The 144,179-nt window shown below is 39.5% G+C and overlaps 1 protein-coding gene across 1 annotated transcript; it reads left to right on the top strand.

The window, feature by feature from the left end:
* Nucleotides 1-31,728: 31,728 nt before the first annotated feature.
* Nucleotides 31,729-100,063, top strand: TRIM42 (tripartite motif containing 42; the record flags this gene model as incomplete). Its single annotated transcript, XM_081328918.1, has 6 exons — nucleotides 31,729-32,093; nucleotides 33,976-34,655; nucleotides 36,730-37,553; nucleotides 40,148-40,378; nucleotides 44,275-44,400; nucleotides 99,988-100,063. The coding sequence occupies 5 exons, from the start codon at nucleotides 31,729-31,731 to the stop codon at nucleotides 44,353-44,355; spliced, it is 2,181 nt and encodes a 726-aa protein (XP_081185044.1). The 3' UTR covers nucleotides 44,356-44,400; nucleotides 99,988-100,063.
* Nucleotides 100,064-144,179: the final 44,116 nt, after the last annotated feature.

The following is a 144,179-nucleotide window of genomic DNA, read 5'->3' as shown; positions in this document are numbered from 1 at the left end:
ACACTGACCACAGACCTCTGTTGGGACTTTTCACAACAGACAAACAAACCCCCCACATACTATCTCCAAGAATGCTGAGTTGGTCTATTTTCCTATCTGCATACAATTTTAAATTAATTCACAAACTGGGCAAGGAAATGGGCCATGCTGAGGGCCTCAGCAGACTACCACTGCCACTAATGGATCCAGATCCAGCTCCAGCTGCTAGAATATTGTCCATACAGGACATACCTGAATTTCCCCTCCATGCAGGGGACATTGCTGCTGAAACTGCCACAGATAAAATACTGAGTTGAGTGTTGTCATGGGTACACATGGGCTGGTTGGATAAAAGTCCAGGCTCAGAATTTCACAGCTATTTTGTCAGGAGGCATGAGTTATCTGCCCATAAAGGGTGCATTTTATGGGGAAACAGAGTCATAATTCCCACTTCCCTAAGAGAGAGGGTTTTACAATCATTACATGAAGGCCATCCAGGCATTGTCAGAATGAAAGCTTTAGCTAGAAGCTACCTCTGGTGGCCTGGCCTTGATAAGGACATTGAGGCTCAAGTCCATGGTTGTTATACATGCCAGCAATCTAGGCCTGAAATGCCACAGGCTCCAGTTCACAGGTGGGAGGAAATGCACACTCCCTGATCTAGGATTCACATAGACTATGCTGGGCCCTTTCAGGGACAGCTCTTCCTGATAGTAGTGGATAGCCACTCCAAATGGCTGGAAGTAATTCCAGTTCCTAACATGACTACTGCTAGGACCATTCAGGTGCTGAGAAAACTCTTTACCACACATGGGTTGCAGATGTCTTAGTTTCAGACAATGGGGCCCAATTCACTGCTGCTGAATTTCAGGCCTTCCTTAGAGCTAATCTTATCAGATATGCAACGTCTGCGCCTTTTCATCCATCTTCTAATGGTCAAGCTGAATGCATGGTGAGGACAATGAAGGAATCACTTAAGCGCATTGTCACAGGTGACTGGCATCACAGATTGGCAGATTTTTTACTCTGCCAGTATTCTACGCCCTGCACTGCTACAGGCAAAAGACCTGCAGAACTACATTGGGGGAGACGTTTGATCACTAAACTGGACAGGTTGCATCCAGATAGAGTGCAGCAGAAGCCGAGGAGTTTGGACAACATCTGCTGGATAAAATCGCTCGGATTCGGACTCCAACTGGGCAGAGTCTGGACTCCAACTGGGCAGAGTCTGACGAGCAGGACACGGGCGGTCTTGTCGATGTTATTTGGGAGGAGTTTGATTCTGTAACCCCTGAGGAAGTGGACAGGATTATGGGGAGGCTGAGCTCCACCACATGTTTATTGGACCTGTGCCCTTCTTGGCTGGTTTATGCAGCCCAGGAGAGGACACGAGGCTGGTTCCAGGCAGTTATATCTGCTTCCTTGAGTGAGGGTAATTTCCCCGCCGTCTTGAAGGAGGCGGTGGTGAGACCTCTCCTCAAGAAGCCTGCCCTGGACCCAGCTGTTTTGAACAACTTTCATCCGGTCTCCAACCTTCGCTTTCTTGCGAAGGTTGTTGAGAGTGTGGTGGCGCATCAGCTTCCCCTGGTCCTGGATGAAGCAGATTATCTAGACCCGTTCCAATCGGGTTTCAGGCCCGGGTACAGCACGGAGACGGCATTGGTCGCTCTGGTGAATGATCTCTGGAGGGCTCGGGACAGAGGATATTCCTCTGTCCTTGTCCTATTAGACCTCTCGGCGGCTTTCGATACCATCGACCATGGTATCCTGCTGCGGCGTCTCAGGGGATTGGGAGTGGGAGGCACAGTTCTTCAGTGGTTCTCCTCCTATCTCCTGGGACGCTCGCAGTCGGTGTTGGCAGGAGGGCAGAGGTCGACCCCTAGGACCCTCGCTTGTGGAGTTCCTCAGAGGTCGGTCCTCTCGCCTCTCCTGTTCAACATCTACATGAAACCGCTGGGTGAGATCATTCGTGGTTTTGGAGTTGGGTATCATCAATATGCCGATGATACCCAACTTTTTATTTCGACCCCAAACCACCCCAGTGATGCCCTCGATGTGATGTCCCGTTGCCTGGAGGCAGTGCGGGCCTGGATGGGGAGGAACAGACTTCAACTCAACCCCGACAAGACTGAGTGGCTGTGCATTCCGGCATCCCAGGACATTCAAAATAGTCCATCTCTTCTTATGGGGGGTGAGTCTTTACCCCCCGTGGATAGGGCTCGCAACTTGGGAGTCCTCCTAGATTCACGACTCACTCTGGAAGATCATATAGTGGCCGTGAGTAGGGGGGCTTTCGCCCAGGTTCGCCTGGTGCGCCAGTTGCGGCCCTATCTGGACCGGGATGCCCTGTGTACGGTCACTCATGCGCTCGTGACCTCTCGCCTGGACTACTGCAATGCTCTCTACATGGGGCTCCCCTTGAAGACCACTCGGAGGCTCCAACTGGTACAGAATGCAGCCGCGAGAGTTGTCTTGGGAGTTTCCTGGTACTCCCATGTTACACCTTTGCTCCGCGAGCTGCATTGGTTACCAGTTGTCTTCCGGGTGAGGTTCAAGGTTTTGGTTATGATCTTCAAGTCCTTACATGGCATGGGTCCGGGATACCTCGAGGACCACCTGCTGCCGGTGTCAACTCCCCTCCGCCCTGTGCGTGCCCACAGAGAGGGCCTCCTCAGGGTGCCTCCGGTCAGGGAATGCCGACTGGTGGCCCCCAGGGGGAGGGCCTTCTCTGTGGGTGCTCTGGCACTATGGAACCAACTGCCGGTTGAGCTCCGGATGGCACCGGACCTCCGCTCCTTCTGCCGCGGGCTGAAGACCCACTTCTTTGAACTAGCTGGTCTGGCCTGATGGGGAGGGTCTTTTTAACGGGTTTTTTATTATTTTATTGTCATTGTATTTTAATTGGGCATTGGTTTAATCTCTTTTTAATTTTTGTACTGTTATTTATTTATATATGCCCTGTTAACCGCCCTGAGTCCCTCGGGAGAAGGGCGGTATAGAAATTGAATAAAACTTAAACCTACACCTCTTGACCAAAACCCCTGAGAGGCCTGCACATGGGCGATTGTGTTTGGGCCAGGAACTATGGTCATGGGAATCTGTGGGTTCCTGGTCAAATTACCAAGGCATCCAGACACCTATCTTATGAAGTGGGGTTGAAGGGAGGGTGAGTTGTCAGATGACACATTGATCAACTCAGGAAATGGTTTCTAGAATGGCCACTGAGGACTGTGTCATAAGTCCCTCCCAAGGTCCTCAAACTTGCGGCCAAGCCAGTCCTCACATGGACTATCAGGACTTTTCCTTCTTAGCTGAGGTGGAACCGGAGGGAGAACTGGGGAGCCCTGGAATGCAACATGGATCCCCTGAAGGAGCAAGCCAACCGAACTTCAGCAACCGCTGTGCCTACTCTGCCGAACAGTCTGACTCTTGGGTGGGCCAATTTGGAGAGGCCAGCCAGAGTGCATCGAATCCCCTTGACTCAGAAGCACAAAGGGACACAAGTCTACCCAGCCCACTGGGTAAGCTGGTAGACCACAAAGTGATGGGAACTCTGAGACGTTCCTCTAGGACACACAGGCCTCCTTCTTATCTTGCAGATTACATTGTAAAATAAAGAGCTATATATTGTTGTAATTCCTGTTTGCCACTATACTACAGAAACTAGTGGTATGATGTAACTGTCCAAAAGTGCCATCTTTGAAGCCTATTCATTCAGATGTTGTTTGATAACATTGTAACCTACACTGTTTTTTATTTTTTATTATTATTATCACTTTTACTTTAGTGTGTTTGGATAATGAGTCTTGATAACTGTTGCGACTAATTGGTGTTATTATAGTCTGTTCTAAGAGGGGAGGGGTGTTATGTACTGGGCTCTTGAGGAATACCACGTGGGTTGCTGGAGCAGCTAATGGCTCTCCAGCAACCCAGACTACAGGTCTCCTGTGCTGCAATTGGCTATCTCCAGGCAGCAATGGTTGATTCAAACCTATTGGCTGCTGCCTAGGGGCTAGACTATATATTGCGGCTAGTTGCAGCCATTTCCCCAGTACAGTTTCTGCACGAAATAAACTATGAGTTACCCTGTAGTCAGTTACGCATCTTCATTCTTGCGCCAAAGAACCCGCTATTTAACAAGCCCCATTCAGATTCCTGTTTGAGGGCCATGGGATGTGCACAGGTTCATGAATGTTAATTCTACCAACTCCACTAGTTTATGACTGACTTTCCTGACTGGATTGATTCTATAATTTCAGGCAAGGGAATTTCCTACCACATTAAGTTTCTAGAAAGCATGGAATGGGACATTTCTGAATGCAAAGCGGATTTTCTATCTTTTCCTGTGCACATTCATTTTTGGAGGGAAGGGGCAATATGCTTAAATAAATTCCACCAAATGCTATAGCCTCATCTCTAATTGCAGATATGCCATTTGCTTGGCAAACTGGCTGTCATTCCTCTATTTTTCTAAAAGAAGACTAGAGGTCCTGCTTTTCAATAATAGTCCCAATATTGACTTCCGGTGGCTGCGCGGCGCCGGAGACAGCCTTCCCGGGCTGCCCGCGGCTCAGCTGAGTAATTTTCACCCGAAACAGCGCCGATCAGCTGTTCGGGTGAATTTGAAGCCCCCTCCTCGGGAGAAGAGGAGGGGTGAGGCCCCAGGTAGGGGTTGAGTTCTCTGGGGCTGCCTGAGCTTGTTGCTTGGGCGGCTGAAGGATCGAACTCCCCCGTAGCCTGGGTCGCTCCCAGCTGGCCAGCGTCTCTGCTCCGGATTTTTTGGAGCAGAGCCAGGCGTTTGCGACCACCCCTGCCTGAAGGAAGGACTATGGAATAAAAGGAGCAGGCAGAGCGGTACAAGAGGAAAGGATGAAGAGGATTATTATATTTTACTCTCGAGCTTGATGGACTTTTTTAAACTTAAAGTGAAAGTGCGTCACAAGTGGAAGTAAAAGATGGCGGCTAAACCTCCCTCAAAAACTCTTCGGAGTGCTGGAACTTCTCCGACGCAACAATCATCATTGCAGGCGTTGCATCCTCCTGATGTATTGACACCGAAGGATCTACAAGATGCTCTTGAAAAACATGCTCAGGTAATTCTGGAATCAATGGGTGATAAATTTGCACAGATGGAGGAGAAATTGGAGAAATTGGAGGAGAGAATGGAAGAGAGGATGGAACAGAAGTTCAGTGTGATGAAGGCAGACATTTTGTCTTCAGTGTATAAAGTGGCTGAATGTGTGGAAGACCTGGATGAAAAAGTGGAAGATTTGACTCAAAAGAATGCCATATTAGAAGCAAAAGTATTGGAGAATGAAGATTTAAGAGACAAAATGGACAGAGAATTGAGTCTTGCTCAATATTACCAGATGCAGTTTGCTGTTAGAATCAGAGGCTTAAAAGAGAATATTAAGGAAGATCTAAAGCAGCTGATTTCTGAGGCTCTGGAAGTGGTATTGAATCAGCCAGCATCTGAAATAAAGGGAGGCATGGATAAAGTGTTTCGTGTGAATTCATGGATTGCTAGACAGAGAAAGCTGCCTAGAGATGTGGTGGTTTATTTTGTAAAGAGGGAAATTAGAGATGAAGTTATACAAGCTGCCTATGATTCTAAAGTTGTGATTGCTGATCAAGAAGTTTTGGTTCTAAAAGAAATTCCTCCAAAGATTTTAAGGAGAAGGAAGGATTTTACATGTCTTGTGCAAGAGCTCAAACAACGAGATATAAGGTTCAGATGGGAGATCCCAGTTGGGTTGATGGTGATGCATGAAGGTAAAAGGTACCGTTTGGTTACTGTGATGCAGGCGCGTGATTTTTATAATAACGTTTTAAAAGTAACCCCATTATTACTTTTGGAAGCTGCAAAGAGATCTGGAGAAGGAGAACATCAAGAGGTTGAAGATGGACAGACGGAGGAGAATGGTGCTGGAGGAGATCAAGCTACAACTTCTTTGGATGATCTTAGAGAGCAGAGGGTGACGCGTGCTGCTTTAAAACGATTAAAAAAATAAAAATAAAAGAATAAGATCAGCAGATGCCTATGGAACTTTCACAACGTACTTATAGCCAAGCAGTGGGAGGAGCACGGCCTAAAAAAGATAGTCCTATCAGAGCAGTGCTTTAAGAGCTTTGGGATGATATGCATGACAACTAAATTTTTAACTTGGAACGTTAATGGACTAAATTCACCACAGAAGAGGAAGAAAGTTTTTCAATATTTAAAACAATTCAAGATAGATGTTATATGTTTGCAAGAAACGTATATTAGGGTTGTGGATCAAAAGTATTTACTGAACTCAAGGTTGGGTACGCGATTTGTTGCTTCTGCAATGAATAAGAAAAATGGAGTGGTTGTTTATGTTAAAAGTGCTTTAACAGCAGACTTAATTGAAGCAGATAAGCATGGAAGATACGTTATGATAGAGCTGCTGCTAGAAGGCAAAAAGACGCTCTTAGTTGGATTATATGCTCCTAATCAACAACAAGCTGACTTTTTTAGTTTACTTTATACAAAGCTTACCCAGTTGGATTATAAATCTGTTATTTTTATGGGGGATTGGAATGGTGTTTTGGATGTACAGATGGACAAGGCTGGAGCTTTTAAGCGCGTCCCAAGTCATGCTAGATTGCCTAAATCTTTTTTTTTTTTTTGAAATGAAGATTTTATATTAATAGTGTTTGTAGTTATTCTATATGAGCTAGAGAGTGATAGATTTTAGAGTTTACGGTTGTTAGCATGTGGTTGTTTATGATTCTTTTTTTTCTGTTTTTTATACCTTGTACTTAGCTCTGGGAAGTCGGGGGGGAGGGGGGGAGGGGTAAGGAGGGAGGGATAGGGGAGGGGTAGGGGGGTTTGTTAAAGATAAAATGTATGATAAAACTTTTTAATAAAAAAATAATAATAATAGTCCCAATATTGTGGAACAGCCTCTCCTTAGAACTTATTTTGGCTTTCCAGAAATCTTTAACAATTTACTGTATATATTCATGCATGCAAGTGATGAGAAAATGAGTGCTTAGTTTGTTTCATTTTCTGATGTTTTGTTTTAGTTGTATCATGATGTTTTTTTCTAAATGCTTGTTTTGTTCTAAATTAATATAGTCCACCAAATTATCTGGCAGCTGTGGCAGAAATATCTAAGAGAATAAATAAATGGAGGCAAGAGTAAAAGGGTAAAAATATGAGGGGGGATACAAAGTTTTTAGTTTTATCTGTACCTAATACTTTCAAGGTATTATTATTTTATCAAACACTTTAACAAATGGGGGATTTTTTTGGCTGAATCAACTCACACAGTTGAATCTGAGTGAGTTAAATGATCTTACTTAACCAGTTCAACTTGACATGATCTGCAACTTTTTCATATAAGATTTGTCAAGCATGTTGCTATTATTATAAACCGTGTCACATTTAATTCTTTTAAACAAGTGTGAGCAATCCCTTCTCTACTCAATTTAGGAATACCAAGCAAAATATGAGGAACATTGTTTATTTTACTGTACTGGGAGGGAAAATTATATGAGTTTTCAAATTGTAATTTTCTATGTTTTAAGATTAAAGGTAAAGGTAAAGGTTCCCCCGCACATGTGTGCTAGTCGTTTTCAACCGCCAAACTGCCAATCTTCTGATCGACAAGCTCAGTGTCCTAACCCACTGAGCAACCGTGTCCCTTCTGTTTTAAGATAGTTAAGGGCTAATATGTTCTTTTTATTTCTTCTATTTCCCTTTTAATTTCTATCACTTTGCAAATTAATTTTTATAATATTACCATGAAAACCACATTATGGAATGCAATGTCTTCCCTAGTTTCCAAGCTGTATAGGAGATGGAAGTGAGGTGAGAATTGTACTTTCAGACTTGCGACATTCAATGTAGCTTTACAATAAAATAGAATTTGCTCTTCTGGTTGTGATTCTTATCTGGTTTACCATATGAGGCTGACATCAATCTTGCAAGTCTGAAACTACAATTCATCCTCTCCTTCTCCTAGATAGCCAAAAAACTAGGGAGAGTCTCTTCTAAGTATCTTGCCCCACCCACAATCACGGCTATGATTATCTTATCTGACTTTTCTCTATGTAGCATCTATACTTAGTCTCCCAAGATCTACATAGCCTACATAGCATTATATAGTCCTAGTCAATTTCATAATCCTTTAGAACAATGATCTCAATCTGATGGGATCCCTTTCTAATGTAAGCAGTTTTGCAATCTTCACATGAGAGTAGTATCTGATGGCAGAAAGAGGGTGATAGAAAATTACTATGAATTCAGTAATCACAAATGATGGTTTTTCAATGATTTTGCATTGCATTAATCATAACAGCATCTATATATAGTTGGAAAAAGACAGTTACATATACTATATACAGTATATACAGTTTAGTCTACAGAAGGCTACCATTATTCTCCTCTTCTGCAGAGGAAGCCCTCATAGAGATCTCACTGCATTCTTCCAATTTTTCTGTGGAGATGCATCAAGTCATGACAGACCAGAAGACTGTTGCATGTGAAGAAACATCAACCTGGAACTAAGGAGACATTTTCTGATAGTTAGAACAATTGATCAGTGGAATGAATTGCCTCCAGAAGTTGTGGGTGCTCCAAGATTGGACATTTTTAAGAAGAGATTGGACAACCATTTGTCTGAAATATTATAGGGTTTCCTGCTTCAGCAGGGGGTTGGATTAGAAAACCTCCAGGATTCCTTCCAACTTTTTTATTCTGTTATTTTAGGTCAGAGGCCCCAATGAAACCTGCTAGACTCTTTGTGCAGCCTGCTCAGACTCTAAGTCTTCTAATCAGAGCTTGGGTCTATCTATCTATACAATATCTAAACATATTTGTCTTTTAATTAGCCAATACAGATTTTTTTATTTTCTTTTTTAATGTAGCTATAACATGCCTGCAGTAATCACATTAAGATGCAAATAGTATGAGAAAAATTTACATTCTTATTCAAATCTTGCACACTTTCTACACAGAGGACTTTGCACAATTCATATGGATTTGTTTGTTTGGCTTTTGTAATGTATTGGGCTTGCTTGTAATACCACATGGTAACGGCTGGTAGGTTGTTTAAGCTGGGAACTAGCTAACAGCTCCCAGCACCTCAGACAACCCGTCTCCAGCACTGCTATTGGTTGCCCCTAGGCGGCAATGGGTTGCTTCAAACCTATTGGCTGCCGCCTAGGGGCCAAAGTATAAATTGCTGCATCTGCAGCCCAGCTCTCTAGTTCAGATCCTGCAAGCAATAAATCATGTTCTTTGCTGAACTCACTCACCTCATCCCCATTCCTGTGCAATGAACCCAGTACACAACACTGGCAACGAAGGTGGGATCCTGTCTCTCCATCGGAGCTGAAAGTCACTAGAGGAGAGGCAGCGCACGCCTGGCAGGAAAAGCAATTTCCCCCCTACGGTCAGCTAGCAAGCCATGCTAGCGACCACGCACTCAGAGGACCAGTCCCTGAGCAGCGGAGAAGCAGGATTGGAAGAAGCAGAAGCCAGCTGTGAAGACCAGCAGAATGCCCAAGGTCGGAAGGCTGCAAGAGTTTGACATCAAGAAACCAGAAGGATGGCCCTCATGCCTGTCCCAGGTGGAGAACTACCTTCGGGTGAACCAGGTCGCAGAGGACGGACTAAAGGCCGCCACGCTGCTCTGTGTGTGCGGCCCAGCGTTCGATCTGGCCAAAAACCTGTTTGAGCCCATGCTGTTGGAATCCATCTCCTACGCCAAACTGAAGAAGAAGCTCGGAGAACACTTCCAACCGAAGATGTTGGTGATTGCATGGTGCTATGCCTTCGAACAATGAATACAGCAGCCGGGAGAAACCACATCCAAATACATTGCGGCCTTGAGGCAAGCCACATGCATATGCTGATTTTCAGACGTTGAAGAGCGACTTCGAGACCGGCTAGTCTGCAGCTTCCACAATCGAGAGCTGCAGCAAACCTTTTTGCCAGAGAGATCCTGTCGTTCGCAGATGCCCAGAATGAGGTCATGGTGGACGAAGCTGCTGGTGGAGCCATTCGAACAATCCGGCCCACCAAAACAACGCAATGCAAAGAAGCCATCCACCACAAGGATGCCGAACTCACTGAGGAGTCAGAAGAAGATGCTGAAGTCGACAAGCTGCACAGACAGCCCGACGCACAGCACCGCAACAGCAAGCAGCAAGAGACTAATTACAAGGCAGATCCCTTGCCTAGATTACCAGGTTGTGGTGGCCACCACCAACGCTCGGACTGCAGGTTCCGGACAGACACGTGCCAGGCTTGCGGGAAAACTGGCCACATCACAGCAGTTTGCAGAGGTCGCCAGAGGGACCGGCCACCACATCGCCAGTCGGATGATCCAACCAGGAGAGGTACCGGGGCCCCGGGGCCATTCAGCGTGGGTTTTTGCTCAAGCCGCAGAAGTGTATGTTGCACCGGGGCCCAATGCCCCCTTAAACCAAAGTATAGACTCCAGGTGGAACTGCAAGGGGTCCCCTGTAAGATGAAGCTGGACACAGGCTCTGCCATTTCCATTATTTCTCTGGACTCATTTTATTCCGTGTGCAGTTGCAGTATGAGATGGGCCAAGCTGAGGCCCTCTGACATACTTTTAACAGATTTCCAGAATGCAAAAGTTGTAGTCAAGGGTGAAGCCACCTTGTCCATTAAATTTAAAGGGTTTTCAGGGCACCTGCATGTTGTTGTAGTAGGGGGCCAGAGAACAAGCCTAATTGGACTTGATTGGTTTGATGCACTAGGCATCCAAGTAACCGGTATCAACTGGACACAAGTCGCGAGTCTAGCGTCAGTTTGCAAGGACTTTGCAGACGTATTTGATTCAGCCCTAGGAACTTTCTTTTTTTTTATTGAAAAGTTTTAAAATACATTTTATCTTTAACAATCCCCCCCTCCCCCTCCCCTACCTATCCCTCCCTACCCCTCCCCCCCTTTCCCCCCTCCCCCCCCGACTTCCCAGAGCTAAGTACAGGGTATAAAAAACAAAGAACAATCATAAGCATCCATATGCTACCAACAATAAATTCTTAAATCTATCACTCTCTAGCTCATATAAGATAACTACAAGCAATACTAATATTTCATATAGAAAAAAAAGAAAATAGAAAGGAAGACTTATTCAAATGCTAAATGAAACTTTTTAATCCCATATTTGTTCTGGATATATTCAATCCACTTTTTCCACTCCATAATATAACGTTCTTGCGAATGATCTTTCAAATAAGCCGAGATCTTTGCCATTTCTGCCAGGTCAGAAACCTTTAAAGTCCATTCTTCTATAGTTGGCAGTTCCTCCTTCTTCCAATATTGACCTATTAAAAGTCTTGCTGCTGTAATTAAATTCAACATCAACTTAGTGTCCACAACAGTAGCATCTGTAATTATACCCAACAAAAAGAATTGCGGACAAAACTTTATCCTTTGCTTAAAGATCTTCTGCATATTCCACCAAATTTTTATCCAAAAAGCCTTGACCTTTTTACAGGTCCACCATATGTGAAAATATGTTGCATCTTCGCCACCACACCTCCAGCATTTTGGCTGATAATTCGGATACATACTTGCAAGCTTTTTAGGATCTAAATGCCATCTATAAAACATTTTATAAAAGTTCTCTCTTAGATTTTGAGCTTGTGTAAATTTTACGTTCCTCACCCAGATCTTTTCCCACGTGTCCATTGTAATAACTTCTTGGATATTCTGGGCCCATTTTGTCATACAATCTTTAACAAGTTCTGTTTCTGAGTCGATTTCTATCAATGCAAGATATATCCGTTTAATATGTGCTGGACCCTGATTTCTAATTTGCTTTATCAAGTTTTCATCAGTCATTGCAAAACCAGTTTTCTGATCTTCTTTCCACCTGGCCCGTAACTGAGTATATTGAAACCAGGTTTGAACAATCTTCTCATCTCGCAAGAGGTTATACGATTTTAAACACCATACACTTCTTTCCAAGCTTAAGATCTCCTTATACGTAGTCACGTCATGTTTAAAGCCAACATTTATGTTTTCTATTGCGTGTTTTGGAATTGCCCACAATGGCATCTTACAGTCTAACTTATGTCTATACTTCTTCCAAACTCTCAACAATGCCTGTCTTAAAATATGCACTTTAAACACATTATCTACCTTCTTATCATACAACAAATATGCATGCCAGCCAAATAACAAGTCGTGGCCCTCAAGATTTAATAATCTCTCTTGTGTCAAATTAATCCAATCACTTATTCCTGCTAACGCAGCAGCTTCATAATATAATTTAAGATTGGGCATTTTGAGACCACCTCTTTCACGAGTATCCTGCATAATCTTAAGTTTAACTCGTGGCCTTTTCCCTGCCCAAACAAATTTATTGATACCCCGTTGCCATTCTTCCAAATTAGAATCTTTCTTAAGAACCGGTATCATTTGAAATAAGAATAAAAATTTAGGCAGGACATTCATTTTCACTGCTGTGATTCTTCCCAGCAAAGACAATTGCAATTTTTCCCAACTCTCCATTTCTTTTTGAATTTTTCCCCATAATTTTTCATAGTTATTTTTATATAACTTTGTATTAGAGGGTGACAAAAACACCCCCAAATATTTGACCCTTTTAGCAATCTCAAATCCAGTTAATCCTTCTAAAAGAGCCTTTTGCGATACTGTCATATTTTTGGCCAGAATTTTAGTTTTTTGTGCATTAACTTTAAATCCAGAAACCCTCCCATATTGCATTATTATCTCCATCAGGTCCACAACAGAGTTCTCCGGCTGGGTCACCGTAACAACCAGATCATCTGAGAACGCTCTCAATCTATAATCCTGATCTCTAATTTGTATACCCTTAATTCTTTCCGAATTCCGTATTTTTACCAGTAATATCTCCAATGTTAACACAAATAGTAAAGGCGATAACGGACACCCTTGCCTTGTGCCCTTCTCAATATTACATGCTTCAGTCAAACTATTGTTAACTATTATTCGGGCAGTTTGTTTTTGATATAATGCCCTAATTGGCTGCAAAAATTTATCCCCAAAATTCATTTTATCTAAAACTTTCATCAAAAATTGCCAATTCAATTGATCAAAAGCTTTTTCAGCATCTAAAAAAATTAGCGCCGCAGGGATCTGGTTGTTCCTTTCCAAAAACTCTAACACATCAACTATATGCCTCACATTATTTTCATTTGCCTACCACTAATAAACCCAGTTTGATCCCCATGAATCACCTGTTGCAAAACCCTCATCAATCTGTTAGCCAACACCTTAGCAAATATCTTGTAATCTGTATTTAAAAGTGATATCGGTCTATAGTTTTTTACTTGAGTAACATCTTGATCTTCCTTTGGAATCAAAGAGATAAAAGCAGTTCTCCAAGACGGAGGCACCTTTCCCCCTCTCTGAATTGTCTGGAACAGTTCCTTTAACGGCTTTATCAACTCCATTTGTAAATTTTTGTAGTAAACCGCAGTCAGACCATCCGTACCTGGCGCTTTATCCATCTTCAATTCCTTAATTGCTATAAGAATTTCTTCTTCTGTTATCAATTGGTTAATCTCTTTTTGTGCTTGCGTAAGAACCGGGATGCTAGCATTCTCCAAATATACATCAATGTCTTTGATTCAGCCCTAGGAACTTACACGGGCCCGCCAATAGCATTTAAATTAGACCAAAACATGGTTCCTGTCAGGATAAAGCCTCGCAGGGTCCCCTTTGCCCTCAAGCACAAAATTGACACAGAACTAGACAAGCTTGTGGAACAGGGCGTGTTGCAACCAGTAGATGGTGGGGAGTGGGAAACTCCTATTGTAACACCACTTAAAGCCAACGGGGAAGTCAGAATATGCACAGACTACAAATGTGCAATTAACCGGGCCCTTAAACAGCACGCATACCCAGTCCCAGTGGTGAGCCACATCCTGGAATCTTTGCAGGGTGGCACAACTTTTGCAAAATTAGATTTGGTGCAGGCCTATCAGCAACTACCTGTTGATGAGGCCATGGCCGCAGCACAAACAATTGTGACCCACAGGGGGGCTTTTAGAGTAAAGCGCTTGCAATTTGGGGTCAGTGTAGCCCCAGGCATTTTTCAGGGAATCATGGAACGCACACTGAGAGGCATCCCAGGGGTTTGCCCCTATTATGATGACATGCTTATTGCCGGAGAATCCACAGAAGTGCTAGCAAGGAGGCTCAGAGCCATCCTGCAGAGGCTGCGTGAAGCAGGCCTCAAACTAAAAAAGAGCAAATGCAGAATTGGGGTTCCCTCAACAGAATTTTTGGGTTTTTGCATTGATGCCAATGGCATCCACCCAGCTGAGTCCAAAGTAAAGGCCATTCAGATGGCACCTAGCCCTAAAACAAAAGGAGAGCTGCAAGCATTCTTAGGCCTCCTCAACTTCTACCACACAAAGCCAAAGTGGCAGAGCTACTTCACAGGCTCTTAGATAAAAAAAGCTTCTTGGAAGTGGACCAGCACTCACAAAAAATGCTTTCAGGACCTGAAGGCACTTCTGTCGGTCAGTTCCACTATCACTCATTTCAGGGAGTCTAAACTAGTCTGCTAGCATGTGACACATCCCCATATGGGGTGGGGGCAGTCTTGAGTCACTTAGAGAAAGATGGAACCCAGGTTCCCATTGCTTTTTATTTGAGGACGCTGTCCTCTGCTGAGTGTAACTACGCTCAAATTGACAAAGAGGCGTTGGCCATTGTAGCTGGAGTTAAAAAATTCCATGACTACTTATATGGCAAAGACTTCATGGTCTTCACAGACCACAAACCATTACTGGGGTTATTCACCACAGACAAACAGACACCTCACATATTATCCCCTAGAATGCTGAGATAGTCTATTTTTTTTATCAGCTTACACGTTTAAGCTGATTCACACACCCGGCAAAGAAATGGGCCATGCAGACAGCCTGAGTAGGCTTCCACTGCCACAGATTGAACCAGATCAGATCCCAGCACCCCGCATATTATCCATTCAGGATTTGCCAGAGTTTCCCCTCCATGCTGGGGACATAGCTGCAGAAACAACAGCTGATAAGACACTAAGTAGAGTGCTTTCTTGGGTACACACGTGGCTAGATAAGAGCCCAAGCCCTGAATTTCAGAGTTATTTTACTAGAAGACACGAGCTATCAGCTCACAAGGGTTGTATCCTATGGGGGAACAGGGTCATAGTCCCCACCTCACTAAGAGACAAGGTCTTGCAATCACTGCATGAAGGTCATCTGGGTATTGTCCGTATGAAAGCTTTAGCTAGAAGCTACTTATGGTGGTCAGGGTTAGACAAGGCCATTGAAGCCCAGGTGCATGGATGTTACACATGCCAGCAATCAAGGCCTGAAATGCCGCATGCTCCAATTCACAGGTGGGAGGATACTCGCACTCACTGGTCTAGAATTCACATAGACTTCACTGGGCCCTTTCAGGGACAGCTCTTCCTTATAGTGGTCGATAGCCACTCTAAACGGCTTGAAGTAATTCCAGTTGCAAACATGACTACTGCTAGGACCATCCAGGTGCTTAGGAAACTCTTTGCCACACATGGGCTGCCAGACATCATAGTATCTGACGATGGAGCCCAATTTACAACAGCAGAATTTCAGGCATTCCTGAGAGCAAACCTCATCAGGCATGCAACGTCGGCCCCATTTCACCCTTCTTCTAATGGTCAAGCCGAATGGATGGTCTGGACCACAAAAGAGTCACTGAAGCGTATAGTGACTGGGGACGGGCATCACAGATTGGCAGATTTTTTACTTTGCCAGCATTCCACACCCTGCACGGCTACAGGGAAAAGCCCAGCAGAGCTGTGCTGGGGAAGGCAGCTGATCACGAAACTGGGCAGGTTACATCCAGATAGGGTGGCAGCAGAAGCTTCACATCCAAAACCCCTGAGGGGGCTGCAAGTGGGCGATGCAGTGTGGGCCAAGAACTATAGGCATGGGAATCTGTGGGTACCAGGAAAAATTACTAAAACTTCAGGCCTCATCTCTTACGAAGTGGGGCTGGAGGGCAGGCAAGTTGTCAGGCGCCACATTGATCAACTCAGGAAGTGTTTTCCAGAATGACTACTAAGCGAGGACTATGTCATTAGACCTTACCAAAGCCCACAAACCGGCCGCCAAGCCGGCCCATGTATAGATGCTGAAAGCTCGCACAGCCCAAGCAACAAGGAGTTGGTCATAGAGGAGGGGAGTCCGGAAGTGCAACATGAGTCTCCTGACAAAGAAACCCAACCAAACTTTTACAGCCACTGTGCTAACTCTGCTGAACAAACGGACTCTGGGGTGGGCCAACCTGGAAAGGCCAGCCAGAGAAACCCAAGCCAGCCTGAATCAATTGAACTGAGAGACACTGGCCTACCCAGCCCGGTGGGCAAGCTGGTAGGCCAGGAAACACCTGGGTCCCCCAGGTGTTCCACAAGGGTACGCAAACCTCCTGCTTATGTGCTGAAACAATAAAGCTATAATGTTGTATGTACTTGTGTTAAGTGCTGACCTACAAGATTGCATTGAACAATAGAGCTATAATGTTGTTAAGCATTGTATTATGCTGCTAAGTGGAAGCTATTCACACCGGGGTTAAGTCTTTGTAAATTGTATTACTATGATAATAATAATAATAATAATTTTATTTGTATACCGCCCTTCTCCCGAAGGACTCAGGGCAATACATGTTAAACAGGGCAATACATGTTAAAACAGGGCAATACATGTTAAAACAGGGCAATACATGTTAAAAGACAAAAATACAAAAATTAAAAGAGATTAAACAAGGTGCCCAAGAACTATAACAATAGGTTAAAATACATTGAACAGTAATAAAACCCGACCCCATCCCATCAGGCCAGGCCAGCTTGTTCGAACAAATAAGTCTTTAGATCGCACCGGAAGGAGCGAAGGTCGGGCACCATCCGGAGCTCAACCGGAAGATGGTTCCATAAATACGGTGCGCCCACAGAGAACGCCCTCCCCCTGGGGGCCACCAGTCGGCATTCTTTGATCACTTTGATCACTTTCTGTTTTGCTATAGTGTTGTTCATTCTAAGGGGGGAGGGGTGTAATTTATTGGGCTTGCTTGTAACACCACGTGGTAACAGCTGGTAGGCTATTTAAGCTGGGAGCTAGCTAACGGCTCCCAGCACCTCAAACAACCCATCTGCAGCACTGTTATTGGTTGACCCTGGGGGCAATGGGTTGCTACAAACCTATTGGCTGCTGCCTTGGGGCCAGGGTATAAATTGCTACATCTGCCGCCCAGCTCTCTAGTTCAGATCCTGCAAGCAATAAACCATATTCTTTGCTGAACTCACTCGCCTCGTCTCCATTCCTGCGCAATGAACCCAGTACACAACAGTTTTACAACTAGACATAATGACACACAATTGAGATTTATGGAAGGAATGTTTACCCCCCAGAAAAGTGTTAGTGTGCAATAATTCTCATTTAAAACAGAGAATGAAAATTGGAAAAATGATGCTCAAAAGATTATAGCAATAGCAATAGAATTTAGACTTATATACCGCTTCACAGTGCTTTACAGCCCTCTCTAATCAGTTTACAGAGTCAGCATATTGGTCCCAACAAGCTAGGTCCTCATTTTACCGACCTCAGAAGGATGGAAGGCTGAGTCAAACTTGAGCCGGTGAGACTCAAACTGCTGAAGTGCTAGCAGTTGGCAGTCAGCAGAATTAGCCTGCAATACTGCATTCTAACCACTGCACCACCAAGACTTATACAAAAGCTTTAAAAAAGGCAGCATGAGAAGTGAATTAAATAACATAATACCATATTTTCCGGCGTATAAGACGACTGGGCGTATAAGACGACCCCCTACATTTCCTGTTAAATTATAGGGTTTGGGCTATACTCGCTGTATAAGACTACCCCTCTTCCAACACACACCAAATAAAAATTAAAAAATATCAGATTTGATTTTAATATGGTAATTTTAATTCAAATGCTTATGACATGCAGGTGCTTAGTAGGAAAACTGTCACTTATAAACATAAGGCTGTTTGTCATCAAACATGTAAACATAAAAAAGTGCAAGTGGATTAAACTATAATAATAATAATAATAATAATAATAATAATAATAATAATAATAATAATAATAATAATAATAATAATAATAATAATAATTATTATTATTATTATTATTATTATTATTATTAAGAAGAAGAAGAAGAAGAAGAAGAAGAAGAAGAAGAAGAAGAAGAAGAAGAAGAAGAAGAAGAAGAAGAAGAAGAAGAAGAAGAAGAAGAAGAAGAAGAAGAAGAAGAAGTTGGAGGGGACCTTGGAGGTCATCTATTCCAACCCCCTGCTAAGGCAGGAAACCCTATACCATTTCACACAAATGGCTGTCCAGTCTCTTCTTAAAAACTTCCAGTGTTGGAGCATTCACCACTTCTGGAGGCAGGTTGTTCCACTGGTTAATTGTTCTAACTGTCAGGAAGTTTCTCCTTAGTTCTAGGTTGCTTCTCTCCTTGACTAGTTTCCATCCATTGCTTCTTGTCCTGCTTTCAGGTGCTTTGGAGAATAGCTTGGCTCCCTCTGCTTTGTGGCAGCCCATGAGATATTGGATCACTGCTATCATGTCACCCCTCACCCTTCTCTTCGTTAAGCTACACATACCCAATTCCAGCAACCGTTCCCTATTTTCCTAATTCACTTTTTCACTTTTCCTAATTCACTCTAAAGCTTTCCCTGCGCAGAGCCTTAAGTAACACCAGCTGCATGCAATTAGTGCAGGTTCGCATCCCACCAGGCTCAAGGTTGACTCAGCTTTCCATCCTTCCAAGGTAGGTAAAATGAGGACCCAGATTGTTGGGGGCAATAAGCTGACTTTGTAATAATGCTGCTTGCGGGGGGTGAAAGCCCTAATAAACAGGCATATACACAGAATGAAGGCTATTGCTAAGCACATTGATTTGTGCTTTAAATTGTAAGCCGCCCTGAGTCTTCGGAGAAGGGCAGGATATAAATGGGATTTAAAAAAAAAGACCAAATGGGAGATCCGCTCCAGGTTTTCCAGCCAGTCCGCCCAGTTCCTGAGTCAAATGTGTCCTTAGAGCTAAGCCGCTGCTCTGGCTGCTGCCTTCCCCACCTGCCTTTCAAGTTGGGATATACTACAGCTGCTCTTCAACTTTAGAAGGAAAGACGCCCAGACCCCAGCCTGTAAAAAATCACAGACTGCAGCTTCTTCTCCAATTGGTCCCGCTTTCCCTGCGCAGACTAAATGGGAGATCCGCTCCAGGTTTTCCAGCCAGCCCTGTCCCTAAATTTTCAGCACCCGGCGTATAAGATGACCCCTGACTTTTGAGAAGATTTTCATGGGTTAAAAAGTAGTCTTATACGCCGGAAACTACGGTAGCTTTTCAAAGAACATCAGGATATAAATAATGAGCGTCATTTTTTAAAAAGCAGTATTTAATTTTACAATTATAGATTACAGCAAGATTATAATTTAATGCAGCTGTTATCACTGATATGATCCTACATATGTTTCCTTTTTAAAAGTATATTTTATTTCAAATGATTAGGTAGGTATACAATAGAGAGTGTGAATACAGTGAAAATATGCTATGCAATCAACTTAGATCATACAGAAGATACTATTTTTTTACCAGGAACTAAAAGATATTTATATTTGTTTTCAGAGTGACATTTTGTAGCTCTGTGGTATTATTTACCATAATGTTCTTCCTTCCACAGTAAGTAGAATATCAAGAAGAATTTTGGAAACATGAGATGGGTAGGGCCAGTTATGAAGATGTGATATGAGAAATAAAATAAATCTCTACCCTGATGAAGTGACAGCTGTTCAAGCCTCCAAGGTAAAACTAAATATTTTACAAGATGTTTGCCTTGCATGTAACTCATGGTGACTAGAAAAATAAAGTGCATTCATGTATGGTGGAAAAAAGAAGTGTTAATTAAGAAAAATGATTGCATATCTATATTAAAAGGATATTAAGACAGGTTTTGACGTTATTTGTCTAGGTAATGTTGCTCTAGGAATACAATGGAAAGAAATTGCAAAAATTGCCACAAGTATATGGATTAGTATATTATTCAATATTTACAGATCAAGGCAAGATTTGCTCAAAATTGCTGTTGATTCTCTGTGTACTGATATGGAAAACTGAGTTGCTGAACTCATAATAATACTCTATTACATAACTGCTGTGACTACAGAATTTTCAGCTAAGATAAAACTTTTTATAAGCAGTTTTTGAGAAAATGTGTGATATTCTTTCTTAGGGAAGAAGTCCACTCTGCAGAATTTAATCTGAATGTACTCTATCACTAATTGATTGATAGATTATGATCTATCACTAATGATCCATAGATTTTATACTGTCCCCCAGGTTAATACTATGCTTTGAACTTTCCATGTTGTGCAGCACATAAAATGGAAAGAGAAAAGATGAAAGGAATGGAGGTTGAGAAAGGATGAAAAGAAAAGCAGAAGGGGCTTTGCTACTGACCATAGTGTTAGATAATTTTCACAAACATTTTATAAAATATTTTTATAGCTAACTAGCTGACAGTGTATTAATTCTCTTTCTTTGTGTTTCAGATATTTGTATCCCCAGACTTCCAATGCTTTTGTCAAAATGACAAAAGCAGGGCCATTGCACTGCAAGTTCCATACCTTTTGGGGGTTTTTTATAAATATTTTATTAATTTTCTAGTTTTATAGTCAAATACTTAATAGATAATGTGTTGTCTGGGTCTATTAGTAGTTAAGTGGTATATATTAGCTTCTTCAGTCCAGGTCCAATATTACACCATCAAATATTTCCTCTCTTCTTCCGGTAGTACCCGTTTTCCCACATTAGGCAAATACAATTCTTGTTGTTATTAATAAATATACCATTGAATATCAACATCTTTGTTACATTTTTCTCATAATAGCAATAATGTCAGTTTTAATTGCATTTGCACTTAATATCCATATGTTCAATCAGTATCTTGTTTTCACTTTTTTTTTACTTTTAATTTCCCATCAGTGGGAAAATGTCAAAATGTCTCTATTGTTTATAATTTCAAAGTAAGTTATATTTGAGTAACCGAAAGCTTCCCTTGTCGCGATGAGTGACCGGTCAGGGTTCTGGCCTCAACTCTTAGAGCCCCGTAACAGGGGTGAGAATTTGGAGAGACCCTCGCAAGGGTGGACACCTTGAATAAGGAAGGATCTTGCCCTTTACCACCGACCCAGTATGCCGGAAGTTCCAACGGTCATACTTGGGAACTGCGATGATTAGGCAGAGTTAGAGACAGAGTAAGACAAACTGAGGCACCAATACAAGAAGGTGAGGGAGCATGGAGTGCTCGGGGTGGATGGTGTGCCCCCCCTTAACAGCTCCACAAACCCTCCTTTTATTAGGCTGTTTCATTTGGGAGGGGTGAAGTACACATGAGGAATTAACATAAAGGAAAACATAACTCATTGCATACATCTGCTAATGAACATATGTGAGGTCAAAGGAAACAATAAAACATAGTTTATGCTAACAGAGAACTGATAATGAAGAGGGTAAAGGTCATTACAGGAAACAATAAAGCATAGTTTATCATATTACAGAGAATACAAGGGTTGTCATAACTTGAAAGTCATGACTTGAAACATAACTTGAAACATAACTTGAAACATAGACAATTATAAAAGACAAGTCTTTGTTATAAATGAAGCAAGGGGCAAAGGCTTATCTCTAAAGACAGGATAAATGGAGCAGGCAGAGGTTTATCACCAGAGGCAGGAATGGAATGTAGGAATGTGGCCTTACAATTGCAGATTTGGAGAAAAGGCAGAAGTGTTAAACTGAATGTAACTTTGCAAATGGGGGGGGAAGGCAGAAGTATTAAACTTTTAATATGGGAATCAAAAAAGATCTTTTGCAGGCAGAGGAAAGCAGATTTTACACTTGCAGAAATATTATCACTGGAGACAGGAAGGGAGAACCTTGTAATTTTTAATATAGGAATAAAAAAGGTCTTTTGTAGGTCTGGGATATCTACAACTCCTCTTTTTCTGTTTTTTAAAGCCAATTACTGAGAAGGCCCCTCAAAATCCAGAACTTTCTCTTCTAGGATACTTGCGCTGGAAAAAGAGAAATCCTCCGATACCTCCTGAGCCTGCGTCAATGTTCCTTTCAAAGAGTGTTGGTGTGAGGGTGCGTCAGTCTCTGGGTCAGAAGTGAATTCTAAAAGAGGATGTTTGTATTCACTGTCAACAGTGTGTTTCATCAACAGAATGTCATCGCTAATGCTGCTCAGCCTTCGTTGTAGAAAATTTAAAAGTTTACCCATAACACATGGGCCAATTGCACATGCAAGTAATAATAAAATTAAAGGACCAGCTATGGCTGAGAAAAGGGTGGTCAGCCAGGGAGAGAAGTTAAACATTCCTTGATACCAAGTATGATGCTGGGAGCGTTCCCTTTCTCTGTCTTTCAATCGTTTGTTTAATTCTGCCATGGAGTCAAGCACAATCAAAGAAATACTGTTAGTAATACTTCTGATAAAAATAGGCAAGACACAAGGTAAAATAATACATCCTAATACAATCATACTAATAAAAGCTACAATAGCGTGTAAACCAGGTACTTTGGGAAACCAGGAGCCAAGTAATTCCTGAAAGTTGAAACCATTTCAAGTTTGGACAGGAACATGAGCTACAGAGTTCACATAGATGATGATGGTAGACTCGTTGTTAACAACAGGTTGTTCCTTCTGGGTCCATGCGATGGGCAAAAACAGTGTGAAAAGAGTCATTTTTGACTGGAAGTAATGTCAAAGGTGTGAGTCATTGTAAAGAACTGGATGGGATGGCTGATGAAGTGGAGTTGACGTCTGGGGTAAGCTTTCAGATGGAATTGTGTTTTAGTGGCATCAGTCAGTGGTGTAAGAACAAAGCTGAAAAAAGTCACAAACCATGCTGTCATCTTTAATGGGTTCTGCAGTTGTGTTTGTGGAGGCATGATATGAATGAACGTGGTGACCTGGGATCCACAGCACTTTGTCTGGCAGTTGAGCAACTGCGTAGCCTCTTCCCCAAGTGAGAAGGTCTGCAGGGCCTTTCCAAGTTAGGTCTGGAAGTTGGCGATACCACACCTGTGGCTTAGGGAGATCTGAAGAAGAAGAAGAAGAAAAATGCTGCTCTGCAGCTGTGGTTAAGAGATGGCCAGTGAAGTTTGAAAAGTTCAGAGTGTAGAGGCAAAGGTTAAGAATTTCTTGCACTGCTGGGAGGTTGGAGTTTCGTTTTCCCCTGTTCTGATTTTTATAATGATCTAAAGCATGTTTCAAGGTTTGGTTAGGCAGGGCCATTATCTGGTTTGAGTTCTTTTGGACATCCCAGCACTGCAAAGGTCCGAATACAATGATTAATGACATGTTTAGTGGCTTCTCCCCTTTGGGGGGTAGCCATGATGAGCCAAACTGCTTTTGCAAAGCTTTTGAATTTTGATGAAAATATGAATGACTTTCCCAGGGGGTGAGGGGTTGCAAAGAACAGGCTGAAGGTCCGGAGGCAGCCTGATCTGCAACATTGTTTCCCACTTGCAAAAAACCTGGAAAAGGCTGATGACTAAGAATGTGAGCAAAAAAAATAAGATGTTGGCGTTCAAAAAGCAAATTTTGCAAGGTTAAAAAAAGTTGTAACAAATCTGGTTGAATGGAGGGGGATAAATAAGATCCATAAATCACTTGCATTGTGTGATAAACATAAGAGCTATCCACAATCAAAGGTTGAAAGGAAAAAAGTTGACAAGCAAAAATTGAAGCAGCCAGTTCAGCTTTTTGAGCTGACCGCTGGGGTGTTGTTTGCTTGGTTAGTGCGAACAATTTGCATTGCGAACTAATCGGGTGGCGGGTGGCAAGAAACCTTACCATGCCAATCAGCTAAGGAAAATTGTAATTCACTCGAGGTTTGAAAAAATGATTCCCAAATTTGCAAAGACATAAAAATCAATTGAGCTAATTGTGCTTCTCTGGTTAAAACAGAAACTTTGGGCGTATGGGATAAATGAATCTACTCCAAAATTGTCAATTGGTTAAACAATAGCAACATTCGACTCCCATCATGCAACATCTACCTCTCACTTTCTACTACTTCCCATGTTTCTCCCTATAGTACATTCTTGTTCCTTCAGCATTCTAAGGCTTGTGTTCACAAATCCGTGCAAACCAACTTAACCACTTTTCTGTTTCTCCCTTCTCTTTTCCATTCATTCACTGCCCTTCTGCCATTCTGGCCTAACTTCTGTCTTTTTTGCTTCCAGCTTCTATCAACGTTTGCATGAGCCAACTGTTTCTCTTAGCTATTAATCAATCCTCTACATTTCTTTTCTCCAAAAGTATTGAAAATTCCATAATCATATTTGGAGTCAGTGTATATGTTCCTCCTTTCCTGTATTAACAATCTCAGAGCCTGTTGTAAGGCATAAAATCCACAGGCTAGTGCTGATTAAGGGAGGGAAATTCTCCCAGATATCACCTTCTATCAATGTGTCCTGCACACAGACACAAAAACATCAAAAACAAAAAAGCAAAAACAAAAAACAACTCCACAAAAAGATCAGAGTAATTTCTTTTGGGTGATGTTTAACTAAAACTCAAAGAAATTCCAAAAACTTCTCCAACAAAGAATCTCTCCTCTTTCGAGTAAAAAAAATTGCAAGCTGAAACTGCAAGAGTGGGCATCAAGTTTCACATCCACCCCCCCTTTCTCAGACTGGAATTCTAAGCAGAGAAAAAAAAATGGTTAAAAGAACCAGCCACCCCCCCCTTCTTCTGGCTGTCTCTCCATTTCTGACTCTTAAAGTAACACAGCAGGGTTGGGGGGGAGTAAAAGAAACTTTACAAAAATCTCACCACCAAAAAAAATAAATAAATAAAAATAGTTTGCTCTCCTTTACATGCATTTACTCTCACACATCATCCATGGCTTTTACAACAATAAAATCTGCAGTTTTGAGGGTAACACACTCACATTTACATATCAGCAAATTAACTCATTCACTTCCATTCTGACTGCTTGCATAAACAATTTCACATACAAAAATTTCATTTCATACTGTCTTCAGACAAACCATACATTACAAAAATTCCATTTCATACTTTCTCCAGACAAACCATACATTGTTAAATAAGGCCTTTTTGTTTGGTGTTATCAGAGAGGATTTTGACCCTCTTCCAAGTCTTGGAAATAACACAGAACAACACAGACAGACATATATACACACATACTATTAAAACAACATTTATTTAGACATATGGCTTGTCCTACGAGAGGTGAGAAAAATCATGAGTTGATTCCAACCGAACATGGTTTCTATAGGGCCCTTTAACCATCTCCTATTTTTCTCACCATTCCAAGTCCAAGCTTAATGTTCCAAATGTCCATATATATACATATATATATATACATACACATAAAACAAAACAAAACACACATATCAATTTGGGTTTTTAGGCCAAAACAATAATCCAAAGAGCTAGCTAGATCTCAGGCAGGTCCAGGCAGTTGAATTCAACAGGCGCGCCCCTGGACTTTACTGAGAACAGCTCGCCCCAAGAGGCTCTTTCAAGCCCCACATAAGCCAATTTTAACAGGAGTTATCCACAAAGTCTGAATAAGCCTGATTGGGATCTTGATAAACTTTTGCAAAAGACATTTTAGCTTTTTCGTGAGGATATCTTGTGGAAAGCTGCTAAAGCCCCTTCAAATTAAAAGCATCCCTTGGGCTTTGAGCCTGTTGGTCATTAGTAATGAATTGTCCCGTGCCAAATAATTGATCCCTATTTACTCCTTGAGGTAATCCAGCAAGAATTTTTTTCTCTATTTCTTTTTTATTTATATTCAGATTCCCAAACAAGATATTGTGATAGTCAAAACCATGTTAGCTTACCTATACTTATTAAAAATCCTTACACATAGTTGATCAATTCATGATGCAAGGGTGGATTGGTTAACCTCCGGCTGCTGGTGGTGGCAAAAAATTAACAAGATAACAAGATGACAAATCTTCCTCATAAGGAGGGGGAGGCGGAGAAACTGAAAAGGCTTAATGAAAAAGAGAATCATTAAGAGGAAAAGAAATGTCCCGGAGGCATGAGCCATAAGCATAGAGTGAACAAAAGGTGCTCCTTGAGTGAGGAGAGAGATTTGGAGAAGGAGGAGGAGGGAAGGGGGGAGGGGGGGTTTAGAAATGGCAAGAAGCTCAGAGGCTTTTTCCTCTTTGTCAGAGGGAGAGACAGGCACAGCAGGGCAAAAAGAAAAGGCAAAAGGAAGATTCTCCGGAGGCAGAACAGAGGGGGGGACATGCACAGCAATAGGAGGAAGTTTCTCTGATTTTTCATAGGGTGGGGGTGGCACGGATGAAGGCAGAAGATCAGAAGAGTGATCAAGAGGTTTAGAGATAGAAGATGTTAGATCTAAAGGAGATGGCAAGAGTTTTAATGCTGCCATCACTGCTTGCCATGCAGACAAAATATCAGCAGGCGCCCTGGGATGATTGTGAAAATATTTACCTAGCTTTTCCCAGGTTATAACAGACAAAGTGCCTGATTCTGGATAAGCCAGACAATTTTTGTTAATATATCGTAAAAGTTTTGTTAAAAGTCTCTTTCCTACAAGATGGACCATGGTGCCATTGTGTTTTTGAACAAAATTAGCCTTCTGCATTATATTAAAAAGTTCGTCCCTATGACCTGACAAAACTTTGAAAGGTGATGAGCCCGTTTACTCATGATTTGAAGCCTTCTCCGAGGTGCGTGAGAACAGGAATGCAGGTAGCACACCCCTAGACAGGAGTCGTACTATGGAGTTGAAGCTGAGCGATCCCGGACGAGCCCCCAGTTGTCGCGATGAGTGACCGGTCAGGGTTCTGGCCTCAACTCTTAGAGCCCCGTAACAGGGGTGAGAATTTGGAGAGACCCTCGCAAGGGTGGACACCTTGAATAAGGAAGGATCTTGCCCTTTACCACCGACCCAGTATGCCGGAAGTTCCAACGGTCATACTTGGGAACTGCGATGATTAGGCAGAGTTAGAGACAGAGTAAGACAAACTGAGGCACCAATACAAGAAGGTGAGGGAGCATGGAGTGCTCGGGGTGGATGGTGTGCCCCCCCTTAACAGCTCCACAAACCCTCCTTTTATTAGGCTGTTTCATTTGGGAGGGGTGAAGTACACATGAGGAATTAACATAAAGGAAAACATAACTCATTGCATACATCTGCTAATGAACATATGTGAGGTCAAAGGAAACAATAAAACATAGTTTATGCTAACAGAGAACTGATAATGAAGAGGGTAAAGGTCATTACAGGAAACAATAAAGCATAGTTTATCATATTACAGAGAATACAAGGGTTGTCATAACTTGAAAGTCATGACTTGAAACATAACTTGAAACATAACTTGAAACATAGACAATTATAAAAGACAAGTCTTTGTTATAAATGAAGCAAGGGGCAAAGGCTTATCTCTAAAGACAGGATAAATGGAGCAGGCAGAGGTTTATCACCAGAGGCAGGAATGGAATGTAGGAATGTGGCCTTACAATTGCAGATTTGGAGAAAAGGCAGAAGTGTTAAACTGAATGTAACTTTGCAAATGGGGGGGGAAGGCAGAAGTATTAAACTTTTAATATGGGAATCAAAAAAGATCTTTTGCAGGCAGAGGAAAGCAGATTTTACACTTGCAGAAATATTATCACTGGAGACAGGAAGGGAGAACCTTGTAATTTTTAATATAGGAATAAAAAAGGTCTTTTGTAGGTCTGGGATATCTACATTCCCTTATTCAAACTTCTTAGCATTTTCCTGTTTCCCTTCTCATATCAAAATCTAATATTCTAATTACAAATCTTATCTTTCTCGTTATGATAATACTTCTATTCCTAGCAATTATCTATTCTCCACCATATTCAGACATCTAGTTAATAAAATAATATCCAATGTAATGGATCAAACCCTCTATGCTGTTTATTTGAATATTCCTACTGAGTGCTTTTTTTGTAAAAAAAAAAAAAAAAAGATGTCAGAACTCATGCACAGCTCTGGCTCCAGTCGAAAGCACTTTACAGAGTGGGAGGGGGAGAAGAAGCTACTTTAAGGGAGCTTCCAAGGCACAGATCACTCACCTGGAAAAGATCTATCTCCTCTCTGATGCGGTTCCTGCAGCTGCTCTGATCTGAGGCCAGGGGAAGCATCCACAGCCCTTCGCAGCCCGATCCAGACTTCGGAGGCCTGGAAAAGATGTCCAGAGCTCAGATCTATGGCCAAGGAACAATTTTGTAGCCCCCCTGTGGCCCAATTTGGGCTCTGGAGGCCTTTTCCAAGCCTCCAGAGCCTGGATCCATGGCTGTGGAGCAATTTTGCGGCAGCCCTGTGGCCCAATCCAGGCTTTGGAGGCCTTTTCCAAGCCTCTGGAGCTTGGATCCATGGTCATGGAGCAATTTTTGTCCCCCCAGCTGCCCAATCTGGGCTCTGGAGGCCTGGAAAAGACCTCTGGAGCCCAGATCGGGCTGCGTGGGTGCTGCAAAATCACTCTGCAGCCATAGATCTAGGCAGCAGAGGTCTTTTCCAGGCCTCTGGAGCCTGGATTGGGCCGTGGGGGGCTGTGGACATGTCCCCTGGCCTCAGATCGGAGTGGTAGCAGGAACCATGGCAGAGAGAAGACAGACCTTTTCCAGGTAAGTCTTGCATGGCAGGAAGGGAGGGGAAAGCATGAGAGCGTTAAGTGAACACTCGTAACTCACTTGCGCTGACAGCTTAGAAGGAACTGTTTCTTCCATTCAAAAAAAGGTGCTGGAATGCCGTTCCATGCATTCTATGACAAAAAAAACCACTGCCTACTGAAATTAATAAAGGACAAGGCTTAGTGTGCTAAATCATTTTGTACTGATTTACTAAATAGTAAATACTGTTAGGTAAAATGCAACTTACGTTCTGTACACCAGTACATAGGATCACTCATCTCAAGTTTGTCTATTTCTGCAACATGAGGCTGTCTCTCATTTTCTTGCTACTAAACTACAGTTCCATTAAGGAAGACTTCAAGTACAGGTGTTTCTTCCATAATGTTTGCTACTTTGTTTTTATTTATTTATTTTCTTGGCTGAATAGAAAGCACTTCCTTGATTTTTTTCTAGTAGCTTGCCAGCTCAAAAGGAGTTGTATTCCCTGTATCTTGCAAAAGGCATGCTAATAGCCTAAAGCACGGGTGTCAAACTCGCCATGTCACATGACGTGTCATGACATATCACAACTCTTTTTACATTGCTGGCAATGGGGTTGGCACGGCTTCGGTATGATGAAACCGGCCTGCGGGCTGGCAGTTTGACACCCCTGGCTTAAAGCCTCTTATTCCCTTGTACTATGATTGAATGATCTTCTCTTTCACCCCACCTTTTCCATCATTGGAGCTTTTTTCAGAGAGCGGGTCTTTGCATAATAGTGTCCTAAGTTAGAGAACTTCAGCCTGGTCATTTGTGTCTCACGTGACAACTCTGTGTTTATTTAATGACCACTGGTTTATTTTCTTGACTCTCCATTTTATTTTCAGGAGTTTTTCCCAACACCAAAGTTGAAAGGCATCAATATTCTTCCTATAATGTTTCTTGTAAAATCCAACTTTCACTTCCATGGAGTATCATAAGGAATATATTCTAGAATACACATGCTAGGATACCAGTCTGTAAAATTGCAGTTCTCAACAAAAGGAACAGTCCTTAATGGAACTGTAGTTTAGTAGCAAGAAAATGAGAGACAGCCTCATGTATAGGCTAGATTTCCTGTTCAGGAGAGAACCAAAGTCCTAGCAGTATTCTAAATGCAAAATTAAATCTAACACGCATGATATTACTTTTCCAGCAGTTACCACCATAGGCTTTAATAGTGCGGAAAAGCCAATAACCTTTTATACAATGATCAAGAGATTCTCCAGACCAAATAATTGTCTTTCTCAATAATCTGATATAAAATATATCAATAGTGTCCCCCTAATTTAACAAGAATATAAAACAATATATTAATTGGCTTTATCTGTGACCATTTTTATTGCATTGAGTTAAATTCTGGGAAAAATTTGTAGTATTTAACAGGTAGAGACATGATGGGTATTAGGGTTTAAATTGATAACTAAACAGGTTAATTTGTAGAGCTAATTGAATGTTGAGATTTAAAAAGACTCCTTTTTTCTTTTAATGTATTTACAAAAAGGCTTAACTCTATTTAGTCACAAGCATATGGTTTGCAATTATCTTTATTTAGAATGATTTTAGGTTTGTGTTTCTAATTTCCTAATTTTGTGTGTACTTCATAAGTTGCAACAGAAACCCTTGTGGTGTTACAGCAATACATGTAAATTAAGCATCTGGTTATAGTTATAACCCAAAAGGTTTTAGCAGAAATTTACCTTCTTCAATGTGTGAATTCTCAATAATACTTTATTTTAAAAGTCCTCAGTATACAATAGCATATGTTTTAATTTCTATCAAGAACAATGAAATCCATAAAACCCCATTAAAGGTTTTAAAGAACTGCCAAAACTATAATACAAAGTGGCAAGTGTATGACAGTTGTGGAAAGGAATGGGAATGGAAAGAAGTCTGCCTTGATTCTGTTTAGCTTAATATGGTGCAGATGGAAGTTTTGTCAGGCTTTCTCCAGCCAGCATCAGAGTTGAAGTCCACACATCTTAAAGTAATCAAGGTTGAAAAACCCTGCTCTATAAAGTACATTTCTGACGTGTCCTACCTTGACCTGCTGACAGAGAGTACATAATGGTAAATACCAAGCATTGATTTAATATTTCAGGAGTTGTTAAAGAAAAACAGAAATGTTAAGCAACTGAAGTTCAGGTGACTTTTCATCTATATTTGTCATGGGAGGACATTGGAAAGAATGCAAAAGTGGAAAATTGAATAGATTCTTGTAAATGGCTGCAGGTGACTTCCTCTCTATTTGAAAAACATTTCTAATAAATGTTTTTTATTAGAAATTATCTATTTATCTCCCTCATAACCACATCACTGCCTTAATTTCTTTATATTTATTTTCAACTATAGGTAATCCTTGATGTATGACTGTAATGGAGCTTGCCCATTGTCCAATCTCTTTTTAAAAACTTCCAGTGTTGGAGCACCCACAACTTCTGGAAGCAAATTGTTCCACTGATTAATTGTTCTAACTGTCAGGAAAATTCTCCTTAGTTCTAGGTTGCTTCTGTCCTTGATTAATTTCCATCCATTGCTTCTTGTCCTGCCTTCAGGTGCTTTGGAGAATAGCTTGATCCCCTCTTCTTTGTGGCAACCCATGAGATATTGGAATACTGCTATCACGTCAGCCCTAGTCCTTCTTTTCATTAAACTAGATATACCCAATTCCAGCAACAGTTCTTTAAAGGTTTAGCCTCCAGTCCTTTCTTGTTTTCTTGAGCATTTCTTGTTCAATTTGCCCATATTATCAGACCAATATAAAAATAAGTGTTTGGTCATTGTGACATAGTTTGTGATGTAACAAATATGCTATTTTCATCTACAAAAAAAAATCCCCAGTATCCTCATTGGTAAAACTCATTGTGATATCATTATTCCTTCCTAAGTGGTCAGAAAGAAATTTTCACAACTCTGGGACAAAATAAGCCCTAAGGTAGCAGACCAGAAACAAGAGCAAGTTAGTGGGGGAGAAAGGGGGGACATATATATTTTCTTTTTTAAGATTATGACCAGCAGACCCTGTGCATGTTGCATGAATTGTCCTTGCTGCCCAGGGTGTAATTGCTGCAAGAAATGCCTAAAACTATGCGGCCCAAAACAATCCAGCCTGTGCTGGAAGTTTGTCTTTACAGATGAAAGGAACTGTGACTGTTGCTACTGCCCACACGAAGATGACACCGCCTGCCAGTGCTGTCACTGTGCATTCTCAGAAAGCCCCAACTGTCGCTGGTGCTGCTGCTCCTGTGCTAATAATAGAAACTGCAAGTGCTTGTGCTGTACTGAGGAGAATAATGAATGTCAGTGCTATGAAAGTAGGTGCTGCACTTTTCCATATTTGCCATACAGACGTGGAGCTAAATTACGAAAAAGGTAAGAGCTGTCAAACATTGCTTCTTTGGGGAATCTTCCTCAAAACATATTGATCCATCATCCTGAGTAATATCTGTCTTTATGTACATAATTTTTTTAACTGGCGCTCTTAAAGATCAACTGTGGAATTATTATTAGACTGGTTCAGACCATAAAGCAGCAAGTTTCTTCAAAATAGTTTATCAAATTCTGCAACATGAGATGATGAGAATTCTGCATTTTTTCTTAGAATATCCCCTTGTGAATTTTTAGCCAAACATATCTGAAAGTTGCTTGTACATATAAAAGTTACGGCAATTGTACCCTTAGGTCTACCACTTGAAATACTGTAAATGGCAGGTGGAAGATGTAAGGTACAATTTTTAAAAAATCTGCTTGGTGAAGGAGGAAACAAAAAGTTAAACCATAGTTAACTGAATGGAAATACTAACTGTTCTCTTCTTCTGGAAAGGAATAATTATAGAACCGAAACCTATATTTTGCAATATTTTAAAAGCAATTGTAGTATTTTATATTTGGTACACAAATAAAAATAATTAACTATTAAAAAGTATGCAAATGCAAGTAGATTAATAGGTACTACTTTGATGGGAAGGTAGCACCATTCCATTAACCTTTGGTTTATAGCCATGCTGGCCACATGACCATAGAAAATGTCTTCAGACAACACTGGGTCTCCCAGCCAAAAACAAAGATGACCACTGTGCCCTAGAATCGGTCACGACTGGACAGGGAAACCTTTACCTAATCTTTGTCAGGGATATGCAATTCATTTCCAAGAATGACATAGAATCCTTTTTGTTATATGTGACAAAAGCCTTTTTAAAAAGGCTTTTATATTTCCTAGGACACCAAAAAAAAAGTGCAATTGCATGAAAATCTGTCATACTGCTAATCACCAAAATGGCATTCCCTCCTTTAGAATTTCAAAGTCTGATTTGTCTATAAACAATACAGAAACCTAATATTCATTGAATTTGATGGCCTCAGCACACTCATTAGTAGTCCAATAATAAATAATTAGAATAGATACAGAATATCTTTGGAAGCACGGATCATTATTTAAAGGCACAAGAGTGAATAATACATAAAATGTATGCATTGTATGAATGTTGTATCTCCTTCTCTAATACTACTTGTATCACAACATGTGTGTGTGTGTGTGTGTGTGTAAATTTTTTTGGATACACAAATATGAGCTGTAACTACTGCCTGTGGATGGCCTTGGGTTAGGCTGAAACAGGAAATAAGATTTGTCCTGTGTTTGGGACCTAGCAAGGTATTCTAAATACTTAACAAACACTTCACACACACACACACTTATGTGTGTGTGTGTGTGTGTGTATTGGTATCAAGTCATTATATAGTTTTAACTAATTTTTATATGGAGGCAAAAAAGATCCACCACTGTGTTAGCTGCATTTACTCATCTCAATTTGTTCATTCCGCAATGAAGAAGTAGTCCCTCAGAGATAAAATAATGTTATTTTACAGAGGTTTTCCATAAATCCCAAACTTCGTGTAAAGAAACCTATATTTCCTCAGTTGCTAAAGTTTTGCCACTGGCAGCATTTTCAGTAATAAAAATGCAAAAGTGTCCTAGAAAAGTTGCTAGACTTTCCCCTGCTACTATCATCATTACAAGTTAAGTAAAAAGGGATGATTAGGAGGATAGTTTATAGAGGAGAAAGGTATGGAAAGAAACATGGACATTTGGTTTTTAATTAGGTGTAAACCAAAAAGGAAATTTTGAAGCAGATGTCACTTGGTTCATAGAATTTGTCCAAAGTAAAAATTATTTTAAGCTTGATAATTATAAATATTAGTGGCATCCTTGGGTATAACTCAGAGGTTTCTGTATTGGTTTTATTTTCAGACTCAGAAGCCGAGGGGCAAGTGATACATCTGTCATTACATTGGATAAAGAACCTTCTGGACATGCTTTTATTGACCAGCTTGTATGCCCATTGTGCCAACGAATGTTTCTCCGCCCGTTTATGTTGCCATGCAATCACTGCATTTGTGATAAATGTATCATGCAGAGCAGACTGAATGCTGAAATTACAGAGAGTTTCTACATCATCACATGTCCAATCTGCAACAAAGCACATTGCCTACCATTTTCTAAGAAAATGTACCTAAGGATTAATTATCTAAGGGCTAGATTGGCTAGAAAGTATATGCGCCGATACGGTTTCCTAAGATGGAGGTTTGACAAAAGCTATGTCCCAATCTATTGCCAGATTTGTGACGAGCAAAAGGCTGACAAGAGATGTTTGTCATGTCAGCTGAATTACTGTAATGTTTGCCTGAGGAATTATCACCAAGATATTTCCACATTAAATCACGCCTATGCTAAAATTAGTGATGACATCTGGGAAGACAAAAACTGCTTAATCCATGGTGAAACATTGCTTTCCAAATACTGCCTTGAAGATCATGAACTACTATGTGAATTGTGTGCTGAGGCACAACATAATGACCATAACAAAGTTTCTTTATCAGTAGCATGTACGAAAATGTCTGCTATGTTATTTACGACTATTGCCAAGTTTAAAAAAGGTTCCTATTTAAATTATTTTCTTTCTGCTTGATATTTTCTTAGTTGCTATATTATATCTAATCAATGTAACCTTAGAGTTTTCTCTAAGGTTAGAGGTTTCCTGAGATCTTAAGTGGATTTTGATCAATGGAGAATAAACTGTCTAGCTCAGTGGTTCTCAACCTGTGGTCCACAGACCCCCAGGGGGGGCACGATGTTGCCACAGGGGTCTGTGAAGGCTTGAAAAAATGTTATAATTTAAATCTTGAGTCTTGGAAGATCATGGCAATGGTCTGTGGCCATAATAAATATTTAAAGGGGGTCTGTGGTGAAGAAAAGATTGAGAACCACTTGTCTAGCTTATAGCTATCTAATGGTCTTGCAATATAGATAATAACTGACACTCATTGTCTGCTTTTGGAAAAGTTATTATTTCTCAGCTTAATTTATTTTAGAGTTGGATGATTAGCACAATATACAGTATATCTGACCAATGAACACATAGACCTTGAAAGCATAGGAATATGATTTCTGAAAGGCCATTTATGGTTGCCTTTGAATTTCCTATAATAACATGCTAATTTTTTTAGATGTCCCAGGATAATCATTATTCTTCCATTATTAGCTGAAAGGCACATACAGGCATTTGTTACTAAACATGATTATGAAAATAAAAGCAAACATGTTCAAATGCATTGTGATGTCACAATGCAAATCCTGCCTTTCATAGTTGTATCTCAATGGCAGATAGAAGAAATGCGTAGGTTACAGTGTAACTGCAGGGTTCATGTTTTGTCACTTCCTCCTGCTGAACCACCTTACAGGTGATGAACTCATACACACACTCAGGCATGTATATAGACACATACTGTACATATACATTCCTACTGATAGCATAATTCTCTCTCCCTCACACAAACTTTGAGCTTTCTTCCTCTCTTTTCACAATCAAAACATATTTTTCCCTGCTGTCTTCCATCCTCTCAAAGAACTCCAGTTTTTAAAAAAATCTCTAGATCCTTATCTTTTATTGTTCAAACCTTTTAGAGCAATAGGAAGCAATCAAATCTATGCTTTGTGGAAAGGAAGTATTGCATCTAGTGAAGCAGAATAGTTTTACTTTAGGGTACAGCCATAACATGCTCTTGAGTCCATTTTAATTTCTGAACTTTCCATAAAGAAGTAAAGTCTAGCCTATTCCCTATTGCCCTTTCCAGATTATTAGTCATATGGCAGGTTCAGCATTCTGATGATCTGGAGTCAGACATTATACAACCGTGGAATTAAATGTGTAAAATTTCATTTAATTGCAATTTAATGTAAACCAAATAGACATGTTTCTGTGTTCATTTATGAGCCACATATGAACTGGACAAAATGCTGAGAATAATTATTACTTTTTCAAAGTGTAATAAATGCTATTGTGAATAACAAAATTGATGCAATGCTGCTTAATAGAATTAATCCTCTCTTTTCACATTTAAGGTAAGGTGCTGTTTGTTTTTTCCCCCACCCCCATGATGTGGAGTTCAAAGATGACCTTTTTGATTTACTGGGCATTTACTTCAGGAACAAAAATGGCCTATTGAATTTCTCCAAGCCACTTGAAACTAAGGGAAAAAATATCCAGCGTTTTCTGGGGAATTGGGCTCACTACTTAGTAATGACAGATACATAGATTCTTGCTTTTTCCAACAAATACAAATGATCTCACAGGAAATGGAGGTTAGCACCAAATTGCCAAGTAACCTTGTTTTAGAATAAGGAAAAGAATTGTTAAAGAAACTTATTTTCATAAAAATATGTATTCTTTAAAACTTCATATCAGTTCACTTACCTTCTGATCAATCCAAATCTTAATTTGGAGCTTGTTTTTCCTCAAGAGAAAATAGAATAGACTTATAGAAGTTTGACTTAAAATTTTTAACATATTACACTTTCAAATATATTTAACTTGGAGTGAAAACTCTCTCATCTCCAAAATTGGTTGACTTATGTTAAATCTAATATTAACCAATTTTCTGTCTTTTGAACAAGAATGGTATCCTTCAAAATAATATCAATTGTGATCATTATCTTTATTTTCTGTTGCAGTCCGTTATGTAATTGATAATGACCTAATGGAAGTCCTTGTATTAAAGAACAATTTTAAATCTTACAAAGAAACCAAAAGGAAAGAAATCAGGAATGGTTTTATGAGATTACGGATGATAATTCAAGAGCGTGAAAAAGAACTGATGGAAGCAGTAGAAAACCTTGAACTTCAGAAACAAAAGGCACTTTGTGAATTTGCAAACCATGCAACAAGGAAAATTGATCAAATGGACAGCCTCATGCAATATTCTAAGGAAGCTTTAAAAGAACAGAGCCCTATTGCATTCCTGCAATCTGCCTGGAGCTTAATAAAGGAAGTAGAAGATATAATTGCAAGTCTTTATCAGCCCAACCCATATCTTAAGGAAGACCCAATAAAGCATCTTAAAGTCAACTTTGAGGAACTTGCTGAAAACCTAGTGAGCATTTTCCCATCAATCCGCAATAAATTACGATATGAACAAATGAACAAAAGTCCTTATCCTTGCAGTTCTGATGTTATGATTCCAAGGACTGTTTCAAGTGCACACATTTCAAACCCACTAGGACTGAACAGAAGTTTCTCCTTATCATCATTTCATTCACTGGCTGATCAAACCTTTATGAGCAATGAACTGCATATTAGACCAAAATCATCACCTCCAACAGAGCTGAAAGGAAATCAGTTGTATTCTATTTGGAATGCATCATCAGATACTTCAAAAGATATAAGAAACTATCCAAGCTATGGACCCAGTTACAATCCAGATGGACAGGAAGAATCTTCTTTACCTCCTGGTCTTGTTGTTATTTACCAAACTCTTGTCTACCCAACTATTGCTAAGGTATGGATGTTTTTATTTTCCAACCTTGTACTCATTATGAGCATTCACACTTTCTGTAAATTCAAATAATACTGGATAATAGAAATGTGCACTTAATGGAATTATATCTTCATCAGTTCTGCATATAGTTGCATACTTTTTCCTTCCAAATAATTTCTAAGTAATTTCTTTAAAAAGTGTATGGAAAATTTAGTTTCTTCTATTTGGATTTTTTATATACTTTCATATGTATTTGAAGAATAATCTAAAATATCTTTTTTGTGGCTTTGCACCATTGATATGAATGAAATCATATCACTGAGTTTTGGACCCAAACTTATTCTATCACCAATAAAAAGCTTCTTTCACAAATGGCTTTAGGCTAGCATACGATAGAATGCTTTCTTTTCCTTTATCAAGAACCTTGGCTTTTGATCTGATGTACTGTTTTTAAACTCATCTACAACTTAAAACAAGAGTCCTGATCTGACCTGTATTAAGGAAACTGGATGGGTAAACTAGAGTAGATTTGCTATGTCTGCCTGCACGGTTTTCCATCCAGATTGTCAGAGGGGTAGAAAATGCTGTAAAATTGAAATTTTACTCTTGTTTCTCTACCACCAGCAATTTCATGTAAATCTGTTGATTGTTCCTTGCTGATGTTAAGAAGATTTTGTCTGAGATTAAAATTGGTGCTATTTGAAATAGTATTAGTTTTAAAAATTCTTTGGTAGTATGTTTATTTTAATAGTATTGATTCTAAGGAGATTTTTTTCACATTCAAGAACTATATTATTTAAATGTATTATTTAAAATATACATTTATTGCTACCTGTTAATACAAACCCAGATCTTTTTTGATCTAGCAACCACTCTTTCTACACAAAATTTTCTTCTTGAATTATGTATTTTTATTATATCTTTATTACTTTAATTTTGTATCCATAAAATTCACCAAACTTCTAATTGTTTTTATTGGCTGTCTTAGTGAAATCAGTTGTTGCATTGTTCCGCTGGCTGAATACTTGTTTTGTCTGATTTTATTCCTCTTTAGTTTCTACTTATGTCTATAGCTGTCAAAAAAAATACAAGTAGACTTATAGAAATTGTATTGATAGTTTTTGGGGAAAAACCTGAGTTAGCTTAATTTTTATGCTAATTGTTTCTATATTACACTAATTTTACTTTTTTCTATTCTTCTTATTAGCCTTTTGTCCTTTGTAGGTTCAGTGAGTATCTATTTCAAAATAATATATCATTCAGGGATAATATTACAGCCATCCTGTTATGACAGTGGTCAAATCTACATAGCATGAAAAATGGCAAAAATTTAAACCACTAGTATAAATTATAAAATAGTGACATCAATACCATTAAAATTGCAAGAATAGGATTATAAAGACAATACAATATACTTTATTGATTTATTAGTTGACAAATCATATCGGAGCATGAGCATCAGCCAAAGTAAAATACAATAAAATGAATTAAGGTAAGATACAGTGAAATGAGATAAAACAGACTATAATGAGATTAAATAGAATAAAGTTTCTACTATGACACTAGAAAAGGTGAGATAAAGAAAAAAATAAAAGAGTAGGATAAAATATTATAAGATAAATATAATGCAAGGGTACATAATAACATTTATATTAAACTTCAAAGAAGGTGTATATAGGTGAATTCATGATATGTGTTTTCTGTTGGGCAGTCCTGGCTACAAACTTAACAGTTCAAGAGACTGTGGAAAGTTATATAAAAGAGGGGCAATCAGCAGAAGATGAATATTCCTGTGGAGCTAGTAGTAAAGGAGGACATGAGCTATGGTTCATTGGGCCACTATGCTACGAGGATAGTGTTGTGCTGTATTTCTTCTGCAAATCTACAGTGAGAAGTACACAGAACTAGACCAGGGGCCTCCCAACTGGCAAGTTTAAGATTTGTGAACATTTAAAAATACAAATTACTGAAAGTTTTGGTTATTGTAATTATTAAAAACCACATGCTTTCCTTCTTTATTTTATCTGAGCCATGTGGGACAACTAGGTCTAAAACCACTGAATCTAATGAGAGATAAAACTAGAACTCACCTGAAATGTTCTGCTTCATTTATGACAGTACAAAATGTAACCCAGCCTTTCCAAATGAATGACCATCATATGAGCTGAACTTAATTCCCTGTTATTGTGACATTTTGGCTGGTATAGGACTTCATATAGTTTTTAGAAGGTGGAAGATTATTAGGTTTAAAATCCATGTGACTGGTACTAAAATGCCTGTATTGTGAACATTAAATATACATAATTAAGTTGGGGTTGTGGGTTTCTGATTTTTTTGTTCTACAAATTCTTATAACTCAAATAATGAAATGCTAGCAGCCTTACTTATTAACCCTATTAGTTTGCTAGAGAAACATAAAAGTGTGAAGGTTTGTTCTCCGAGCTTGTGGATTGAATTCCGAGATGTTACCTAGCCTGGTAACAAAACGTTCAGAAAACAACCCACAAGTACAGGGAACAAAATTTTACCCTCATCCTACACCCGAGCTACAGATATTCACCACTATTTATACATAAAAGTATTTTCAGTGCACTTTATTTCTTTGCACTCCACAGCTTTATTGGACCTGTCCAACAGAAGAAGTAGATAGCTTTGAAATTGCTTATTATGAAGTACTTGATGAAGAGGAAGCTGAGAGTTTAATCCAGCCACAACTCATAGGAGTACTTACTGGAATTGTACAACAGAATCTAGAAATACATAATCTGTCCCCTAATACAGAATATCTCTTTAAAGTTCGAGCTGTCAATGACAATGGTCCAGGAGAATGGAGTGAAGTCTGTAAGGTACAATCTTGGGTATTTAATTGCTGGCTAAATCAAACTCATATAGACAAATGCATTGTCATGATTTTAGATAAATAGCTTATGTTTATTCACAGATTATTCAAATGAATTGAGTTTAATGGACTTTTATTCAAATGTTGCTTGGATTATTTTTGTTTTGTTTTTATTTGTTTTTGTTTACTATGGCATTAACAATTCTTTGAGTTAACATGGCTTCAAAATGTTAAATAAACATTTTTATAACATTCCATCTCATATATCAAAGAGATAACAATGATAGCATTTTAAATGTTTCATAATGTGATTTTTGTATGGCACATTTATATGACTGACAGTTTTTGATGTTTCTATTTTTCCTCCACTATTTTTTATTTTATTTCTATTCAGATGAAAATCCCATAAAGCAGGGCTTTTCAACCAGTGGTATGGGTACCACCTGTGATATATTGGCACCTGGCAGGCGGTACAAGACCATCCTAGAAAAGTGGTAGCGGGGGAGGGGAATGAGCTGAACCGGTGGTAGCACCACACAAGCCTGAGCGAGAGACGGCTGGAAATGCAGGGCTGTCAGGCCTCAGCAGAAGCGCCAGGATCAGCCCCAGGCTCCAGCTGGAGCTCGGCACTGTTCCTGACGCTTCTGAGCGCAGAAGAAGCGCCGATCAGCTGGAATGTTGCAGCATCTCCAGGGTCTTGTGATTTACATTCAGATGCTTGGCAACTGATTCATATTTATGATGGTCACAGTGTCCCAGGGTCATGTGAAGTGACCAAAACCTGCTGCAACCACCCAGCAGACGGGGGGAATAAAAACCAAACACCCCCACCCCACCCCCGCTGCCAATCCTCAACAGAAATGTTCACAACAATGAAAACCTTGGACTGGAGCAAGAGCGCTGCTGGGCAGGCAGGCAAGGTGTCTTGCTCAGCTGTGGCTTGGGGGGCACTTTTTTCAGTGCCATTGTAACTTTGAACAGTCACTAAGTGAACTGTTGTAAGTTGAGGACTACCTGTATTTCATCACTTTTTTCCTTTTTTTTTTTTTTTGGTCATCAATCTTTTGACACCTTGCTAGGCAACTGGTGGTACTCGGGTGTTGCCATATCCTAAAAGTGGTACAATGGGTGAAAAGGTTGAAAAGCCCTGCCATAAAGAACACTTAAGTTAATACAACAATTGTCCTAATATAGATATTTTTAGACATAGACTATGAGAAACAATTCATGAATTCATAATGAATATAGCAAGCTTTCTCTTAAATCCTTATAGCAAAGCATATTCTTCTATAATGAATCTTGAACAGATACATTGTTTTGGAATATTTATTTATATGCTTCCAAATTTGAAAACATTCTGAGGTGTCTGTTTAGTATTTTTAATTCCCATTCCTTGTTTTGCTTGAACATTTGCCACATTATTTGATCTTTAAAAAAGTTAAAATCTTTAAAATGTATTAATTTTTAATATTTCTTCAGCAACAGTATTAAATAATCCTTCGTTTTTATTTGGTTGTTGTTGCTGTGCCAAAAGAGAAAACAATGATGAAATATTGAATGGGTCCTTTCAAGGTGGTACAATCCCAACTCTACATTTTACTGGCATTACATTGAATTGATTGTCATTTAATTGTTTGTAAACAGATACAGGATAGAGATGGTCCTACATCTGCAGCCAGGAAGAGACATTAACTAACAGTTACTTTCAAGTTGCTTTTTAAATTAAGTTGATTAGGGGACTGGAGGTTAAAACATATAAGGAATGGTTGCTGGAATTGGGCATATCTAGTGTAATGAAGAGAAAGACTAGGGGTGACATGATAGCAGTGTTCCAATATCTCAGGGACTGCCACAAAGAAGAGAGAGTTAATCTATTCACCAAAGAACCTGAAGGTAAGACAAGAAGCAATGGATGGAAACTAATCAAAGACAAGCAACCTAAAACTAAGGAGAAATTTCCTGACAGTTAGAACAATTAACCAGTAGACCTCTCCTCCAGAAGCTGTGAATGCTCCAGCACTGGAAGTTTTTAAGAAGACACTAGACAGCCATTTGTCTGAGATGGTATAGGGATTCCTGCCTGAGCAGTGGGTCCGACTAAAAAGACCTCCAAGGTCCCTTCCAACTTTATTATTATTATTATTATTATTATTATTATTATTATTATTATTATTATTATTATTATTATTATTATTGTTGTTGTTGTTGTTGTTGTTGTTGTTGTTGTTGTTGTTGTTGTTGCTGTTGTTGTCATTCTTGTTCTTGTTCTTGTTGTTAAGAATGGTCTGTGATAGGGCCTTTTCCAACAAGCAAATTTAATAAAAAAACATAACTGTTCATGAGCTGCAGCTCACTTTATCAGAACCACAGAATGGGAAGACAGATTGGTTGTAAAGATGTAGGTTACATGTGAGTTAGAATACACCTAACTTATCAGTTAACAATTGTGATACTGTGTTCCCCCCAAAGTAAGACCTGCCCCAAAACTAAGTCCTAGTTTTGGGCAAGGCACATGCCTAAAAATCAAGCTAGGGCTACGGTGGGGGGGGGTCGAGCTGCCCCATGCACCCCACACCCACTTACCAGGTCTCCCATGAATCAGCATCTGCCTCTCCTTGCCAGGCCACTTGTTCTGTGGCAACCCCCGGCCTGCATTTTGCAGTCAGAGGCTTTCCGGAAAGGCCTCTGACTATGAAAGGGAGGTCGGTGCTCCATTCTCAACTGCAGAATGAAACTGCTCCTTTGGCCACATAATAAGTTGGCCAGCTGGGCTAGGCTATTGGTGCTACTGCAGCGAGGTGAGTGGAAAAGACACTCCCCGAAAATAAGACTTGGTACCTCTTTTGGAAACAAAAAAAAAAGACCGGGTCTTAATTTTCGGGGAAACACAGTATATTACAAACTTATTATGTTTTGAGGCCTTTTGAGGTTACCTGAAATGTTTTGGTTTATTTGACTTCAGCAATCTCTCACTCAGTGGTACTGGTAAACTCTCAATTTTCCAAAATGGTCACTGATGGCTGTAACAGAATACTTACATAAATTGAAATGCTCTTATATTCTTTGTCCTAGATTTGAGTCTTGATTTCAAATATGTGTCTCTAATTTTTTTCTCCCTTTCCCCTGAACTCACCCCAGTTTTAAGCAAGCCTAAACCATATGCCTGCTCTACCCCTAGTCTTCCTGATTCAGTATATGTTGCTACAGAATGAAATTCTTCAGATTTTTGTAAGATTTACTTTCTTGAATATATGCATGAGATTGTAGCTTTATAGAACAAGAGTTAAAAGCAGTTAAATAGGTATCTTTCTTTAAAGGAAAAATGTGACTACCTATGTCCACTCTGGAGAGACATACAAATTAATAAATGCTTTGTTTGATAAGATCAAATGTCCAACAATCTCTTTCAAATAAGAGGACATCAAAAAAAACTTCTTAGCAGCTGATACCTAAAATTAAAACAAAACAAAATCATGTTGGCAAATGAAATCCTACAACTGAACTATTTCAACTTTTTCTTGAAATGAAAGGTCTCGTCTCAAAGATTTCCATTGTCCCAAATAATTACAGGAGGAAGGTCCATTATTTAGGGATGCTGAGGTTCTGCAGATTGGTGTAAGAAGGAGGAAGATATTGCAGGGGGAGGGGGGAAGCAGGACTTCATCTTTTCATAAACCTTAGTTTCAGTAATAGCTCCAGTGCAAAGTATATCATGATTTATTTGAACATATTTCTTAAAAAATGTTAGTATGTTTATTTATTTAAAAGTATCTTACTGATGTTTTTAAAATAGATTATTGAAACATGCCAGTACCTTTATTACTGCTTACTCTCTTGTGACATCTGTTGTGTACCTATATTTCTATAGCTGATTGACAATCGTATTTCTGCTTTCCATTGTAGGTGATGACTCCAGATGTGCGTGCCAAAGTCAAAGCCAGATGGGGACTGCTGAGAAATGTTCAATCTGCTTTCCGCAGATAATCCTGAACTACAGATCTACAAATCATTTTAAGGAGGAAGCTGAAAGTAAGCTATCAGATAGAGTCCCCTTATATATTTTTTCTTCATTCTTTTTAAATTAAATTTGTGAAGTAGGACCTAAAAATATTCCTTCCAGAATAAAGAGGTCCATGAAATTAAAAAAAAAATCAGCTCTTGTATTTTATTTTTTACCAATTTTCCACTTAAGATGTTTAAAAAATTACATTGTTTAAGAAATACATGATGAAAAATCCCTTACATAAATTCTGTGGTGTACCAAACCTTCAAAGGAACATAAAAGATATGTTTTCATATGGGAATGAAGGGCTCACTCTTTATCTTGTCAGTCCAGAGCCTTGGTCTGTGTTTCATTTTAATTGGATATTGAAAATTACTTTCTGGATAAAATACTTGAGCAGTCCACCTATTATAGATTGTGCCTGAAATTTGTAAGAATTTTATATGCTGTTTTCACTTCATTTACTTATCCTTTGTCTTTAGCAGAATGCTGCTACAATACTCATTATCATCTGTACATTTTATACATGATAGGCACTATATAAATGAATATATAATAAAATGTTCAGGAACTAATAAAAAATCAGCAATTAAGTGGAATCCAGTCCCATTTAAGAGACAAATAAACGTTCATTTGTTGTCAATTTTTTCAAGCATCAGAGTTTTCTCCAGTGACTCTTGCTTTTGTGTTATGTATCCAAAGTATTTAAGCATTAGTTTCACAATTACTGCTTCCAATGAGTAGTTTGATTTTATGTTATCTAATCTAGAATTATTCATTATTGTGTGGATCAAGTAATACTTAGCAATTTTTTTTCAGCACCATCTCTCAAAGGCATTTTTTTCCTTGCAGCCTTTTTTACTGCAATGGAGCTTTGTCACCATATTTAGCATCTTGGACCAACTCACATAAATCCTAGTGAGCATGCAAATTAGGCAAAGCTGCCCCAGTACATATTTTGCATCACTATCAATCTAGAAATGTAAATCATGGGTGCTAGACTATTCTCAAATATCTAGCAAAAAATTGCAAGGATAGACTTCCACAAATGCAAAAGTTCTGATAAGTAGATCTAAATAGCTAATGAAACTATTGTGAAAGAATTACAGTGCCCTCTGTATCTGAAATGCCCTATGTATACTGAAATCAAGGCTTGAACCACTGTGTGTCTCTTTACCTCCTATGCACTAAGCCATTTTCTTCTGGGCAAACGTATTGTTTTCCCCTTTCTCTTGTTTTGATAATGGATAGATCTGATACTATGTTATTTACTTGTGACCATGGGAGAACTGACTCTAAAATAGGGCACCAAATTCTGCAGCACAATGAATCACTTAATAAAAACTTTGCTTTAAAAAGAATATCTTTATGCTTAAGAACATGTTAACACAGCAGTTAAAAATGATGTAAATTAATACTAGCAAACTATGGAACTTTTGTTTTCTGTCAAATTCAGCAGCTCTTTCATCTTCATTTTAGCAGTGGCCCTAAGGATGCTTGTCAAACCCTTATCTTATTCTCAACTGTTTGCTAATTCATCTCACTGTTTTTCTTTCCCTTGCTAACTTAAAATTTGATTGACTTAATCACACTAATCCCTCTTTGTTGCCATTTATAAACTCTGGGCTATTAGAAGGACATACCTTTCAGTGACACTTAGCAAATAAAGAGTGTCCGTCAGCAGCCCAGGAAATATAATTATTTATATTTATAAATATCTATAAAGGGAGAAAGTCAAAGGCCATATTCACCATTCCTTTGGAGACTTGGTACTTAGGAGCGTTATGAAGGCAAAAGGTTACTTTGTGTGCCCATTGAGTGTAGCAGCCCTGTCTGCTTTGGGAACCTTTAACAATGCCAACTGCAGTAGATGCTTGAACAGAGTTGTGCTATCCTGAACATAGGAATGTGGGTGGTGGTGAAAGACATAAGCAGCATCAGAGAGTCCACATTCACCAATCCTATCTCTTGATTCTGCAAGACTTGTCATAAACTAAAGATAAATTGAATTAATCTGCTTCCATTCCATGTCAGTCAATATTTATTTTCTCAGGAAACCCTCATGCCCTTTTTTGGAATTAATCTGAGAATTCTTTAAAAAAAATGTATGTAAATGCACAATGAATATTTATAGAACTTTTGAGCCAAAAACTATACTATTAGATTTAAGCAAATGTAAATTTGATACAAATATTAGCACAAGGATTATGGATTCTTATGGGAATCTGCAAAATACAACTTTGCTGGTGAAGATGAGTGGACTCAAGTAATAAAGGGAGCAAAATCATGCCCATGAGCTTCCTCCATTGAGAACTTAGTTTATGCAGTGTATAGATCTGGAAAGGTTTTTAAAGCGCAGAGACTGATCATGTTTTATGCATCTCAGTATTCATTTTTCAAAAAAAAAATCAGATAGAAAAAAAATCAGATTTTAAATTTAGTCAATGCTAATTTTATAAAAAAAAATCTTCCAAATTTATTCATTAAAAAGGATGAAAGAACTTCAGATTTTAAAAATTGGTATGAAAAAGAAAGTGGCAGGAAAGTGTCCTTCCTTAACCCTAATCAGGCACTAATTGATGTGCTAAGACTGGATGATCAAAAGCACTTCTCATCATTCCATGTCAACCCATTGGGATCCCTGCCTATTAGCATAGTTTATGAATCCATCCACTGAGCTCTCAGGAATTCAAGCAGCCTCCTCCTTCTGGTTTTGTGGCATTGGTATTCAGAAGAAAACACATTTTTTCATATTAGTCTGCCTTCACTTCAGCTGTCCCATCTCCATTCCAGCTTGCCTTTCTCCTTAAAAAAAAGTATTAAATCCCTTGCACACCATTCAGCAACTGTCTTCTGCGAGCACAGCTAAATCCCATGGTGATTGGTTGTCTGCAGCCCAATTTATTGCATTCCTTTCCTCAATAAACAGTCAAGGCAAAGCATGGAACAATTTTTCTTATCTATTACCAGCCGCTCCATTTCAGTGGAGGTGGATGTGCACCTTCATAGCTGATGCATGTTTTTTTAATGCATGTCTGAAAATGAATTTTAGCTGTTTATAAATAAATAAAACCCACAGTAAGATATTTGCATAATTACTTTTCAAGGTAATGAGTGAGACAAGAGGCCAAAACATAGGCACTAAATATCTTTGAAGCAGGCTGCACTGCTAAATAAACAAGCAGCTCATGTAAGCACTGAGCTGTAGGGCAGACAGAGTTGCACATAATTTATTTAGGGAACAATGTGCAATCTATTTGAGTCAGATGCCATACCAAAGGGAACATGTGAAAGACATATAGGTAATTGAATATTAGATGAAACATTATTGTAATTCAAAAATGTTTGTCCCTGGAATTTCTTTTGCCAGCCTCATCATTAAGGAGTTTTACATGCAACAAAGATGTTTATAGTATTGGACATGATCCAAAGATGCTAGATTATTGATCTGACTAGAAGGCAAAGATGAAATGATCCCAGCACATTCCTTACATTGAAACAATAACTGACATGAACTTTCTGTGTAAAAAAAATTCCTTTACCCTGGACTCATTGGATTTGGTTAGCTTTCTTTATAATTATTTATCACAACTGAATTCCTCTCACTCCTATTTGTTTGACCATCCTTTCACTGTAATTGTGAGTTCAGCTTCAGTTCAGAAAACACAAATATATTTTACCCACTTCTCAAAAGAAATAGACTAGTTAAAGCTTGGATATAATTATATTTAAGGTATGAAGAGACAATCCAAAAAGTCTGTGTTTCATCCTACATTTGCTCCTGAATCACTTTTACATTCACCTTGTTAAAGTATGGTTGAAATATTAAATGGATTTAGGAGCTGGCTTTTTGAATATAAATGCCCATCCTTTGGTAGAGAGAATGCATCTACCTCCATAAATTCCTATGTGAAGATACGAAACAAAAGGATTTGTTTTTAGTTATTTTCAATCTAATAAAACATAACAAACAAGCAACAAAAATGCAGCAATATTATATATTTTACTAAAACTTGCTGTTCATAAGCTTCTTTCAGGTTAAGAAACTGAAGCCTATGCAGACATACAGTATGTGCAGTTGCATTGTAAATAAATCACTGGGTTGATTCAAATAACTGTGCATTCCTTCTACACAGGAATTCTCCATTCCTTCAATGTTTGAGCTTCTTAAAACATCACCTTCTCTTATATCAAAATTTGTAACCCAGGAAAGGACAGCAGGAGATTTGTCTTCCATCTATGATTTAACAGACAGAAACTGGCATCTGAAAAGGCCTTGCAGAGTGAAATTCACTGTAGCTTGGCTTTTATTTTGATCAGTATAAAATAGCTACTTAGCGGTAGGAAATCTTTTAAACTAGAAATGATGCTGATAAAGCCAGAGTCCAAATTAACTAGGGCTTGCCCTCTTCTTTTCCTCTCCTCTCCCGTTCTTTGTCTTTCTGAGATTCCTTTCCCTGTGGTATATTTTCCCATCCAGATGGCTGTCAGAGAAGAACAAAAAATTTTTTTTTATCATAGATATAAAACAATCTGTGGAAAGCTTAGGTCAAGGGCTTCCTTTAGTCTATTTCTGGATTTAGTACAAAATATACTATAAGATTGATTGTAATAATGCATATTAGTATTAATTTCCCATAATTATATGCTCGGAAAACAATATAAGTATAGAGCTTTTGCAGGAGAATTGTAAGGAAGCAAGTGCACTTGTCAAAGAATACAGAGGAACTTTCCACAAAACTTTGCTTAAAAGACTATGATGTACAATGTGTGCTCTAGGCTATTGTCAGTTTTGGCCATAAATGCTCTTCCCTAAACAGGTTTAAGGTACCATGACTTAGGGGGATGGAAAACATTAACGAGCACACTTTTTTTTGAATAACTGAAGATATGAACATCAGTTCTGTGTCAGGTAAAGTATCTATTGTAAATATAGTATATGTGGTACATGTGGAATTCTTGAAAACATTTCATGTGTACAAATAGTAGGCATTCCAATCCATTCCAGAATGTAATATTATTTTTCATCAGAAGTCATACTATAAGTATACAAATTTATAAACAGAGAGTATAAATATTTTGGTTCTTTGAAATCTAATATTGAAGAGAAACTAGACACATTGAGATGATTATAATTTACAACTGAAAGTCTCCAGATTTTGTAATGCATCTTTAGCTGTTATTATATAAGGACCAGTGAATTTTATTAAAATGATTGATGAGTTACTAAAGATGCAAATTCTATTGAATTTTTCTACAAAGGGTGATTTAAATGCTTATGTAAACATTTACTAAATAAATCAAATAATTTTTTTTCATTTTATTTTACGTAAGACTTTTGTGATTTCTTGATCCTCTGATCTAGAAAGTAAATTTAAAACACAAGCTCAGCAATACTTCAGAATTGTGGTTTTAATGCATGGTGTCTTTATTATATGAGTATTAAACATATTTGTTGTATCCTCCATAAAATATATTGTTAAGCTGTTCCTGTCGTACGATTGGCTTCACTCTAAGCTTTTTTAAGAAAACTATGTCTGAGCTAAGATTTTCTGTCTGATAGAGTTTATGGTTGCCCATTGAACAAGAACTCTGAATTAGAATTGACTTTGAAATTCAAGCTAGTCAGCAGATTATTACATACATAGATATTCTTGAAAACAGTATGGTATGCAGCAGAACAGGGAATTATGAGCATGATACATTTGCTCCATGAGCTGCACTGGTATAGATATAAATGCAGATACAGTTCAGGTTAATGGCTATTACTTATAAAGCCCCCTCATAGCCTAAGGCCTGGTTATCCAAAGGACCACTGCCTTCTGTGGCTTCTCATTTTATATGAACAGGCTGCTATAGGAGTTGGCATGCTCAAGGTCTCATCCATTAAACAGTGCCACCTGATGGGACCTAAGAAGTATCCTATCTTTTTCATAGTCCCTCATCCTCTCCCTCAAAGTACATCTGATCCCCACTCCAGACATGTTTAAAAGACCCCTGCCTCCTTATCCGGAGGAGGTAAGGCACAATCATACTTGCAAGATTGTGCTCTTATAGTCTATATCAGTAAAGGGCAATTCTAAATTCATGTGGAGCTGGATTTCTAATTTGGTCTGCCTTGTAGTACTGACATTTATTATTGCTTTTATTTTATATCACTCCACATTGTTGGAGTTGGCTGCCTATGTATTTCTTAATAAAATAATAAAATAAATTATCCTTGTTGCTATTTCAGTTCCAAGAAGGCAAGTGCCAATTGCTTTTATTCCCATGAATGACTAACTAAACATATATGCCGATAAGCCAAATACATCCACACAAAATTAAATTGAATTTATATATATAAACTTAAATATCAGTGCACACATATATAGACAAAACAAGCAGCTATAAAATATTTTTTTCCTTGCTATTCTGTAATCCTTACCAGCAGTGCTACAATAGTACCCAAAAATAAGACACGGGGTTATTTGTTTGTTTGTTTGTTTGCACCAGGTCTTATTTTCAGGGGGGGTTGTCTTTTCCACTCACCTCACAGTGGCAGCACTGACAGCCCTGCCCAGCTGGCCCACTTCTTCTGCGGCTGAAGGAAATGTCTCTGCAGCTGAGTATGGAGCTCCAGCCTGCATTACATAGTCAAAGGCCTTCCATTGTTAGCTGCAGAATGAAGTTGCTCCTTTAGCCACAGAAGTGGGCCAGCAAGACAAGTGTCAATCCATAGGAGGCTGCAATGGTAAGTTCTACCCCCCCCACCACCACAGCTTGATTTTTAGGTGTGTGCCTGGCCCCCAAATTAGGACTTATTTTTGAGGTAGGGCTTTTATTAGACCTACCCCCAAAAATCAAGCTAGGGCTTATTTTCAGTGTAGGTCTTACTTTTGGGAAAACACAGTACAATGATCATATTGCTTTGCATTATAAATAGAAAGTTTCTAATTGAAATATAGAGTAAATCCTTATTTTCATTATTTACAAACAAAAATGTGAAATTGCATCTGCCAGTTCTTTAACTGGTTGTAGCCTTCATATACAACAAGTTCTTCCCTTAAAATGTAGGATGTCATAATGTATAGCAATAACACTTAGACTTATATATTGCTTCGTAGTGCTTTACAGTACTCTTTGAGCGGTTTACAAATGTCAGCACATTGCCGTCCAACAATCTGGGTCCTCATTTTACTGACCTCAGAAGGATGGAAGGCTAAGTCAACCTTAAACCCGTCAGGATCAAACTCCTAGCTTTGGGCAAAGTTTGCCTGCAATACTACATTCTAACCACTGTGGCACCATGGCTCCTATATCAATGTAGTATAAACATAAATTCAAGCAATGTGGCATTTTGCAATTGATTTAGGGTGATTTTGGCAATAATGGCATCTGGTTGAAGTAGTGCACCAGATGTTTTGGGATTGTAACCACAGTACTTATTACTATTGCTACCTTTGCCTTCTTTTGCCACAGTCATTTTATTTGCAGATATTTGTATGTTTATTGTTCTATCCAGTTCTTTCTCTTTTATTCTGCTGTCTTCAGGTATTGCAAAATATTTCTCCTTTTTAAATAAATGTAGCTTTATTATTTTCCAGTTATTTGAGGCAGAAGGATGACTGGAAAAATAATGGTGCACTGTTAAACATTAAGACATAGGAAATAAAAATAATGAATGAATGGGAGAGAGGAAAAGGAAGGAAGGAAGGAAGGAAGGAAGGAAGGAAGGAAGGAAGGAAGGAAGGAAGGAAGGAAGGAAGGAAGGAAGGAAGGAAGGAAAGAGAAAAAAACCTGAACAATGTCTTAAGCATGGCATATCATTAACATACCCCCCCATGCACACACTTTTTAGAAAACTTGTCAAATCCCAAATGGGGCCATCTTCTTAGAATAACAGCCTAGAACCTTTCCCTGTTAATTATCGAACTTTTACTGTTCTTTAATAGTATGGGCAAGGAGCTATAAATGTGTGCTAAGTGGATGTACTAATTGAAATGTTTCTCATTGAACTATTTGTTTAATTACTTTGTTTACATGCAATAAATGTATTTGCAGCAGCTCGCAGAAAGATTAGTTTATTAAATGTGCTATTTTTTGAAGGAAAATCTCTTACAAATTCAAGTAAAGTATTGAAAATGATCTAAAATAACAAACTTTATATTATAATAAAATACCCAATACAATGCAACCTTGAGATTCAGAGGCCCCATAGTAAAAAGTACCCATAGTAATAAGACTGGCCTCACTGCATTCATTAGTCACAGTATTTCAGATAAGAGATGCTTTGCTATTTGCTTTTTCATTCTGAAAAAAGAGATCTTCTGAATCAGGAAAAAGGTTTATTTCTACCAACATTCTGGACAACTAACTAAAAATTTGTCCTCTTCTAGGTCTGCTTTTAAGCCTACCCCCCAGAACACAAAAAATGTAGGTGACTGACCCCAAAAGCAGTTAGGTCATGGAGTTAGCAATACCAGTAAAACAAGCTTTTTAGCTGCATCTGAAAATCTTCTTAATTCCTTTTTCTTCCCTGAAAATACACTGCTAGTTACCTGGAATTCATAATCTTAATGTTTTATTTTTTTACATATTCTAATCAGTCATATAACCTCAATCTTTGACACACACACACACTTGCATACATACAAACACAGCATCAAAGACACTTTACCCCAAAAATCTAATAAAGATGTTGCTTTGTTTTGTATTTCTCTGAGACATCTCACCTGGCAGTTTCTATAACAGGCTTCTGTGCTCATACTGTGCACATACACAGTAAAAACCTTTTCTAAATATTCTAGTCAGCTATTGGAAGTGCTAGAAGTTTCTTTACATAAACAAACCATAGAAATCTCATTTACGGGCTGGAAGAAGCCTTGGAGTGTTACAAAGTGCCTCAGGTAAATCAAATCTCCATATAAAATTGCCTTGGGAAGCATGATTGCTTTGAACATCTCAGGGTTTTTACTTTAAAAAAAATCTCATCACTGTGAACATGTATGAAATAATATTACTGTGTCCATTGTTTTCAGGATGGCCGGTACCTAAATAAATAAATAGATAAGTTTACAACTGCAACTTGTAAGCAATCAATTTAATTAGAGAGAACCTTAATGCAAGTATCTAAGCATGAGCTGTGACTTCAAGCATTTTAACCAGAAGTACCCCATTCAAATAATATTTGAATATTATTTGTGGTTATCTGCATTTTCTAGCATGTTTGACATTGAAATGTTTAAAGCTGTGAATACAATACGCAACAGTGAACTGATAACTGATTCCCGTATATTATTAAGTGCATTTTTTCTTGCAAACAAAAACCCATTACAGTGACATTGAATATCAAATGATCTCAACATCAGTCCCATTCTATTTCTTAAAAAATAATATTTGCTTCAATTCTTTCTGGTTTCAGATTAATAAGCCATCTTCTTTATACTTGCTTATCTATCAGAATGGTATGTCCATCTTCCATTAAACGCTTGGACAGAAAGATATAGATCTTTTACATTATATCAAGCCAACCATATACAAGACTGTACACTGGGTGGAATTCAGCCAGTTTGAACCAGTTCAGCAGGACCAGTAGCTAATTTTTTGTTGCCCAGGCCCAGAATGGACTTCTAGAAGCAGCATCCACACAGAGAACTGATTTTTCACATATTTGAATCCCCCCACTGGTTCAATCCCTTGCTATTGGAGAAGGGAGAAATTTCTCTGGTTTTACACAGTGTATATCCTGTGAAGTGTTTTCAGTTACCCTAATCATCAGAAGGTGAAACATGACCAATTTTAAACCTGATTGGAAATCTTACTTGTGCCTGAGAATGAAATTTTGCCCATTCTGGCTATATTTTCATTGTTTCCATTTCATTTAAGTCTCTGTCCTTTACTTCCAAATGCTTTTATGCTTATCTTTCTTGGATCCTTCTCTTCAGAAATGACATTTTAGAGGTCCTTTGCTGCTTGGTATCAATTCCTCTGTTTCATAACTTCATTTTTTTCTTTTATTGTTCCTTATCTACAAAACTGTAACAGATTACAGTCATTCAAATGATTATTTTCCTCTTTAAAAATAGCAAATGCCTTGAGACATTTGTTTGAATGAATACATAATTATTTGTACTAATACATAGTTATTTGTTCTAAGTTTTGATATCAAATTTCATTTACGTGCAAACTAGGGGCAACAGTGGATTATTTAAAAAATATTTCTCATAGGATCTAGTTTATAAAAACTCTACAAATAAAAATAAATGATAGTAGTAGCAAAAGTAGTAGCAATAATCTAATTACTAGATGTGAGCTTCAAGAATTTAGTTGACCACTAGATTGTAGAAAACTGATTATCTAGAATTCTAGATGTTTTCAGCTCAGATCTTGCACCCCTAATAATACATATCATTGTTATAGCCATTGTCCATTCACTGTAGGATGAAGGCCTCTTCTGCATGTTTCCAACCAATATGGTCCTGAGCTTTCTTTTGCCAATTGGGCCCACAATATTTGCTAATGTTGATCCATCTTGCTTTAGGTCCCTTTCCTGGACATTTTCTATAAAGTGGGATCCATTCTATAACTGCCTTGGTCTACCTGCAATCTCTCTCACATCAAAAATATTTCTTTTGTTTCCTTGCAACTAGAAATTCTACCCATTCTCACAGTGAAATTATTAAATTCCCCAGATTAAAAAAATTAGATCTACAAGGTCTGAGCGCAAAAAGTTCAACAGCTATTAGATGACAGGAAAGAGATATAGAGAAGTCTAATTTTTTGTTGCCTTCTGACAGTTTGCTTGGATTTTTGCAGTTCAGATACTTAAGATTCCAAACTACTCCTGGAAACCCAAAGATGAAACCAGAGTTCCTTCTGTCTTGGAACAGGCAACTTAAATAAACTGCCTTAAATTATAGAGAATTGGGAGAGAGAGCCCTGATCCCTCAACTATAAGTGGAACAAGGCTAATTTTTTGGACTTTTGTTGCATTTGCTAAATATTGCTGTTTTACTCTACTAGGTTAATGCTTTAGTTTTTGCTTAAGCTTTGTGTCTGTTGACTCAATGCAGCATTAATCACATCAGGATGCTGCAATACAGTATTGATGAATATATTGCTGTTGTTGTTTTTAAAAAAACTTATCTTAGTAAATACTACTATTACCAGATTGGAGCCTCCTGGATTATAGATTGGGAATTAGCTATTTAGTGGTTTTCATAGTACAATAAGCAAAAATTGGACAGGTTTGTCTAAATTGGATCCAATCTTGTTTTATCCCATTTATCTTCCTCTAGAAGAGAATATCTGATAGAGTTCTTAAATGTATAGCTATATTACTTTCCAAAGTACTGGAACTATATCTCCCAGTTGCTTTCTTTAGGAGCTTTCTGCCTAATCTTATTCTCTCCCTTTCTCTCTCTCTCTCTCTCTTTCTCTGTATGACAAATATGTGTTATCTTATTTTTCTTTTAATTCCCCTGAGGAGATCTACTGCTTTATCTGCATTGAGTGTCTATAGTTTAGATAATTCTGCATAACACTGAAAAAGCCGCCTGTAAGAAATCTGGTTTGGAAGCAAAAATTGTCTGCTATATGAATTCTAAGAAAGCTTTCATTCAATAGTTACAAAGTGAAAAACAAAACATACAATGAGATTTTGTTCCCTTAATATGCTTTGTAGAATAGAGACATATGAATTGTAAAATGCTGAAAAGAGATAAAGAGAAGGAATCGAGTGAGAGAAGTATTTGAAATGTCAATATTAATCCATTTCAAAGTGGATTTTGTTCTTTAAGCTAAATACGCAAATCTTTGTTTTTGTGTTTGACAGTGTGTTTAATAACACTGATATTTTTTTAAAAAAATATTGCCCAAACAAGGGACTGAATATATATGATAAAATAAGAATAGGTAAGGACAAGAAAAGGGACGCGGTGGCTCAGTGGGTTAGGACGCTGAACTTGTCGATCGGAAGGTCGGCAGTTTGGCGGGTCGAATCCCGAGTGCCGCGTAGCAGAGTGAGCGCCTGTTACTCGTCCCAGCTTCTGCCAACCTAGCAGTTCGAAAGCACGTAAAAATGCAAGTAGAAAAATAGGGACCACTACGGTGGGAAGGTAACAGCGTTCCGTGCGCCTTTGGCGTCTAGTCATGCCGGCCACATGACCACGGAGACGTCCTCGGACAAGCACTGGCTCTTCGGCTTTGAAACGGAGATGAGCACCGGCCCCTAGAGTCGGAAACGACTAGCATGCATATGCGGGGGAACCTTTACCTTTACCTTTAAGGACAAGAATGTGTAAGTGATGAAAGACCCTGGTTTAAGTAGTTATGAATGACCTGAAAGATTTCCTTTTCTTTTCTATCCTGCCTTTACCGTTCTTTTGGTTTGGTTTTTGCTTAACAAGTTTTACTCTTTTTCTGCATTTCATAGATGACTGTATGACTACAAGGGCATATTTCTACCTATCTTTTGAACTGCTCCAGACCTATGTCACGCCATTTTAACATTAGAACAATATTTTTTTTAAAAAAAAGGCCTGTCTGGATGGATACATCTTACATTATAGACAGAGAAGTCAATTGACATAATTACATTCCCAGAATTAAAAACAAATAAGCAGAAGAAAGTAAAAAATTTGAAAAATTCACTGTGGGAAGGAAACCAAACCCTCCACCATTCAACCTTTCCCCCACCCCTCACCTGACCTTTCTGTTGAATTCTAGGCAAAAGATTATAGATTACATTTAGATTAGATTTAACATCAAAGTTGAAAGACATGTTTAAACAAGGTTAAAATTAACAAAAGGTGTCAGCCTGTCAAATAAAGTAAATATATTCAATATATCAAGAATTTCCCCTTTCCACAATAGATTTCTTCTTAAGGTCTTTCCCTCCCAAAATCATCACCCTGAGTGGTAAAGGTAAAATCACAAATTTGGTGCGTAAGCACAAAGTCCTCCCTTTTAGCCAACCCAACTAAACTGCACTCTCCAAGAATTCCTGTGTGTGGGGGGGGTCATTTTGCATGCCTTCAAGGACCAAAAGAGGGAGTTTCTGTAAAAGAAACTACCCTGGGAAAATTGATTTGTGTCCACCTCCAAATAGCTGATCTTCTACTTGCGTGTATTGTGCTTTCAGAAATAAGCTTCTGCTCTGCTTCAAGTAACCACCCTGTGTACTTTCAAATCCAGATTGGAATATCTAGATTGCAACAAAAAACAGAACAGCATCACCAGGCTGCAGCTGCTCTGCTTTTAGTTAGTAATTGCCATTTATCTGCAGAAAACAAACTGGCTGAGTTGATTGGCTAGTTCTCTGCTGAAAAGAAAAGAACAGGAAGTACATTGATGTTTCTATCATAGCCACACCCTCACAAGTGATGTCACAATATAAGTAAGTAAAGGAGAGATTCTATATCAGGGGTGTCAAACTCGCAGTGTCATTTGACATGTTGCGACGTATCGTGACTTCTTTGCAATTGCCGGAAATGGGGTGGGCATGGTTTTGCTCTGATGCATCCGGCCCATGGGCCAGCAGTTTGACACCCCTGTTCTATATCAAAAACATTGTGAGGAGGTATTAACGTAACTTGTACTGCTTTGCTGCAGCCAGGTTGCTATAAATCATCACTGTGTATATGACTATAATGTGGCTGGGCTACAAAAACACCTTACGTGCATTTTAAAGTGTATTATCAGAAGCACAGGACCCAGATTGTTGGGGGCAATAAGCTGACTTTGTAAAAATGCCGCTTGGGGGGGCGAAAGCCCTAATAAGCAGGCATATACATAGAATGAAGGCTATTGCTAAGCACATTGGTTTGTGCTTTAAATTGTAAGCCGCCCTGAGTCTTCGGAGAAGGGTGGGATATAAATGGGATTAAAAAAAAAATCTCAGGCTGTCATATTGCTACTTTAAACTCTTTTCACTGTATGGATGCCTATGTTCTTGGGAAACCTCTTTGCAGTTTTCATCAAAGTGCTACTCCTATATAACCATCCTGGTTGTACAGAAGATTCTAATTGTATATCCTTTGCTTTTCTTTGAATGAACAAATTTATATTGATAAAGATCAGATGAATTATTCCATTGAAATGGGCAGCTTTCCTCAGCACTAGCTGAAGAACCTAGTTGCTTTCAAGGACACCCTCATATACAGGGCATTAGTAAACAATTAATTTACAAGCACATGGATTAGATAGAAAAATCTACTCTTATCATCAAGGATTGGGAATTATGAGTTAAAGTTGAATAAAATGCACCTTTCATAAGAACAGACAAAAGTAAAGAATTGATAGCAACTGATTTGTTCCAAATTTTTGGAACCTCTTTTCTTTTTGGACTCATCTGTAAGTATAATGGATGAAAAGTCCTGCCTCTGTGCAAAGGATTTGTTTCAATAGCTTATTCTATTTGAGTCCATGAATTTTTGCTTTCATTTGTAAAGCCAAGAGTCAGGGTTTTTTTGTCTGTAATACAATCAGTTTGAAGCTATCCACTCCAAAGCTTGTTCAACAATATCTCAGTTGAACAATTCAACAAAGCAGCAAGTATATCTTAGTTTAAAGGCTGTCTCTTTCTTTGTTAAACCAATACAAGAGTAATACATAGACTACTAACTGGACAAGGTGAAAATGCTGAGGTTGCAAGTAAAAAAGGTGACAATTTCCTTGGTGATAAATGAAGGCTAATAAATTGGAACTAGTAACTGGGCTCTTTAAAGACAATCAGAGATAAAAGGAAGATGATAGTGGGTGGGTTGTTGTTTTAGTTTAAAGCATGAGGTATGTGAAAAGAAAGTGAACATATTCTGTTTGTTTCTGATATGTTATTCCATTAGTTACTGACAAATCCATCATGTAGAGCGAAACGAAGCAATCACTGGACTATGTGAATCAGCCTTAGGCTACCACATCACTCATACCTGTGGAGTATATAATTGAGTTTACAAAGAAATGTTTGGAAGTGCCTACTTTCAGTTTAGATTAGCTGCAGTTTAACATACATACTATTCTAATGTGGTAAAGATTCAATAAATGGAAATAAACTACTAATTAAGGATTATGAAGTTATCTTATTTATCTAACCGCAGTTAAACGCCCTTCGCCCAGTGCGCTCCCACAGGGAGGGTCTGCTCAGGGTGCCGCCGGTGAGAGATTGCCGGCGGGTGACACCCAGGGATAGGGCCTTCTCAGTGGGAGCGCCTGCCCTCTGGAACCAGCTGCCGGTGGAGCTGAGGACTGCCCCCGACCTCCGATCATTCCGCCGGGGCCTGAAGACCTGGCTCTTTGAGCTCTCGGGCCCAGGCTGAGGAGAAATTTTAATTGGGGTTTTAAGTATACAGGGTCAATTTAATATTTTTTAATTTGGTTTTTTAACTTTTGTATGGTGGATTTTTTAATTTCCTGTAAACCGCCCTGAGTCCTCAGGGAATAGGGGGGTATATAAATGTAACTAAATGTAATGTAAATGTAAATGTAAACAGTTAAAGATTTTGATGCATTAAAAGGTAAAGGTAAAGGTTCCCCCGCACATGCATGCTAGTCGTTTCCAACTCTAGGGGCCGGTGCTCATCTCCGTTTCAAAGCCGAAGAGCCAGTGCTTGTCCGAGGACGTCTCTGTGGTCATGTGGCCGGCATGACTAGACGCCAAAGGCGCACAGAACGCTGTTACCTTCCCACCATAGTGGTCCCTATTTTTCTACTTGCATTTTTACGTGCTTTCAAACTGCTAGGTTGGCAGAAGCTGGGACGAGTAACAGGCGCTCACTCTGTTATGCGGCACTCGGGATTCGACCCACCAAACTGCCGACCTTCTGATCGACAAGCTCAGCATCCTAACCCACTGAGCCCACAATGTAAGTAGAAATTTCTGATGTATTCCTCTCAGTTGTGTCTGAGAAAGTGAGAAGGAAAATAAAGGGAACCTGGAGCTTTCTGCCTTCTGTATATTTGAATGGAATCTTTCCAGTTCAGTTGCTTTTATGATTACATACAGATGTAATGAATTAATTTTGTTCAGCTATCATTCATTTAATAAAGTAGAACAGATTGCATTTATTCAACACTGTCATACTTTTTATTTAATTTATACTGACTTAAAAGGTACTCGATGAGTTTTATAACACATGTTTTCTTTATTCTTGGATTTTGAAGATTAAGCTAAAAACGAGTAGGATTAGCAAGTCATAAATTACTCCAGCTTTCAGTATTTCATGAAAATTAAATTAAAATGTTTATGTAATATATATGTGAATGAACTCTTGTCAATAGTATCCAGGATACGACAGCCTTTTCCTCAGCCAAGTCAATCCAAAACATTTAAGTAGCTGAAAAGACTGTTAAAAACTATGCATCATCATTCCAGATATAGATCCTGACTGAAGCAGTAGCTGATTAAAAGCGATGGTGGCTGTAGAGAAGAGCTGTGATGGTGCAGTGTTTAGAATGCAGTACTGCAGGCTAACTCACTGCTTACTCCAGGAGTTAGATTCTGACTGGCTCAAGGTTGATTCAGCCTTCCATCATTCTGAGGTCAGTAAAATGAGAATCCAGATTGTTGCAATATGTGCACTCTGTAATCCACTTGGAGATGGATGTAAAGCATTGTGGAGTGGTATATAAGTCTAAGTGGTATTGCTATGAGAGAACCCTGACCCAGATTTCCCCCCTAATACTTCACTAGTGCTTCTCCCTAACCGCTGCATGAAATGGCTGTATTTGTTGAACTCATAGATGTGTTTGCCCAGATGTCCTGTTTCCCAGTACTATAAAAACGTGCTGGGAATTAAATTAGGAACTTTCTGTAAGCACTGAGCATAGACTCTTCTCTCCCTCCTGTCTTTAATGTGATAATCATAACTGTCAAATGACTACAGTGTAAAATGTGAACTAGTCTAAGATATGCATGAAAGAATTTCACTGTGAATATAACAATTTTCTTCCTATATATCTCAATTGCACTCAAATACACATTTCTTTATTTCAGGATCTTCAATTAAGAGGTTTTATTTTTTCGTTCTATATATAAATAAAACTATCTCCTATTGCAATATTGTATGCAATTAGACTGTAAATAATTTTCATTTTCTTATCCACTCTCTTTTCCTGTAATTAATCTTGAAAGCTGAATGTCTATATCATCATTGTATTGGCAATAGTTATTCTCTAGGTGTCTGGTTGGCTTCAAAGCCCTATTTTATGACATTTTCAATCTTTAAAAATGTGATATTGAGACTGTTATGTACTGGGCTTGTGGTGATACACCACATGCGTTGCTGGAGCAGCCAATGGCTCTCCAGCAACCCAGACTGGCTGTCTCCGGACCTGCAATTGGCTAGCTCCAGGCGGCAAGAGTGGGTTCAAACCCATTGGCTGCCACCTAGGGGCTAGACTATATATTGTGGCTGGTTGCAGCCCAAGTTTCAGTACAGTTCCAGCAAGAATAAAGTATGAGTTATCCTGTACTCAGCCTTGTGTCATCATTCCTGCACCCAAGAGCCCACGAATTAACAGAGGCGATGAGGGTGGGATCCTGCTTCGCCAATTAAGAGCTGATGTCAACGAGGAATTGGCATTTCCCCCCCCCTAGGCTGGCTAGCAAGCCATACTAGCAGCCTCGTGCTCAGCGGATGCATTCCCTGAGCCTAGAAGCAGGATCCGAAGATCGCAGGAATTTGAAGGAAGAATGCTGAAGGTTGGCAAACTAAGAGAATTTGACTGTTCTGAACCAGCCTGCTACCGGCCTTGCAGAAAGGCAACCCCTGTACAAACGGCAGAGGCTGGAGACCATCTGAAGCTGGAAGGCGTCTGCCAAGATTTATTACACAAACAACAGAACAAGAAACAAAACACTGGAACTGTGATCCTCAAACGGAGCGGTTGCTTTCAGCAACCAGCCCTTCCCCAAACACTCCCTTTATTAGAGTTCAGGGCGTGGCCTCCCGGTGCCTCCTTCCGAGGAGTCCCACAGCCTTTCTCTGCTTGTTCCTGCTTGACTGCCTCCTGCGTCGGGCGTCCTTGAACAGGGCCAGCTGTGGGTCATCATCATCCGCACTGTCGGGCTCGCGCAGCTGAGAAGAGGGCCCTGGCTGGTGGCTCTGCGAAGCCTCCAAGCCATCATCAGCAAGTTCGTCTTCAACACCCTCCTCCTCCCCCTCGTCTGAGTCATCCGAGACATCCGAGCCGGCTGCCGGACCCACAGGCTGGCCCTGAATCACAACATTGACATGAAGCATCTGGAAGAATGGCCATCTTACCTTTCGCAAGTAGAGAACTATCTGAGAGCAAGTCAGGTCACGGAGGAAGGTTTGAAGGCCGCAACATTGCTTTGCATGTGCAGCCCAGCAACCTTCGATTTGGCAGAGAATCTTTTCGCGCCAACACTCATCAAAGCAGTCTCATACGCAGGCCTTAAGAAGAAGCTAACCGGGCACTTACAGCCCAAGATGTCGGAGATGGCATGGAGATTCAAATTTGACCAAAGAGTGCAGCTACCCGGGGAGACAGCTTCAGAGTTCATTGCGGGCCTTAGACAGGCCACACGCCTTTGCAAGTTCTCAAACTTAGAAGAACGACTAAGAGACTGGCTCATCTGTGTCCTTCGGGACAGAACCCTTCAGCAGAGACTGTTTGCTAGACCCAATTTAACATTTTCCGAGGCACAGGATGAGGTCATGGCCGACGAAGCTGCCAGGGGTGCAGTGCAGACAGTTCAGCCCACCAAACCTTCAAAAGTCGAAGAATCGGTCCATCTTGAGGTCGCCAAATGCACCGGAGAATCATCACAAGATGAAGAACCTGAAATCAGCAAACTCCAAATGCAACCCAATGTGCAACACCGCAACAGCCACCAGCGAGAGGACAGTTACAAGGCAGTTCTCTTACCAAGATGTAAGGGGTGCGGAGGCAACCATATTTGCGCCAACTGCAGATTTTGTTCGGCAACGTGCAGAGCTTGTGGAAGAACTGGCCACATTGTGGTGGTTTGCAGAGCCCGCCAGAGAGACCAGCCACCCAAACACCAGTCAGAGGAACTGACTGGGAGAGGTACTGGGGCCCAGGGTCCAGTTAGTGTGGGATTCTTCAGAAGCCGGAGAAGCGTTTGCCGCACCGGGGCTCAATGCCCCCTCAAGCCTAAACTTAAGCTCTTAGTAGAGCTACAAGGAGTTCCATGTAAGATGGAGTTGGACTCTGGCTCTGCCGTCTCAATCATTTTGCAAGACACATACAACTTTGTGCATAGGCGCAGTAACAATTGGGCCAAACTAAGACCCTCAGATATCATTTTAATGGATTTTCAAAATGCTCACATTAAAGTTAAGGGTGAAGCCACCGTATTGGTAAAATTTAAAGGGTTTTTGGGGCACCTGGATGTAATAGTAGTAGAGGGCCAGAGAACAAGTCTCATTGGACTTGACTGGTTTGATGCCTTAGGTATTCAGGTTACTGGTATAAACCGGACAAAAACTGCAGACCTCATGTCAGTGTGCAAGGAATACGCAGATGTTTTTGATTCAACCTTAGGGACATACACAGGCCCAACAATTTCTTTCAAGTTAGATCCCAACATTGTCCCAAACTGGGTTAAACCTTGCAGGGTTTCCTTTGCCTTAAAGCATAAAAATGATTGCAAAATTGATAAACTTGTAGAACAGGGCGTGTTACAGCCTGTTGATGGTGGGGAGTGGGAAACTCCTATTGTCACTCCACTTAAGGCCAATGGGGAAATTCGCATTTGTGCTGATTATAAATGCATATTGAATAAGGCCCTCAAGCAACATGCTTATCCGGTTCCAGTGGTCAACCATATTTTAGCCTCTTTGCAAGGGGGAACCATTTTTGCTAAACTTGGTTTAGCACAGGCCTATCAGCAATTGCTGGTTGACAAGGCCACAGCCATGGCTCAAACGATCGTGACTCACAGAGGGGCATTCAGAGTCAAACGCTTACATTTTGGAGTCAGTGTTGCACTAGGTATTTTCCAAGAGATTATGGAATGTACACTTAAGGGTATCCAGGGCGTCTGCCCTTATTTTGATGATGTTCTTATTGCTGGGGAATCCCCAGAAGTGTTGGTCAGAAGGCTCAGGGCTGTTTTGCAGAGGCTTCGTGAAGCAGGCCTCAAATTAAAGAAGAACAAGTGTAGTATTGGGGTCTCATCAACAGAATTCTTGGGTTTCTGCATTGATGCTAATGGTATTCATCCCGCTGATTCTAAAGTGAAGGCCATTAAAATAGCTCCTAGGCCCAAATCAAAAGGAGAGCTGCAAGCAACAACAACTTTATTGATTAGCCCTTGGGCCATATCAAAGTGCAAAGTTCCAGCAACAAACCGTCACCAAAACTTGATAAAAGCAATCCAGAATGGAATTTGATAAAATACAAATTAAAATGGAATTAAAATAAAATACAATTTAAGATGAAATAGTAATAAAATACAATCTAAAATGAAATTGTAATAATGTACAATAATTTAAGATATAGATAAAATATGATAACATTATATTTCGGAGTCGCCCTTGCAATCTACCCCAATCAGTCCCACATATGCAGATCTTAACCGGATCATTTTGTTTAAATACTTTGCTACGTTAAATGTTATTTTCAAGTTCTGACCGGACATAAGGTAAGTTATTTTGATATGGGGATCCCAATGGGTCATTCGTTTGGTATATAGACCAAGATACCTGTCTCTCACCCTCTTATACAGACAACAGTCAAATAGGATGTGAGCCAGGTCCTCTACCTCTGCCGCTCCGCAAATGCAGAGACGCTCATTGTACGGTATAGCATGAAATCTCCCATATCTGACCATTGTGTCAAGCTGTTCGAATCTCGCTCTCGTAAATATCTCCCTAAGATGTTTTGGGAGTTGTAACTTCAAATAACTGTCCACTTGAAAAGTACATTTGTATTTACTCAGCCATTTCAAGTTACCCACTTTACTAAGGATAGCTATATCAGTTTGTGCTTCTATATCCTTAATTCTTTGGGCAACTCTTTTTTTAGATTGTTCTCCTGTTACGCAAGAAACAGGAAGGCCACAGCTTCTTACAAAATTTGTTAGTTTGGTGATCCAGGAGATTTGTGATTGTAGTTTTATTTGCTCTAGTAGGCATAATTTGGGGAGTCTATCAGACTCCATTTCATTAACTTTGCACCAGTAGTTATAAGCTCTAATTTTAGATAATGCCTGAATTGTATGAATTCCCAATTCAGCTCTAACTACTGCAGCAGATGTTCTTGGATCTACACCCAAAATACATCTCAAATGCTGGGACTGTATTTGTTCTAAAACTGTGGTTGAGTAAAGACCCCAAATTTCTGCTCCATACAAGAGCATTGTGGTAACCTTAGCCTCATAAACCTTGAGTAATGGAGCTAGGGACCCTGGGTAACTATGGTTCTTTAGTTTGAGCAATAAATTCAAATGGGCTTTTGCTCTAAATGTACTCCATTGATGATGGCAGGCCCAAGATCCAGTCTTGGAAAAAGTTACTCCCAAATATACAAAGGTATTAACCTGCTCAATTGGTTCACCATCTAATTGCCACTTATGTCTCTGATGGTTTCTTCCAAACACCATTATTTTCGATTTAGATTTGCTAATGATTAGGGAGTTATCCTGGCAATAAGAGCTGAATCTTCTTAATAGCCTACGTAATCTTACTTGTGAGTATGATAATAAAATCATATCATCAGCATAAAGCAAGCTGTTACAATAAGTATTTAGGATCATCGGCATGTGTACCATGGGATCCTTCATTAACCCTGGCAAGTCATTGATGTATAAATTAAATAATAATGGGGCCAGGATACACTCTTGCCTTATCAGGGCCCCATTAACCCCATACCGCACCCTCAAACAGGTACTTGTGTAAAGGGCTTTAATCAAAGCCAGGAGTCTGGGTTCTATTTTAAGAGATGTCAATTTACTCCATAGTACATCTCTATTTACCATATCAAATGCTGCTGTAAGGTCTATGAAAGCAGCAAACAGGGGTCTCCTCTTATAGGCATATTTGGCAATTAGATGGTTCAAGACAAAGCAGTTATCAATAGTAGATCTGTTTTGTCTAAAACCTGCTTGTTCTTCTGTGAGGATGTTGTTTTCCTCTACCCAGATTTCAATTCTGTTCAAAAGGTACCTAGCATATATTTTTTCTACAATGTCAATCAGGCTGATGGGCCTATAATTACCAGGATCCTTTTTATTCCCTTTTTTATATATGGGGACAACTATTGCCATCTTCCACCCATCTGGTATATGGCAGGTGTTATTTATGTGTGTAAAAAGACCTGCTAATACAGGACCCCACCAGTTGGGAAATTTCTTAAATAATTCTGCTGGTAAAAAATCCTCGCCTGGGGCTTTATTGCTCTTTAAGCTTTTAATGATGGACTATCTCCTTTTCTGAGACTGGTGGCCAAGGGGGGAGAGTTATAGGATTTACCAAATCACTGTTTAAAAATAATTTCTTTACCGGTTCGGTGGGGGCAAACAAGCACTGATAATAATTCTCTCAGTCCAGATTGGTACATCAAATGCAAATCTCCGTTCCTTCAGGATACCTGCTACAGAGTGCCAAAATAATACTGAATTATGACTTCTGGCAGCCAACTCAAGTTCTGACCAGATTGAAATGGCAAAACGTTTTTTCTTTAATGTTATAGTTTTTTTATATTCCCTTCTTGTGTGCAGCATCTTAGCTTGTATATGGGCAGTAGGATTCCTCTGGGCAAGCCTCATGGCTGCCTTCAATTTCTTTTTCTGTCGCTGGCAATCAGGATCAAACCAGCGAGGTCTACCCACTTGGGCTCTTTTTGTAGTAGGTTTAGCTGTTAGGTGTTTCTTCAGTATGTTACAAAGATTGGAGAATGCATTGAAGGCTGACATCCAGTCAGTAGTAGATGACTGTATTGTTCTAGCCCACTTAGTAGCATTCTCTGTTTTAAGGCATTCTAATATTGCCTTAGTATCAACTTTGGCCCAAATTAACCTTTTATTTTGGGTCACCTACCTTTTTGGTGAGCCATCTGTCAGCCATGTTATATGGTCTTAAATCTGAGCGGCCTCGCAATGTCACACTTACAGGCTGATGGTTGCTATTATCACTAAGGTGTACTGTGACCTCTGAGAAGAGGTCAGCCTTATCTCTAGACACACAAAAGAGATCCAGTACACTACTTGAATTGGCTGAGTGTATAAGGGTATGTATAATTCTTGTCCTTACCTCCCAAAATCTGGAGATTACCCTTAAAAATTAAGGAGACTAGGAGCAGGCCAGCAGCATTACTTTTACAGTCTCTCGAGAGCCACTGAGGATGGTTATCAAAGAACTCCCCTGGGATTCCCTTCTGGGCAAGCTCATACAGAGAGGGACCCAGTCTAGCGTTCAGATCTCCTAATAATACCACTATGGACTGAGGGTACAGTATAGATATATCTTCTAAGATAACTTCCAAGCCCATCCAATATTCAGAATTATAGTGCTGGGATGTGCTTGGAGGAATGTACACATTTACCAGTATTAACTCAAACTGGTCATATTCAAATTTGACAGCTAGAAAGTACGGATACTTATCTTCGTTATATAATTTCTCTCCCTGCCATTGCAACTCTTGCTTTATAAGAATGCATAGCCCTCCAGAGGGTCTCCCTTTGTTCTTTGTTTTTAGGGCTGGGGAGGCCCATCCCTGAAAGCCTGGCAATTGTACTGGTTCGTCCACTTCGGTTAGCCAGGTTTCTTGAAAGGCTATTATGTCAAATCTAGAGAGAAAGCTCATTAGTCCACCATCAACCATCCCTTTCCAGCCAGCTATGTTCCAGGTCATCAACTGTATGGGGTTCTCAGAGGCAAGGTGGTCTGGCTTGGTTGATTGGCTAGATGGTAAAAATTGCCAGATGTCAACTTGACATTGGAGCCGGGTCGATATCATCTATGCTTCCCATATAAACACAGTTGTTGTGAGGTTCGATATTTCTCCTCATGGGTTGCAGAACTTGTTGTTGCTCCTCTATATCTCGGTTGCCAGTGTGCCTCTGCTCTTGCTCCAAGAATGATTTTTTTCCAATGGGCAGGTACTCTGGCTTAAGTCTATAAATGTAGATTTATGTCCATTTTTGGAGGGACATAGCTGAGGGTTCATCTTGTGGAAAGATGTTGTGGGATCTTCTAAATCAAATGAGGATGGAAGATGGATTATATCCTTAGTGTTTGTCAGCTTAGGGGGCACTGTGTGATGAAGCCCTTTGTCCTTCAGTTGTTTCTCAGAGACTGGGTCAGTCAGTGCAGTTACCCCACTCTCAGCCTGTGTGACAACACCTTTTTTTACTGTTGAGGTAAAGGCAGATTGTTGATTAAATATCTTGTCACAAGGTTGCGTGGTTAGTGGAGCCAAATTAAATAGAGGCTTTGCTGTAGATTGAGTTGTTGTCAGTGCCTCTTTTAGGTCATCCAATCTTTGAATGATGTTAACTTGCTCAGGTTCTGGCAATGCACTGAATAGGTCAATCAGCATTTCCTCTGGCGCATCCTCAGCAGTTCCTGCAGCTGTGGGTAACACAGTTCATATATTGCTTCTTTGCTTTCTTAGGGTCAGTTCAGTTGCAGCAACCTCAGGCTTAGTAGTGTGAGGGCTGTTGCAGCCTAGATTTAAAGTGACAGTTCCCTCTTTGTGACGCTGTTTCAGGAGTGGGCACACTTTTTCTGAGCAAAAGACCCTTATTGGAAATATTGAGAAAATGCTCAGAAAGGGCTTCATTCTGAAGAGCATGGAGGGAATTGTGGGCTGCTTGAACGATAGGAGAATTTTCATACATTGTGTTCTTGCTGGCAGCCACTCTGCATGTAGTAGATCTATCAGAGTGAATTCACAGTGGAGCAGCTGGCTCAAAAGGACAGCCTAATAGCTTCTCTATTGCTCCAACGCCCTCTATTTACTCTCTTGTCATAAATTTGCAAAGTAACCTGGTTAGTTTGCAGACTGTAGTTATATTGGTCATCTCTTAGACCTTTGCCTGATTGAGTGTTTTCTCTGTGGGTGTTCAAATTTTTGGGAGGAAAACAAGGTCCTTCTCTAGTTTCATTTTCTGAGTTAGCCATCCCATGTCTGTCCATGGTTATCCTCCCAAGTTCTTCTACAGTATTTGGGTGGCTCCTAACAAACTTTGCAAAAGATTCTTTCAGGCAGTCAACCTTATTTATGACAATTGACAAAAGATCATATATTGCATTTACAGTTTGAGCTGTAAGCAAACATTGTGTGGAGAGGAAGTCTGTCACATTTTCCCCCTTCAAATTTGCTACATCTCCCTCCTGTGCAAAAAAGGCTGTTGCTGGGTTCCAAGGAGGGGAGCCATTCTCCGAGAGGGAGGAGGACAGCTCCACACACTGTCTGCTCTCCAGTTCAGTTTGTAAGTCCCATTCCAATGAGTCACATAAATTAAATTTATCTGATAAGGTGCCTGCAAATGAGTTACTTACTGGAGCAGACTGTCTGTTTGCAATATAATCCTCCATTTTCTGCTGCTTCAAAGGCTTGGATATACTTTCTGCTGCAGAGTGCTGTCTCTTCCTTCTTTTCCCCATTCAGGTTTGTTAAAACAGGTTTAAAAATAAGTTTAAAACTATGGTTTAAAAGGTTAAAATGGGTTAAAAATGGGTTTAAAAAGTTAAAAAGGGGTAGGTTGAAATACAATATTAAAAGAGGTTAAAAAGTTAAAACAAAAATAAAGGAAAATAAAATAAAACTTTTACTTTTGGAGGAGCTCTTTACAGCCTTTGCTGGCTCTCCACCATCTTGGCTCCGCCCCTCAGCTGCAAGCATTTTTGGGTCTCCTAAACTTTTATCACACATTCCTACCTCATAAGGCAGGAATAGCAGAGCCCCTCCACAGGCTGCTTGACAAAAAAGCCCCTTGGAAATGGGCTAACTTACACGAAAAAAGTTTCCAGGATTTGAAAGGACTTCTATCAGAAAAGTCCACTGTAACTCATTACATAGAGTCTAAACCTGTATGTCTTGCATGTGATGCATCTCCCTATGGGGTGGGGGCAGTCTTAAGCCACATAGAGAAAAATGGGAAACAGGTCCCTATTGCATTTTACTCAAGGACCTTGTCCTCTGCTGAGTGCAACTATGCACAGATTGACAAAGAGGCCCTGGTCATAGTTGCTGGAATTAAAAAATTTCATGATTATTTATATGGCAGGGATTTTACTGTCTACACTGACCACAAACCTCTGTTGAGACTGTTCACAACAGACAAACAAACCCCCCACATACTATCTCCAAGAATGTTGAGATGGTCTATTTTTTTGTCTGCATACAATTTCAAATTAATTCATAAACCAGGAAAGGAAATGAGCCATTCTGATGGCCTCAGTAGACTACCACTGCCACTAATGGATCCAGCTCCAGCTCCTCCTGCTAGAATACTGTCCATACAGGACATACCTGAGTTTCCCCTCCATGCAGGGGATATTGCTGCTGAAACTGCCACAGATAAAATACTGAGTAGACTGTTGTCATGGGTATACCCGGGCTGGTTGGAAAAAAGCCCAGGCTCTGAATTTCAAAGTTATTTTGTTAGGAGGCATGAGTTGTCTGTACATAAATGGTGCATTTTATGGGGGAACAGAGTCATAATTCCCACTTCCCTAAGAGACAGGGTCTTACACTCCTTTCATGAAGGACATCCAGGCATTGTCAGAATGAAAGCCTTAGCTAGAAGCTACCTTTGGTGGCCTGGCCTTGATAAGGCCATTGAGGGTCAAGTCCATGGTTGTTATACATGCCAGCAATCTAGGCCTGAAATGCCACAGGCTCCAGTTCACAGGTGGGAGGAAATGCACACTCCCTGATCTAGGATTCACATAGACTATGCTGGGCCTTTTCAGGGGCAGCTTTTCCTGATAGTAGTGGATAGCCACTCAAAATGGCTGGACGTAATTCCAGTTCCTAACATGACTACTGCTAGGACCATCCAGGTGCTGAGAAAACTCTTTGCAACACATGGGTTGCCTGATGTCTTAGTTTCTGATAATGGGACCCAATTCACTGCTGCTGAATGTCAGGTTTTTCTTAGAGCTAATCTCATCAGACATGCAATGTCTGCACCGTTTCATCCATCTTCTAATGGACAAACCAAATGCATGGTGAGGACAACAAAGGAGGTACTCAAGCGCATTGTCACAGGTGACTGGCATCACAGATTGGCAGATTTTTTTACTCTGCCAGCATTCTATGCCCTGCACTGCTACAGTTAAAAGTCCTGCTGAACTGCGTTGGGGAAGGCATTTGATTACTAAACTGGACAGGTTGCATACAGACAGAGTGGCAGCAGAAGCCTCTCGACCAAAATCTCTGAGGGGACTGCACATGGGTGATTGGGTTTGGGCCAGGAATTATGGTCAAGGGAATTTATGGGTTCCTGGTCAAATAACCAAGGCATCCGGACCCCTATCTTATGAAGTGGGGTTGGAGGGAGGGCGAGCTGTCAGAAGACACATCGATCAACTCAGGAAAAGGTTTCCAGAATGGCCACTAAGTGAGGACTGCATCATAAGTCCCTCCCAAGGTCCTCAAACTTGCGGCCAAGCCAGCCCTCACTTGGACCACCAAGGTTTTTCCTTCTCAGAGGAGATGGATTCTGAGGAAGAACCAGGTAGCACGGGAGTGCAACGTGGACCCCCTGGCAAAGTGAGCCAACTGAATTTCAGCAACCACTGTGCCTACAGACTGACTCTGGGGTGGGCCAACCTGGTGAGGCCAGCCAGAGCATTTTGAATCCCATTGACACTGGAGTACAAAGGGACATGGGCCTACCCAGCCCACTGGGTAAGCTGGTAGACCACAAATTGACGGGAACTCCAAGACATTCCTCTAGGCCACACAAGCCTCCTGCGTACCACACAGATTACATTGCAAAATAAAGTGATGCATATTGTTGTAAAACTTGTTACCACTAACTACAGAAATTAGTGCATTGTGAAACTGCTCTGTTCTGCAATGGAAACCTGTTCATTATACATTTTTTAATCTCTTTATAGCCACAGTGATTTTATTATTTTTATTATTATCACTACAGTTGTATGTGAGTTGATTAATAAGTCTTGACAAGTCTGTCAATTCCTGGCCCAAATAAGTCTGTCAAGACTAATCGCGGTTGTCATAGTTCTATCTAAGAAGGGAGGGGTGTTATGTACTGGGCTTGTGGTGATACACCACGTGCGTTGCTGGAGCAGCCAACGGCTCTCCAGCAACCCAGACTGGCTGTCTCTGGTCCTGCAATTGGCTAGCCCCAGGCGGCAAGAGTGGGTTCAAACCCATTGGCTGCCGCCTAGGGGCTACTCTATATATTGTAGCTGGTTGCAGCCCAAGTTTCAGTACAGTTCCAGCAAGAATAAAGTATGAGTTATCCTGTACTCAGCCTCGTGTCGTCATTCCTGCACCCAAGAGCCCATGACTTAACAGAGACAAAATATCTGTTCTGGATATAAGGTAAACAGGCAAAAAACTAAAATATTGTCTAAAAATATGACTACAGAACAAAAGGTAGTTCTAGAAAAATTAACAGGATTTGAAATAGTTAAAAAGATTAAATATTTGGGGGTATATCTTTCAGCTTCAAATGCAAAATTATATAAAAATAATTATGAATTGTTATGGTTAAAAATACAAAAAGAGTTAGATAGTTGGAGAAAATTACAATTGTCTTTATTGGGAAGAATTGCAGCAGTGAAAATGAATGTTTTACCAAAATTTTTATTTTTGTTTCAAATGATACCTATACTTAAAAAAGATTCAAATTTGGAGGAATGGCAGAAAGGTATTAATAATTTTTTGGGGGCAGGGAAAAGACCGAGAGTAAAACTTAAGATAATGCAAGATATACGTGAAAGAGGTGGTCATTAAATGCCCAATTTTAAATTATATTATGAGGCTGCGGCTTTATTGTCAATTAGTAATTGGTTTAATTTAACAGAAGGAAGATTATTGAATATTGAGGGAGGGCCTTCTCTGTGGGAGCGCCAGCCCTGTGGAACCATCTTCCCCTTGAGTTCCGGATGGCCCCGGATCTCTGGTCCTTTCGCCGCGGCCTTAAAACATTCCTTTTCCATCAGGCTGACCTGGACTGACAGGGATTTTTAAAATGTTTTTAACTAATTATTGGGGCTGCTAGTTTAATTCTTTTTTAACTTTTGTATTATTGTATTTTTATTGTTGTTAGCCTGAGTCCTTCGGGAGATAGGGCGGCATATAAGTCCCAAAAATAAATAAATAAATAAATAAATAAATAAATAAATAAATAAATAAATAAATAAATAAATAAATAAATATGGCTGGCATGCATATTTATTGTATGATAAAAAGGTGGATAATGTTTTTAAGAATATATTAAGGTATGCCCTGTTGCGAGTTTGGAAAAAATATCGATACAAGTATCGATACAAGTTAAATTATAAAATACCAATTTGGGCAATACCTAAACATGTGATAGAAAATATAAGTTTGGGATTTAAACATGATGTGATTACATATAAAGATATTCTTAGACTGGAAAGGAATGTACAGTATGGCAATTAAAGCCATTTAATATTTTAAAAGAAGGAAAAATAGTACAAACTTGGTTTCAGTATGGCCAGATACAAGCTAGATGGAAAGAAGATCAGAAAATTGGCATTTCGACAACAGATGAAAATTTGGTAAAGCAAATTAGAGATCAAAGTCAAGCGCATATAAGAAGGATATATAATGCATTGATAGAAATAGATTCAGAAACGGAACTTGTTAAAGATTGTATGATAAAATGGGCCCAGAATATTCAGGAGCCAATAACGATGGATACCTGGGGGAAAAATTGGGTCAGAAATGTAAAATTTACTCAGGCACAAAATTTAAGAGAGATTTTTTATAAAATGTTTTATAGATGACATTTAGATCCTAAAAATTAGCATGTATGTATCCAAATTTTCAGCCTAAATGTTGGAGGTGTGGTTGTGAGGATGCAACGTACTACCATATATGGTGGACTTGTAAAAAAGTTAAAGCTTTTTGGATTAAAATTCGGTGGAATATGCAGAAGATATTTAAGAAAAAAATAAGGTTTTCTCCACACTTATTTCTGTTGGGTATTATTACAGATTGTACCGTTATAGAAACTAAATTGATGTTGAATTTAATAATGGCAGCAAGACTTTTGGTTTCGCAATACTGGAAGAAGGAGGAACTGCCTACTATAGAAGAGTGGACTTTAAAAGTTTCAAACTTGGCAGAAATGGCAAAAATTTCAGCATATTTGAAAGAACAATCGCAACAGAGAGATATTTCGGAATGGAGAAGATGGATCGATTATATTCAGAATAAATATGGGACTAAAAAATTTCATTTAGCATATGAATGAGTATTAGAATTATAAGATGTATTATTATTTAGTTATGTTTAAGTGGAGTTAAAGTGTGATAGGATTTAAAGCGTATTTATAGATGGTTAGCATATTTTAGCTTAAGTTTGTTAGAGGCAATACCCTGTATTCAGCTCTGGGAAGTCGGGGGGGAAGGGGAGTGAGGGGAAGTTTGGGGGGAGGGGGAGGGAGGGGAAGCTGGGGGGAGGGGGAGGGAGGGGAAGCTGGGAGGAGGGGGAGGGAAGGAGTTTATGCTTAAAATGTATTGTAAAACTTTTTAATAAAAAAACAGAGACAAAACATCTGTTTCCTGGAAGCTTAAAAAAACACCACCTGGCCCTTTTGGGCTTTATTTTGTTTCTATGCTGCTTCTAATTAATTTGCACTGAATTGCAAGGATGATTCTGTATGTCTCTCTATGTAGACAGGTATAAATGTTGAAAGGGATAAAAATAGAGATAGAGTTGATAGAGACAGAGATAATGCCTGAGATTTGACCTGATTTTCATGGAAGCAGTGGTGGATTGAAGACAACTTCACTTTTAGTGGAGCTGACAACTATGTCAGAAAGGAGAGCTGGTGAACAAATTGGCTCCCTGAAGTCCTCTCCAGATTAAGGAGATGACTTGGGATTGCCCAGAGTGCTCCTTACAGATGAGACTGTGAAACAGGCCTCCAGAAAGTTTTAAAACTCTGCAAGCCAGGAAGGTTACCCAGGGGAGTCAGTTCAGAGCCTTCAAAAGGATGCTGGGTTCGCCCACTTCCCAACTTAATTACTATTATTGGAAAAAGCTTGTAAATTGTTTTTTGGAAATTAAGAACCTTTAGAAGGACAAGCTTCATGACAAGGACAAGCTTCAACCCACAGTAAAGGAAACTTTATATAAGTTTAGAACTTAAAGAAAATCTGTTTTACTTGGAAATGAGCAGCAAAAAGATAGTTTGAATATAGATTTTGGAAAGCTTTTGAATGGACCAGAGTGACAGGAAATAAGTTTTTGAAATACTCATAAGAATACTTCATGTATTTTGTTTTAACATTTTATTAAAAATGTATGAATGAATGAATGAATGAATGAACCTTTTATTGTCAAAGTACAACCATGTATACATTGAGATTGGCTGAGATTTTGAGTTTAAGTGTAAGAAATCTTTCCTTGGGGAAATGTTCTGGATGAGAGAAAAAAATGATAACAGAACACCTTAAAGGTTGGTTATCAGACACCACCAAAAAGAATTAAAGATTACAATTAAAAGGAGAAGACCCATTAATATATAATTCAGAAAAACAATAGAAGCCTAACCATAAGCCAAAGTGGATTTCCATCCAAATGGGATTTTCCCATGGGATGAAAATAATGGCAATCATAAATGTAAGCCTATTGAAAGGATTACAGTACTAATTGGTTGTTGATTTATTACAAGCGATATACTCAGAAACTTACAACTATGCTAGTGATGTTTTCAATAGCTCTACAAATAATCAAGGCAAATTAGATTGGTATTGTGTAAATGTTAAACTGGACTGAGACACATTGTGAGATGAAAAAGTAGACTGGAAGAACCATGTAACATAAAAGCATCAACCAGACTATTATTTACACCCATTGATCAAGTATTCTTACAGTCATCACAGTTCCCAAACTTGTAGACCCTCTTTGCTTTTAAACTGCCAGAGGCTGCTGGGAAAAGCTACAATACTGTGAGTTAAGGTGGGTGAGGAGCATAGTAGTGGCTCACATAACTAAAAATCAAAAATAGTGGTGGTACATTCAGGGCAAGTGCATCTGAGATTCTTTTCATCTCAGCATGTCTGGCTTAGGTCAGTGCAACACTTGTTTTGCAGCTGTCTTTCGCAGCACTCTTTTCAAACTGGGAAAATGTCCCATCTGTACACAAATCACTAGTCTACAAGGACAGATTATATTTCTAGGGTCTGTAATCTATGCTCTTCAGGCAGAAATTAGGTGTTCAGCTCAGCCCTTCTACTCTACTGAGCCTCCGCTCTATCAGCCCCCTCTCCCGCAAAGATCCTGCAGGAGAAGGGCAGTGTGGACAACCGTAGGATCTGGCAGGGTGAGAGCTGTGAACCATAAGCCCAAAGCTTTCACTGTGTCCCTGCATAACAGATACAGTGCCCTTGTTGACCTTAATAGGGACATTAAGGAAACAGGTCAAGATAGTTGTGATGATAACTCAAATAAGCAGGGGACCATGGTCTGAGATGAACTTGTTTTTGACAGGGAGAAGTGCGAATCAGGTAATACACATCAGTCATGAAAGAAAAGAAAGGTACCCAAAAAGAGAAGTCACCTTCTGGTTGGTGATTCAATTATAAGGGATGTAAATTTAGGAAAGGATACAGAGATTTCAAAAGAGGTCAGGTGTCTTCCAGGTGCTACTGCCAGTAGGGACAAGAAGTGTATTTTCAAAATAGTCAACAATGCCAGCAATGACTCTGATGTGGATGCTATTGTACATCTTGGCACTAACGATCTGTCCCAAAAGGATGTACTCTGTGTGAATGATTTCCAGAGCTTGGGGCAGGAACTCAGCAGAATAGGCTGTAGGCTCACTTTTTCAGAGGTATTACCAGTGTATAAGGAGCAAAATGGAAAAGGCCTGCGTATAGCAGAATTTAATATGTGGCTAAAGGAGTGATGTAAAGGAGAAGGCTTTGGTTATATTAGTCACAATGTCTGTAGCTGGTCCAATGAAAAAATGTACAAAAGAGATGGTCTGCATCCATCCAAGAAAGGGACTGAGTTACTTGGCAATAAATTCACAACTTTTTTGGAGGAACATTTAAACTAAACAACGGGGACAGTAAGTTAATTGATACAGAACATCACTGTCCCCGGCAATCTAAGAAAATAGGGGAAGTCAGGCACCACACAAGTTATGTAGCAAGTAAACACAGGGTCAGTCATAAAGGACTCAAATGTCTATACACCAATGTGCAGAGTATGAACAGTAAGCAGGGTGAACTAGAAATTCAGGTAAATGAGGGCAGATATGATATTGTTGCCATTACGGAAACATGGTGGGACGAAACCCACAAATGGAACACACAGCTAGAGGGGTTTAAATTATTTAAAAGAAACAGACTAAACAAAAGAGGAGGTGGAGTTGTTCTATATATAAGAAATAACTTTATCTCTACAGAAATAGAGCACAACAATGATGAAAACTGTAAACTTGAATGCATTTGAATAGGCGTCCTAGGAGCCCCCCAGGGGTGTTTACACCCTCTGGGTTGGGGGGATAGCGAGGGCAATTGATTTGGCAGCTGAAGGATGAAGGTTTGGACTCCGTTAGCTGCCAGCTCTGCCGTGTTTTTTTTTCCGACTGGATGTTGGCGGCGCCTACCTGCTCCCTCGGGCGTTTTCCGGGCCGTTTTCGCGGTGCCTGGTGGTTTTGGCGGCCGGCGGTTTCGGCAGCGGCGTCCTCGGCGGTGGCGGACCCGGCGTCCACGGGGGGTCCCTCGCTGCTGGCGGCCTTGGCGGAGGCGTTTCAGGCCGTTTCGGGCCGCTTTTGTGGTCGGCTGGGTCTTTCGCGGCTCTCCCTCGGCTGTGGCGACGGCGGCGTTATTGGTTCGTTCCGAGGACGACGGGGACGGCGGCGGCGGCGGCGGCGTTCTTCGGGGCTGTTCTGGGCCTGCCTTCCATCGACTGTTCGCTGGGCGTCCTCGGCGGTTGCGGAGCCGGCCCTCGGATGGTCCCTCGCTTCTGGCGGTTTCGGTGGAGGCGTTTCGGGCCGTTCGGGCCCCTTCTGTGGTCGGCCTGGTCTCCCTCGGCTGTGGCGGCGGCGTTCTTGGCTCGCTCCGATGGCGACGGGGATGGCGGCGGCGGTGGCGTTGCGCCAGGGCCGCTCTAGGCCTCCCTTTCCATCGACTGCTTATTATTCTCGGCTCCATCAGCGTCCTGGCGGCGGCAGCAAAGGCGGCGGCGTCTGCAGCAACGCTCCGGTGGTGGCGGTGGCCCTGGCGGCACAGCGGCGACGCTGTAATCAACTTATTGCTCCCTCTGCTTACTTTGTTCTTTCTAGATGGCCTGGTACTCTTACTGCTGTTGGTGGCATCGAAGGTTCCTGGGCTAGCCGGTTAATGCCGGTGGATCCCAGTGGAGCCCAATGGTCCCTTGGAAGATCTATGTTTCCCGTGGCACCAGTTGTGACTCTGGTTGGTGCCATTGGATTTGTGGACCTAAAAGAATTAGATAATTTGGAAGACCCCAATGACTGCAGAACTGGCCATGATCAACTTTTTCGAAGGACAGAGCAGCGGAGGATTTGGCCACCTAGTAGTGCAGACTTTGATGATGTAACACACTATCTCATCCCTTCTTTCGGACTGTTCCTTATTGCCATTCACATATCGGCCCCAAAGGATTCAGAGTCCCCTGGGTACTGGCCACAGTGAGAGGGTGGCCTGAACTTACATCTGCTGCCCCTAGAGGTGAGAGCTCTAGGGGACATGCTGTACCCAGGATGGATGTTTCGGACTATTCCCCCCTGGTATAGGCTCTCCAACTGTCGTGAGAGGGCGTTGGTTGGCCTGTCCTGGGGTGGCACCCAGCTGAGTGGCAGTGGCTGGGTGGAGGCTCGGGACATCTATTTGCTCTCTGTTTGGTTCCTCCTTAAATCAACTGACTATGGACTGCCTATATCTGGACTGCTTTTATGCCTTGTTTTAGGTACTCCTCTACGGACTTGCTTGCCCTCAGGGGTGCTCCCCCTTCCTGGAGGCGGCCCGCCTTTCCAGCCGAGTATAATCTCGAGGAAGGTCCCATTTATTGGGATCCTGAGAGATGGCCGGGCACGGTTATGGGCCTCCGACGTAAACCTAATAGGAGGTCCTTGATTTGTTTTTTGTCAAAATTTTTTTGGGGGTTAGGGAGGAGGGAGGGTTCTTTTCTTGGTTGTTTGGACGAGGGGGGCAGTCCAACTACCTTTGTTCAGGCTAGTGCTGAGGCTGATCGCGGAGGGGAGGAGCGGGGGTCGGCTGCTTCTGGGGCTTCAGGGCCAGTCGTGGGATTATCTATTCCCACGACGATAGGGAATGGCAGCAGGTGTAGGAACAGAGGGCCGTATCGATCTCAGGGAAGGCCTCTCCGCTGCTTACAAGCGGTGAGGCACTCCGACCCTCTGGTTCCGCCCCGAGGTCCCGGGAGTGAGGATGTGCAGCCTCCTGAGCTCCGGCTGGTGTATTTGAATGCCAGGTCAGTCGTTAACAAGGCCCCTCTCGTCCGAGACTTGGTCGAGGGGGAGCAGGCTGACCTGGCTTGCATCACGGAAACCTGGTTGGGCCCAGAGGGCGGTGTTCCTCTGGTTGATCTTTGCCCACCAGGTTTCCGGGTGCTGCACCGGCCTCGGGCTCAGGGTAGGGGTGGGGGAGTGGCTGTTGTTATGAGGGAGACCTTGTGTCCGCGGGAGGCCACCGTTCCCCAGATAGTCGGGTGTGAGTCTCTCTTTTTGAGATGCGGCCCTGGTGCGCAGTTGGGCTTGCTGCTGGTGTACCTTTCGCCTAGTCACGCAGCAGCAGCCCTGCCCGAGCTGCTCGATGCCCTCTCTGGGCTGGTGGTTGAGTTCCCGAAACTTATAGTTTTGGGGGACTTCAACCTACCATCTCTGGGAGGATCATCTGAGTTGGCTCGGGAGTTCATGGCTTCCATGACGGCCATGGACCTGACGCAAGTAATTTCGGGACCGACTCATGAGGGAGGCCACACCCTTGACCTTGTTTTCTTGTCTGGACGGTGGTTAGATGATCTTGGTGGGGGCTCTCCAATTATTATGCCCCTGTCATGGACCGATCATCATCTCCTGCGGCTGGTCTTCCGTTTTGCCACCCCCCGCCGTGGGTGTTTGGAACCACTCAAATGGTACCGCCCCAGACGCTTAATGGATCCCCAGAGGTTCCAGGCGGCGCTGGGGTCCCCACCTGCCTCCCTTGCTCACAGCTCGGCCGAGGCCTTAGTGGAAGCCTGGGAAAGGACGGCCACTGAGGCCCTTGACCGAGTTGTACCCCTGCGGCCCCTGACCCGGTGCAGATCCCGTCGAGCTCCATGGTTCTCCGCGGAGCTCCGGGAGATGAAGCATCGGAGACGGGGCCTAGAGAGCGGTTGGAGGTCCAGCCGATCCGAACCCGACCGATTGCGACTAAGAGCCTATATTAGGTCTTATCTCGCTGCAATTAGGGAGGCGAGGTCCAACCACTTCGCCACCCTTATTGCGTCCGCAGATAATCGCCCGGCTGCCCTGTTTAGGGTGACTCGCTCCCTCCTAAATCAGGAGGTGAGGGAGGATCCCTTGCAGGGACGTGCCGAGGAGTTTAACCAACATCTGTCGGACAAAATCGCTCGGATTCGGACCGGTCTGGACTCTGACTGGGCAGAGTCTGACGATCAGGACACGGGTGGTCTTGTCGATATCACCTGGGAGGAGTTTGATTCTGTGACTCCGGAGGAAGTGGACAGGATCATGGGGAGGCTGAGCACCACCACATGTTTACTGGACCCGTGCCCTTCCTGGCTGGTTTATGCAGCCCGGGAGAGGACACGCAGCTGGTTCCAGGCAGTTATATCGGCTTCTTTGAGTGAGGGTATCTTCCCCGCCGTCTTGAAGGAGGCGGTGGTGAGGCCTCTCCTCAAGAAGCCTGCCCTGGACCCGGCTGTATTGAACAACTTTCGTCCTGTCTCCAACCTTCGCTTTCTTGCGAAGGTTGTTGAGAGTGTGGTGGCGCATCAGCTCCCTCTGGTCCTGGATGAAGCGGATTATCTAGACCCGTACCAATCGGGTTTCAGGCCCGGGCACAGCACGGAGACGGCATTGGTCGCGCTGGTGAATGATCTCTGGAGGGCTCGGGACAGGGGGCATTCCTCTGTCCTAGTCCTATTAGACCTCTCGGCGGCTTTCGATACCATCGACCATGGTATCTTGCTGCGGCGTCTCAGGGGATTGGGAGTGGGAGGCACGGTTTTACAGTGGTTCTCCTCCTATCTCTTGGGACGTTCGCAGTCGGTGTTGGCAGGGGGGCAGAGGTCGACCGTGAGGTCTCTCATTTGTGGAGTTCCTCAGGGGTCGGTCCTCTCGCCTCTCCTGTTCAACATCTACATGAAGCCGCTGGGTGAGATCATTCGTGGCTTTGGAGTTGGGTATCATCAGTATGCTGATGATACCCAACTTTTCTTTTCGACCCCAAACCACCCCAGTGATGCCCTCAACGTGATGTCCCGTTGCCTGGAGGCGGTTCGGGTCTGGATGGGGAGGAACAGACTCCAGCTCAACCCCGACAAGACTGAGTGGCTTTGCATACCTTCATCCCGGGTTTATTCGGACATTCCACCTCTGGCTATGGGGGGTGAACTATTACCCCCCGTAGATAGGGCTCGCAACTTGGGGGTCCTCCTAGATTCACGGCTCACCTTGGAAGACCATATAGGAGCTGTGACTAGGGGGGCCTTCGCACAGGTTCGCCTGGTGCGTCAGTTGCGGCCCTATCTTAGCCGGGATGATCTATGCACGGTCACTCATGCGCTCATGTCCTCTCGTCTGGACTACTGCAACGCTCTCTACATGGGGCTGCCCTTGAGGACCACCCGGAAGCTCCAACTGGTACAGAATGCAGCCGCGAGAGTGGTGTTGGGAGTCTCCCGATACTCCCACGTTACACCTCTGCTCCGTGAGCTGCATTGGTTGCCAGTTGTCTTCCGGGTGAGATTCAAGGTACTGGTAACGGTGTTCAAAGCACTCCATGGCATGGGGCCGGAGTACCTCAGGGAACATCTGCTGCCGGCATCAAGCTCCCTGCGCCCTGTGCGTTCCCACAGAGAGGGCCTCCTCAGGGTGCCACCGATCAGAGAATGTCGATTGGTGGCCCCCAGGGGGAGATCCTTCTCTGTGGGCGCTCCGGAGCTGTGGAATCAGCTACCGGTAGAGCTCCGGATGGCGCCCGATCTTCGCTCCTTTCGCCGCGATCTTAAGACATTTCTGTTTGTACAAGCTGGCCTAGCCTGATGGGGATTGCTGGGGTTGTTTTATCTTTGGTCTTTTAATTTTTCTTGGGGTTTTTAGCACTGCATTTCCATTGTTTTTAACTAGGGCAATTGTTTAATCTTTTTTAATGTTTGTATTTGCTATTTTATTCTGCCCTGTGAACCGCCCTGAGTCCTCAGGGAGAAGGGCGGTATATAAATGTTATTAAATTAAAAATTAAATTAAATTTGGGTCAAAATAAAAGGTGAAAAAAATGACATTGCCATAGGTGTATACTATAGGCCACCCAACCAAGCAGAGGAAATAGATGAACTTTTTGCTAGTCAGCTAACTAAGGTATGTTTGTTTGTTTTGTTTTGTTTTATCTGATTTCTATACCGCCCTTCTCCCGAGGGACTCAGGGCGGTTCACAGGGCATATATAAATAGCGGTACAAAAGTTAAAAGGAAATTAAACCAGTGCCCAATTAAAATACAGCAATAATAAAATACTAAAAAACCAATTAAAAACCCATATTCCCCCATCAGGCCAGACCAGCTAATTCAAATAAGTGGGTCTTCAGCCCGCGGTGGAAGGATCGGAGGTCTGATGCCATCCGGAGCTCAACCGGCAGTTGGTTCCATAATGCCAGAGCACCCACAGAGAAGGCCCTCCCCCTGGGGGCCACCAGTCGACATTCCCTGACCGGAGGCACCCTGAGGAGGCCCTCTCTGTGGGCACGCACAGGGCGGAGGGGAGTTGACGCCGGCAGCAGGTGGTCCTCGAGGTAACCCGGACCCATGCCATGTAAGGACTTAAAGATCATAACCAAGACCTTGAACCTCACCCGGAAGACAACTGGTAGCCAATGCAGCTCGCGGAGCAAAGGTGTAACATGGGAGTACCGGGAAACTCCCAGGACAACTCTTGCGGCCGCATTCTGTACCAGTTGGAGCCTCCGAGTGGTCTTCAAGGGAAGCCCCATGTAGAGAGCATTACAGTAGTCTAGGCGAGAGGTCACGAGCGCATGAGTGACTGTACACAGGGCATCCCGGTCCAGATAGGGCCGCAACTGGCGCACCAGGCGAACCTGGGCAAAAGCCCCCCTAGTCACGGCCACTATATGATCTTCCAGAGTAAGTTGTGAATCTAGGAGGACTCCCAAGTTGCGAGCCCTATCCACGGGGGGTAAAAGCTCACCCCCCATAGAAAGCGATGGAACATTTTGAATGTCCTGGGATGCCAGAATGTACAGCCACTCAGTCTTGTCAGGGTTGAGTTGAAGTCTGTTCCTCCCCATCCAGACCCGAACCGCCTCCAGGCAACGGGACATCACAGCGAGGGCATCACTGGGGTGGTTTGGGGTTGAAATGAAAAGTTGGGTATCATCGGCGTATTGATGATACCCAACTCCAAAACCACGAATGATCTCACCCAGCGGTTTCATGTAGATGTTGAACAGGAGAGGCGAGAGAACCGACCCCTGAGGAACTCCACAAACGAGAGACCTAGGGGCCGATCTCTGCCCCCCTGCCAACACCGACTGCGAGCATCCCAGGAGATAGGAGAACCACTGAAGAACTGTGCCTCCCACTCGCAATCCCCTGAGACGCCGCAGCAAGATACCATGGTCGATGGTATTGAAAGCCGCCGAGAGGTTTAATAGGACTAGGATAGAGGAATATCCCCTATCCCGAGCCCTCCAGAGATCATTCACCAGAGCGACCAATGCCGTCTCCATGCTGTACCCAGGCCTGAAACCCGATTGGTACGGGTCCAAATAATCCGCTTCATCCAGGGCCAGAGGGAGCTGATACGCCACCACACTCTCAACAACCTTCGCAAGGAAGCGAAGGTTGGAGACTGGACGAAAGTTGTTCAATACAGCTGGGTCCAAGGCAGGGTTCTTGAGGAGAGGTCTCACCACCGCCTCCTTCAAGACAGTGGGGAAATTACCCTCACTCAAGGAAGCTGATATAACCGCCTGGAGCCAGCCTCGTGTCCTCTCCCTAGCTGCATAAACCAGCCAAGAAGGGCACAGATCCAATAAACATGTGGTGGAGCTCAGCCTCCCCATAATCCTGTCCACTTCATCAGGGGTCACAGAATCAAACTCCTCCCAGATAACATTGACAAGACCGCCCGTGTCCTGATCGTCAGACTCTGCCCAGCTGGAGTCCAAACCGGTCCGAATCCGAGCGATTTTATCTGACAGATGTTGACTAAATTCCTTGGCACGACCCTGCAAGGGATCCTCCCTCACCTCCTGATTAAGAAGGGAGCGAGTCACCCTAAACAGGGCAGCCGGGCGATTATCTGCGGACGCGATGAGGGTAGAGAAGTAATTACACCTCGCCGCCCTCATCGCTGCGAGATAAGACCTAATATAGGTTCTTAACCGCAATCGGTCGGATTCGGATCGGATGGACCTCCAGCAGCTCTCTAGGCCCCGTTTCCGACGCTTCATCTCCCGGAGCTCCGCGGAAAACCATGGAGCTCGCTGGGATCTGCACCGGGTCAGGGGCCACAAGGGTACAACCCGGTCAAGTGCCTCAGTGGCTGCCCTTTCCCAGGCTTCCACTAAGGCATCCGCCGAGTTGTGAGCAATGGAGGCAGGTGGGGACCCCAGCGCCGCTTGGAATCTATCAGGATCCATTAAGCGTCTGGGGCGGTACCATCTAATTGGCTCCGTACCCCCACGGCAGGGGGTGGCAAAACGGAAGACCAGCCGCAGGAGGTGATGATCGGTCCATGACAGGGGCATAATAAATGGAGAGCCCCCACCAAGATCATCCAACCACCGTCCAGATAAAAAAATCAGGTCAAGGGTGTGGCCTCCCTCATGAGTTGGTCCAGAAATTACTTGCGTCAGGTCCATGGCCGTCATGGAAGCCATGAACTCCCGAGCTAGCTCAGATGAGCCTCCCAGGGATGGTAGATTGAAGTCCCCCAAAACTATAAGTTTGGGGAACTCAATCACCAACCCCGAGAGGATATCGAGCAGCTCGGGCAGGGCTGCCGCTGCGCGACTAGCCGAAATGTACACCAGCAGCAAGCCCAACTGCGCCCCAGAACCAAATCTCACAAAGAGAGACTCACACCCGACTATCTGAAGAACGGTGGTCTCCCGCGGACGTAAGGTCTCCCTAATAATCACCGCCACACCCCCACCCCTACCTTGAGCTCGTGGCTGGTGTAGCACCCGGAAACCTGGTGGGCAAAGGTCAACCAAAGGGACCCCACCCTCTGGGCCCAACCAAGTCTCCGTGATGCAAGCCAGGTCCGCATGCTCACCCTCAACTAAATCCCTAATGAGGGGAGCTTTATTAACCATGGACCTGGCATTCAGGTACACCAGCCTGAGCTCAGGAGGCTGCACATCCTCACTCCAGGAACCTCGGGGAAGAAGCAGAGGGTCGGAGCGCCTCACCGCTTGCAAATAGCGGAGACGGCCCTCCCAGTAACGATACGGCCCTCTGTCTATCCGCCTGCTGCCATTCCCTGTCGTGGGAATCGGTAATCCCACGACCCGCTCATGAGCCCCGGGGACAACCAGACCCTGTTCTCCCCCCGCGCGGTCAGACCCAAGTCTGGCCTGAGCCATGGTTGATTGGCCACCCCCCATAGCCAAACAACTCCCATCTCCCACCCCACTCCCTAACCTCATAAAAAATTTTGATAAAAAATTAATCAGGGGCCTCCTATTAAATTTGTGTTGACGGCCCCTGCCCCTGCCCAGCCATCTCTCAGGGTCCCAGAACCCGGGCCCTTCATCGAGATTAAGAGTATTTAAGGAGGCGGGTCGCACCCAGGAGAGGGGGGCACCCCTGAGGGCGTACAAGTCCGTGCTGGTGTATTTTCGCATATGGGTCCAGCAAGTCCAGCAAGTCCAGGATAGGCATCCCATTGGTTATATCCATGGGAGGGTCGAAGCATGGAGACATATATCTGGATCCACACCCAACTTCACTGCCACTCAGTTGAGTGCCCCCAGAGACAGGCCACCCCCCGCCCTCTCACGACGGGTTGCAACTCTGTTCCTGGGGGTGTGTTGTGATTCAGGGTCAGCCTGTGGGTCCGGCAGCCGGGTCGGATGACTCGGATGACTCAGACGAGGGGGAGGAGGAGGGTGTTGAAGACGAACTTGCTGATGATGGCTTGGAGGCTTCGCAGAGCCCCCAGCCAGGGCCCTCTTACTTGGTGGAGACTCAGCTGCGCGAGCCCGACAGTGCGGATGATGATGACCCACAGCTGGCCCTGTTCAAGGACGCCCGACGCAGGAGGCAGTCAAGCAGGAGCAAGCAGAGAAAGGCTGTGGGACTTCTCAGAAGGAGGCACAGGGAGGCCACGCCCTGAACTCTAATAAAGGGAGTGTTTGGGGAAGGGCTGGTTGCTGAAAGCAACCGCTCCGTTTGAGGATCAAAGCTCCGGTATCTTGTTTCATGTTTTGTTGTTTGTTTGTGTAATAAACTTGGCAGACGTTTTCCAGCCTCAGACGCTTTCCAGCCTCTGCCGTTTGTACAGGGGTTGCCTTTCTGCAAGGCCGGTAGCAGGCTGGTACAGAACAGGGTGGTCCAGATATACTCTGGGTAGGCATACCCCATAGAGCTCCCACCTCTATGGGGCTGCAGATGAAAAAGCCAAGCCACTCTCCCACCGTGGCCAGTACCCAGGTGTGTCCAAAATCCAAGGGGAGAGGGGTAGGGGTAGGCAGAAAGATGATGGATATGTATGTTCAAGGCAAAAAGGGTAGGCAGGCCAGGATAGTAGATGGTCTGAAGTCGCCGTCATCGCTGCAGAAGCAGTCCAAAAGCGGTGCCGGAACCACATGTCGTCCTTGCTCTATTAAGATGACCCGCGGTCGTCTTCTCCGCTGCTGAAACGGCCCGAAGACGCCGTCGCCGCTGAAGGCGGCCCGAAGCCAGAATAGAACCACCATCGCCGCCAAGATGACTAACAGTCGCCCTCTCCGCCGCCAAAACGGCCCGAGGGCGACACCGCCGCCGGAAGCGGCCCGAGGCGACCTGGGGCAACATGGGGACCCCACCGCCGGCGAGAGGGCCAAAAGCCCAAAAAGCGCCAGAGCCAGCCGCCGGCCACCGTGAACGGGCCAAACAGTCCCAGAAACGCCGGTGCCGCCGAAAGCAGTCAGAAAGCAGGCCCCAAAAATGTCCCAACAGCTGTTGGCCGCCGGAAATGGCGAGAACACACCACCTTCGCCGTCGCCACCTTCGCCGTTGCCGCCGAACTCGGGCCGCCGCCACCGCCGCCGAGCGCGGGCCACCGCCGGCGCCGAGCGCGGCCCGAAGGATCACCGCAACCAGCGCTGAAGACGACGCCCACGCCGTCGCCGCCATCACCGACTAGAGCCAGCCTGGGAACGTCAAAGGCGGCCCAAAATGGCCCGAAGCAGCAGGAAACGCCAGCGTCAGCCACGAGCAGCTGCAGACGGTCCGGGAAAGGCAACAGCAAGAGGAGACAGCCGGCGTTGGCCACGAGCAGCTGCAGATGGTCCGGAAAGGCAACGGCAAGGGGAAACAGCCGGAGGACAGCAGGGCCAGCAGACGGACAGCTCGATAAATAAAAGTCTAAGTAAGTCACTGCCAGCTTCGTCGACCTCCTAGTTGCCTCGCTGCCTATTGCCATAAACCCCCAATCCCCATCTCAGAAAGCCCGAAGGCTCATGAGGGGCTCCCAAGGGACGCCTAGCGGCTGGAGCTCGCGGAGCTCAGCCTAGCACGTCCACCATCTTGGGCATGTAGGAAGCACATCACAATAGTAATGGGGAACTTTTAATTACCCTGATATCAACTGGGAGACAAATTCAGCACCAAGTGGAAGATCAAACAAATTCCTGACAAACCTAGCAGACACGTTTCTCTCCCAAAAAAGTAGAGAAGGGAACTAAGGGATTAGCCATATTGGATTTAATTCTCACTAACAGAGATGAAATGATAGAACGTGTCGAAGCCACAGGAACCTTGGGGGGAAGTGATCATGCAATATTGGAATTCAACATTCTGGAAGCACAAGCAATAGAACACAGCCAAACTAGAGTCTTGGACTTTAAAAGAGCTAATTTCAATAAACTTAGAGAGACCTTGGAAAGAATTCCATGGATGAGAATCCTAAAGGGGAAAACAACTCAAGAAGCTTGCGAAATTTTGAAAAGTGAGATAATAAAGCCCCAGTCTAGCACAATACCAACAAAGAAGAAAAACAACAGCTTTCAAAAGAAACCAGCATGGCTGCATAAAGAACTCTCTGATAAATTGAAAGATAAAAAGGACAAGTATAAGAAGTGGAAAGAGGGGCACATAACTAAGGCAGAATATCAGCAAATAGCCCATGCCTGCAAAGATGAAGTGAGGGAAGCTAAGGCTCAAAATGAACTAAGGCTTGTGACCAAAGTCAAAAATAACAAAAAAAGCTTCTTTCAACATATAAAAAACAAGAAAAAAGTTAAGGAAATGATAGGTCCATTAGTGGGGGGAAATGGCAAGAAGGTGACAAGCAACAGGGAGAAAGCAGAACTATTTAACTCGTTTTTTGCATCTGTCTTTACACAAAGGGAAAAAACAGTCCAACCTACCAAAACCAGTGCCATAAAAAACAGAATAGAAATGCAAGTTAAGATAGGCAAGAAAATGGTAAGTGAGCACCTGTCCAGCCTAGATGAGTTCAAATCACCAGGACCAGATGGATTACACCCCAAAGTTCTCAAGGAACTGGCAGACGTGATCTCAGAACCACTGAACTATATTTTTCTAAAATCCTGGAGCACTGGGGAACTACCAGAGGACTGGAAGAGAGCTGACGTAGTTCCCATCTTCAAAAAAGGCAAAAAACAGATCCAGGAAACTACAGACCTATCAGCCTGACCTCAATACCTGGGAAGATTCTGGAAAAGATAATCAAACAACAAATCAGTGAACACCTTGATGCAAACAAAGTTATCACTAAAAGTCAACATGGGTTTGTCAAAAACAGATCATGCCAGACAAATCTTATTACATTTTTTGACCAAGTGACAAAATTAGTGGACCAGAGGAATGCTGTGGATATAATTTACTTGGACTTCAGTAAGGCATTTGATAAAGTAGATCACAACCTACTACTTGATAAGATAGAAAAATGTGGGTTAGATAGCATCACCACCAGATGGATTCGTAGCTGGCTGACCGGCAATACTCAGCCTGTGGTCCTCAATGGAACTGCATCTACACGGAAGGAAGTGTGTAGTGGGGTGCCCCAGGGCTCTGTTCTGGGCCCAGTGCTCTTCAACATCTTCATCAACGATTTGGATGAGGGGATAGATGGGGAACTCATCCAATTTGCAGACAACACCAAGCTGGCAGGAATAGCCAATACTCCAGAAGATAGGCTTAAAATACAGGAAGATCTGGACAGACTCGAACACTGGGCGCTATCTAACAAAATGAAATTCAATGGTGAAAAAAGTAAGGTTCTACATTTAGGCAGGAAAAATCAAATGCACAGGTATAGTATAGGTGGTACCTTGCTCAATAGTAGTAACTGTGAGAGGGATCTCAGAGTCCTAGTAGACAATCACTTAAATATGAGCCAGCAGTGTGCTGCAGCTGCCAAAAAAGCCAACACAGTGCTAGGCTGCATTAACAGAGGGATAGAATCAAGATCACATAAAGTACTAATACCACTTTACAATGCCTTGGTAAGGCCACACCTGGAATACTGCAATCAGTTTTGGTCACCATGATGTAAAAAAGATGTTGAGACTCTAGAAAGGGTACAGAGAAGGGCAACAAAGATGTTTGGGGGACTGGAGGCTAAAACATATAGGGAACGGTTGCTGGAACTGGGTATGTGTAGTTTAACGAAGAAAAGGGTGAGGGGTGACATGATAGCAGTGTTCCAATATCTCAGGGGCTGCCAATAAGAAGAGGGAGTCAAGCTATACTCCAAAGCACCTGAAAGCAGGACAAGAGGCAACGGATGGAAACTAGTCAAGGAGAGAAGCAACCTACAACTAAGGAGAAACTTCCTGACAGAACAATTAACCAGTGGAACAACCTGCCTCCAGAAGTAGTGCATGCTTCAACACTGGACGTTTTTAAGAAGAGACTGGACAGCCATTTGCCTGAAATGGTATAGGGTTTCCTGCCTGAGCAGAGGGTTGGACTAGATGACCTCCAAGGTCCCTTCCAACTTACTTATTATTATCAATTAGCCATCTTTAGTGATCAAAATGGTTCAAAGACTGCAAATATACCAATATTACACAATGATGCTATATCCCAGGACTTCTGATATGCAACAAGATCACTAAAAAGCCTGGGTTTTATAAACAATTACTTTACTATGCTCAGATGCTCAAAGAATATTTGTACACTTTTAGCTGTATTATACCAATGAAATTAAAATATAGTAGCTTCAGTTCCATCCAAATATTATTATATAGATCTCTATGAACTTACATATTTTTCATTAAGCAGGGGAGGGCATTTTAATAAACAGACCTTAAGAACATTCAAAGTGAATAATCCCCTAAGTTTCTTACTCAAGGTGCAGCATGTGCATATGTGTATACACATCTGAGTAAAAAAGAAATACAAATTTTAAATTAGAGAAAAGTAATAAAGTGAAAATGAAATACAAAATAACAGAAAAGAAAAAAGAAATGGTTTCTGATCTTCTTAACAGCAATTATTTATACATTCATATTTTGTCTTATCTCTTGGTTAGGTTACATCATTTTCTTCTTTCCATAATCTACCTTTTCTAATCATCAAATCCATAAATCATAATTTCATTTTTTCTTTTTCAGTGAAAAATCCATAAGGGACCAGGATGCAAAAATTATGTTTCCTTTTTTCTTATTGCTAGATAACAACAGCAACAAAAACAGTATTCAACACAAAGTCAGATGCTAGCTATGATCATTATTTAAAAAGGTCAAAATTGAAATAATTTTCTTGCAATCTTTAATCAGTACAAGGGAATTGGTATTCAGATATCCAAAACTACGCTGACAATATCTCAGTAATTAGAAAAGATACATACAAACAATTTTGGCTAAGAGTCCATTTTAAATCAAAGTATGTATGTGTTTTATCAGATGTATGCCAAAAGATTAAAATTTGCAATCTGGGTATTACAAACTTTAACATAGCAATATAAAATACAAATAAATGCTGGTAGATAAAGCAATACAATTATCCAAACACGACTGGAAAGTTATAAACTTTCACAGATTTCTGTCAAACCTGTAATTTTTCCATGAGACATACATCTTAAAAAATGAAATGAGTAACCAGCAATCCAAAATCTAAACTGTCAAAAGTTTGGTTCAGCATATTTATTATAATGAGATCATTATAAATATAATTATAAATTATTATTATAAATGAAAGCTTATTTGAAACCAAATATTCTATTCCACCCCAAATGTGTAATTTTTTTCTTGGACTAAGAAAACAGATAATACTTGTGACACTGTAACAGAAGAATGAAGATGGTTTGCTAACCATTTCTAAGGAACATACTCTGATGATGTGACTTGGTCTCATCTCCAGCATACAGTAGAAGTAACCTGGAATCATCTTAAATTGCTCTGCCGTTAACATGATGTGTTCTTTCTTCTCTTGACACACATCTTTCTATAAAAAACATCCACAATGTTTGCATTGATGAGGTCAGTCAGGTCATTTTGGCTGCTTGAATTTGACCTAGCTCTGACCTTCATGCCTGATCTCAAGGCACTGCCTTCTACAACTGTTTTGGCTTTAGGTGCCTGAAAAAATATATATAAATAGTTGGTAAAGCATTCTTTATTTGTTGTGGGAATATCAATTTCTTGGATCAATAATTTTAAAAATACTGGGTTTTATATAGGAAAATCAACTCTTCTTGCTGAACACTGCCTTCCATATCCATTTAGCTTGAATTCAAAAGACTTGTCACCTATATATGGGGGTAAAAACAAAACTGGAAGACTGACTCCATAACACAACACACCACACACACACACACACACACATCAAAAAGCAATCAACCAACATCCTATTCCAAAGAACCTTTTTTTGTTCTGATATTGTGCAAAGATCTATACTTTGCAGAGGTGACAACCTTACATTTCCTGAAGGGACCAAGGGTATTGTTTATCTTTTCTCTCTGAACATTTACTGCCTGTACCAGGAATCTCAATAGTGAAGTGATAAAACCAAGAAGATAAGATAGCAATATTTAGGGAAAGGAACTAAGAGAGCTAATTCACCCTATCTGACCTGGTAGAATGAATGGATATCCTTAGGGAAAGGTGGTCCTGCAGATAACCTGACCATGTGCCATGTAGGGCTTTTAAAGGTGATGACCAATACCTTAAATTGCACATAAACTGGATAAAAATATAGCTTGTGCACAACAGATGTGTTACATAAGCAATGACTGTGGTGTTCCTGCTTTCTGGATCACTGTCTGGGTTGTCTTCAAGGGCTGCCTCATGTAAAGCACATTGCAGTAATCCAAATGTTTTACATATTACAGTAGAAATCATTATCTATGTCAAGGATGTCTCTGGCATACAAAATTACTTTTGATGCATTTCACAAATCTGTTTTCATAAATGAATGAACTCGGCATCACTGAGTAACAGTTTACTAATTTGCCAGCTGATTCCACAGGAGTGCTTCACAGGAAAATGTTACATTATACACATGGCACCATTTGGATTAATTAAATTTGTAGATTTCCTTTTCTAAGTAGGAATGAAGTGTGAAACAATTTTTTCATTGCTGCAAGATTTGAAAGTAGACAGTCATAAAGCTGCCGGTTATTTAATTTTTTTCATTAGGCTGATAGCTGGGGGAAAAAGAAAAGGCTATATTTTTAAAAAGAACAATAACATTGTAAATATGAGATGCAATGTACTGTCACAAGAACAGAGAATTACTTGATGGAAAACAGTAAGCCTCTTTGTCTTAATTTAAAAATATATTAATAATTCAGTGCAAAAACATAGAGAATGATCCAGTCATATCACGGAATAAATACAAAAAAGAAAAAGAATGTTCTGCAAATCTCAAAAAAAGCTCATTTTTTATTTTAACTTTGAAAATGCAGTGGATCATACTGAAGAACAAGAAATTTAATGTTAATGGCTTCATCCCCCACCTAGAACTTTTCTTTTATGGGTACCATATCACAAGTAAATCATACGATGCAGGTGATTTTCAAAATGAGGCAATGTCTGATTCAGTCACTTGATGTCTTAACAACTGCAGTGCCACTCAGCCCACTACAGCAAAATCAATGCAAGCTATGAAAAATAAAACACTGTCACAACTCAATAACAACCAACAAACTATTACAACCACATTGCACCACCATACCAAACAGACCAATTAAAGGCCTCCTGAACAGTTTAAGTGAACCAAAAGAATAAAAATAGAAGTCATCTACAACATAAAGACAAAAGCAACATCTACATTCCATTCAAAAGAAACAATTGAAAAGCTAAAAAAAAACCTAAATACTTCCTGGTCAGCAATCAACACAAGATAAACAGAGATAAAGACCAGTATTAATACCAGACCAACAATCATGTAGTAAACAATATCCCAATCAAGGAATTACCAAGAACTCTTTCACCAACACTGGCAGGGCAATCCGCCTGCATATAAACAATGAGCAAACCCAACTCCCTTCTAGCACATGATATTACCCAGTTGGGTAATGAAAAAATCTGTAAGAAAAAACCCAAGCTAAAACAGCCAACTGAAGTCCGCATGATTTTTTGTATGCCACAGGTTCTTCCACAGTTACTGGTTAGGGACCATTCAAATATGCCAACACATTCACATGCATGCATTCAAGTTTCCAGTTCTTACAATATTCTCTCCTAAACACACATCTCATTCATCTCCCCTCTGTTAACTGTTTCTTATTTGCTCCTCACAATGCAGAACATGAGTTATTTATTGCCATTAGAAGTGGAAAACATGTCAGTCAGCTGTCTGATCTTTACCATAATCAGGAGCTGGAATCACATGTCTTCACCTCTGCAGTGTATATTTCTGGAAACCAGGGAACATGTTTCCCACCAAAAGAATTTTGGATGGTGTTTTGTAGAATTTATGAAAGATGATCTGGCAATTAAAGTCATCAAAATTCTGGATTTTGAACCTAGAATGAGAAGAACACTATATCCCAAAAATGCATCCACTTCCACACAAAAAATAAGAGTCATTGTATGCCTCACAGAGTCATTTCCTCCTAGCTTCCTCAGGTACTCACTGCCAGAAATCTCCAATTTATCTCCAGTCTATCTAGCCACAACAGAATAGTGCAATTAGTCTTGGATGAAGTCCAAAATATTTTGCTTTGGGTGCCTGTCCCATATTCTGGTTGTAACCAGCTCCTTGGTTGAGCTGGTCTTGCATACCCAGTTCCCAAACAACATTTCCAAAAAGTTTAAAGGTAAGATTTTCATTCAAAACCAACAGGTAGTAGTAGAATGGCCAATGGTCAGAAAAAAACAACATAAAAATGACCTCTGTGTTCTACATTCAGTAAGTGTTTTAAAATATACCTTTCAGATAGAAACTCATGTTTGCTATATAAATATTTCTCAAATCAACCTCCTCTTTATCTGCTAAATTCAATTATGATTTAAAGCTTTATTAAGGTACTCAGTGTAAAACTTTCATATAGCTATCATTAAACACTTATTTTAATAGTAGCTATATAAATATATTCAGTAAAGCATAAACAGGGTCATTTGATTTTTTGTCAACCTATCAGTTCTTTTCCTTCTAGAAATATACAGTCAATGTCTTTCACAGAAGGCATACTCTAGAGTGGTACATATATACTGTATGGTAAGTAAGTAAATAAATACCATGGACAAAGTGGTTTGGTACTATCCACTATATTTCTGGTGCCTGCTATAGAAAAATAAGATTATATTAAGAAGAGTTAGAGTTCTTCCTTCCACAACCATACAGTGACATTTTTAAGCATAGCATCCAACTGAAATTATATGTAAAATAGTGTATGAGGTAGGAGAGATACTTTTTGTCAATCTCTTTCTAATAAGAAACCTAACCTTATATCGTGTCTTATCATTTCCTGTCAAACTTTATGCTTAATAATTTTCTTAGATTTACTGGTCAGGATATAATTTTATAAATGAGCTGGGTTTGGCTAAATTTTTTAAAGAGTGATTCAATATAAAGCCTCCTGAATTTTAACAATAGATTCTAAAATACAATAAATGATTACATTTTAAAACCATATGTGACTTGTTGTTTAAATAAAGTTTTCTGAAGTTAATACAACTATTTTAAAAAAATAATTTAAGACCACAAATTTATTAGTTGAAAATGTAATTCCCTAGACCAGGCATGTCAAACTCGCGACATCACGTGATGTCACGCAACATATCGGAACTTTTTCCCATTGCCAAAAATGAGATGGGTGCAGTTTCTCCATGACGCTTCGGCCCATGGGCCGGCAGTTTGACACCCCTGCCCTAGACCATCTAATTTCTTCTCTATATTATTATGTGCACTAAAATTATGTTTTGCAAAAATAAAAAATTGGCATAATTTTTACATTTAATTCACAGAGAATTACTATTCCCCCTTTCTTCTGAACAGACCACTTGGCATTTTTTGCTACATCAAATTTATCCAATTAAGAGGATAAAGTGCTTGATAAATAAGATTAGCATGGATACTAGTTTAATATCTCCCATACTGTAAAATAAGCAAGAAATGAGCATTTACAGTATATAAACGTTAAATTGGAAGCCCCTCTTTAATTTTATATTTACTGCTGTGATATGGTGTTTTATCACTAATGATCTATTCAAGGCCTGAAGTTTCATATTTTGATAAAAAGAAAATCAGAAATGTTTTTCTATAAATAATATAGGCCTGACCTAAATTTTGCCCTGCTCATTTCAACTATAGTCATGAAAGACTGCAGATCATTGTTAAAAATAATGTATTTAATGGTATATTGATAAAGTGATATAATTTTCTAATTGAACCTGTTTTTCATTATGCAGTTTATGTACCTCAAGATTGATTAAGTGATAATTGCATCTGATGTATAACTTATGAACAGGAACAAATGGCTCATCAGATGAAAAATGATGAGACTGCAGGTTCAGTCTTTAACTGATTCATGCAACATTTGCTCTAGTTATATTTAAGACTGTTGCTATTTCAGTTTGAAAATCACAGTATTTCAGTAGTTTCAGAACCATCTTCCATTTCAGCCTCAGGCAGCTTGGGAACTATGATAAACAAGTATTTAAATTTCATGAAATTGTTTATTTTATGCTCTTGTAGATTAATTAAAATGATATGTTGGTGTACAACAATGAAACAATCATAGAATCATAGCTCTTGTTAAAAAGAGAAATGGTTCAAGCTTTTAGAGGCTTGTAAACCCTTCCAAACAATATGGTTTATTGTACAATAAAAGATATTGACTCCAGAGATCACTCTCCTGAAGAAAGATGAAGATGCATCTGGTAATATCCCTACTTCTAAAAGACAGATTGTGCTTCATTAAGTGGAGGTGAAATATCTTGAAACACATTATTTTCTTTCTGGGTAGGATAACTGAGAAATATTTTGGAAATATTTATAGGAAATAATTGGGAAATAATATATTGAACTATATCATGCTAGAAATGTGTTTTGGAAGTTATTCTGCAAACGTCATATGGAAGAGAAGACTTGTTCTATTTAATCAGAAGACTCATATTCATTACTATGATTGTAGCCAGATGTATTGCATCAACATATTGACATTCTAGTCTTATGTGATGAGAAGAGACAGTGATGTGCTTACTCTCTCAGTGCTGTCTATTTTGTCCTTGACATCTGGCCCTTCCGCCTTCTAAATTTAGCAAATGGAAGCAAACACTGTTGTGCAAAATCTTCATGAATTTTGCACTTGTATGCATGAACAGGAAGCTCCTATTGCATACTGTTGCACACCTGATTTGGGAAGTACAGTTGTCCAATATTAAAATATCACAGGGAGTAGTCCCCACTCTTTGCCTACATGATTCAAATTATAGGAGGATTACCGTATTTTCCGGCGTAAAAGACAACTTTTTAACCCATGAAAATCTTCTCAAAAGTTGGGGGGGTCGTCTTATACGCCCCGTCGTCTTATACGCCGGAAAATAGTACATAAATCAATCGAGCGCCCCCGTTCTTGCAAAGCAACTTCAAGCCTCCTTAGTCCAGTCCCCCCTCCAACGTGACTCTCCCTTCCCACCCCCAAGAGCCTCTAAGCCCCTTCCCCTCCCCCTTGCAAACGCCAGACCCCAGGAGCGGCAGGAAGCCCCTCCCCCTCACCCAAGCAGCATCTGAGCATAAGCAGATTGCGCTCGGCTGTGCAGGCTGCTGAAAGGTGGGGACTCGGAGTTTCCGCGGTGGTTGTGGCTTCTGGTGTGCCGTTTGCAGAGTCTGGCCTGGAAGAGCGCGTCATGTAAATGCAGCTCTTGTGTTTATTCCAAAGGGTGGGTGGAAGGAAAAGCCCCTTTCGGCTCCGGCGTGGCTGCAAGTCAGCAAGCCCAGGAAGGCATGCCCTCCCCTCTCACTGTGGAGGAAGCAGGGCAGGCTGGCGTCAGGCGGGAGCCGGCAGGGCAGTCCTGCACACGCGCGTGCTCCCCGGCTGCTAAGGAGTCCTCGGGGAGCCATGGCAGGCGCGTCACACCCTTCCCTCTTGAGGCGGCACCGGCGGAGCCGTCCGGTGTCAGGCAGGAGCCGGCAGGGCAGTCCTGCGCACGCGCATGCTCCCCAGCTGCTAAGGAGTCCTCGGGGAGCTGTGGCAGGCACCTCACGCCCTTCCCTCTTGAGGCGGCACCGGCGGAGCCGTCTGGCATCGGGCGGGAACCGGCAGGGCTTTGCACCATCTGCATCAGATGGTTGGACACTTGGCAACTGGCATGTAAGTATTTTCCGGCGTATAAGACGAAAAATCTTGAAAATCTTCTCAAACGTTGGGGGTCGTCTTATACGCCCAGTCGTCTTATACGCCGGAAAATATGGTAGGATGTTTTCATGTGTTTTTAAAACAATCAAAATCCAATAAGCCAGAAGTGGATAATCAGGGTTGCTCTAAGATATTTTAGCAAAGGATGATATAAACTGCAATATAGAGAAAATGATTGGATTCAGCTGGCACTAAGTTTTGCTTCTCCTCTAGGGATAGGACACATCTTGAAAATAGTATATTAAACTAGAAGACATGACATGCTGTACTGAATATATTCTTACACCTTATCACTGATCTCTGACCATCAGTATCTATCTGATATAAAGGATAGTTATCTCAAAGGTAGAGTGGTCTCTGCCACAAACAGTGAGGTAGAAGAAGGATCTGAATATGTAGCTACACCCTCAGTAGTCCAGTAAATTCATTTTAATAGTTCTTTTCATGAGAAGAAAAAATGGCAAAGAGCAGACACTGGAAACTCCCGCATAATGTTACTTCTTTGTCTCTTCTGGGAAAAACATTCACAAAGAAAAAAGAGCTAGAGCTATCATCCACAAACTATTCTCTCCTTCCCATTTGTTCAGAGCAGTTTGAAACATTGGGATATTATATGCATCATCACTATGAATGATTAAGTTACCTTTTAATAGTCTAGGTTTTCATTCATATACAGTATATAGAGTTAATATAGCAGAAATGTTTGCCTTAGCTAAACTACATTAGTAACAAATACATGATAAGAATTTTCAAAATATTTCAAAAAATGACAGCTGTATGCCTCAAGTATCCACTCCTACTCAACAATATCTAGTAAATAAAATTGATAATGCTGAAGAGCTTATTTGGATTAGAATGAGTGGAGGAAAAAATAAAAACAGTATTTGCATCTCTGTAATTATCTACCTGCCTACAAAAAGATATAAATGATGCTTTCCAGAAACAAATGCATATTTTTCAAAGAAACATATAGTAATGACACAGTACTTTAATTACTCTAACAATAGCAAGCTTGAGTTTGTAGTTAAAGGCACAAGGGTAAAAACAATGAGACAGTGAGCTATTTTTTCCCCTGCCTTAGATATGAAGCCTAATTTTTAAAAAGCCTTTTATTGTACGCTGCACATAATAATGTTTTCTGACATGGGAAGCTATATAAATATGATAGCTATATAAATATGATAGATGAAGAATGAATGATGTCATCAGTCATGATTTTGTGCCAATCACTTCCTTTTGAACTTAGGAAGAAGGCAATGGCAAACCATTTCTGAAAATGTTGTGAAGAAAACTGCATGGATTGGAATCATGGAAACCAGGAATCAAGACTCACCTCAAGATTGACAATTTTCTCCCTCAGAGTGTGAGCAAAGCCATGACGATCAAAGCCACAAGAGGATCAACTATTCATGGTGTAATGCTAACCAATAGGGAAGAATTTCTTAAGAAAGCAGAAGTAACAGGAATTTCACTTTTTTGTTATAGCACTTTTTATGTGGTTTTTCCCCCTCTCTTTGACAATGTATGTATCACTATCAGTATTATTTTTCTGTTTTGTTCTTTTTTATTTTTTTTATTAATTTTAAAAAATCAATAAATATAAACCCAGTACAATAATACATAGGAGTTCATTGCAGGAGAAGCTGATAGGAAAAAGAAGACAAAATGAGAAGGAGATACTAAAAACAGAATTGCAAACAATTTCTATGAAGAGAAAAATGAAAGAAGCAGAAGTTGTTATTATGACTACACAAAAGCTGGATGAGGATCAGAAAACAAACAAAAAGCTCTGTGTAGATAATGGATGGAGGACTATGATACCACCATATAAAGAACGTTAGGATGGTATCAGCTAAGCCAAAGCTCAGCATGAGTTAATATTAGCATAGTAGTCTAAGAATGAAAAGGGTTTCTTCAGGTATGTTCAAAATAAAAGGAAAGTATTTGTATACCAGTTACCCACTGATCATGTGAACAAGTAATAAAAGTGAGGTACTAAACACCTATTCTTGGTCTATTCTGTCCAGTTAGAACAGACATGTCAAACACAAGGCCCGGGGGCTGGATCCGGCCTGCGAAGTGGTTTCTTGTGGCCCGCGAAGCCATCCTGGAAACAGTGAGGGAATGGCCCCCACTGCCTTGGCCCTGGCCCAGAGACCCTCCTTCTGCCAGAGACCCTCAGATCTGTCCCACTCCTGCCCAGGCCCCCATAGGCACCCTTGATGCAAATGATGTAGAGCTGGCCACGCCTACCCAGTAGGCCATACACACTCTAGCCATGCCCACCCAGTAGGCCACGCCCACCCTGGCCATACCCACCCAGCCCCTTGAGGGCAACCGCAATGCTGATGTGGCCCTCAATGAAATTGAGTTTGACACCCCTGAGTTAGAAGTTTGGGGAGAAGAAGAAGGTTGTGCTTCACAAGGTGGTTGTAAGCAGCAGAATGAATGAGGCATGACTGACCATTGATACTGACTGAATCATGGTCAGAGAGTATCTCTTTCCTTGGAATGAGTTGAAATCTCTGGGTCAAATAGATGCATCCCAGGATACTGAAATAACTAGCCGATAGGTTATTGTTGTACATTAGATTTGAGAAATACAGATAACCGGAGTGCAAGAAATGTTATTTGTATTTTCAGAAAGATTGGGGAACTACAGACTAGTCTGCTTGACACTAATACATGGGAGAATGCTACAGCATATCATAAAGTAAATAAAATAGAAATGCAACAACTAGCAGAAGTCAACAATGATTTGTCAAGAAAAAAACCCTCACCAAACAGAACTCCTTTCCTTTTTATTTAACAGGGATTTGTTTACTTGTTATGCTTATTATATCTCTATAGTCTTTCTTGACTTGAATAAAGCATTTGATAATGCACTTCATGACATGCTGATTAGCAGGTAAGAGGTGTGGTTTGGATGAGTTAGGGTGATTACCTGCTTTTAAACCCTATTTATCAATGCTCATCAAACTGGAACGAAGTACCGAATAGGATACCACATTATTCAGTGCTGGCCTTCCTCAATATTTTTCTTAATAGGTTTGATAAAAAGTGAGGCTTATTAATTAAATCTTTATATGAAAAATAATAGGGCTAGGGTAGAAGAAATAAATAAATTCAGAAAAATCTTAGGTTAGAAAAATGAGTGAAAAGTAGAAGAATAACTTTAATATGAAACTTAGGTAAAGTTTTTTATTTAGGAAATTGAAATCAAATGAATATTTGTAGAATAGGGGACTCTTGCTTTCATAGCAAGATTTATGAAAGCAATACTTGATCATGAATTGCAAATGTATCAGCAGTATGATGTTGCTGAAAAAAGACATAGGTACAATTTTAGGTTGTATCAATATATAGTTTGTAAATCACTGGAAATAATAACTTAATCTTTTGGGATCAGAATTTGGGCATCATACTTTTAAAGTGATTTAAACTGGAAGAGATTCAGTAAAGGCCATCAAGGATGAGCATAGGGCTAAAGTAGATTTAAAGAACCGAGCATGCAAAAAAAATGTGTGGACTTTCCCTGGTTGTTGCATCAAAGACATCAAAAGGTGGGGAGAAAAAGCTGAGCCATTTATGTACTACAAAGCAGCAACATTTACTGAATTGCATTATGCGTTCTAATTCTGACTTCATTTTGTCTCCATTAATTTTTCATAATCATTATGAGATCAGATACAAACTAATTTTTTGATCATATATGGATATAGAAAGTGCCAATTTGTAAAGTCATAATTCTCTATAATGATGATAGGAGATACATACACATGGATGTTAGTGATCAGTGCAAGAAGGTGATCCTGTGCAAAATGATTGCATTTTTACAAAGTGGAATATTTTTATGACTGCTGTGTTCAGTAACATAATAAATGTATGTGGTACCTCAAGCATGAAATTGCAAAGGGCAACAAACATTAACAAATCAGCAAAGCAGTTGCTTAGAGGAAATAACCAAGATGAACTTGCCTATCATGAAACATCCCTTCCATTACAGATGGAATTTATAACTACTTTAACCACTTGGAGGGTGTTGAAAATATAACCACTAAATTGTTTACTGATTATTGACCAAAAGTGCTTGTTTGGCAAGGACATTTCATTTGTAAGCACTAAGAGGTACAGGTGTGCACATGGATGGTGTATCCATCTTGACTCTTGGTACATTCATGAGAAAAATGTTGCTACGTTACTGGGCCATTTATTTGTGTATCATACACAGGCTTTTCCTATACTCACAGGCTTTTTCTATACTCACTGACCCAAGGAAAAAGCAATTACATTAAATCACCCAATATAATGCAGGCAAACATCTTGTCACAATGCTCAACCCACACACAGAGAAGAAAAGTTTCAATCCATGTTTGCTTTTTTACTTTTTTACCAAATTAGATGTACAATTACAAAAGGCTGTTTTATTCCAAATAACATTGATCATGGACATTCAATTGCAATATTATATTGTTTTATTCCTTCTACTCCAACAATCCATCATGGATTTAACATTTTTACTGTTCTAGGGAAATTAATTCAATTTTGCTGTCCTATGGAATCAATTTATTGGGAAAAGGAGGAAAGGCAGAAGATAGGATGCCAATTATGGTAACTCAGTTAATGTTGCTCAGCATTGCTAGCCTGTTATTTAATTCTTAAACCAAAACTCACTAAAATTGAAATATCAGGAAATGTATCTTAATCCTTTGGTATAAATAATTTTCTCCATTGCTGCATAAAGGTTCATCCTCAAAGTACCTCCTTGCAATCACATGATAAAAATTGCCTGACTAGACATGTTCTATGTACAAATTGCAATAACCCCTTATCAATTATTTCCGCTGCTAATCTGATAAATAAAAGCAGGAGAGTCTGTTAGTAGCCTGCTGTTATGCTTAAGATGCTCTTAATCTTATGGACATACAGGTGAAACTCGAAAAATTAGAATATCGTGCAAAAGTTCATTTATTTCAGTAATGCAACTTAAAAGGGGAAACTAATATATGAGATAGACTCATTACATGCAAAACAAAATAGTTCAAGCCGTGATTTGTCATAATTGTGCTGATTATGGCATACAGCTCATGAAACCCCCAAATCCACAATCTCATTAAATTAGAATATTGTGAAAAGGTGCAATATTCTAGGCTCAAAGTGTCCCACTCTAATCAGCTAATTAAGCCATAACACCTGCAAAGGGTTCCTGAGCCTTTAAATGGTCTCTCAGTCTGGTTCAGTAGGAATCACAATCATGGGGAAGACTGCTGACCTGACAGTTGTGCAGAAAACCATCATTGACACCCTCCATAAGGAGAGAAAGCCTCAAAAGGAAATTGCAAAAGAAGTTGGATGTTCCCAAAGTGCTGTATCAAAGCATATTAATAGAAAGTTATGTGGAAGGGAAAAGTGTGGAAGAAAAAGGTGCACAAGCAGCAGGGATGACCGCAGCCTGGAGAGGATTGTCAGGAAAAGGCCATTCAAAAGTGTTGGGGACTTTCACAAGGAATGGACTGAGGCTGGAGTCAGTGCATCAAGAGCCACCACACACAGACGGATCCTGGACATGGGCTTCAAATGTTGTATTCCTCTTGTCAAGCCGCTCCTGAACAACCAACAACGTCAGAAGCGTCTTACCTGGGCTAAAGAAAAACAGACCTAGTCTGTTGCTCAGTGGTCCAAAGTCCTCTTTTCTGATGAGAGCAACTTTTGCATCTCATTTGGAAACCAAGGACCCAGAGTCTGGAGGAAGAATGGAGAGGCACACACTGCAAGATGCTTGAAGTCCAGTGTGAAGTTTCCACAGTCTGTGTTGATTTGGGGAGCCATGTCATCTGCTGGTGTTGGTCCACTGTGCTTCATTAAGTCCAGGGTCAACACAGCCGTCTACCAGGAGATTTTGGAGCACTTCACGCTTCCTTCCGCAGACGAGCTTTATGGGGATGCTGACTTCATTTTCCAGCAGGACTTGGCACCTGCCCAGACTGCCAAAAGCATCAAAACGGTTCAATGACCGTGGGATTACTGTGCTTGATTGGCCAGCAAACTCGCCTGACCTGAACCCCATAGAGAATCTATGGGGCATTGCCAAGAGAAAGATGAGAGACATGAGACCGAACAATGCAAAAGAGCTGAAGGCTGCTATTGAAGCATCCTGGTCTTCCATAATACCTCAGCAGTGCCACAGGCTGATAGCTTCCATGCCACACCGCATTGAGGCAGTAATTACTGCAAAAGGGGACCAAACCAAGTACTGAGTACATATGCATGCTTATACTTTTCAGAGGTCCAATATTGTTCTGTGTACACTCCTTGTTTTATTGATTGCATGTAATATTCTAATTTTCTGAGATTGTGGATTTGGTGTTTTCATGAGCTGTATGCCATAATCATCACAATTAAGACAAATCACGACTTGAACTATCTTGCTTTGCATGTAATGAGTCTATCTCATATATTAGTTTCCCCTTTTAAGTTGCATTACTGAAATAAATGAACTTTTGCACGATATTCTAATTTTTCAAGTTTCACCTGTATAGTCCACAAATAACCGTTGCTTCCATTGCTTGCAAAATTTCTATTGTGGATGGTGCATCACTGCAGTTCTATAGGGCTTGTGGGCTGGTTTTTCAAAGCTCTATGGAGATTTCATAAGAAAGCAGGAATTGCTTGGTGGATTTTTCCAGCTTATATAAACTTCACTTCACCTCCTTTATTCTACTTTACTCTACTCTACTTGCAACTGTTGAGGAAACTCCTAGCTGCAAAACTGTTCTGCTATCATGCTTTCTATGATAATATATGATAAAAAGACTGGTATCTGACAGACGTTCCGTTCTCTCCTTCTTCCAATAGGTCAGGTTTTTGGTTTTGCTTTAAGTATCCAGACAAAAGGCCACAGCATAGACTATTCCTTCAACTATGAAGGAAGTTGAAATAATTTTCTCCTTGTAATAGTGCAATTTTTACTACTCCAAGCTCTGCATGAGTAGAAAATTCACAGTAACAATTTTCAGATGGTTCTTCTAGTTCAGGGGTGTCAAACAACGCCACATGACATGTCACGATGTATCATGACTTTTTTGCCATTGCTGGCAAAGGGGTGGGCGCAGTTTTGGCATGATGCATCCGGCCCATGGGCTGGCAGTTTGACACCCCTGTTGTAGGTGGATGGAGGGAAGAGCTCTTCCCTGTTTCTTTTAGCATTTCAGGAGACAGCAAAATACTTTTAAAGATTGGGGAGTAGCAATAATATCAAATACCTCCTGTCAACATCAAGATAATGCTGTTGTAGTTTTTTTTGGGGGGGGGAATCATTGTATCACTTACACTACCAATAATAAACCTATCACAAGAAACAATTGGACATTTTTTCCTCCACTTAGAAGATGGTAACATATAGCTCCCCTATTTCTCATGCCCCCAATAGAATGGGGAACTTGGGAAGCCATTTGTCTGTGGATCTCATATTACATCTTTATTTTTTTTCTTGTTTTCATGATAGCATATTAATAGGGATGCTGCCAGAAATCCAGATGCATTGATTTATGCTATGCATCTCAATGCTGCAAGCTGATTGATTTAGTTATCCTGACATAAAAGAGTATCTTGAAAGAATGGCAAACAAGCCTCTGTATAATCAAACTGTCATTTATCCTTCAGGTCTTAAAATCTTTCAACAGGAACAGCATTTTAATATCTGGCTAGCTTCTATTAAGATTTCATTGCAGGAATGGTAGAATATTAATCTTTACTATGTGCAGAAATCCATATGAAAATAACTCTATAGATTCCAGCATCAGAAAATAAAAAACTGTCAATTTATGCATATTACTTCTATAAATCTATAGGCTCCTGTGTTGATGGCAATCTTAAATTTCTGGTCCAGATCTTCACTGATCTGCTGTAGTACAATAAAAAAAAAATCTTGTTCCTGCCTCATGAATAATGTGCTGATCTGTGACTTGCTTAGAAATATTAGATGGCAAACAACTATAAATGCTTTTTGAGGCAGTGATTAAAAATTACTGGTAAGCCAGAATTCAAATAGAAAATATGTGAAAACTATTCAGTAGAAACCATACATAATGGTCAAAATTAAAACAGTGCAAATAAAATGTTGGCAATTGCTAGAGTGAAGTTGTGTTGTGTCATGAACCTGGCTTTCTGTCCTCTAAACAAATACTATTACAAAAGACATTTTATCTACTTCTCAGCAAAGAATTTTTCTGACTAGAAAATTAGCTTGTTATTTCTTCAAATTCTATAGAAATTCTAATTCAAAGCTTATGTTTTTTTTAAAAGTTGCTGTATAAAAATATATCTCCATCTCAATGGAAGAAGGAGAAATAAAAATAATTTAAATTAGTTAACTCATTTCTCACTCTGAAATGGGAACATGTTGGTAGATAGAAGGCCTTAAATTCAATTGAATTAATAGACTCTCTCCCAGTTTGCATCTTGTTCAATCTCTAGAAAAACAGAGTTGGAAGGGACCTTGCAGGTCTTTTTTTGCTATTTTTATAAATTTCCAGTGTTTCTGAGTTCACAAGACTCAATATAGAGGCCAATGAGGGAGAAGTGGACAGGTTACTTTCCATTTAGAATTCTCAGCAGTTGTTGTGATTCAGGGTCAGCCTGTGGGTTCGGCAGTTGGGTCGGACGACTCAGAGGAGGAGGGGGGTGTTGAAGACCTTGCTGAGGGGGTTGAAGATCTTGCTGATGATAGCCCTCAGTCAGGCCCCTCCCACTTGGTCACCACGGAGACCCAGCTGTGTGAGCCTGACAGTGTGGATGAAGATGACCCACAGCTGGCCCTGTTCAAGGACGCCCGACGCAGGAGGCAGTCAATTAGGAGTAAACAGAGGAAGGCAATGGGGCTTCTCGGAAGGAGGCAGAGAGAAGCCACGCCCTGAACTCTATATAAGGGGAATGTCTGGGAGGGCTGGTTTGCTGAAGGCAACCGCTCGGATGGTTCATGCTTCTTAAAGCTCCTGTTTCTTGGTTCGTGTCTTGTTTGTTTTTGTAGCTATAAATTTGGCAGGCGTAATTCCAGCCTCTTGCTGGTTGTAAAGGGGTTGTCCCTGCCTTTTCTGCAGGGCCGGTAGCAGGCTGGTACAGAACAGCAGTTTAGACCAGCTGGCTAGGGAATAATGGGAGTTGAGTTCAAGTTCTCCAAATTGCCAGGCTTGAAGAACACTGATTTAAACAGTTTGGCCATTGACAGGATGCCGCAAGTAGTAATTGAGCCACATCTTGAAGGTATTCTACCTTTGCATACAGAGAAACTAAAACAACTTTAGAGCTGGATTCACACATAATGCTGAACTAATCTATTTTGGGGGCTTGTAAATATACATAGCCACACAAACAAACAGAAGGTTAAACTGAGTTTAGTTTGCTTTAAGAATATAGCTGACTGGTCTTATTTTATTTTCATTAACCTACACATTTCGTACATAGCTTTCTGTTTTGTTTGTAAGTTTCAAACACTGTGCCCAGTATACATATCTGAAACTTCAGAGCATGGTATGACCATTTTGAAAAAAATATCTGTCTTGTTCAGGTGTTGGATTTTCCTTTTTCTGTCTCAGTGGGTGCAGCCAGTCTCAAAACACCCTCTTACTAGAAGGCAAACTGAGATGATTTCCTGCTATCCATGCTAGAAAGTTTTCTTGCAGGTGCAATTTAAAATCCAAAAACAGAAAGCTATGTACAAAATGTGTAGGTTAATGAAAATAAAACATGCTATATTTTGTAAAACCTTTTGGGGGAAAGGGTGGGAAAATTACATATAAAAAAGACATATGTTTAGGAGAAAGACAAGCCAAAAAGCATATTTATTTCTATGCAAGGTTTTCCTTCCATAAGCTTTTGAAAAATAGTGCAAACATAAGATTGGCAAAATCAGATAAATGCAATAAAACTGAGATTTGCAGATTTATTCATTTTTGGACAAGAGGGAACTTTTTAATCCTATATTTCTCCAGGATACTTGTTACTAAGGATTAGTAACTTAAGCATGGCAAATACTTTCTTGCTCTCTTCCATGTTACTTTTCTTTCCTCAACTCAATATGCATATTGATAAAGCTCATTTTTCTTTTTAAACTGACAGATGTATTAATTATCTGAAGCAGACAAGATCCATTATTTTTTGAATTTTACTTTTAAACTAAACACAGTTGTTCACCACCCTAATCTGATGGTTAAAGGGAACAACAATACTTATAATTAAAACCCATTTATTCCTTGCATGCATACACACACACAGGTATTAGATGGTTTCCAGACAAATCTTTCTTGGAAAGGTGACATTTTCACATTGAATGGATTCTTAATAATGTTTTACTTGTGTCCAAATATGTTATGGATCTGAGAACACCACCAATATCAGAACAGATTTGCACTGGGGTTTCATAAATAATTTGTCTAGTCATTTGTATTCTGGGAAAAAATATGGCTCTATACACATATAAGCTCATTTATCTGTTCATTTTAAACAATTAATTTTTTTGGTACAAATAAGCAATAATATTTACTTTCATATCTTGTGGAACAAATTCATTATAACATAATCCATGCTAAAATAATATGTGTTAATTGGTTATTTATTGAAGCATTTCTAATTTATGTGTTTATTTCATTCAGTTCTGAATCATACATGTCTACAATTATTTTCCTTTATGATTATCCTACTTTATACTCCTTGAGACCCTTGAGAAGGCTGAAATGAAATTTTCACATCTCCTTTATTTTTATAGACCTTTGAAACTATTTTTTAAAATTATGCATATATTAATGCCTTAGGTTTATCTATCTATGTTATGCCATAGTACCAAGGAAATCAAGTATGTTTCTCAGTAGAAATCTATGCCTAGTGAGGAGGTTTGAGGTGAATGCATCTCCAGGCCAAATTAAGTCCAGTTTTTAAATTCATTATTTTGTTTCATATTTACATTTTGTTGTGATTGCTAATGTAAGAGTATGATTCTGTTCAGTACCACAAACAGAAACTCACAGTGGGAACTGCACTGAACCCTATTCACTGTTTTCAGTTTTCAAATTCTAGTGCTTATTTTGCTATTTGAATTATCACTTGTATGTTTCAATGAATCAGTATGAGTTCCTGATCCACTTTTGTGAACTACATCTCTAATAGTGGCAGGGGAAGGCTGTAGTTGACCTCTATAGATGTCTACAGTTTGAAAACAATTGTGCTAGAATGACTTGAATCACTGAAAACCAGTGGTCGATCTTGACTCACAATTTGGAAAATGTTATCCAAAGTGATTATTAGCTAATGCCAATAAAGTCTTCAGACAAAAATCTTTTGTCTGCTCACCTTTATTTCTACAGTTATCCATTATATGCCTCCTCTTTATAGCATTACCTAATTATGAAACACAGCAAATGTCTTTCAACAGCTTGCTACACTTTAATTGAATCTATTAATCTACAACTTGACTCACTTAAGGATAAAGCACAGTTGGAACATTTGCAGTTGGAGTATAACTTCTATTACTCTATTCAATGCATATGAAATGCAGTTTTGTTAATTATGGGAACAGATTCCCACCCCCACCCAAGTCAATAATAATTTGTGAGGCTTTTTCTCATATTGTCACACTTCACCAGAAAAAAAAACTAAGCTCATGGGAAATATGTTAGAAATCATATTTAGACAATGCTGGAAGAATCTCTCAGACAGAAAACAAGCACCACCTCTACCATACTTACATTTGAAAAGTGGGAAGAAATGAAAGCTCTACTTTCTTTGATGGCAGAATTAAAAGATGGTCTTCAGAAGCAGAACAGGTCAATTTGTACCCATTGCCTTTACAGAATTCAATTCAAATTCAGTCGAAGCTTATTTTCCTATAGCTATTTTAAAGTACATTTGAGGACAGCAGGCTTTGCTAGGAAATTCAAGGAGAAAGAAAAGCAAACAATTTTCTCATCCTGTTCCATAGCTTATACAGTAGGTAAGGAAATGGAACATAGGAGTTTTTTTGTTTTTTATCCAAACTATACAGAACTCTGATTTGCTTTTAAAAATAAGAGGTTTTTCATTTCTTTTAGCTTTCTTTTCATCTTTTATAATGACTTCTTGTAATATGGCAGTACCTTCAGAAATCACTTTGCGATAACATCACCTTTTTTCTCCTTTTGCAAAAATGCACAAAGTAATAGTGCTTGCCAGATAAGAGCTGCCGACTGTTTATGGCACACTTCCCACTGTGTCTTCCCAATATGAGTCTATGTGCCCACAATAAAAACAAGTATATCCAATGAAACCCCTTCATGGATTACTGCCTTGTCGTGGCGAAGGGGCTTGCGTAATTCAATGAAGCTATGAGCTATGCCGTGCAGGGCCACCCAAGACGGAAAGGTCATAGCAGAGAGTTCTGACAAAACGTGATCCACTGGAGAAGGAAATGGCAACCCACTCCAGTATCTTTGCCATGAAAACCCTATGGACAGTACCAAAAGGCAAAACGATATGACGCTGGAAGATGAGCCCCTCAGGTCGGAAGGCGTCCAATATGCTACTTGGGAAGAGCAGAGGGCTAGTACTAGTAGCGCCAGAAAGAATGAAGCGACTGGGCCAAAGCCGAAAGGATGCTCAGCTGTGGATATGTCTGGTGGTGAAAGGAAAGTCCGATGCTGTAAAGATTTTTTCTCCATAGGAACCTGGAATGTAAGATCCATGAATCAAGGAAAGCTGGACGTCGTCAAACAAGAGATGACAAGACTAAACATTGACATCTTAGGTATCAGCGAACTAAAATGGACAGGAATGGGTGAATTTAATTCAGATGACCATCAGGTATACTACTGCGGGCAAGAATCCCTCAGAAGAAATGGAGTAGCCTTCATAGTCAATAAAAAAATAGGAAAAGCAATACTGGGATACAATCCTCAAAATGACAGAATGATCTCAGTTCGAATCCAAGGCAAACCATTCAATATCACAGTAGTCCAAGTCTATGCCCCAACCACCGGTGCTGAAGAGGATGAAATTGACCGGTTCTATGAAGCCCTACAGCACCTTATAGAACTAACACCCAGAAATGATGTCCTTATCATCATGGGGGATTGGAATGCTAAAGTAGGAAGCCAAAAGATAACTGGAATAACAGGCAAGTTTGGCCTTGAAGTACAAAATGAAGCAGGGCACAGGCTGATAGAATTTTGTCAAGAGAAAACGATGGTCATAGCAAACACTCTTTTCCAACAACCCAAGAGACGGCTTTACACATGGACATCACCAGACGGTCAACACAGAAATCAGATTGACTATATGCTCTGCAGCCAAAGATGGAGAAGCTCTATACAGTCAGTAAAAACAAGACCAGGAGCTGACTGTGGCTCAGACCATGAGCTTCTTGTTGCAAAGTTTAGGCTTAAATTAAAGAAAGTAGGGAAAAGCGCTAGGCCAGTCAGGTATGAATTAAATCATATCCCTGTTGAATATACAGTAGAGGTGACAAATAGATTTAAGGAATTAGATCTGATAGACAGAGTGCCTGAAGAACTATGGACAGAGGTTCGCAACATTGTACAACAGGTAGCAACCAAAACTATCCCAAAGAAAAAGAAATGCAAGAAAGCAAAATGGCTGTCTGAGGAAGCTTTGCAAATAGCTAAGGAAAGGAGGGAAGCGAAAGGCAAGGGAGAAAAAGAAAGATATGCCCAATTAAATGCAGAATTCCAGAGAATAGCTAGAAGAGATAAGAATGCCTTCTTAAATGAACAATGCAAAGAAATAGAAGAAAACAATAGAATAGGGAGGACCAGAGATCTTTTCAAGAAAATTGGAGAGATGAAAGGAACGTTTCATGCAAAAATGGGCATGATAAAGGACCAAAATGGCAGGGACCTAACAGAGGCAGAAGAGATTAAGAAGAGGTGGCAAAATTACACAGAAGAACTATACAAGAATGAGCTTAACGTCCCTGATAATCACAATGAGGTGGTCACTGACCTCGAGCCAGACATCCTAGAATGTGAAGTGAAGTGGGCCTTAGAAAAGCTGAGCAACAACAAAGCTAGTGGAGGTGACAGTATTCCAGCTGAGCTATTCAAAATCTTAAAAGACGATGCAGTAAAAGTGCTACACTCAATTTGCCAGCAAATTTGGAAAACTCAACAGTGGCCACAGGATTGGAAAAGATCAGTTTACATTCCAATTCCAAAGAAAGGCAGTGCTAAAGAATGTTCAAACTATCGCACCATTGCTCTCATTTCTCATGCTAGTAAAATTATGCTTAAAATTCTACAAGCTAGACTCCAGCAGTATGTGGATCGAGAACTACCAGAAGTACAGGCAGGATTTCGAAGAGGCAGAGGAACTAGAGATCAAATTGCTAACATACGCTGGATCATGGAGAAAGCTAGAGAGTTCCAGAAAAACATCTACTTCTGCTTCATTGACTATGCTAAAGCCTTTGATTGTGTGGATCATAACAAACTCTGGCAAGTCCTTAAAGAGATGGGCATACCAGACCATCTTATTTGTCTCTTGGGAAATCTATATGCGGGCCAAGAAGCAACAGTGAGAACTGGACACGGAACCACTGATTGGTTCAAAATTGGGAAAGGAGTCCGGCAAGGCTGTATACTGTCGCCTTGCCTATTTAACTTATATGCAGAGCACATCATGAGAAAGGCATGAATGATGAATCAAAAGTTGGAATTAAGATTGCCGGAAGAAACATCAACAACCTAAGATATGCAGATGATACCACTCTAATGGCAGAAAGTGAAGAAGAACTAAAGAGCCTCTTATTGCGGGTGAAGAAGGAGAGTGCAAAACTTGGGTTGAAACTAAACATTAAGAAAACCAAGATCATGGCATCTGGCCCTCTCAATTCCTGGCAAATAGATGGGGAAGAAATGGAGGTAGTGACAGATTTTATTTTCCTGGGCTCCAAGATCACTGCAGATGGGGACTGTAGCCAAGAAATTAAAAGACGCTTGCTCCTGGGGAGGAAAGCAATGGCAAATCTAGACAGCACACTAAAAAGCAGAGACATCACCCTGTCAACAAAAGTGCGTATAGTCAAGGCTATGGTCTTCCCAGTTGCAATGTATGGCAGTGAAAGCTGGACCATAAGAAAGGCTGAGCGCCAAAGAATTGAAGCCTTTGAACTATGGTGCTGGAGAAGACTCCTGCGAGTTCCTTGGACTGCAAGGCGATCAAACCGGTCAGTCCTAGAGGAGATCAACCCTGACTGCTCTTTAGAAGGCCAGATCCTGAAGCTAAAACTCAAATACTTTGGCCACCTAATGAGAAGGAAGGACTCATTGGAGAAGAGCCTAATGCTGGGAAAGATTGAGGGCAATAGAAGAAGGGGACGACAGAGAATGAGGTGGCTGGATGGAGTCATTGAAGCAGTAGGCGTGAGCTTAGATGGACTCCAGAAGATGGTAGAGGACAGGAAGGCCTGGAGGAACATTGTCCATAGGGTCGCGATGGGTCGGACACGACTTCGCAACTAACAACAACAACATATCCAATGAAATTGTTGCATGTGTGACTTTCGAATATGTCTTGTCAGGTTTTATAAATGCCTTTTGTAGTATAGTTTCCATGCAATAGTTGTGATTATTTACCTTTATAAATATAATCACAGCAGAAATATTATTAATTTCATTGACAATGTGATCTTCCTTCGAAAGCGTAGTATATATATACAGTATGTATCAGTAATTTAGGAATACATTCTGGTCTTCCTCTATGCTGTACCAAAACTTGTTTGGTCTATTCCATTATGGGGACAGTTGGCAGTTTTCAGAAGAGAATTCCTAATTTAAAGTTATTGTAGATGTCCTGGGCTACAGTAAGGTTCCAGGAAGGATCTTATTCAACATATCACTGAGGGGGAACACCTTTTTGACTGCATCACAGTTTAATCTAGCCACAACTAAACACAAGTATACACAAAAACACATATCATAAATCAAACACAGTTTCAAAATGATGAAGATTCCTGATTTACATTCCAAAAGTTCAGGTGAACTTTTCTTTTAATTTTAAAAATTTAACCTTTAACAGCAATGGAAACTTTATTCAACAAAAGTGTTTTATATGGAGTTACCTGGAAGTCATAGCACCAATAAGTATCACCACTGAAAACTGCATTCTGTAACCATTAACAGTGTTTGAACCCTTGATCCTTGACTTTTCCAGAATTATATGAATTTCTGTTTTCTTATTGAGGATTCAATTTAAATGTATGTTTTTCATTTTCTTAACTTCACAAATATTGTCCTGTGTATCCATCCATATGGATCTTTACCAGAAATTTTCTGGCAACTGTTGCTCAGTATAGCTCATTTTCTTTGAATTTGATTTCTTTAAAATCTGCAACTATTTTTTTGTAAAAAATAATAATAGTAGCATTAGTTATATGTTGAACCTATTCTTTTGACAAGGTTTAATGGTGTCGGATATCTCCAAATAGCCATTATCAATTTAAGCATAGAAATAAAATTTCTTGATAGAATGGAAAAAAACAGCAACAGGACACAGTGGTTTGAACAATGAGCTTCAGTGACAGATTATTTAGTTCTTGTGATTTTATTATCCCTTTTTACAGTATAATGGACCACTTATAGTGATACCTGATGTTCAGACAAGGAAATAAAGGTCCTCCAGATATTACTGTACTAAGACTCTCAGTTTTTCTCACAACTGGTCATGGGTCATTGGGGTCAGAAAACCTGGAATTTGGGAGACCTGCTGGCTCCTAACTTCTGCTTCCTGGTATAAATTTTGCAGAACGAATATATGAACAAGTTTTAATATAAAGATTCACTAGAGACCACATTCAGTTTCTCAGCATTTACAATTAAAATGAATAACCTAACCAAAAAACAAAAGAAAATCCATGATGATATTCTCTGTTTGTGTATCACCTTCTGGGTAACTTATCTTAATAAAATATTTTGGTTGCATTGTTTTGCAAATCATTTTTTTCTTATGCAAGCATCTTAATTTCCTGGCATTATTATGAGATACTTGTTGAGATAAGGGCAACATTTGTCATTTTTTTTCTTGTACCAAGCAATCTAATTGTTTTTGTTTATTAGCAAATAAAGCAGATATTTCTGATGGCAAATCAGCAGTTCTATTTTACTACTCAGTAGGAATCAAAACAATGTAATTGTGATGAAAAGCATAATATAATCAAATATGTTTGTGGCCAATTTGTTAACCTTGCATTAATTTACCATATGTTGATTACAGTGACATAAGCACTAGCTATTTTCTCTTCTAATAACTATTGTCTATGAAAACTAAACTAAAGAAATTGGCAATGTCAAAAGTACTATCATGCAGTGAAGAATTGGCTTGGGATTTATGTTCTTTTTTAGGTCACCTCACTTGTTCCAAATCGTTTGGAAGAAGGAACAAGTTCTAATAAGAATATTATCTCATAGCATTGCAGTTTGTTAAAAGACATCTCCTTTTTTCAGTGATTTTTTTAATGCAAAACTTTGAAATGTTCTGCTGTTTTTCTTTTATTTATCATAGAGTCCATAATAGCAATAGTACTTAGGCTTATATACTGCCCCATAATGTTTTTCAGCACTCTCTAGGCAGTTTATAATTTCAGCATCTTGTCCCCAACAATCTGGGTCCTCATTTTACCGACCTCAGAAGGATGGAAGGGTTAGTCAACCTAATCCCTCCCTGCTTCAAAACTATCTAAAGACAAATGGGCTGGGAATATAGCTCACAAAGCTACAGACACCACAGCTTTTCAACTTCAGTTAATGGATAGAGTCAGGATCTCTGAAAAGGTTTGCTGAACATTGATGATAAACAATGAACCTCTAAATCTCAGTAGCAAAAAAATCTGCTCTGAATTGCTTTCTTCAGGTGAATCATGAGGAAGGAGGAATTGGAAAAAAAAACCAACGACCATGGTGGATTCTCTTTCTAATTCTTTTTATTGGTGGAAATTATCCATGGCAGATAAGGCAGCAAAGAGTAGGAAAAAAGGTGCTTTAAAGAGTACTTGATGCAAACTTCCTGCTTCTAAAACTGTTGTGTATTTGTTTTCAATTGTTTCACTTCCTCAATGCATCACTTATAGCAGGGGTCCCCAACCCCATGTCCATGGACTGGTACCAGGCTGCAGCATGCCAGCAACTGGTCCACACAAACAAGTAAAGCCCCATATGTGGGATGCAGGCAGCACACAAAACCATGCCCCCTCTGGTCTACGGAAAAACCTCTCTCCAGTTAACCAGTCCCTAGTGCTCAAAAGGTTAGGGACCTCTGACTTATAGTGATGGTTTCAGCATGTTTTGTTTGCAATTCATCCATTTTATCTTTTGCATATGTTGGAAACCAGAATCAGCTAAACAAATCATTTTATTTGTTTGTTTATTTATTAAATTTGTCCACTGTCTGACTCATGACAATTCTGGGAGGTTAACTAAGTAAAAACATAGGAAATAACAGTAAAGGCAAAGACAAAAACAAGTGCATATCCTGATCCTAGTTTTTGAAACACAGTAGATTTTTCAAGTAACTGATACTTCAGAAAGAAATTACAATTAAGCTTCTCCTTTCTCAGCTGCAAATATTAGAGTTTTTTTGGGGGGGATGGCAGAAATCCTCTACATTCAAATTAGCAGAGTGAAGAATGCCTGCCTGAATATATGGGAAAGGATTTGTACTGCTGTGTCTCTAGATGAGTTAATGTACATCTGTGACCGTTATTTAAAGCATACTTATCAGGCATTCTATACATTTAAAAATTGATTTGTATAATTCATAATTAACAGAATTTTACAGAAATTATATTAGGAGAGTGAAATCAATAATTACAATTTCATGTCTTTAATAGTTAGCTGTTTGGGTCTATAGTTAATGTCATATGGTTTATATCATTTTTCTGCATTACAGCTTTCTACAAGAAAGAGAAAATCCCCCTTGCTATAAGGCTCAAGGGATTTTCTCAGGAAGTTTCTCTGTCTCTGTCTCTCTCTGTCTCTCTCTGTCTCTCTCTGTCTCTCTCTCTCTCTCTCTCTCTCTCTCTGTCTCTCTCTCTCTCTCTCTCTCTGTGTGTGTGTGTGTGTGTGTGTGTGTGTGTGTGTGTGTTTGTACAAGACAGAGAGAGAGAAAGAAATTGGATTTTGGTAATATAATTATGCTTAAGACTTGATTTATGTATGAATTTTAAGGAACATTTTAAAACCCATTAAAATATAAGGTAACCATGTACAAATTTGAACAAACCATCAAATAACAAAGAAGTACTCTTGCAAAGAGTGAATAAATTGGCTTTTTAGCTATTTACTGATCTTTAAAGAGGAAGCCAGGTGGTCATCAGGAGTTAAAACCTTTTGATTCCTGAGGAGCAAGAAGAGAAAAGAGGCAGAATCCAATTATTTACAATGGAGGACAAGATTGCCAGAAGTCTAAAATTATACAAAAGAGCCATGGAGAGAACTACATTGAAGTAAATGATTCAAAGTCTCTGAAAATCAATATGAGAAGTTTATGTACAGGACAAAAAGAACAAAAAAAACATAGTAACATGATTATAAAGATAAATGGAACAGATGGGTTGAACTAAATAATTCAAAACCAAGGAAAGAACTCTGAGAAAAAAGATGGGAAGACCAAACAAGTGAGCCCAATCATTGACATAATCTAGTACTTGGAGAACTGTGGCCTTCCAGATATGGATGAAGTACTAGGAGCCATAAAGGCAGAGTCCAACATTTATTGGAAGGGCAGAAATACCAAGGGACAAAAAAAATGGAAAAAGAGAAGATGAAAGTAGCTTAAGCTGAATGTCAACAAGTCAGAGATATTCAGAATTATCTCAGCTCTGTGTCAGTTCTGGTGATAGTTCTAGATGAGGATGACCCAGAAACTACAATTGGTAAGTAATAAAGCTGTGGATAAAAGCCACTATTGCAATACCAATTCTGCAGTCACTGCATTGGTTACTACCATATAGATTTCTGAATTCAGCTCAGGAAGCTGATTTGAATCTTTAAAGCCTTTCACAGCTTGGATTTAGCACAATTCAGGAACCATGTCCTCTAAACTCATACAGATCAATTAGGAAAACAAAAATAGAATAAATTTAATTGTGTATGCAAGGTCTGGTGTACAGTTGATTGGTGTACATTGTCTATTCTTGGCTTCAGACTGCAGCCTGAGGTATTTTCAGCTGCCAAACAGGCTGGATCTTACAAATCCAGAAAGCTCCAGACAAGGAAATAATGCCATCATAAATAGTTATTGCAGAAGATAAATGCAACTGATTACCATACATTCAATAACATTTTAAAAACTTTCACTTATTCATCTTCTGTTTCAAATTATTGAAATTTGGAAATGCAAACAAATAGAGTATTTTTTAATCATACTTGGTGGACACGTAAAAATGTTTTAAAAATTTGGATTCAAATACATACATTAATTTAGCAGATTTTAAAGAATAATATACAACTGAAGCTAGAGATGCTTCTTTTAGGACTGATGACAAAAACCTGAAAAAAATTCATGGAATGTTGTTTTTATATATGATAAAAACAGCATGATTTTTATATGTACAATGGTGGACAGATCTGAAAATACCTACAATGCTAAAGACAATGGAATTTGCTCATAAGGCAAAATTGTCAGCTTTGATTAAGTAAAAGATTATGATTAATTTCAGTGCTAATTGGAAACCCCTTTTGGACTTTTTGCATGAAACAGAAAAAAATAAAATTATAATATATTTTTTTTAAAAAAAAACTGCTTTAACCTTAAAATAAGAAATCAACTGAAATTTGTATTTAAAATTGTGGTTGTAAAAAAATGAAAGTCATTTCTTTATATTTTTTTCTTCTAAACTTTTAGCTTTCTTCTCTCTTTACTTTTTCTTTTTATTATCTTAATTATTAGTTTCTATTAGTTTTTTTATCTTTTATTGTAAAATATTAATAATAGTTATCTAAAATAGAGTATTTTCAAAACTGAATGTGTTCTTCAAAATATTGGTCCTGAGTCCAGTTTAAAATCAGGCAAACATTTGGCACAGTTGGTGGATATTTATCAATACACAATTTATCCCATTGATTTACTTATTTAGCTTTTATATCTGAATAAGATCATATATGAAAATTACACATATCTGTTTTTCTGAGTTACAATTCCTAAACTTATTAGTGCTTGATTGTAGGCCACATATTGATTTAACTAGTTTTTTTGTAACAGAAAGCTAGTTAAAGTCACTTTTATTCATCAGCATTCTACAGGCAATTGTATCTATACAAGACTTATCAATATGTGCAGTGACTTTAAATTATATTGTTATAGATTTATTTAAAATGAGGTTAGACAGTGTGATGGGGATAGGCATATCCTCAGCTAGCACATCAATAGCTATTAGCCATGTCTCCTATTTCATGTTTCAGAGACACCAGGTCAATGAATTCCAGTTGCAAAAAGCAACAGTAAGACTCAATTATTATTTTTATATGATATTTATGAACTCCCAGGGCCAAACTAGGATGCAAGATAGGCACTGGTTTTAATGTAGCAGGATTCTCTTTATATTCTTATTTAAGAATCTGTAGAGTAAATGCAATATTCACAATTCTTTCTGAAAAACAGAAGTCAGAAATCTGCAACTCATGGGTTATAAGAGTTCTCCAGCAAGGTTTGGTGTATCTCTAGGAATCCTTCTTCATCTATCACTAAAACAGTCCAATGCTATTTGCTCTTCAATTTGGTGTCAAGCTACTTAGAAAAGGCTGGTTGAAAGGTTACAAATCTAAAATGGCTAGAAATTGATCAACCAAAAATATTTAGAATGTCATTTAATTAATAGCTGAGGGTAAGTTTACATTTTAAATTCCATCTTTCTGATTTTTTCCCCAATGTGGCTCACGAAGGCTAAATATTGCTGCTTTCACACTTTCTGTCCATTTTTTTCAATACTATACTGAAGATAATAATGGCAAAAGTCACTCTATCTCTCTTCTGCACTTGGTAGGAATATTTACATAGTACTATAAAATCTCTGCCAAAAGGATTTACTGATTTAATGTTGATTACTAATTTTAATTATTTTTGCACAGAGTGTGTTTACTTCTTGATTTTTTATTGTTGGTTTGCTCCAGTCCTACTTAGTTGCCTTTTTGGCAAGTGATCTATTTTTGAACACCGCTACTGGCATGTCCCACAAGACTAAGAGTAACTCTCAAATCAAAAGAATTTGTTCTCCTTGGCTGTACAGGCTTTTAGCATGTCTTGCATGATCTATGAATCATAAGCAAGCCAGTATCTGGGATTTAGAGGGAGATTTGGTGTAGGAGAGGGAACAAAATCTTAATTGAGGATGCATCCCATGAACAGCAGAACTGATTGGAACAGATGGCAAGCAGATTGGTCATTTTTTCTCCTGGGGAATTTTAAAAGAAGGATTTAAAGAAAAAAAATCATTTTAGAAATGCAGGAGAAGGATAGATGTGCATGATAGTTAAGGAATGTTGGTTTTATAACAAATGTTTAAATGTTTATAACAAATTATCAAAAAGGTATTGAAAAAGCTCCAGAAAGTGGTATAATATTTACAGATATCAGCTGTATATGAAGATAGTGACAAGAACTGATATGCATTAATTGCAGCCCTGCTAAACAAAAATCTGATTGACATTTTACAGGTATACTAAAACACTACAGGAACCTATGATATTTGACTGGATACCAAGATAAGACATAAGGAATGGATATGCATATAATGGCTGTTGTTAGCACTAAGATTCTACCTTCAAAGCTCTGAAATGTTATCACTTGAACATAACCCAAATTGTAATGAATAAAGAAAGGAGTTATAAGTTACATGATCTGGAAGAGGTAAGCACAAGGATTTTAAACTGTGTAACAGGCATATGTCTTATAACATTGTATCTGTGGTTAAAAAACTAACCCCTTCATTAATGACATATTAATAGAACTTTAAGGTAGACTGCCTTCTAGGATTGAATTAGAAATATATTTTGATAAAAGACCAGTTGTCCTTTGACAAAATTCTCACAGACATTTTTCCAACATTTTTCCTAATGAAAGATCTTTAAAAATATATTGTTTTGCAAATACTCTGAATTTTGTGATATTGAAGACATATGTTAGAAAACATGCATTATATGAAATGTATGGTAGTCTAGTAATTGTTCATGATATTCCAATATGTGGGGGAAATATACAGTTATGCTGAATCCAAAAGTTATGCCTGTGAGTGTGATTCCCCCAAATCATGGATATAAAGATACAGAACTAACTATGGACTTTATATGCAAAACATTTTTATGCACAGAGATTAATTGATTCTAGGTTTTGGCAGCATATTTTACTGAATGCTATTTAAGATAATCCTCAACCTTTCAGGTTGGTTTTTAAGAAATGAGTGAGAAGAATCTTAGAGAAGGAAAAATTACCTCCAGTGTAACACTACATAATCAGGGATGAGGAACTATTGACCATCTGGATCTTTCTGAACTATAACACCCTCAGCTTCCAGTTGAGTGAACAACATGGGAATGAAAAATGAAGCATGCTGATAACTATAGTTCAGAAACATATGGTGGATAAAGGTTCCCCACCTATCTTTGCAAAACCTAACATATAAAGATTCAGTGGTGAAATAATCTAATGCTTCCAAAAAATTTTTTGCTATTGTGGGAATTACAGCATCAGACATTTTTAAGGTAAAAGGGAGGACTTATTAATACAAATCAATTTTCTGGATAGTAATAAAATAAGCTAGCAACTCCAGAAATTAAAAGGTAAGTTTTAAAAAATTCCTTGATGTTGTCAGTCTAATAGCCCAGCCTGCTCATTACTTTAGATTTCTAATTTTATCATTAAAATAAAGCAAACTTTAATCAGGCTGACCAACACTGCAAGTGCTGCATAAGATACTTAAGATATCACAATGCTATAAGCATGTTTAGAATCATACAATGCAAGGGAGGAATCTTGGAGATGATTTGTTCAAATCCTTGCTGCATTCAGGAATGCACTATTATAGCATCCCTCAAAGCTGAAATGTCCTTCCTTATAATTTGAACCCACTGTTTCTTGTGTTGTCTTCCAGAAGGCTTGGAAAAATTTTGTTCTATCTTCTTACATTATGATCCTTCAGATACTTAAATCAACTATCATGTTTCTTCCATCTACTTTGCAACTCGAACTACATTCAGATCTGGAAGTGTTCACAGTATCAAGTATGGATTAATACAAGTTCCAGTATGTATATATTCCAATATTGCACTGCTGATTCTACTCCAGTTTTTTTCCTGATCCAGGAGTTCCTATTTCATGATGTAGCTGGTGGAACTAGCAGACTTGCCCTCTTTGCTTTTAAAATGTTCCATTTGTTCCCACTGGGCTTTTTAAAGTGAAAAAGTGGAAAAAAAAATGCTACTGTTGCTCAGGCAACTCTATCCTGCTTCAGAGAGAAACATGTTTTCATAGTAAAAGAAGATTCTTGGTCATTTGTTATCTTTTCATAGAAGTGCGGAAGAAATTGTTTGTAATGTAGATAAATTAAGTGATAGCTAGTTTTAAGAAGAATATGGAACCAATATTTAATGTGTATATATTGCTCATTGCTATTTCTCAAAATTCTATTGGCAAAAGCAAAACTTACCTATTGAAATAAAAAAAATCTGTGGCAGGGATAGTGAATCTACTAGACTGTAGGATTTAGAGTTCCCCTTTCCCCATTAACAAGGCCTTTTTTTTTCCTTACTATTTTCCTTACTGTCTTTTACAGAGGACATAATGGACAAACTGGTCTATAGTTTGCTTTATTCTCCTGGTGAATGCCATTACCCATTGGGTAAATGGTACAGTAGGTAATCTACTTCATGGATAGTGAAGCTGGAACTGATTGCACCCTATCTCCTTCTAAACAGAGAAATGGATGATCTGGTGACCGGCAAAGCTTCTCTCTCCTAAGCTCATGCTAACCTAACCTAACATCATCAATGGGGATGAGGATGGGCATGTGTGCGTGCAAAGGGGGGGGAGGGGAGAAATAGAAGGAATGCAATCCTGACAATATGCAATTTGCTACTTTAATTCATATATCACAGTAGCCCCACATGAATATCTTCCTTGTGCAAGATAATTTCATGTTGGGACTGGCCATACAGCTACCTGGAGGCGGTCCGGGTCTGGATGGGGAGGAACAGGCTTCAGCTCAACCCTGACAAGACTGAGTGGCTGTTTGTGCCGGCATCTCGGGAAATTCAGATTATTCCACCTCTTACTATGGGGGGGTGAGTTATTACCCCCCGTACATAGGGCTCGCAACTTGGGTGTCCTCCTAGATTCACAGCTTTCCTTAGAAGACCATATAGTAACTGTGACTAGGGGGGCCTTCGCCCAGGTTCGCCTGGTGCGCCAGTTGCGGCCCTATCTGGACCGGGATGCCTTGCGTACAGTCACTCATGCGCTCGTGACCTCTCAGTTAGACTACTGCAATGCCCTCTACATGGGGCTGCCCTTGAGGACCACTCGGAGGCTTCAACTGGTGCAGAATGCAGCCGTGCAAGTTGTGTTGGGGGTCTCCCGATACTCCCATGTTACACCTCTGCTCCGTGAGCTGCATTGGCTTCCAGTTGCCCTCCAGGTGAGATTCAAGGTGCTAGTGATGACCTATAAAGCCCTACATGGCATGGGTCCGGATTACCTATGGGAGCACCTGCAGCCGGCGTCAACTTCCCTTTGTCCAGTGCGCTCCCACAGAGAGGGCCTCCTCAGGGTGCCACCGGTCAGAGAATGTTGACTGGTGACCCCCAAGGGGAGGGCGTTCTCTGTGGGTGCGCCAGACCTGTGGAACTGTTTACCGGTTGAGCTCCAGATGGCTCCCGACCTCCGCTCCTTCCGATGTGATCTAAAAACTTATTTATTCGAACAAGCCAGCCTGGTCTGATGGGTTTGGAGTTTTAATTATTGATTTTAACTAATTTATTGTATCGGGCACAATTATTTAATTTGTTTTAAATTTTTATCTTGTATTTTTGGTATTTATTGCCCTGTACACCGCCCTGAGTCCTTCGGGAGAAGGGCGTTATATAAATCAAATAAATATAAATATCTTGATTAGATTAATCACCATTGGTTCAAGAACCAATTGAAACAACATTTGGGCTTCAGGTCTTGCACATGTCAACAACTTCTGCATGTATGAAGTGTGTGATAGTGTCAGAAGGAACATGTTTGCATATGAGCTGGATCTTGAACAAATGCTGAGTCTAACATTTGATATAAATGTTATGATATAAATATAAAGAATAAAGTGCTTCCTTTGAGCTATGCTAAAATTTAGAATCAGCAAACCTTTGAAATGTAATTAAATTATGTCTGAATTTGAGAACCTTAATGTTGAAAAATGTCGTTAGTCTCACAGTTCTTTATTTTAATGGACCAGAAAGAAGAGTCACATTAATTTCTATGAATCTATTTTTATGTTTTCTGATCTGATCTGATATCTCAATTTAATTTATTTACTTTCTATTTATTTTGTTTCTTAATTCATACTCCTGCTGAATGTATATGAAAAATATATGAAGGCTTAGATTCTCACTGCATTGCCATACTTGCCTAATCAAATTTACTTTGCTTAATTTGTTTTGTGCTGCCACTATACACTAGAATCCTGCCAACCAAAAACAAGATGCTACATTTTTATTGGCTATTTACTGAGAAGATTAAAAATAACTGGGCTCATTTCAACTTATGTCAGAGGAATGGAGCAGAATAATTCTTTATCCCTTCTTAGAGATCAACTATCTGCAAATTTAAATTATTTAAAATGAGTCCAGTCTATCAGTTCTGCTGTACTTGGTAGAGGAACTGTTTGATCAATCGATATGATTACAGAGGAAAAAATAAAATATGTGTCTCTACAGTGGCCATTAAATTAGCCTAAAAGGGAGGACCATGGTGAGGAGTGATGTTATTTACCACTAAACCTATCTCCAACTTTAAAAAAAGATCTTTAAGTAACAAAGAATAATGTGATATGTGCACTCACTAACTCCTGGTCAGTGCAGGATGTGCTAAAGCATCTCTATCAGATAGATATTCAGGTTCTGACAACTTCTACTGAGTGAGTGCATACTATTCTTGAGGCAGACTTTTCAGTATGTTGACATTTCTTATTATCTGGAAAATCCTCCAAATATATAACTTAAATCTACTTCCCTCAAATTCAGTTCCCTGGGGTGTGTTCCTGCTTTCTGGGGTAACAGAGACTAAGCCTACTCACTCCTCTGCATGACAACTACTTAGATATCTGAAAGTCACTGTCTAATCTCCCACTTTTGTTCTCTTTTGAAGACTAGATATACCAGTTCCTTTCAGTATTCTTCATACAACTTTTTTCCAGTCCACTCACTATCTTGGGTATCCTTTTTCTGAACTCATTCTAATGTCGCTTATTTTAATAGACTGCAGTGCCAGGAAGTGAGGACCAAAATAGAATAGAATAGGACAGATATTTCCTAAGATCTGGGCTCTGTGTGCCTGTAAATACATTCCCGAAAAGCATATGCCTTTTTAATGAGCTGTTGACTTATGGTCCATATAAAAACTTTTAGGACACTCAAATCTGCTGCTGTGCACTGCTTCTCCATTCTGTATTTGCGCCTTTAATTGGGCACAATTGTAGCACTATTTCAACATTTTTCATTTCTCTATTGAAATTTATTGGCCACCATAGATTATATCATGTTTAGTTCAGCCACTGTTCAAGCCTCTCTAACTTGTTCTTAGCCTTTTTGTTCCAACATATTAGCCAGTCCTGCTAATTTTGTGTCATCACAAATCTGAACAATGAACCCCTTGGCCCCTTTATTTGTCCATTAATAAAAAGGTTGAACTCTGGAGGACCCAGACATACCACTTGATACTGCTCTCCAAGCTCTTTATGAACACTTTCAGGGTGCAGACATTCAACTATATTTGAATCTATAGTACTGTTATATCATATAGTCTATATTGTATCATTTTATCACTGATGAGTGATGAAAGTCTCTGCTTAATGCTATGCTGACTCAAGGCATACTAGGTCCATAGCATTCCTCTGATCTATTAAAATAGTGATTCTGTCAAAAAAGAGTATAAAGTTAAAACACATGCTGTTTAATTGGATTTATTATGAGTTTCATTTGTTAGTCCTGATCTGCAATTCTTTTTCTTCATAGTGGTATGATGAACAGGTAGGGCATTTTCTTTCTGAGAAAAGACAGAGATGGGGGAAAAAATCAAGACATTCTATCATCTCACCATCACCTATTACCAGTTCACTCTTTTTGTCTCACAACAGTATTTTCTTTTATTTCTCAGATACTGGGAAAAAAAGTCTTCCATCAATTCACATGCCTCAGCTTAGCCTGAAGTTTATCATTTTTGACACAAACTTACAGCTTTGTACTTTTCTTTGGTTGCACACTTCTTCCATTTCATGTCACTTTTACTTTTCACTTTTTTTGTAAACTGTGTATATCCACAGTGGTCTCTTCAGAGGCATTGTTTGTGATTGTGATCTGATCTCATTTTCAGGCTTTCCATATTTCCCGGATACTTTTCTCCTTCAGGATTTCAAACTTCTGTATCTCACCTATCTCCCACCTAAGTTTATAAAAACCTGCTCTTCTATAATCTCATTCTCTCTATTCCTTATCCCCTTGATATCATTTTCTTATAAAGTCTCAATCATCCTCAATTCTTCAATCAATCAATCAATCAATTTCTTCCAGGTGTTAGCAGATTTCTTTATTTTTTTTCTTCTACTGTCTGATACATGAAATTGCAGCAAAAGAATACAGAAATTTGTTAGACTTATAGCAGATTTAGACTTAGATTTCTAGCAGGTGTCAGAGCAGTGAAAACCACCAATTATCACTATTGGATGGTTCCTTGGACATTTGATTGTCTGACACAGCTTCATTTATCAGCCTCAGCTGTCTTTCTACAATAATATCAAATGTTTGCTTTGACAGAAAAAAAAGTAGGGCTTAGATGCTTGCCTCATTTAATTTGCCTTACCATTTCTTTCCTGCACTACCTTACCTCCATGCAGACTTCTTGGAGGCTAGCCAAGTCAATTTTGCACCCATGTACATTCTTAGCTCAGCAGAGTAGGACCACCTGGTCTCAGCTGTAAAAATCTAGCTAGTACATGTCAACAAAGATATACAGAGAATTCTAGCTCATCCAGGTTTCTGTAGGAAGGGAAGATAGAAGCTGTAAAGCCAAAACAAAACAATCAATCAATCAATCAAACAAACAAACAAATCTGAGTCCATCAGAATATGGAGGTAGACAAAGACAACTTTTAAAAATCTGGATTGCTGATCATTCTAAAATCGTTGCACTCCTTCCTACCACACATATAATCTTCAAATAGTTGTGTGAATTGGTACTTTTTCCATCTTTCATAAGGAATTTTGTGTGCAAAACAGACTGACAGAAAGAATGGGAGAGCACAGCTTCCATGAACTTCCATGAACCTAGCCTGATTTAAGGAAATACATTTTGCTATTGGGGTTAAAGACTCAATTGGGACCATACCCTTTGATCCTGACTGAGAACTGCATTGATTTTTAGGGAACAAAACATCTTAAAATAGATTTGGGGAAAACAAATTGAATTAAAAAGTACCAGGAACATTGTACTATGGCATTATAAAATGGTTATCAGACAACTCTAAAATAAGTCAACGACTACTGTATTATTTATTACTTAACCATGGAAAAACTGAAAAAAGAAAAAAAATGCAAAACAATTGTTGACATATTTAATTTTTAAAATTATTGTTTACTTTGTCATTACAATATGCAATTACAAACTGAAAATGTATTATGAGCATACATTATATACACATATAGATATTTCAAAATGCAGTTATCAAATGCAAAAAGATAATATAAATATAAAAATATTAATGCACTTTTAAACAAAAATTGGAGTGAATCTTGGAATATGAAAATTTGGGTAAAAGAAATTATTGTTCTTTTTTCATGTATTCATTTACCTTCATGTTTGTGAATGAAACAAAAGCAGAGTTATAATATCCTGCCCCTCACAAATATAGAAATTAAACTGAGAGCAGAGTTAGACAACTGATGTCAGAAGCCCTTTCATTAATCCTACTCAAATGCTAAAATCAGACTTTTGAAATCAGTCTATGGGTCCAAATCAAAGGAATATTATTCAGAGAGAAAAGTCAGGCTAGAGATGTAGTCCTGGTCCAGCTAAAGACTGATATATCTAGGGAACCAGTTTACAGTTTCAAGACTTTTTTCAGCAACTTTCATCTCTGCCACTTCATAAAAAGCTCCTAGCAATCAGTTCTTCCCAGGCTCATTATGTTTTGACTCTGCAAACAGGTGCTCCTTTCTCAGAAACAACAATGTTCTCTTCATCATTGTTGGTAATATATGTGAGAGGAATAAGCAAATCTCTATCTTTCTTCCACAAATATATGAAAAAATCTGTCCTTTTGGGGTGTTTTTTTTGTCCTGCACTAGAATAGTTAAATGAAATAAAACTGTAGTGTAGTGTCTACAGAATGTGAAATGTTCTTTCAAGCATGGAACCAGCTAAACATGCTTAACTTCCACAGAACATGGTACATTCCACTCTTTTGAAGATGCTTAATATGACATCCAGAGTTGTCCATAGTTCCCATATTCACATTGCTGAAGGGTTGCAAGAGAGCTGAAAGATGAACCAATGACAAGCTCACAGGAGAGAAAATATATTATCTGGGGTGGTTAGTCAATAGATTTTGTGTCCTATTCTGGCATTAAAGAATAATTTAGACGTATCCATGAGGTGTGCAGTTTAAGATGCGAAAGTAAGACTGCAAGGAACTAAGTTCAACTCTACCCTCAGTCTCGGAACGTGAACTAATCATTCTCTCTCACCACAACTTACCTCACAGGGTTGTTGTTGTGGAAATAAAAATAAAAATAAAGGGAGATCTCCATCCAGTCTTGTACTCCTGTAAGAAAAGCAGAATAAAAAAAATCTAACAATTTTTTAAAAATAAAATCAATGTGCAAAGTAATCTTCTGAGTTCTTTAACTTTATTAAAATGAATCATAACTCCTCCTCCTCACTAATCTTGATTTTGTAATGGTAATGACGACGGGTTTTAAAATTGTTTTAATTTTTAATTGTTTAGCTAATTTATTTTGGGGCTGTTTGTTTAATTCTTTTTTAACTTTTGTATTGTTGTTTTTTATTGTTGTTAGCCGCCCTGAGTCCTTTGGGAGATAGGGCGGCATATAAGTCCCAATAAATAAATAAATAAATAAATAAATAAATAAATAAATAAATAAATAAATAAATAAATAAATAAATAAATAAATGTATATTTTAAACATTTTCTCACAGTTTTAAGTCCTTCCCCTAAACTGGAAGACAGATAAAAAGAAAGTGCTATTCATTCTATACTTTAATAAGGAATTTCTATACGAAAAAGAAAAAGGAAAAAACAACAGAAAGGACAAATGACGACAAATCATCAGAGCCTTGGTGGAGCAGTGGGCTAATGCCTCCTTAAGTAACACCAGCTGCCTGCAATTAGTGCAGGTTCGAGTCCCACCAGGCTCAAGGTTGACTCAGCCTTCCATCCTTCCGAGGTAGGTAAAATGAGGACCCAGATTGTTGGGGGGCAATTAAGCTGACTTTGTAATAATGCCGCTTGGGTGTGTGTGTGTGAAAGCCCTAATAAGCAGGCATATACATAGAATGAAGGCTACTGCTAAGCTTGTAAGCTGCCCTGAGTCTTCGGAGATGGGCGGGATATAAGTGGAATTAAAATAAAAAATAAAAAAATCATTCAATTCTGGATTCCTTTTTTTAACATAGACATTAAACCTTGAAAAGTTTTATATACATTTTTTCAAGCATGTAATTTTTGCAATTATATATTATTTTTATGAATATGTACAGTTATTATTTATTTCTTATTATTCCTGAACAGCATTGACAAACGCAAATACCATTACTGTACCTCTTTTAAAATGCAATAGTATATCAGAGCAAGTGCAAAAAAAGACAATTGGTCTATGTTCTCATGAGAACTCATCGTATTGATGTATTCTTCTTTTCTTTTTTATTGTTTATTTTATATATATATTTATTTATTTATTTATCCGCCCTTCTCCCTTAGGACTCAGGGCGGTTCACAAGGTTTTCAAAAAACCTTATATGGGTTTATCATATTACTTCTGTTTTGTTTGCACTGTTTTCCTTTCTTCTTTTTTATTGTTGTAAGTTCCCTAAAGTAGCCCCATGGTGAGATAGGCGGCAAATAAATTTAACAATAAATAAATAAATAAACTTTATATTTGAGGTCTAACACAAGACTTAATTATAAGCCTCATCACTTTGAAATGACAGTGGAAATGGACGTAGTTTTATAAGTACATATATATTTTCAAATCTTTATGTCCTTAGTAACTGAAATCATTAAACTAAGACTGTGGCTTAATCACTGAAGGTAAGAACATGTTTCACTGCTTATTCTCTAAAGTGGTAAAGTATTATCTTAATTTGCAGAGAAACCAATGTGCTAAGTTTGACTTAAATCACAAATCCATTTTTTGCTCTTTTTTTAAAAAAAGCTATTAATATTTTGTGAAAAAATCAAACTTTTGATATTGTATGCAAGTCGCATCTTCAATATATCTGCAGATCGCTCTTAACTAAGCAGTTCACCCAGTCCATTTCTTCCACATATGACATTTTAATATTTGAAATAGTTTTTTTTGTTTAAAGAATGAAATTGCTTTTGTATCTTGGCATGAGCTATCCTTGAGAGGTTTAATCAGAATTTGTCTTTGTATTTTAATTCCTTTGTATGTGCACTGCCTGTTATTATTCAAATATTTAATAAGGCAAGAGAAGAATCTTCAGAGTCAAATACCAGACAGAAGTTCAGGCAAAAACTCTTGACCATGAAAGTTTGAAGTGTTATAATTCATTATTACTGTATGATTTTTCTAAAATGTATTAAAGAAATGTATAATCTAATTCTAGTCTATATCAACAACCTAAGATATGCAGATGATACCACTGTAATGGCAGAAAGTGAAGAGGAACTAAAGAGCTTCTTGTTGCGGGTAAAGAAGGAGAGTGCAAAAGTTGGCTTGAAACTTAACATTAAGAAAACCAAGATCATGGCATCCGGCCCTCTCAATTCCTGGCAAATAGATGGGGAAGAAATGGAGGTAGTGACAGATTTTATTTTCCTAGGCTCCAAGATCACTGCAGACGAGGACTGCAGCCAAGAAATTAAAAGATGCTTGCTCCTGGGGAGGAAAGCCATGGCAAATCTAGACAGCATAGTAAAAAGCAAAGATATCACCTGCCAACAAAAGTACATATAGTCAAGGCTATAGTCTTCCCAGTTGCAATGTATGGCTTTGAAAGTTGGACCATAAGAAAGGCTGAGCACCAAAGAATTGAGGCCTTTGAACTATGGTGCTGGAGAAGACTCCTGCGAGTCCCTTGGACTGCAAGGCAATCAAACCAGTCAGTCCTAGAGGAGATCAACCCTGACTGCTCTTTAGAAGGCCAGATCCTGAAGTTGAAATTCAAATACTTTGGCCACCTAATGAGAAGGAAAGACTCACTGGAGAAGAGCCAAATGCTGGGAAAGGTTGAGGGCAATAGAAGAAGGGGACGACAGAGAATGAGGTGGCTGGATGGAGTCACTGAAGCAGTACGCATGAGCCTAAATGGACTCCAGAAGATGGCAGAGGACAGGAAGTCTTGGAGTCCATGGGGTCCCAATGTGTCAGACACAACTTTGCAACTAACAACAACAACAACAACAATTCTAGTCAATTCTAGTAATTCTAGTCTATCAAGATCATGTGAAGTATTAATACCAATTTACAATGCCTTGGTAAGGCCACACTTGCAATACTGCATCTAAAACTCTAGAAAGAGTACAGAGAAGAGCAACAAAGATGATTATGGGACTGGAGACTAAAACATATAAGGAATGGCTGCTGGAATTGAGTATGTCTAGTTTAATAAAGAGAAGGACGAGGGGGAACATGATAGCAGTGTTCCAATATCTCAGGGGTTGTCACAAAGAAGAGGGAGTCAGGCTGTTCTCCAAAGCACCCGAAGGCAGGACAAGAAGCAACGGATGGAAACTGATCAAGGAGAAAAGCAACCTGGAACTAAGGAGAAACTTCCTGACAGTTAGAACAATTAACCAGTGGAACAACCTGCCTACAGAAGCTGTGAATGCTCCAACACTGGAAGTTTTTAAGAAGAGACTGGACAGCCATTTGTCCAAAATGGTATAGGGTTTCCTGACTGAGTAGGGGGTTGGACTAGTTGACTTCCAAGGTCCCTTGCAACATTATTATTATTATTATTATTATTATTATTATTATTATTATTATTATTATTATTATTATTATTATTATTATTATTATTATTATTATTGACATTGGATTAAGTGTTTAAATTGTACATTATCCCAATTGGGAAACCCAAAGAAATTGAAATCTTTCACAGTTCTTGCAGAATGGTATCCCAAGAACTCTAGTGAAAGCCAGTTATCTTTGAAATCTAAGCAATTGCTTGGTATATGGATACCAATAAAAAAATACAACTTGGAAATGAATGAACCATCACTTCCCAGAAAGTTCAGTGCCATTCTGAAATGTTTTAATGTTTTGATTCATTGGATTTTAAAGTTGAAGAAGACTTCTGCTATGAGATCCAAACCTTTGTTCAGGGTAAAAACTAAAGCTGAATATCAACAATAACTTACTTCTATCTTAAGGCTATCAGTGAAGGGAATGTTCTGCTTTGGTTCCATTGTTAAATGACTTTAGCATTTAGAAATTGATCCCAATGCAACTAAGCCTATCATCCTCTAACGTACCTGTTTGAACCACCCTGTTGAATGCCTGTCCATTGAGAGTTTAGTATGATGACACTATATATGAACTTTTTCTTACTTGCATCTAACTGCCACCCAAACATAATCCCAAACCTATTTTTAATGTTATAGACTCAGGCTATAAGGCTTGATGAAGGAAGTTTTCTGAGTGACATATGGGAATTAGTTATTACCTGTTTGTCATAGGACTATAAACAAAACACTGGAGGTGTTTGGGATTTCTAATTACCAGTAATTCTTTAATCACTTGTATAAAGTTAGCTTACACTTCTTTAACTAAAAAATAAACTCCTAAGCAGAAAAGGATGTCTCAACAATACTTTAAGAAATGAAGCCCATATGGTTCATTGTGCTGTAGGGAAAGCAATTAGATCAGCACTGATAGCATTCCTTTAGGCTGACTCAGTGTTTTCATTATAAACTTAATTTTCAAGTTGTTTAAAATTTGGCTGTTAAAACATTCCTCAGGCTAAATTTTCACAGTGGGGACTTCACATGAATATAAGTTGTTTATTTAAAAGAAGAAGGTGGGACACTGTTGCTAATTTTTGCTTTTCAAATGGCCTGAAGAAAAAAGTAAGTAAATGGATATAAACTGGATATAAATGACTAAGGTAGAACAACCTAGGGCAGGATGCTTATGTTATATAGAGCCTTGGTGGAGCAGTGGGCTAATGCCTCCTTAAGTAACACCAGCTGCCTGCAATTAGTGCAGGTTCGCATCCCACCAGGCTCAAGGTTGACTCAGCCTTCCATCCTTCCGAGGTAGGTAAAATGAGGACCCAGATTGTTGGGGGCAATAATGCCGCTTGGGGTGTGTGTGAAAGCCCTAATAAGCAGGCATATACATAGAATGAAGGCTATTGCTAAGCTTGTAAGCCGCCCTGAGTCTTCGGAGAAGGGCGGGATATAAATGGAATTAAAATAAAAAAATAAAATAAAAAAAATTCAGAGGTACTGTGAAGTCAGGAGGCATATTAGGCAGTGGACAGCTTCAAGGCTCATTTCTGCAGCTGTTTTATCCATTTCTGAAACAACTTCACCGCTGCTTTATTTTTACCTGGTGCTTACTGTCCAAAAAGGAATAGCAGCACAATGTTTTCTTCCTTCTTTTCCATGGTGCTTTTGTGGGGGCTGGAAGGGGTTTGTGATTTTGATCACTCATTCTAAGAATGAGTGGTTAAACAATAGGTGCTATTTTAAAAGAGATTTTTTTCCAAACGTAAAACATTGTGTACCTGAATTAATCAAATCATGATCTTGAGAGTGTCAGTGTGGTATATGTTTAGGGTGGCAAGGCAGTGAATTTCATGACATTGTAATATACTCACTGATCCTATGGCCCTATATGCTGCATTTGATTGGTTATGCTAAAAATTAAAAGAATATTTTCTTTCAGATGGTGAGCACAACACAACTTTTACTGGATGATTAGCACAACTTTTCATTGCTGGCTGGCTATATGGATCATTTTTAAGGCCTTCTCAGACTTATGTCCTATAATTCAACATGAATATAGCAGAATTTATTACTGTCAAAGACCAAAATAGTATTTCAATAGCCATTGGATCAGCATTATTTCACTATGACAGTGGCAGATAATATCTTTGCACCACATCTTAGAAAAGAAAAATAGTATGGGTTACCCTTACGTAAAGTACTCCTCAGAAAGCCGAAATAACAGCCTTGTTATCTATGATAAATATTTTAAAACCTACTAGCATTAGAAGGTCATGACATGCAAATTGAGTGGCATGCTATAATGTGGGACAGAAAATATAAGGCGCATCAGTACTTCCAGAATCATCATATTAGGCGGGCACTATTAGACATGTGTATAAAAATTAAAAAAAATAATTATATAGAAATCCCCAATTGGCTATCCATATTAGAGATTTTCATGCACCCCAAATTCATAAATTTAGGAAGAGTAATCACATATAAAGATCTTTTAGGCGAAAATGGAGACCTGAAAACAAGAAAAAGACTATTAGAAGACGGTATAGAGTTGGAATGGTGGGCATACTTACAAATACAGTCACGATACAGAAAAGACAAAAAAGAACCAGGGATAAAATTAGAGCATACACAATTAGATAAAATTCTTCTAGGAACAGAAGACCGAATGATAAAAAAGATATATCAATATCTATTAGAACAGGATTTGTTAGAAGAACAGGTAAAAGAAACAATGTTAACCTGGAGTAAAAAATTTGGTTACAGTATTGACCTAGATAATTGGCAATCACTATGGGATAGAAATAGGAGGTTAACGCTAGCCACCTCCTGTAAAGAAGATGTTTTATAGATGGCACCTTCCCCTACAAAGTTAGCAAAAATAGATAAAAAAATCTCACCCACGTGCTGGAAATGCAGAAGGCTTCCAGGGACTTATTATCATATGTGGTGGGAATGTTCAAAGCGCAAAAATTTTGGCAGCGGATAAAAAATTGGTTGGAAGAAATATTACTACAAAAAATCAATTTAAAACCAGAAACCTTCTTATTAGGGATTATTAATGATAAACTCAGCAAAGCATCTTTCTACTTATTATTGCATATTTTAACTGCAGCAAGATTGGCATATGCCCAAAAATGGAAAAGAAAGGAAACACCTACTGAAGAAGAAATAATAGATAAAATTTTATCCTGCGCTGAAATGGACAGGTTAACCCTAGAGATCAAAAATAAGACTGAAACACAGTATTATGAAATTTGGCAAAATTTGTACGATTGGTTAGAAATAAGGAGGATCACTGAGGTGACTATTGTTTGATTAGTTGATAATGTAAGGACTTCTTATTAGCACCTATGTCAGGACACAACTCAAAGATATGTAAATATAACGCTGATGACTGGAAGACAGTTTACCAAAAAATTACATATGTTATATGTACAGTTTGTTATACTCTGTCCTGTCATAGAATGTATTTTAAGTTTTTGTTTTTTCTTTCTGTATCATAAGGTAATACTAATACTGTAGTAGTGTTGTAGCCAGAGAAGTTGAATCACGTCCACTTTTGTTTTTAAATGTACATTTAATAAAATTTTCTAATTAAAAAAAATTAAAACCTAGCTCTCTACTACCAGTCCAATGTACTTCTGTTGAGGCCTGTCACACTTTTTTAAAAAAATCTTTTCTTAAAGCAAGCTAATATATTACAAAGCAAAGCACCAATTCCAAGCAAAATTGTTATTTCCAACTATAAATTAGGATATACATTGTCCCCAGATACATTGTTAGAAAATAAAATACTTCAGCCCAGTAATTAAAATGTTTTGGGAGACTAGGAATTATGGGGAGCAACTTACTTCCTGTTGAAAAGATATTTTGTCTGATTGACTATTTAATCAGGACAGACATTTGCTGAGATGACTGTTAAATGCTCTCAGAATTCCAATAGTGACAACTGACTCTCACAATATTGGACTTAAGGTGAAACTTGTGTTTTTAAGAATTTCCCCTGAACTATTATGAAATAGAGCAGCCCAAAGATGAAAAATCATTTTGACACTTTACTAAAATTCAAGAGATGTGTTTTGTGTAGAGTTGTACATTATTAATATTATTTCTAAGGAAAGATTTCTCTTATTTCTGGAGAAATAAAAATGGACCCAAACATTAATTATATTTATATCTGTCACTGAAAACCTAGGCAGAACAAACTGATGGGCTGATGTTTTTGTTTATTTCAATTTACATGCTAATCTGAGCAAATCTAGTTTTCCTACCTAGGTAGATCTGGGGAAATTGCAAGTGTCTGTTTCATAATTGTGCTCTCTTAAGATTGATGGACATCTGGCAATCCCATGCTCTTAGGCAAGTAGAACAGAATGTCACATTGCCTATTTCTTTTTTCAGAGAACTCCAGAAAAACTGCAAGCCAATAGAAGCTTCAGATTACTATTTTCATGGAAGCTACAAACACAGTTTCCTCCTTCACCCAGCTTTTAAGAAATTCTAAAAGAGTTATAATGAAAAGACAATTATAGCAGTAAGATTCCATACAGGAAAGTCAGGAGGAAAAATCACAGGATGTTACAGTACTGGGATCTGTGGAGTCCTTGGTGCTCTCTGAGCTCGATTGTTTGCATTGATGATATTACTGGTGATGTTATCTAGTCAGGTAATGAAATGTTTGCAAGCAAACAACTGACCTCAGAGAGCATTAAGGACTGGACATTTATCTCCAAGGTTCATATATTCTCTTTTCCATTTTGAGCCTTTTGTACTTTTGTGACATATATTTTAATTTTTGAACCCTCTCTTCAGGCTGGAGAAAGGATTTCTGCTTTCAGATTGGAATCTATCCATAGTATAATATCAATCACTTTGAAGTGAACATTTTTGCTTACTTTTTTCTCGGTTTTCTCTGAGTTAAGAAACAAAGCTCACCATTCAAGATACTGTTTTGTCCAACATTTTTAGGACTCTTTTACAATCACCTCAGTACTCAAATTCTCAAAGCTTCCACTGTTGATTCTGCCCCCACCCCGCCCTTTAACTTTATTCAAACCCAGTCTTTCTCATGCAAATCCTTTTGCTAATTCTTAATTTCTCAGCCTGAGACCTAAGAATTGTAGAGATCACATTTATTTTGTGGCTTAATTTAATGCATCTTCTTAAAATTTAAATTATTAATTTCACCCATCTTTAAAAAATGAATGATTTCTTCTTCTTCTTCAGCATCTTGAATATAATGCTACTAGGTGTCTATATACTTTGTTCTTGATATATACTTTTTCCATTTGGGAGAGTTGAATACATACTATCTCTAATAGGACTGTTGGGTTTGGCTCACTTATCCCAAAACCTATTAAAAATTTATATAACTGCACTGCCTTTTAGCATGCGTATGGCAAATAAATACTCTGTTTCAATGGTTGAAGAGCAGCAATTAGCTCCTTTTTATTTGTCCAGATAATCATATCAGGAACAGCAGTTTATTTCTAGAGATACATTTTGTTCTGTCTCTAGTCCAATTTATGTAGTCAGGAGTCTAGGGTTGCTGCTGACTTTTTGTGATCTAAGTATACATAGCATCAGGGCTTTTTTTTCTCATAGAACGCTCAGAACAGAGTTCTGGCACCTTTTTTGGATGGAACCTTGTAGGGTAGGCAAGGCGGGTTGTATGACACGTGTGAGTTCCGGCACCTTTTTCTTTTACAAAAAAAACACTGCATAGCATTTTCTGAAAATATATACTTTGGAGACTGAATATTTTTTCATATAAGCTTGATAAGGTTTTCCATTTTTTTTTCTTGATCTAGGTCCATAAACTACATAATAGTGGAGTGAGCTACTCCAAGGCTGATCTTCGCATATGCTCTCTTCTTTTGTCTCTGTCCCATTTCTCTAGTTTTTTCTAGCACAAAGGAAATTCTTGAGAATTTATCTTGAATGATCAATGGGACTATTCTGGTCCTCCCAAGTTTTCTATGGGCCAAAACTGGTTCCATTTCTGAAATGCGTGTTGCCCTCCTTACCAATCTATCATTTAATGGTTTTAGAGACTCATTCTTTCTTTCTTTTTGATGGACATCTTTTTATTTTTATTTTAGTCATTGGAGCTTGTAACACTATTAAAATTTGAAGTGTTCTGTGTGTGCATACTTTAAGATTTATGATCTCAGGAATACTTTCACCCATAGAAAGATCCATTCAACCTCCTACAAATATTGATTCAGTTTAATATTTGTCTCCATCTACTACTATTCAAATATGAAGAGTGCCTTTTTATTTCTGTTTTTTATTTATTTAGCTTGATTCTCAACTTAATCCCACATGCATCAAATCATTTAAACGAAAGATGACCCAAAGGATATAGTTTCTTTCATTTAACCCAAAATAAAGGAAATTACATACAGTCTATTATTTCTCTAACAAAGAATCTGTCAGTAACTGACTGCAACTATTGTTTAAACCAAAAGCTGCCAGTTTCATCGTTGTTTGTAAGCTCATCCCCTGTTTATCTCTTATCTTTCAAAGAATGCAACCTAAAAGAATAAGGGTACGGACAAACTTGTCTTTAAGCAGTCATTCCTTCGTGAAATAACATTTAAAAGTCAGATAAGTCTTAGATGATTCCTCTATTAACAGACCTTTTTCTTCTAAAAATTATTAAATTAATGCAGATCCAGTGTAAAACTCTATGCATAATATAGCAAATATATCAAATATCTAACATGACAATGCACTGTAACATTTATCTTGTTGCTTAATCTGAAATGTATTCCTGAGTCTAATAAATACAGGGAAAATGCAGCAAACTTCCAGATATGGTAGCTCATACACCTAAGGAGAGGTAAGCTTATAAGGTTATCTTTAGTTTGTATAAATATTTTTATTCAGATCATTATCTGTAACATCCTTTCATTTCATTTCCTTTCCTTTACTTTTCTTTCTCTTCCTTCCGCTTCCCTTTCTGGCAATGTTGTATCAGCAGTAACTGATATCATATATTTTTTTTAAAAAAAAATCTCATTTCATCTTTCTCCATCATGTGTGCTTATCAGACATCAGCAAGAAATACATTTTCCAAAGGGTTGTCACTATTGCACTATTTTGATATATTTTCCTTAGAAAACTGTACCTCAGTAATTCAAGAGGGACATTTTAGCTGTAGGTTGATTTTTTTTTTTTTAAAAAAAAGTAATAATAGTAGTGGTAGATGTAGATTCCAATTTCTTATGTAGCCACAAAAGTATTGAGCAAATGAGGTATTTAGGAGTTATTTAAACAGGTCTTACCTTAACATACAAGCATGTTTAGGCTATGTCAAAAAAAACTCCACACTTTGATTTTGTCCTTGTGAAATTGTTTCCCTACTTGACAAGCTCAAATTTTAGGAGAAAATTAAAATAAAAACTTTTTTTTCTGGGCAGACAGATACAATGAAGATAGGCAAATCACAAAGCTGATTCTGCCAGGTTGTTTGCTTTTGTTTTGTTACATTTGCCTTCACAAAATTGTGTTTATATGTGGCTACACATGCCAAGACTTTCTTTCTACACTTGTATCCTCACAGATGTCAAATGGAGGGCAGCATCACACGTCAGGCTGCAGAGCTATTCACTGTGGAAGTAGTGTAAACTGTTTTGTAACCCTGTGGTTGTCAGTCTGAATATTTGACAAAACTGGATATGAACTTCACAAGGTCATTTGGGATATGCATGACACAAGGCTTTTTGGTACTAAGCTAAAATGATATAAGATCAAAAATAGCAATAAGTAAAGTTCTCTGAAAGACAGAATTGATTAATCCAAAATGAACTGATCATAGCTCATCAGGGACTGGCTGGAATGACAGCATATTGATATAAAAATTCCAGGGTTTAAAATCTAACTGAAGTATCTCCCTAATCTCTCTGTGGTACATTTCTCATTGTTCCTCTGAAGCGATGGTGGCACCCAGTGGTCAGAAACACAGGAGCCTTTCCAAACAGAAGAAGGGGCTGATTTCACTTATGCTGTGTATTTAGAATATAAGGAATGGGAAAATCATATGCTGAAATTATAATACACATTGAAATGAGTAGCTTCATTCAAAAAAAAAAGACAATTATCTGCTGGATTATAATAAAATTGGGATATCTGTTTTCCATTTTTATATGCCTATAAACTGATTTAAGTTTAAAAATAACATATTTCTCCCTCTTTTTAATTTCTCTTATAAAAAGGCCATTGTGTTTTCAGAATTACCTCTAGATTTCTTTTGTTGGTGTTTTAAGCTGACTTTATTATCACAGTAGCCAATATCACTGGCTGTAATTTTTGTAAGCGTATTTCTCTACAGCCATGGTCCCTATTCTTATAAGCTATCTTGTTTGTCTTTGTTAGCCCAATCATTTTGTAACTTTTTTTTACGTGAAATTGGCAATGATGAAAAAAAGCAGAATAATTACTGTATCTGTCATAAAACTAGTCAAAATAATTCTTCTCATAAGAGATGATGAAAGTTCTACGTCTTTTCTGAATTAGTTTTTCATAGATTCTCGACTCCAAATTAATAATAAAATGTGAAGTAGTATGAATATGTCCATTTTAATATAACTTTAGAAGATGAACATGTATTAGCTATAAAAATATAGGTAGGCTAGCCTGTAATTTTAATGCAATATGTTACTGCTTTATTAAGGGACACGTTCAAGGGAATATGTATGCAATGATCATGTCTGAGACAATTAGAAGCAGAAAGAAGAACTATCTGAATGATGTATCTCTGTGAAAGGATTCAGTAATCCTTGATGTTGAAGGATCTATTTTGTGTCATACTAAATTATCCATATCAATTCCATTTTAATCCAAACATGCTGCAGATTAGTAATCTCTTAATTTAGTACTATTTATCAAATTTAGATACCACCAATCTCACTGTCAGAGAATTATATTATTATAAGCAAACTATGTCCTTGACTGTAATTATACAAATGCTTTGCTAAATAAATTTGTGTCATTTTATCTTAATATGATAATTTATTTAAATGCATTTTAAAAACAGTATTTAAAAATATTACATAATAATGAAAATTGGTTTTTTGCTTCTATAAATGCATATATGAATAAAAAATATTATGATGTAAGAACAATAATAATAGTAATTCATTAACAACTTGCAAATATTAAAAAATATTGAAACAATTCAAAATCTAGCCTCCATTATAAATGTAGGCATTAGAACAATCGTACAGCATACATAGTATAATTAGCGATACATTATAGATTTGTGACTTCATTATTTGTTTTCATACTTCCAATACTTATGAGCCTAATAATTATTTTATGAACAATATCCTGGCATTAATTATTACACTTAACCAATTTGTCATATATCTTAGTAAAAACAGACATGTATGCACTGCCAACTTTTACAACCCTATAATTAAAATGAGGGGAAGGATTTATAGAAGGATAATTCTGATACTGTATATTATTTATTTATTTTTTATTTATTTTATTTCCATTTATATCCCGCCCTTCTCCGAAGACTCAGGGCGGCTTACAAGCTTAGCAGTAGCCTTCATTCTATGTATATGCCTGCTTATTAGGGCTTTCACACACACACCCAGTGGCATTATTACAAAATCAGCTTAATTGCCCCCAACAATCTGGGTCCTCATTTTACCTACCTCGGAAGGATGGAAGGCTGAGTCAACCTTGAGCCTGGTGGGACGCGAACCTGCACTAATTGCAGGCAGCTGGTGTTACTTAAGGAGGCATTAGCCCACTGCTCCACCAAGGCTCTTTTAGGAATTAGGAATAGCAATTGAGATTTTTAACAAAATGGTAAATGATATTTTTCCCAAACTGGACAAATCTGGAAAAGATTACACTTTGGCAAGATATATAAAACAGAACATGTTTTACATAGGCTAAAACACTGAGCACTAATAACACCAATAAAAAAGCATATAGAAAAAGAAGCATAAAATAACAAGTGAAAAGAAATCAATCACAATGAATTAACAAACATCTTCATGGGCTCAGTTAATTTTTCAGTTCCATTCCTAGGAAACAACCAGGTCTTTAAAATTTTCTGCAAGACCAGCAGGGTGTAAACCATAATCTTGGGGGGGTTGGGTTTTACAGAAAAGCTGAAATCAATGCACGCTTGGTGGGTGGTGAGAATTGATCTTATTGCACAGTTTAGGTGTTTGTCAAGGATACTGTTTACACTGAAATAAAATAGAAAAACCAATGGCTAAAAAAGTCTTTTTTTTGTTCAGAGTTCTAACAATTCTACCAGTTATTTGAGCATCAACTACAGCACTGAAAGTAGCTTTTCTTTGTCAGTATCTAGATCAGGGGTGTCAAACTCAATTTCATTGAGGGCCGCATCAGCATTGCGGTTGCCCTCAAGGAGCCGGGTGGGTATGGCCAGGGTGGGCGTGGCCTACTGGGTGGGTGTGGCTAGAGTGCGTATGGCCTATTGGGTGGGCATGGCCAGCTCTACATCGTTCGCATCAAGGGGGCCTATGGGGGGGCCTAAGCAGGAGTGGGACAAATCTGAGGGTCTCTGGCAGAAGGAGGGTCTCTGGGCCAGTGCCAAGGCAGTGGGGGCCGTTCCCTCACTGTTTCCAGGATGGCTTTGCGGGCCACATGAAACCACTTCGCGGGCCGCATCCGGCCCCCGGGCCTTGTGTTTGACATGTCTGATCTAGATTGATATTTTTTGTTGGTACTTTTAAAATACCATTAGTAAGTGGTAGTAAGTAGTAAGCAAAGTGACTATTGAGCACTATAAACATTGCATGCAGTATGAATTATTTTAAAAGGAAGATATAGACTAGATATAATTTGCAGCCGGTGCTCATCTCCGTTTCAAAGCCAAAGAGCCAGCACTTGTCCAAGGATGTCTCTGTGGTCATGTGGCCAGCATGAATACAGTACATGCCAAAGGTGCACGGAACGCTGTTACCTTCCCACCATAGTGGTCCCTATTTTTCTACTTGCATTTTTAC

The sequence above is a fragment of the Vipera berus genome (genome assembly GCF_964194415.1).
Source record: "Vipera berus genome assembly, chromosome: 5".
Lineage (NCBI taxonomy): Eukaryota > Metazoa > Chordata > Lepidosauria > Squamata > Viperidae > Vipera > Vipera berus.
The sequence above is the reverse complement of the archived record's forward strand: the minus strand, read 5'-3'. Positions and strand labels throughout refer to the sequence as shown.